The following is a 144179-nucleotide window of genomic DNA, read 5'->3' as shown; positions in this document are numbered from 1 at the left end:
TTTCAGTTAGAAATTTCAGTCTAAGACCCGTTTGCCATTATACTAATTTCAGTACTGATTTCAGTACTACAAATATTGGTTAGTTGCGCGAGTCGATTTAGTATGAAAAAGTCAGTTTGTGCCAAGTTTGTGTTTGCAACTATCCGAATTGTAATCAGCATATAGGCATGCGCTCTACCTACTAAATTTACATGAGCTTTACTCAAGGCTCCTAGATAGGAGCTTTACTAATTGAGATTGCAAGTTGCAAGCCATTAACTTATTAACAATAAAAGATGGGAAGAAGTATTTTTGCAAAACTGGCAAACTTGGCTTTTATTTCTGCTATTAGAGATATATCCACATCTAGTTTGGCTAATTCTGCCTTTATTTCTTCCAAAACTTTAATTCGTGCGTTCCTATTCTATAGAGAGGGTGCTTTGGCACATACAAACATTGATCATTGATTCGATTTGTAAAACTCTATTAATGTTTCAATCTGCCTTTTTCTCCACATGTTGAAAGTTGAAATCACTATTATTATTATGTACCTATAAAAAAAACAAAAGTACCTAATATACAATACAACCTCACTTTTTAATATTGTGTCAATTTCAGTACAAGAAATTAGAACATGTTTTAATTTTTAGTACTAAATCGGCGCGCGCATCTAATTTGTAGATACAATATTTTTAGTACTAATTTCAGTACTAAATTTAGCATAGTGGCAAGCGGACCTAACATTAAATATACTGCGAGTGACGCTCAAAATATAGTGAGCCCCTTTTTTGATAAAGAATTTCTCCCTCTGTTTCACACCTTAAATAAAATTAATCGTTACCGCTTTACCATGTTACTTACTTATACAGTGCGGTGGAATAAGTGTGTTGCCCCCCTGTTAACTTGATTATTTTAAGAATATAAGCAAAACGCTCGGATAGGTCGATTTTTAAACTAACCATAGTATATTATAGCATCAACGTTTCGAACTTTACGCGATCCCTCTTCAGGTGACAGCCATAACTTTCATTTTTTTAAATGGGAAAGTACATCATGTGACACCTCATTTAAAAGCTCTTAAAATACTGAGTTCAAAAATGTATAAACCTGTTTGAGAGCGTAGGCGAAAAATTTCGGTCGAATTCTTTCTAAATGCAATCATTTTTTTCGAATCCTGAAAAAAACAATAAATATTTTTGAAAAATTTAAACGCAGAATGAAATATTACAGTATTCTCGATGGTCCAAAGTCCCTGAGAACTCCTATAATGTTTATTTTAATAAGTCACAGTGGTGGAAAAAAGAGAAAATTTAGTGTGATTTTTAATTTCAAATATATCATTCAAAAGAAACTTTTTGTTTATTCTAAGGGACTGTCAGCCCTCGGTAATAATCTAATCTTTCATTCTGCGTTTAAATTTTTCAAAAATACTTATTAGTTTTCTCAGAATTCGAAAAAAATAAACGCGTCTAAAAAGAGTTCGACCGAAATTTTGGGCCTGCGATCTCAAAAAGAATTAAAGTATTTTACATTTTTGAAATCAGTATTTTAAAAGCTGTTAAATGAGGTGTCACATGCTGTACTTTACCATTTAAAAAAATCAATAATAATAATAAAGGTTAAACACTTTAAAAAAGTTTTAATGGGCTTTTCCCAAAAAGTGCTTAATTTTTTGTTTATTTCACGTTGAAATATTCGATTTGGAAGTTGACGAATAAGAACGTATTTTTCATGAGCTACAACTTTGCTTTTGCTGAGTATATAGACTTCACGAGTACAATTTTTTTTCATTTTTTTATATGCTACATTTTTGCTAAGAATATATTTTTTAATAAAATATTTTTGATATTTGCGAAAAACCGCCTGAAAACGTGTTTTTTTTTGTCGAAAAATAAACATTTTCAATCGCAAATAACTCAAAAAGTATTGATTTCTTCATCACCCCCGAGAGGCGAGAAGGGGTGACTGTCACCCCCCAAGTAAAATCAACCACCGGCACAAGTTCTACTTTGAAGTGGAGGGTACGTGGAATCTAAATCCAAATTTTCATGCACTTCGGAGTTGACCCTGAATATTACACAGTATCGTCGTATTTCCTGTTTCATTTACTTGGGACACATTTACAAAATTCGGGCATTAGGATGTCGTTGTTCGGGATAGCGTTCAACATAAAGTCTAATGGCCCTATTATTGTCACCGTGAGATTCACCGTACGTAATTATAACATATCGTAATATTCGCGAATCGAAAACATGACAATACGATGTATTCTCGGGTTACAGGTATTTACGACGGTTTACAAATGTGCGTTCTCTATGTCAAAATAAATGAAAGTGCCGGGCTGCCAAATGTAAGTTTAACTAAACTATATTGTTACGTTTGAGCCCGTGATACAAATAACTATTGTACTTTGATTACTTTATTATGAAATATCTAATACAGAGATGAGAATAGAGCTTACTTCCATTTTCTGGTTACCTGTCATCTGTCGCCGTTGACAGCCCAACGCAACGTTGCCAAGCAACTCAGAAACTTACAATTAAATACACATCATTTCCCTCCTTACCTATAATTAAAAGTTTATAAGTCCAACCTCTGTGGTTGATGACGTACACGATTACTACGTCTCAATTCAATACATGTTGGATTAATAGTTTCTAAAGGTATTGAATGATCTGTTGTTTTAACAGGACTTCCAAACTGTAGACCCCCTTCTGAATCAGCACTAGTTTCCTTAATTTTGACAGAAGTCATTTTGTGACTGTCGACACTTTCGGAATTACAATTTTCCTGAACTACTGCAGGTCTTAACCCATGGTTTGTAGTCAGTGAAGTATTTGGTTGTTCTATGTTTGTAGTAGTTGAAAATTTCCTAATACTGTTTACATGTTTGTACAAAACTCTATCATTTACTTGAACCAAATATGTCACTGGACTTACACGTTTTATTATACTACCCTCCTGCCACTTATTTGTTATATAAGGACCTAGTCTTCCTACTAATACTTTCTCCCCTACTAAAAAGCATTCAATTTGTTTGAAATCTGATGCTTTATTGTAACTGCAATAATTACCCTTTTTAGGTTTGATCAAATCAATGACTGCTTTTGGTTTAACTTTAAAAATATACTCATTAGGACTCACACCTGTACTTGCACAGGGAGTATTTCTATAGGTAAAAAGAAAGTTGACTAACCTTTGTTCTACTGTTAATGTTGACTTTTCTAAAAGAAATTTCTTGAAAGCAACCTTTACTGTTTGTACGTGTCTCTCAGCAGTACCATTGGACTGGGGGGTGATATGGAGGAGACTTTACTACCTTGATACCATTTATTTCACAAAATTTCAAAAAACAGTTAGAATTAAATGGTGGGCCATTGTCACTAACAATGATGTCTGGTAGGCCCATTATAGAAAATGTTAGTTTCAATTTTTCTACCATGACATGTACCTCTAACCATGACCAGGGCCGGATTTACCGACTTGAACCATCTGATCTAATTTTCTTTCAACTAATGGCTTAATAGCATATGGCATTGAGTATGCCTTTTTAAAAATAGGAATCACATTATCTTTTACGTTAAATTTTACTTCAAAATGTTTGATTGGACTACACATATTGCCATCAAATAATAATTTATATTTATTTTTAATAGACTCGATTAAGTCATATCGTTCATTTATATGACCTATTTGCCCATCCATACAAAATATAGCTTTCCAGTCAGGAAACAAGATATTGAGCCAATTCCTCCCAAGTAGTGGCGTTAACTCCTTACCTGACTCTATAACTGCCAATGGCAACTCACATGTTTTACTCCCATAATGTACATTCACTGTACATTCACCTACAGCTTTAATAGGTTGACCTGAAACAGCAGTAAGTTTGTAATTTACAGGTGCTAAAGCTAGATTTAGTACATCTTTAAATTTGGATACAGACATTACTGTTCTACATGCACCAGTATCTACCTCAAAGGTTACATTTTTATTGTTTATCTTTATGGTTACATGATATGCAGAATTTGACACATCACTCACTGTATGAAGATTAAATATGTCATTATTTACCTCGTCACTATCAATGTTATATTCTTCCTCTTGTACTACATTCACAGGTTGTGGTCGAATATCTGGACAGAAATTCTTGACATGACCAAACTTTGCACAAAAAAAACATCTCCATTTTTCAGCTGGGCATTTACCTCTATGATGACTTCTGCCACAATTTTTACAACCTTGATCTGCACTGAGAGTTGATCTAAACTTTGGATTTCTATGCTTGCCTCTGTTTAATACATTTATATTACCTCCCTCAGATAATAACTTAACTTGTTTCTGTGCTACTTCTGAGGCCAAAGCTAACTGACAAGCACTCTGAAATTTTAAATCTACCTCACCCAACAACTTCTTTTGTATTCCTTCCTCTCTAATCCCACAAACAAACCTATCCCTTAGAGCCTCTTCTAGAAACTGTCTAAAATTACACGAATTTGCCAACTTCCTTAGCTCTACACTGTAATCAGAGATAGATTGCTCAGCTTTTTGTTCACACCGATTGAAAACAAAACGTTCGTAGATTTCGGACACAGGTGGAGAAAAATGTTTAATCAATTTCCCTTTCACTTCTTAGAACGTAAAGTCCTTTGGTTTCTTCGGGGCCACTAAAGTTTTTCAACACCTGAAAAAGACTCGTACCTCCCAGTGTGATTAACATTGAAACCTTCATATTTTCTTCAACCTTATTAACAGTAAACAAATGTTCTAATCTTTCTATGTAGGATTCAAATTCTTCTGAAACACCGGTAAAAGCTTCAATATTACCTATCAACGCCATGCTGCTGGCTACAATAACTAAAACCACCTCTCTGTATAAACCCTATCGTAAATAGGAACTTCACTTTATTATTATTTTTTTTATCTCGTCGCCAAAATGTTACGTTTGAGCCCGTGATACAAATAACTATTGTAAAGTATTTCTCATGATCATCTTTCAGTGCGTCACAGTTTTCGATTTCTTTCTAACGCATTAAATTGTATGTGACAGAAAAAAAGGCACGTCGGTGATTACATTTCGTCGGTGACATTTTTATAACGTTTATTCTAGTTATTCTAGTTGTCGATAGATGGCGCCATAATAAAAAAATAATTTTTTTAAATTAGATAATAATATTACAAATATAATCTGTATAATTTATAAGACTATACAAATCAAAGAAAAAACCATTTTATAAATGCAAGAAACACATTTGATTGGTTTTTATTCCAAATTGAAAATAAAATGTGACAACTGTCAGATTTAACTAAAATGTCATGTTAGAATAAATGTCATAAATGTGTATTATCACGGACTTACCCTTTTTCCTATCATTTGATACGCACTGAAAAATGATCATGAAAAGGACTTTACTTACTTTATTATGAAATATCTAATACAGAGATGAGAAAAGAGCTTACTTCCATTTTCTGGTTACCTGTCATCTGTCGCCGTTGACAGCCCAACGCAACGTTGCCAAGCAACTCAGAAACTTACAATTAAATACACATCATATATTAAGGCCGTTCCTCGCGATTCTGGGCATAGCTAAATTCCAATGTAAAAGTTTAAACAAAATGACGCAAATCTATGACAGATATTGAGATAATTCTTTTTTATGTAAAAAGTCCTAAAAAATTCTAGTGCACTATTCACTTATAAATTATAAAATTGTTTTTCTGCAAACGTGTTAAAAATGCAACTTTTAACACCCCATAGGAGCGTTAAAAATGTTACTTATAAGAGTAGATGTATATTGTATCTCCAAAATGTGTAAAAATTGTGGAATATTAATTAGGTGAACATCCGCTGGCTAGGGTGAATATTAATTAGGTAACGCCAACACTATTGGATTGGAATATTAATTAGGTCAACATCCGTTGTATAGGGTGAATATTAATTAGTTTAATTAACGCCAGTTGAGTGGAAAAAAGGGGAACATATGATATTGTACTAGCAAAATGAGCAGGTCATCGACCTGGCGCATCTGGTGTGTCTAGACAACATCGAGAAGTAGAGGTAGTGGAAAGAGTAGGGGGAGGGTTATTGTGTATAAGAACCCGAGACGTGCAGACATGGATCATAATTCCAAAATGAGTGCTACATATCGAAACGTAGTCCTGGGTGAACGCCGGTTTTACCTGAACCCATCGAACTCAAAATTTGTTTCTGTTTGCCTAGCACATGAATTAAATTTTGAACCGGTAGTTGTTATCAGTGGTAACAAACAAGATCGCGTTTTGTTTAGTGAACCCGAGTGGTTAAACTTTTTATCACATAAAAGTGTAATTGACAGTTTTATGGCAGGGAATCCACAACAATCGATTAATGATGGTAAAGTACAACTAGAGTTCATGCATCTGCCCCACATGTCAGTTGTGAAAGTTACCAATGGTGAGTCACAGATAATTTTGGGTGCCAATTCCATTGTATCGCTGTGGACAACACTTCCAATAGTTAACTACCTTTTGGAAACTTTGAAAAAGGAAAACTTTATCAGCTCGTTAAAAATACTAAAGACGGGAGTTGATTCAAATAATCCTATTGAATCTGGGATGCAAATAATGGAACCAATAAAGAATATAAATAAAACAACTTATGGTATGGCGCTAGAGTTAATTCATAAATACCCAGAGCTACTCTATGATCAAATTTAATGAAAATGTTCGTATTCACTACATTGAATCAACTTGTTCCTGCAGAACAAGGTACTGGGAGTTTGTGGCTGCTGACAGAGTAAGATTTCAAAGTAGAATAAAAGAACTTGCTAAAATTATTAATCCTGTATTAGATGTAAGCCATAGAAATAAATATTTATATAAAAATTGAATATATTAATTTACCACACCCCTTCCACTACAGAAATAAATTATTTTATATGTAGGAGCACATCTTTTAAAAACTAATAGTCACCATGTGTCTAGAAGACGAGTCAGACAAACTGAATAGTTTTTATGGAAGGTTATCCACATTTAAAAACTGGAGGGGGTTGGTTCCTTCGATTGAGTTAGCAGCATATGGATTTTACTATCTACAAAAAGAAGATATTGTAAGGTGCTTTTGGTGTCATGTAGAAATTTATCATTGGTTGTCTACTGATGATGTGTATAAAGAACACATCAAATTTAGTCCAAACTGTAGTTTCGCACAAATAATTAACTCCAAATTTCCGAAATACCAGATCACTAAAGAAATCCAAACCGAAAACAATCAACCAAATGGAAAAATTAATTTATATGTAAATGTGCTTCTTAGTGTGGTACATTTTGTGTTTTTGCTATTAAGTATCTACGTAAGTAGAAAAATATGATCCAATATGTAGATATAAACAAAAACTGTGTGCATGTTGAATTATTTACGCAAGTGAAATAAAAATAATTTTTTGTAAAAAGTTTTTTATTTTAATATTATAATACATTATTTTTATTAATCCATAAATTATGAGTAGAATCCATCCCTAACCATTTCACAAACACCTTGTTTCCCTTTCTTTTCAATACCTTCTCGACTAAGTAGACATCAGGGTGCTGGGTTTTCATTAATTCTTCGCTGTAAAATGCCCCTTGAATTTCTTCTTTGCGTGAATCTTCTAGTAAGTAAGTCACTGGATTTGTCTGCTTGACTTTTCTTATTTTAAAAATCTCATTTGTCCAGTTAGGTAAATAACCCTTAGTAAACAAATTTCTATATCTCGAAATTCGGACATAATCACCAACTTTGTATTTATTTTTTCGAGGGTCAATGATTTTAAGGTAATTATATGCTGTTATATTCCTGGCATTCTTTTCATTAACTTTGCTAGGAATGGCACCTGTGGTTGAATGTTTAGTATTATTGTACTTTTTAACTATATCAGGAAGATTATTCACCCATTTGTAAGTACCTTGCAAGCTGAACTGCCTCCACAACATTGATTTTATTGTTCTGATGAAGGCCGCGTCTCACCATCAAATAATTTGATCAAACTGGTTTGAGCAAACTGAAAGTGACAGTTAGTGACGTCACATCCTGAGTGTTCATTGTGGATAATAATGAAAAATTTTAATTTTAAATAAAGTACAAACAAGTTAGACAACTCAATACAAAAAATTTGATCAAACTAGACTGATAGTGCGAGAGCACAGATTTTTAGAATTTCAAAAAAACTGCAATTGTGACGTCACTTTGACGTACTTCCGGAGTTTGCTCAAACTGTTTGATCAAATTATTTGATGGTGAGACGCGGCCTTAACTCTCTCAGCAATAGAGGCTTTTAAATTCGAGAATGTACTGTAGTGGTTAATACCATGTGTCTTCATGAGCTCATGAAACTGAGAATTGTAAAACTCTTTACCCAAATCTGTTTGAAGGTTTTTTGGTGTCTTCTTCATTTGATTTAAAATTTTTTCCATGGCTTTAGTAATTTCAGCCCCTGTTTTTCTTTTAACCGGTTCCGCCCACACAAATTTACTAAACGCATTAATAACCCTAACAACACACAACATTCCAGGAATGTACTACCAAAGTTCTATCAATATTTGAATGTCCTGGACATTTAGGGAACATTCGGTGAACATCTGATTAAATTATTCCTGGAATGTTACCATAAGACATTCTGTGAACATACTACCAATGTTCCTATATTTTAAGTTGCGAAATAATACATACGTGTAAGAGATACAACATTACTTATAACATACCAGACAAACTAAGTGACATTTTAGGCCTACAGTGCAATAATATGTCAAATTTAAAGAGTTTCCCAAGTTCAATGAATACAATATTATAAACATACAAATGTAATAAAAATTATTGTTCGCGAATATTCAATTTGGAATGCGATTTTGTTAATAAAAAAAATACTTATAACTTATGCAAAACCCAAGCGAGGCATTTATATTTATTTCTTTTGCGTTCATTTTCAAATTCGCCGTGCATATATTTTTGTGCATGGCGCTTGAGAGGGCATCACGTGACTAAAAACGACCAACCAACGACCTCGCTTCGGCCATCTTGGCATCTTCACCTTGGCGACCTTGCCGTTGCCCGGCCTTGCATTGCTGTGGATTGTTGTTTGTATTTTGTATTATTTGTGCTTTTTAAGAATATTTTTTTAATTCGGATACTTTTATAATAGCTTTAATAGTATTATTAACATAGTGCATAAAATGGTGTCCTGTTTTTAACGCAGTTGGAGTAGCAGAAACAAATGTAGATAAAAAAATCTGCAGGAATAACGTTTCAATTATGACAGAAGCTCAAAACAAATGACTGTGAATGAAAAGCCCTATTAAAAGGTTAGTATTCTCCTTTTCATGAACATTTTTCAGTGCATCACAAATTATAGAAAAAAAGGTAAGTCCGTGATAATACACATTTATGACATTTATTCTAACGTGACATTTTAGTTAAATCTGACAGTTGTCAAATTTTATTTTCAATTTGGAATAAAACCAAATCAATTGTGTCTATTGCATTTATAAAATGGTATTTTCTTTCATTTGTATAGTCTTATAAATTGTACAGATTATATTGATAATATTATTATTTTATTTAATAAATAATTCTTTTTTGATTATGGCGCCATCTATCGACAACTAGAATAATCACCGAACTAGAATAATTACCGAAGTATTCCCAGACGTGCCTTTTTTTCTGTCACATACAATTTAATGCGTTAGAGAGAAATCGAAAAACTGTGACGCACTGAAAGATGATCATGAGAAAAAGAATATGCAAATATGTAAACGAAAGCATGCCCTGTATTTCAGAAAATAAATTAATACTATTAATACCCTAATAATACTATTCATAAAAAATCTTTTAAGTAACGTAGATATAACAAAGTGAATAAAAGGCATAAATCAGAAGAATTATTATTTTATTTTATAAGTTAATAATTGGTCATATCCATTTATTATTTTAATAATAATTGTGAATAAGCCACAAACTTCGCTTATTCCTAACTAAAATAGTAAATAGAGATAGGTAATAAAAGGATTTGTAAAACTAAAATAATTCTTTTTGCGTTTTTGCTAGTGTATGCGTTTATAAATAGGATGGTAGACCACACACTATAATATGCAGTACCAACTAATGAATACACAGAATATTATAGTCGATTTGCTAAACTCAGTCTCAGTACTAATTACTGTAATTTTGGCAAAATTGGCCAAAAACAAAAAAAATTACCTACTAAAATCACTAGCCAGTTGTGTCTGAGTTTGGGGAACCGACTATACTAATAAACAATTTCTAAGCTGTTTTATAATAATTTTGTGAGTTCATTAATCATATTTTTTATTTAAAACTAAAATTTGTTAATAATGCTTAGTAATGCATATATTTTGTATTTTTAGCTTTCCAGAAGATCCTGCGAAGAAGACAAGAAAGTATAGATTAGATTTGTTAATAGAGGAGTATGTTCAAAACACTTTTTAGAAAAAGATATTGACAGAACTTCACTTTCATCTGTTCGTTTGAGAGACTGTGCTGTTCCAATAGCTTATGTCACACAGGTATATGCATAACCTAATTAATAATACAGTCCGTACAATATAGATACTGTTGTAATTCATTATCTACATCGGAGATCTAAGTTGACATTGTTGCCCAACTACAAAAAATTTTTGAATTCATTTTAAGTCAAATATATCACATAATTATTGCGAAGTAGATTATACAACAAAACAGATTAATATTCAATGTAAATAAATAAAAACATCAGAAATCGAAAACAAGAATTAAGGTATAATCTTATGTTACAGTTATTAAGGTACCAAGGGTATTATAGGGATATACGTTGACCGAAAGCGTTATTATTATAATACCTGTGGTGCCTTCAACGTTTAATGTCCGACTAAATTATTCTTTATATGCGAAAAATTTGAATGAATTTTGAATTGATTAGTTTTTAAATAAGTACATTTACCAGTAACAGTAGTAACGTAATTGTGGTAACCATAGTTTTAGTTAGGTTGATATTTGTCAACTTGACAGTATCTAAGTCGTTATTTAAATTTAATGCCCAAGGGCGTTATATCGTACTTAACAGACTTCGAAATGTCATTATTTGTCAAATAATGTACCAGTAGGACATTAAAATAAATAATAAAAACAATAAATATAATGAATACTAAATACTTATTTGTTTGTGAAAAATCTATTTCTTTGTGGCTTTTTTGTAATTAATTATTCTAATGGGGAAATAAGCCACAATTTACTTGAAAAAATAATTTTATTAAAGTTTCTACTTCCACATCGGATGTCGTTGTCAAAATACAAAATGTTCATTATTATTATTTTATTTATTAAATATTATTTATTTAAATATTATTTAGTATTTATTTTTTTATTATTATTATTTATGCATATTATTACCTGTAAATAATATTTCTTCTGATTGTTAATTGTAAAGGATAGAAAAATTACCTTTTATTGTATTTTCTTTTAGAATCAGCTGAGAGAAGTGGTCTACAAAAAACCAGAAAGGAAACGGAATATGTGGCTACGAAAAGCAAAAGAAAGGTTTACAAAGCAAATGTGACACATTTTTTTATAATATTTAGGAATGTCAGCAAATTACATTAAAAAATGTATGTAAAGATTTTTTGCAATAAAAATGTTTATATTTATCAAGGATGTATTATTTGGTATGGCCATATATCGTCAGTGATGTGACAGTACCTCCTATCTGTTTTTTTCAAGAGATTTGTAAGATAGACTAAAAACTTGTTTCGGCCACCTCCTGTTTTCATATATTTTTTGACTTGTTTTGCAGTAAATTCAACTATCTATTTACTACAAAAAAAGTCAGAATACGTACGAAACCAGAAAGTGACCTTAAAAAATGTTTTTCGTCTCCTGCAAACCTCATGAAAAAACATATAGGAGGTATTGTCACATTACTGACGATATATTTCAGTGAATGTCTAAAAAATATACTGTGAATGTTCAAAGAACGTTCGTAGACATTCATGGAATGTTCTAACAAGACATTCAGTCTAAAAATATACTGTGAATGTCCAAAGAACATTCATGGAATGTTCCAACAAGACATTCAGTTTAAAAAATAGACTGTGAATGTCCAAAGAACATTCGTAGACATTCATGGAATGTTCCAACAGAACATTCTAAGAATATTTAAAATGCTGACACAGCACTTTCCTGGTACTTTCCAGGGACATTCGTGTGCATTTGGGGACATTCCAGGAATGTTTTCAATGTCCTGTGTGTACATTCTAGGAACATTCATGGAATGTTTTGTGTTATTAGGGAACAACGAGAATATATTGGTATCCACTATTTACTTTTACATAAGGAATCATTATAGCTAAATCTGCTTGAATCAGATCGTTTAATCCTTTGATGATTACATGTCTCCGTCTAAATTTTTTTTTTGCCGGTTTATGCAGTTCGTGTAAGACTTGTGATTTAATGTTTGACATCTTTTTCTAAAGGACAACGAAGAGTAATATAAACTACAAAAGTAGAATCTTTATCTAGTTTAAAAGAAATTGTATCACCTTTAAAAATCTTTACTCCTGGTAATTGCTCATATTTATACTCTGTATTAACTGATTTAGAGGTTATCATTACATTTCCACTTGAAACATTAATTTGCACTTGATCAACAATACCACTTAGTGTAAATTGGTATGAAAATAAACCACTTTCTAACATATAATATTGTTTGTTCAATTTTGTTTCTTTCGTTCCTTTGAAAGTTAACACACATTTACTATAGAAAGAAGAAGGATCACACACAAAATATAATGGTGATGGAGATAAATCAGGAGTTTGACAACTTTTTAAAAAATGACTTCCAAATCTATTCATAGGCATTACTGTATTATACCACCTTCTCGAAGTTCCTCAATTATAGATATAATTTCATTTACCACTCCGTCGTTTCCTGCAGCCAGTGATGCTAGGAGCAGTTGTAATCTTTCTATTAGTTCATTAAAATCATCAAAGTATTTATACTCTAATTGTTTGCCACTATATTTTTTGTAAAGTGCACCGCCTTTTTTATTCAATAATTCTTTAGCTAGGTTTCGTGTTATTATTCCTGATATATTTCCAGGAAGCGAATTTAAACGAGTTCTAGGTGGTTGAGGTCTAGTCTCCAAAGCTGGTTTAATAATAAAATTATATTTATCCTTTATTTTTGATGGAATACTTTTTGTAGGTAATGCAGGATTATTGTTTCTATGTATTATCGTAAAATCGAGTATTTTCATCCCAGCAACGCGCCAACCACGCTTCACTTTTGTCTAGGCCACGCCCAGACCGAAGCGCACACAGAATGATTGGCTCGTTGCAAAAGCGACGCTACCGTCGAAAGGGGATAAAAACGATGCGAAATCTTGCTTCGTCAGCAGATTTTCACCGACGATCGAGAGACCTAGAGACCTTCTGGTATCTTTACCAATAGAAATCTTTGTTTTCTTGTCATCCTGACTCTGCTTATTCTCTTTCAGATTAGATATACTCTAGTAGTATACATTTCGAATGTAAGAAGTCACCAAGCTTTTATTAAAGCTAATATAAGTTGCTGTTGGTATTTGCCAACAATTTATGAATGTTTATTTGTGCTCTGTTTTATTTTTACAGGATTGTTATAACCATAACTGTACTAATATTTATTCCTTAGGAATTAACCTTTGTTTATACATTTATTATCCATTTATGTTTCTTGTTTTGCTTGCATTATTAACTCTGCATCTTTTTTGCCTTTCAGGATTAATAATTAACATTGTTTGTTTATTTAATCTAGGTATTTAATAATTAACATTGTTTGGTTTAATCTATATATGCATTCTTGCCTGCTTGTTATGTACATATGTGTATGAATACTAACCTGTCGTTATAAATAACTAATATTATTTAACATTGCATTTTTCCACAGGACTTAACCATTCACTAACAATTTTACTTTCAGGCATATCTATATATATATATTAATTTTTCCTTATTTTCCATATGCCATTGCGCGTGTTGAGGTTGGTATCCATATTATATGTATGTTGACATCCGACACACTCAATCACCGCCTATGCTAATGCATATGTATATTATGCCCTTTATGAATCTATATATATACATACATGTTTTTAACTCTTGTCGTTCCACTGATTGAACGTTACCTTGTCTGTGTTAATATAACAAGTTAATCGTGGTGCGATTTTATGTGTATGCCCAAATCTATATATATCTAAAACTTTGATAGTGAATTTTATGCATATATGAACTTTACACGAATCTATATATATACTGTCTTGTCTTTGATACTTACAATCAGATATTTATATACTTCTTTTCTCGACTTAGAGAAGTTCGTACACTATCTTGTCATTTTATAGTTGCAAGATAGTACATTTATATTTTCTTGTTTCTCTTCCTACTTAGTACTCGAACACCGTAGGTTCTCCTATACAAGGGGATATAGGTCTGGAAGCCGCTTTTTGCATTCATAAAGCTACGTGAATAGCCTATTAGTCTTTCCTTCCTGTGAGACTCTACACACACGATGTCCGAAGAAAAGAAGGGCTACGACACCCGTTCCAAAACGGGACAAGAGAAGCAGCTCTCTGCCATCCTGGAAGACCCCCAGGAGGGCTTAGAGCGACATGGCGCCCAACTTACGGGGACTGAGAACCCTGAATCGTCAACGAAGTTGACCATCAACGACCCTGGACAGTCAGCGAGGCTGACTGCCAAACTCAACAGCCTGGAGGACAAATTGGCAGATATGATGGATGCTATCAAGACATTAGCTATCCACCAAGCCACGAAAGTCAGCGAACCAGCTGTACCACCACCACAACAACCCAGATGGAGGCCAGCATTAACACGATTCGCGGGTAGCGAATACGAAAGCCCCGAAGAGTTCCACTGCACGGCCATAGAATACCTAATGGGTTTAGGTATCGAAGAGAGGTACTGGACGGCCTACATGATAGAGAATGGGCTTTCTGGAGAGGCGGCCGATTGGGCCGAACACCACACTACAGCCAAACTGGACCACCAGACGTTCTTTACGAGGCTGGTGGACCACTTCAGCCATCCGTCAAAGATAACAAAACTCCTATCCAAGTTGTACGGACGCCACCAAGGATACAACGAGTCAGCGAGCGAATTGATATCCGACAAAATGGCTCTGTTTAACAGAGTCGCTCCCGAGACCAGCAAAATTCAGTCGTCAAGCAAACGCCAAGAACAGTCTTCTTCAAGCCAACGGAGACAGCGAGATAATCGTAGTCAACCGCAACAGAGCGAGGGAAACAGTGCTCCCCAGGCACCTGTGAAGACCGAGACGCTAGACGACTGGCGTAAACGTGGCAATGGTCACGCTAACAGATCGGCCTCACGCCAGAGGGGCAACAACCAAACTCCAACCCAGAACCAGGGAAACGCCGAAGGGGGCGACCACTAAGGACCCCAGTGGAGCCCCAACTCAACCCTATGGTGACGAAACACGTTAAGCATCAACTTCCGATGATTTCAGCCGAAATCAACTCAGTTAGAATCAAGGCCTTGGTAGATACTGGCGCTTCCAGCAACTTCATCAGTAGAGGCCTGATTGAGACGAAGAAGATGCAGAACAAGCCCACCATAGTCCGGTTAGCGTGCGATGGCCGCACGTCGAAGAGTTTGGGAACTGCCGAGGTCCAGGTCCGCTTCGCGGACGACTTTACAAGCATACTTCGATGTCAGGTGATGGAACATCTCAACTATGATATGGTACTAGGTATGCCGTGGCTGAAATCCGAAGAGGTCCTAGTAGACATCCCCAGGAGATGTCTACACGCAGGGACCAAAAGCCGCAGTACCATATTTTGGGAAGCTCCACCGAGAATGCCAACATCAGACGAAGTCCAGCTAAAGACAGACCAGGCCCCAGACTTTGCTTACGATGTGATTAAGCACACAGTCGAAGAATACAGAGACGTCTTCGACGACAAAGTCCGTCAACCGACTACTAGAGCCACATCAATGCACATAGAGTTGACCGATGACCGGCCTATAAATGTGAGGCCCTTCAAATATCCCCCAGAGAAGAAACGTATCATGTTCCAAGAGGTCCAGGACATGCTCTCTGCCGGGGTTATACGACCCTCAAAGAGCCCATACAACAGCCCAGTGGTGATAGTCACCAAGAAGGATGGCACCCCCAGGTTTTGCGTGGATTACCGCAAAATAAATGGCATCACCGTAGATGAAGTCTCGAACCTACCGCCGATCCACGACAGCATCAAGGAGCTTGGCACATCTAAGATCTTCTCCATCCTTGATCTTAAGAGTGGATTCTGGCAGATACCGTTGGACGAAGAATCCAAACCAAAAACTGCCTTTAGTCTGCCAGATGGTTCACAGTACGAGTTCACGGTGATGCCCTTTGGGTTGAAAAATGGTCCTGCCGCCTTCCAGAAGCTAGTTACCACCGTCTTCGCTGGTTACGTAGACGAATTCGTGAAGGTGTACATGGACGATATAATCATCTATTCCAACAGTTGGGAAGACCATCAGAGACACCTTCACCTTGTTCTGGAGAGGCTGAGGACACACGGCCTATGGGTGTCCCTTAAGAAGTGCCGTTTCGCCGCTGGAGAGCTGGAGTATCTGGGCCATAAGATTACTTCCGTCAACACCCAACCAATGGACCGACATCGAGAAAAAATCCAAGGTTTCTCGACCCCGAGAACTCTGAAGCAGCTGAGAGGGTTCATAGGAACCGCAAACTGGCTCCGCGACTTCATTCCGAACTTCGCTGAGATGATCACGCCACTGACTGACCTGACAGCGGGAAAGAGGAGGTTCAAATGGAATGAAGAAGCCGAGACAGCGTTCAACTCAGTTAAGAACGCCATCTCAGGAAGATTAGAGCTGAAACGACCAGACGCCAGCCTACCCTTCAAGCTTCAGACGGATGCGTCGGACATTGGTATGGGTGCTGTCCTATTCCATGGGGAGACCGACAGCAGGCGAATAGTGGCCTACATCTCGACCAAACTGAAGTCAGCAGAGAAGAAGTACCACATCAACGAGAAGGAGTGTCTTGCAGTTATCTGGGCCCTTAAGAAGTTCAAACATTATCTGCAAGACCAGAAATTCACACTCTACACGGACAGCCGAGCCCTGTTATGGTTAGACAGATACAAGTCTGACAAAGCCAAGCTGTCCAGATGGGCTCTCCTTCTACAAGAATTCAACTTCGATGTGGTACACATCCCTGGCCGAGAGAACGAGCTGCCTGACCACTTGTCTCGTAACCCTAAGACGGAAGAAGTCGAAGAAGTCCACGACGCCGATGCAGAAGTCGAACGACTTGCATGGCCACAGCTACCATCCGAAGAGGATGACAACTTCCCCTTACTGTGTCTGCTGGACGACGACGAACCTGGTGCAGATCACCCAATATTGGACGATTTGAACGACATGCCTCTGCAAACGAGGATAAGAAGAAGTCACCAGACCCACGTCGGCATGCAGAGATTCATCGAGCTGCTGGGAAGAATCACAGAACGAGAACCACAGAACGACATCGAGAGAGGCCTAATAGAAGAATTCAGAGTGGAAGACAACGCCACCTACTACGTCAGCAACGGTAGCCATCGTCTCTACGTCCCTGGTTGCTTCCGCGCAGAGGTTCTGCAAGAATACCATAACAGTGCGGAAGCTAACCATCCGGGACAAGAAGAAACCGCTAGAGCTATAAGAGACCTCTACTACTGGCCAACTCTCACAAAAGATGTCGTCAAATATGTGAAGTCCTGTCTGACCTGTGCCAAGACAAAATCTGCACGACAACAGCCAGCAGCTCCAATAGTATCAAGACCGCCGACGAACCCATGGGAACGAGTGTCGTTCGACATCCTAGGTCCATATCCACTAGCCAGAGGCACGAAAAATAGATATATACTATTAGCAACAGAGTGCCTCAGTGGATGGGTGGAATATAGATGCACCACAGCAGCCAAGAGTCGAGACTGCATCGACTTCCTGAGGGACGAAATATGTAACCGATGGGGCCATCCAAATACGATAATCACCGACAACGCCATCCAATTCCGAGCCGATATGTGGGAGAGATTTCTTCATAAACACAACATCGAGCACGAAAAGAGCCCCATCCATCACCAGAGGGCAAACCCTGTCGAGCGAAGAGTTCAAGAACTCAAAAAGGGACTCAGAGCCAGAGTGACGTCGCCAGAGGATCCACGATGGGATACCTACGTCGGAGACATCATATTCACGCTGAGAACCAGAGCAAACAACTCGACAGGGCAGACACCTGCAGAACTTCTCCTGAGCTACAAACCACGGCGGTCCGAAGAATCTGGGTTCGAAATTAGGCAAAGAGAGGCGAGAGAACAGAGGGTCCAACGAGCAGTCCAAAGGAAGACTGTCTACGCGAGAAATCTCTTTCCTGACAACCCGGAGGCACGGCATCCCCCAGCATTCGTTCCAGGCCAACAAGTACTCGTCAGAAACCACATCAGAGGGAACTTCGGCGAGACCTGGACCGGACCGCATTCGATCATCAGAGCCGCAGGAGAACACACTTACGAAATCCAAAGAGGCGAACGCTTCGACCCATTAGTCCATGTGGACGACATTCGCCCAGCACCACCCCCGAGAGACGAAGAACCAGACCAGCCAGCAGCCAACAACGAAGACGGCTCAGCAGAATAGTACATATATGGGTCTGGGAACTTAAGCTTTCAGTGGAGATGACCCAACTATCGAAAAACGATGTAAAACTTACAAGTTTCCTTGCTGTATACCCGTCTTGACCGGCCAATAAAGGTTCTTAGCTCCCAACATGCGGTCAAGACGAGGTACTACACTTATTATTTCTCTTTTTTGCTGTTATATTAAACAGAAATAATTTCTTTTTTCTATTACAATTTTGTAAACTTATGTTTTTTTAAATAAATAAATCACCAGAAGGTCTCCAAAGCGGGGGGGATATCGTAAAATCGAGTATTTTCATCCCAGCAACGCGCCAACCACGCTTCACTTTTGTCTAGGCCACGCCCAGACCGAAGCGCACACAGAATGATTGGCTCGTTGCAAAAGCGACGCTACCGTCGAAAGGGGATAAAAACGATGCGAAATCTTGCTTCGTCAGCAGATTTTCACCGACGATCGAGAGACCTAGAGACCTTCTGGTATCTTTACCAATAGAAATCTTTGTTTTCTTGTCATCCTGACTCTGCTTATTCTCTTTCAGATTAGATATACTCTAGTAGTATACATTTCGAATGTAAGAAGTCACCAAGCTTTTATTAAAGCTAATATAAGTTGCTGTTGGTATTTGCCAACAATTTATGAATGTTTATTTGTGCTCTGTTTTATTTTTACAGGATTGTTATAACCATAACTGTACTAATATTTATTCCTTAGGAATTAACCTTTGTTTATACATTTATTATCCATTTATGTTTCTTGTTTTGCTTGCATTATTAACTCTGCATCTTTTTTGCCTTTCAGGATTAATAATTAACATTGTTTGTTTATTTAATCTAGGTATTTAATAATTAACATTGTTTGGTTTAATCTATATATGCATTCTTGCCTGCTTGTTATGTACATATGTGTATGAATACTAACCTGTCGTTATAAATAACTAATATTATTTAACATTGCATTTTTCCACAGGACTTAACCATTCACTAACAATTTTACTTTCAGGCATATCTATATATATATATTAATTTTTCCTTATTTTCCATATGCCATTGCGCGTGTTGAGGTTGGTATCCATATTATATGTATGTTGACATCCGACACACTCAATCACCGCCTATGCTAATGCATATGTATATTATGCCCTTTATGAATCTATATATATACATACATGTTTTTAACTCTTGTCGTTCCACTGATTGAACGTTACCTTGTCTGTGTTAATATAACAAGTTAATCGTGGTGCGATTTTATGTGTATGCCCAAATCTATATATATCTAAAACTTTGATAGTGAATTTTATGCATATATGAACTTTACACGAATCTATATATATACTGTCTTGTCTTTGATACTTACAATCAGATATTTATATACTTCTTTTCTCGACTTAGAGAAGTTCGTACACTATCTTGTCATTTTATAGTTGCAAGATAGTACATTTATATTTTCTTGTTTCTCTTCCTACTTAGTACTCGAACACCGTAGGTTCTCCTATACAAGGGGATATAGGTCTGGAAGCCGCTTTTTGCATTCATAAAGCTACGTGAATAGCCTATTAGTCTTTCCTTCCTGTGAGACTCTACACACACGATGTCCGAAGAAAAGAAGGGCTACGACACCCGTTCCAAAACGGGACAAGAGAAGCAGCTCTCTGCCATCCTGGAAGACCCCCAGGAGGGCTTAGAGCGACAGTATCGCATTTGTTCTACGTAATATATCAATATACTCATTAACATCTTCTTTTTTAAACGATACGGGATTAGCTTTAAATAAAAGCTCGTATAAACCAGGTGTTCCGCGATATGTAACGTCGTTGATAGTTAAGTCAGGTCCTTCAAAAGTAATTTGAGAATCTCCAATAGAAAATTTTTCAGTTTCAAGGTCGTGGTAAATTCCCAGGTCGTGGTCGAAATTACCTTCAGTGTCTTCAATGTTAGCTTTAATATAATTCTTTGGCAAGGGTGAAGTATAATTATCATAAAATTTTTTCATTACAGCTGGATTATTGATCATCTCATTAAATTCTCTAAGGGCCGGTTGTTCGAACGCTAATCAACAATGATCACTATCAAATATTTAATTACTTTCACCAAAACTGTCAATGTCAACTTTTATTGGGTTGCTGAAAACATAATTGATTAAAATTATGAGATTAGTTAATCAATTAACATAACAATTATTAACATGATTGATTAAGTAATTTCATATTATGTTTTCAGCAACCCAAACAAAGTTGACATTGACAGTTGGTGACAGTAATTAAATATTTGATAATGATCATTGTTGATTAGCTTTCGAACAACCGGCCCTTAGTGTATCCTCAAAATACCGATTAATATCCTCATCCGTGGTATTTGCTTGTCCTTCCGACACAAAAGTTTCTTCTGTTTGTATTGTTACTTCCCTCGGAATAATAGATTCATTTCCAAAATTAGTAGGTGTTTTCGATTGTACATAAGTTACACTCTTATTTGGAGATGAATTTTCAAAAAATACACTCTTATTTGGAGATGAAAATGCTAAACGATAATTAGATTTTCGTATTTTATAGTCCTTTGGTGTGAGTGGTTCGTATTTAATATTTGGTTCTTGTTTAATAGATGGAACAGTATCGAGTTTGTGTAAAAGTTCATTAAGTGGTTGAGTAATTGGCTTATAGTTTTTTTCTAATGTAGACTGAGTTTGAGCTATATCCCTTTTTAAACTGCGATACTTTTTCTTTAATGCTTGTCGCGATAACAGCAGTTTTCGTGCAACTTTGGGATCCATTATGTATTCTAAACCACTTCTTTACAGCCTTATATACTTATCGAACCCACACCGATATCGCCCATTAGATTTGGGGGAGTCTTTATCAATGACAAGAAATCCATGTTTATCTTTCCAGCAGAATGAGCACAAATCCTTAAATTGTTGAAAAGTCATATCAATATTTACATGATCATCAAAGATATGTTTTAAATTCGTAAAGTCTTGGTGAAAAACTACAAGTAAATTAGAATTATCTCTAATTAATTGTTTTGGAATTGCACTGTAAGTTTGACACAGATAAAAACAATCCAAGTGTTTATGTCTTCCGTAACAATAATAATTTTGTATAATTTTTTGATCACATGACGGAATATCGTCAAAAATAACTACTGAATTTTCTTTAATATCATCAGGAGGTGGTACATTAATGGAATCATTATATTCTTCATACCCAATTTCGTTTATAGGCTCAATCAAGTTTCGCAAGTATATATACTTTGGCTGGTACAAAGATTTGGAATATAAATAAATATTTTCAAATCTAAGACCATTTGGATGTTCAATTAAAGACAATAATACGTTAGTCTTGCCACACCCACTTGGTCCAACAATTAGAACCCTTTTGAGCCCATTGAAAAGATAACTATGTTCTACCTGAAGCTCTTTGGTAATATCATCGTGGTTTGTAATGGGAAGAGAGAGTTGTTGTGGTTCAATCTTCATTGTGAAAATGAGTTTAAAACTTTGGGTATATATAGCCCAACACCTATATATATATAAGAGGCAGACCATGAAAAAAAAGTTTCAACGAACTACTAAAAGAAAAGGACGTGGGTTATTAAACTCACTCATTAACAAGCTCCCTCTAGAACTACATCTTCCCGGATATTCATATTGTGGGCCAGGAACTCGTTTACAACAGAGATTAGAGCGAGGGGATAAGGGAATCAATAAACTAGACGAGGCTTGTAAACAACACGATATTGAATACTCTAAACATAGTGATTTATCAACCAGACACGAAGCGGATAAGATCTTAGAAAACAAAGCGTGGCATATTGTGAAATCAAAAGACACCCCGTTTGGACAAAAAGCAGCCGCCTGGTTTATAACAACAGCTATGAAAGGAAAACGTAAGTTGGGAATGGGTCTTAAACGCAAAAAAGGCGGTTCTCTTCGGAAAAGGATAAATAAAAAAAAACGAATAATTAAAACACCTAAAAAGGGAGGATTTCTACCATTACTTTTACCTTTATTAAGCGCACTCGGAGCCGTCGGAGGAATGGGTGCAGGAATTTACAAGGCCATCGGTGATGCGAAAGCTAATCGAATGAATCTTGAAGAACAAAAACGCCATAATTTAGCCATGGAACAAAAAGGCAAATGATTGTATTTAAGACCGTATGAAGGGTATGGATTATACTTAAAACCGTATTCAAAAAACTAAACCTTCCTCATCACGCTTTAACAAATACAGATATAATGAAGTATGGTAAAACATTGCCATATTTTAGAGGTGTATTTATGAGAGACATGCTACCTAAAAATATTCATAAAAACGAGTGTGGTGTTATAAATTTAGATTCAAAACGTGGTGAGGGTACACACTGGGTAGCCTATGCAAAATCTAAATCCCATATAATTTACTTTGATTCGTATGGGGATTTGCCTCCACCACAAAATGTAATCAAATATTTTTTAAGTAATGGTGATGTACAAATATATTACAACTATGATAAAATCCAAAACGATTCATACAAGTGCGGTCATTACTCATTAGATTTTCTATTCAACTACTATAAATAGCAAATAATGTTAATTGCCTGCGTAAAATGTCTTTAAACTTTACGCTTACTGGAAGCTCTTCAAATCTGAGCTATAATTTTAATCCTCCAATTTACCTCGACGATGAATTTGATTATGAAATTGGTCTAACCAGTTTCTATAGTTTTAATACTATTCCAAATGTTGATGAAAGCAATAACCTTTTTCTCTGGCATTTTAAAAATTTTACCCATAGCTACAAGTTACCTGAGGGGGCCTATGAGTTGGATGATATTACGAAGCTTATTCAAGAAAACATGAAAAAGATTGATAATGATGCGACTTTAGAAATTACTCCACAATTATCAACTTCAAAAGTTGTTATTAAGAGTAACCGAGAAATTTCTTTTCACCCCGTAAATTCCATTGGACTATTATTTGGTTTTAAATCACGACAACTAGCTCCAAACCAAACACATGTTTCAGATAAACCCGTGGAAATATGGGGGGCAAACACCCTGTGTGTTGATTGTAACATTGCTTCGGGATGCTATTTAAATGGGAATCCAGTTCATATCATCCATCAGTTCTTTCCGACAGTACCGATTGGGTATAAAATAGTGGATGCTCCTCAAAATATTTTGTATTATCCAGTTGGTATCAAGACAATCACCAACCTTACAGTAAAGATTATTAACCAAGCAGGTAAACTTATTAACTTTGGGGGAGAAGAAGTAACAGTAAATTTACATCTTAGAAAACGTATATAAATAATGGTTTTAGTTTTTTCCCACATACCAAAAACATATATAAAGAAATCACCTTCTAAAATAGTAACACCATCTATAAAAAAAAAACATATAAACGGAGATCACCTTCTAAAAAACCATCTATACCAAAAACATATAAAAGGAGATTAACTTCCAAAACAATAACATCATCAAATCGCCACTTTCTGCAATCGTTGGGACTTAAAGTCTTAATATAATGGAAATTCTACATGTTACTGGTCAACCTTTCAATGACAACACTATTGAAGAGTATCAATTTCACACATATCAACCATACATCCCTGGAAAGTTAGGTTATAATGATGAAATACGTATTCCAATTCAAGATTTAGATGCATACACATATCCGGCAAATAGTTATCTCTATATCGAAGGTCAACTTCTTACCCACGATAATAAAGTCCCAACAAAACTAAAATTTATTAATAATGCTATAGCTTACTTGTTTCGTGAAATACGTTTTGAATTAAATGGGGTAGTAATTGATTCAGTACGTGATGTAGGCTTAGTATCAAGTATTAAAAACTACCTTAGTCTTAACGAAAACCAAAGCCTGCAATTGGAAAACTCGGGATGGTTTCCAAAAAGAGGTAGACTGGAAACTAATAATGAAGTCCCCAAAGACAGTGTGTTGGTGGATTCAAATGGAAACTTTAACGTATGTATACCTCTACGACTGCTATCAGGTTTCTTCGAAGATTTTACGAGAATCATAATGAATTTAAAAATGGAATTAATACTTATTAGATCAAATGATGATATTGATGCTGTAGTAAGCGAAGATGAAAGCGAACGACCGAAGATTGATATTAATAAATTATATTGGGAGGTTCCACATGTAACACCAAGTATACAAGAACAGTTACGGCTTAATAAGATTTCACATACAAATCAAGAACTTCCTATTAAATTTCGCTCATGGCAAATGATTGAATATCCTGCTCTAAACAACTCTACCCGCCATACATGGTCTGTGCGCACTAGTACGAAAATAGAAACACCTCGTCACATCATTGTTGCTTTCCAAAATAACAGAAAATCGAAATTAACAAAAGATATGAGTAAATTTGATCATTGCAATTTAAAAAATATTAAAGTGTTTTTAAATTCTGAAAGATATCCTTATAATGACCTACAAATAGATTTTAAAACAAATAGATTTGCGAAACTTTATGAAATGTTTGCTAATTTTCAAGAAAGTTATTATCACATGGTGCTGAATCAACCTATATTTAATCCACATGACTTTAAAATGATTGCCCCGCTTATACATATTGACTGCTCTCGTCAAAAAGAAATCATTCAATCGGGGTCTGTTGTGTTACGTATAGAATTTGAGACAGATGACCCAACAACCTCTGATATCTCTGCTTATTGTCTGATATTACACGAAAAAGAATTTACGTATAATCCCTTAACTAAAATAGTAAAACAATTATAAAACTAAATATTTATATTATGCTGGACAAGTTAAGGTATATGTACATAATGAAGTCATGAGGCTATGACATTATATGGGGAACCCTCTCATGCGCATGAGTCAAATTAGGTTTATAAATATAGGTTAGACACCACCATACAAAGACAGACTTTAACATGCATCTAATAATAGATGTACAAGGTTTTAATACCAAGAAAAATAAATTTATCGCAAAAGAGTTGGCCACTTATGATGGTCAAAAAATTAGTCATCATTTCTTCAAACCACCATATCCAATGAGGTTACTGAATCCAGAGTTTCATAAACAAGCTGTATGGTTAATGAATAATTATCATGGTCTTAACTGGGATCATGGATTTACCCCGGTACATCAAGTTCATAATATTATCCAATGCTTGACAAGTAATGTCGATATCGTCTATGTTAAAGGAAGAGAAAAGTCTCAGTATATAAAAAAGTATAGTTTAGCTCCAGTTGTGGAATTTGATGAACAACCAGGTTTGGAAAAAATGGAGTCTAAATGTCCTTACCATTTAAATAATAATAGTGTATGTGCGTTATCTAACGTATTTTATTTGTATGATACTTTTATGATGCAATAAAGATTTTTTTTTACATTTTTGTTTTATTAATAAAAAACCTTAATAAAAAATAGTACTTTATTTAACCGATATAATTGTTATATAAATTTTCCAGTGCAAATCTGCATAAACGACAACTGGATTGAGCAGGAGCAGTACCTTCCTCTGTTCTCCATTCGGGACGATTGAAATGAACAAAACACGGAAGTCGAGTTCGAATTTCAAAATCTTGCACAAATTTCTGGGGTAGGAGATGCCAAGACTGAAGTAGTTCATATGGATCTACAGATTTTCTAATGTATGGTATGGTAAAGTTTTGTAGTTCTGCTTCTGTAAACAGGTATAAAGGTTTTTGCGGGTGTTGATTCATCACAATTCTTTTCTGGCAACATTCCATTATTGTTAAAACGATTAATGTTTTTAAACACCAAATCTATCCACTTTTGCTCCTCGATTGCAGAAACAAAAAATAGTCTATTTTCTTCTTCAGGAGGATAAACTCTTCCACTACGCAAACGCATCACTTATACTAAGTCGTGAAAAGTTTTTAAACATATATTCCTTATCTTTATATTTTCTTATTAACTGGTTAATACTCTTCTCTAACTGTTTAATATTTCTTGTTTTTTCATAAACTAAAATATCACGTTTTATTCTGTTAATACCTTTACTAAATTGTTCAACACGTTCACGAAGCCTTCTTGAGCACATACTGTTTACATTATCGATGTTTCTGTACTCTTATATCCTCCCTTCTCTCATTGACACCAGTTGCAAATGTGTGGGTCACTATCCCCCCACTCCTAGATTTTACCAGACACGCGAGACGTGATCAGCTTGCGTGACTCATTCCCTTTGAAACTTGTTAAGCTACATCATAAACCAGATCGTTGTAAGCCACGTGAAACCACGCGTTGTGTTCAAATATGTCACACAAATATGCGGATAATTTTGACGATCTATTTAACTATAGTGGTGACGAGTGGGAAACGAGACCCCCCTTTTATTGTGTACGACAAAAGCTTTGTCTTATTTGTCGTAAAATGTGTGGAACTAAACTTATTCCAAGAAGCTTAATATTTAAAGGGTGGAAATTGGTGTTTGAATTTTGTGTATTTTGTAATGAGACTAGACCTATGGGGTTATCTCATCGAAACGTAGGTTATCGTGATGGGTTAATGGAATCTCCACCATATACATGTGACTCCCCACGCCCAAAGTTAGATTTACTATAAATAGATGCTAAAATCTTGGTAGAGATTATTAAGATGGTATCATTAGACTTTATTGTTTTACAAGCAATTCTGCGAAATCTGCTTTTAATTCAGCAACCCATCAATGTTAGAGAAGTTTTTGTGTGCTTTGACAGTAATGGTACTCTAAATGAAACATGGCCTGAGACATGGTCAAGAATGAAATCATATCCGGGAAACAATTTTTTACCAACTTTACAAGCTGAAATACCATTAAATAGCACTAAATATAAATTGCGTTTTAGACATATGAGTGGTAGAAGCAGTGACTCCAAATGGCTAGAACTTTATAATGAAAGACCTAAAAAGGATACAGTCATATCTCCAATATTTTATTATATAGCTTTATGTTCGACTTTTTCAATAATTATGGTATTAATAGAATTGTGTAAGGTTTTAAATAAAAAAATATGTTGATATACATGTGTTTTATTAATACATAAAAATATACAATTTACAAATTTTACAAGTATGAATCATATTGAAAAGAATAGACTTGAAACAATTCTTCAAGAGGAATCTTTTCTAAATCTACCAATTCCGGGGTGTGTAGCAGCTCATTCCCAAACCTAATCAGATCATCTATAGTACCATTATGTGGGCTAATTAAAAAATGTCCCCACGCAAGAGTTTTTACGTCACCGTTTATTACACAGCGTTTGTCATCCTTAGAAGATAATGCCACTTTATTCCTAAGTTCAGTATATATGGTATGTAAATTAGACACAAATACATACATTTTTCTTAAAATTACACCACCTTTTTTCACTAATAGTACATAATCACTCTTTTGCAACTGTGTTTTGGTTACGTGTTTTGAAATTCCTTTTGCTTTTTTTATTATTGTATTTGATTCTATGCAATAAGCTTTAGCACCTGTACCATTGAAACATTTAATGGGTACAGATGCAAATTCATCTTTCATTTTTCCTAGTATTGATGGTGTTTTCGGTATCCTGTGAATATTATCAGTTGGATAGTTGGAGGTGTCGAAATGTTCTAAATTTCTCTTCATATCCTCATAGAAATTGGGGGTAAATATCTCCATAATCAGGGAGTCTGTGTCTGTGTATAACAAGTTTGCGGCTTCACCATATTTCTTTTTGATATGTCCATAATAAAAATCATATATCACTGTTTTTGATAAATCTAAAATTGTGAAACCAACATAGAGAGGCTTGTCATAAACTATTTTGGTTTTACCCAAATGGATTGCCGCCAAATTCTCATTAAACACTGAACAAGACTTGAATTCTGGTTTAGAGATAAGTGCCCTGGCTCCAAACGAATTTGTTTTTGTTTCCCAGCGGGTGCACAGGCGGATATCTCTTCTTTTTTCAACGTTCTCTAGGGTTTTACCGAATATCGCATTAACCAGAAGCTTAAAAAGATCCCGTTCAAACTCGTTTTTGGCCTTGTTTCTGAGTGATGCGTTTAGGTCAATATATTTTTTTAACCATGGTGATTGCGAAAACTCTAGTATACGATGAATCCTTTTTAGTACCAGACCATACCTAAGACACTGCTTAAGATTGCGATAATGGATAATGTATTTAGTTTTATTGTTGAAATTTGGAATAAGTTTAGGATATTTGCTTCCTGGAGGTACCATGCTCTCGGGGCAGAATGGCAAATCATTATGTAAAGAATGTAAATGAGCTGGATATTCCAAATCCACTTCCAACACATACCCTTTATCCGCATCATCCTCCACCGAAAAACAGTTGAAATTTTCAACATCGGTTACCCATTTAAAATTTCCATATGGAAGATATTGACACATGGCTGCACCATATAAATTTGTGGCATCTAGATACATTATGTAAGACTCGGGTTGTTGTGGATCATAGTTGGGTACATATTGATTATTTGCCACGGCTTCTCGTTTGCTACATTGTGCCACACCTCCTCTTACTCCTTTCTTTAAAAAGTGTACCATGTCCACATTTGTAAGAAGCTCCAGTTCAATTTCGGTGTATCTTAACATAGCATCCCAACTTAATGCAGGAGCAGTTATGTAGTGACAAGGATCCAAATTGTATTCTTTGTGACATATTTTTCTAAAATTTTCAAACACATCAGCCAATAATAAGACATCTGATACTAAGTACACCATAGCATAGTCACTCATAGATTTACAATCAAATGTGTTCCATACATCAATTGCTCTTGCATAATCTTCATCAGAAATGTGTTTATTAGTTAGATTATTGTAGAAATTTTCTTTAGGTGGTAGTGTTTTTTCTTTAAGTCTATCAAATCCATCCATATATGAATAAGGAAACACACCCTTACGCCTCACAAGTTCAAAGTGTTTAGTATTTGGAAAATACTTTCTAATTTCTGTACACTGCTCCGAATTTAAGGTTGTGCTCAGAATATCCAAAGATTTTGCCAAAAATCTGTATGAATCAACAAATTTCAGAGTTATGTATTTATCTAGACCATTTTTCGACTTTTCTACTAGAATTCTTTTAGAAATTGCGATATATTTTTCTTTCGTCTGTGCAATTACTGAAACTTTTTCACCAGTTGTTGAAAGCTCTTTAATAAAAAGATGACAATCATAATTACTCATGTTGTGAAAGAACACGGATATTGTATTTGAGAGTTTGTTATTTATATTACAGGAGTTATGGCTTGGTCCAAGATATAATGAATTGAGATGGTGATGATCTTTCACCTTACGATTGAAAGGATTAAATGGCTTTCCACACAAGTAACACTCGGTAGCATTCTCATGTTTTTCAATTTCTTCTTTTGTTAACGGTGTCATTGGTTTAATATATTTAAGTGATTGTTATATAGTTCATGCACTAAATCATCCAATTTCTGTATAAACACTTTGGGAGCATCCTGTCCTTCATATTTTATTAGTTTAGAAAGTGAATCATCATAGTTGCATTTAAGGTAAAATGCAAACGAATATGCTTGGTGTTCAGCAGTTTTAACGGAATATGAATTTCCATTGAAAGGTTCAACATGGTCTATTGGTTTTAGCAGACTTTCAAAATCAGCATAGATCACAAATGGCACAGGTAACATTTTTTGGATATTTATAAATTTGAGTATATTTTCTGGCACCATTTCACCAAACTTATTAATTTTAGGTTTCGTTGTGGGAAGTTCTGTGTAAATATGAGAACAGTCGTTATTTTGGTGATTATCGAGCTTTTCTTCGCAAACAAAGAATTGTAGACATCCATCACATAAGTATTCTTTGCGACAATTTTTTGTTTTTTGACTTTTTACAAGTCTCGACATGTCTAGAATCAGACAATAATGACTTTGTTTATCATTTGTTATAAGCAAAAGGTTCACGTGAGTGGCATGGCGATTACTTGTAAAATGCAATGGTCCAACTATTTCATATTGCCTTTTATTATTTACGAAATTGGATTCCAGCCCATAAACATTTACTGAAATATTATTGAGGTTCTCAAACTTTTTAATGTCTTTTAGTTTCATCGGAAAGTCAATTCCTTCAAAATTCAACAAAGTATCATATGGTGGATATGATTCTGGTTTGGTTGGGTTGCCACTAGCAGGAAAAATAGCTGCAATAATACTCCATGCAAAACACTTATTATCTTTGTTTTCGATATTTAAAATAGCGTGTTTTCGTACTATAGGTATTGGGAGACGAATATATGTTGATGCGGAAATACTACTATATTTGTTTATGTTAACATCTAAAAACATTATTTCCTGCAATACCCAATTTGAATCTTTCTCTTGAAATTCTGATGCTTGCGTCATCAGTTCTTCCTTAAAATCATCAAATACTTCATCCAGTTCAGTGCTGATAGTTATAATTTTATTACATGTGTTCATGGACTTGATATCTGATAGGTTAGTGTCAGGTTTTAGATAAATACCAAATATTTCAAAATTTACCTTTATGCTATTGTGTTGATGTAAATATTCACTCAAAATGTTCAAAACTTTGGGTTTAACATCGTTTAAAAATCCATGATAATCCAGTTTTTTATCACTACTAAAACGATAAGATGCGATTCTGTTTTTAAACGCGTGTGACAATTTCGAAACAGTTCCATCAATCACTTCCACTCCAAGTGGTCTTAATCTTTTTTTGGGAATATAATAATCCCCATTCTTATCACTATCCACATTTCCGTATTTGCATGTTTTTAGATGTCGCGATAGGCTATCCGAGCGCGAATACGATTTGTTGCACCTGCTGCACGAATTCATGATTCGTGATAAACTACCGGGGGGAGCTCCACTAATTTGCCTTAAATAGGATGTTACAAGACCACTGGCCTCACACCATGTTATTTTTAGAGCCCCCTCCTCTTCATTATTAGACCGGATATTCTCCAGACAAACCGGATGCCCTGCTTGTTGATGCTTGAACTCCGGACGCCCTGCTTGTTGATGCTTGAACTATTTTTAGATGTGAAAAGCAGATGGTTATAACCCACTCCACTGATACATGCCAGACCCTCTCTATCCCTTCTACTTGAAAATACTATGCCAGACCCCCTCTATCTCTACTACTTGATAAATATAAATTAATTTTTGATTGCATTTATTTAGTTATAATTTTTGTAGTAACAGCAAAAAACCTTGAAATTCCAATGGACGACGCGTTAGTAAATCCGTTAGATATTATACCACCGAATAACGATGAAAACCTCGAAATTCCCATGGATGAAGCAGTTCCATATCAAGCTGAAGAAAGTGATAGTGACACTAACGAAAGTTTTGTTTTTTCGCTATCTACCGAAACTGTATCAGACCTCGAAGACTGTGAAATCCTAGATATGGATTCTCAAGAAGTCGATACCAAAATATCACAAGTGAATGATGTAAACAACATGCGATTTTTGTCTTACGAATGCAGACAGACAGTATGTATGACACAATATTATTATGCTGTAGACAATCACACTTTGTGCCCATCGTGTTTTTTTGAGACTCTTCGTGGAATACCACCATACGTTCCTTCTGTCCATATTACTGAACATTCAACTGGGAATTTGAGTGACATTAGTGCACATATTTGTGCGTGTTGTAATAATAATTTGTTCATTTATTGTTTAACTACATATTGTATTGTTTGCAATAATAAATAGGTTTTTATTTTACCCCCTTTTAAATATATGTAGCATATATTTTTTAATGATCAATTTAGAAATAATTTTTATAATAAACCAAGATTTTAAGAAATCTTTTCATGAATGATATGGAAAATTAATTTTATTCATGTGTTAGTAAAAAAAACTACCCTTTGTATTGAATTAAAAATGAGCTACATATATTTTTGAATTGTTCATTTTTTTCCCTTTTCATTGATATACAACAATATTATATTGTTTTATGATAAAATTCACTGTAAGGGTGAACTACCCTGTTTCCAATAGTCAAATAATAAAAATAATATTAGTTTTAGAAAGATATTTCTTTTTAAAACATTAATTCAAAAAATCTTTTCTTAATTTTCATAAATGACTTGAAAAATTAATTTTATTCATGTGTTAGTAAAAAAAACTACCCCTTTGTATTGAATTTAAAAATAAGCTATATATATTTTTGAATTGTTCATTTTTTTCCCTTTTCATTGATATACAACAATATTATATTGTTTTATGATAAAATTCACTGTAAGGGTGAACTACCATGTTTCCAATAGTCAAATAATAAAAATAATATTAGTTTTAGAAAGATATTTCTTTTTAAAACATTAATTCAAAAAATCTTTTCTTAATTTTCATAAATGACTTGGAAAATTAATTTTATTCATGTGTTAGTAAAAAAACTACCCCTTTGTATTGAATTTAAAAAATGAGCTATATATATTTTTGAATTGTTCATCTTTTTCCCTTTTCATTGATATACAACAATATTATATTGTTTTATGATAAAATTCACTGTAAGGGTGAACTACCCTGTTTCCAATAGTCAAATAATAAAAATAATATTAGTTTTAGAAAGATATTTCTTTTTAAAACATTAATTCAAAAAATCTTTTCTTAATTTTCATAAATGACTTGGAAAATTAATTTTATTTATGTGTTAGTAAAAAAACTACCCCTTTGTATTGAATTTAAAAATGAGCTATATATATTTTTGAATTGTTCATTTTTTCCCTTTTCATTGATATATAACAATATTTTATTGTTTTATGATAAAATTCCCTGTAAGGGTGACCTACCCTGTTTCCAATAGTCAAATAATAAAAATAATATTAGTTTTAGAAAGATATTTCTTTTTAAAACATTAATTCAAAAAATCTTTTCTTAATTTTCATAAATGACTTGGAAAATTAATATTAAAATCAATAAATACTTTAGCTAAAAATTTTATTAAGTACGCTCATGGCATTTATATTTCATTCACTATCGAGAATCGGTTTTCGCTCAACTATGCTGGGTTTTTACGTTAGCGGGGCGAATGTATCTTCTCCGCATAATGCAAAAATTTACAGCTGTGGTGAGTAAAAGCCGATCGGTATATGGTAGCTACACTTTTACGTTTCATAAAATTCGTGGTCATGAATATTTATTCAGAGGTATATGATTATTATTTTATAAAGAGGTTATTATTTTGCAAAAAGTCACTCTTTGCTTTAAAGAAATTTTTGGTCTACTCATTTTTGGGTTAAAAAATACCTGACAAACTAATTATTTCCTTTCGGGAAATTTTTTTTTTGAAAGTCAGGTGTGAGTTAATTTTTCCGAAATGTAAGTAAAATTTATATTTTAGAATATATGTTTGTTTAAATATTTAAATTAATAATAAAATTTTATTATTTCAAATAGTTAAAAAACAACAAAGAAAGCTCGCCCAAGTAGCAATTTTTCGACGCATTGGTTGTCAGTACAAACAAATGCACTGTATATAACGTTGCCACAGTGGACTTTCAGTTGTTTCGACCAACGACCCCTAACCCGACTGACATTACGATGTTACAACGTTAAGTAATATCTTTAGTTATATGGGCAACTAAGTTATTACTATTGTGACAACTACATATCACAGTTAAGTTTTTTCAACAATCGCAACTACTTAAAAACGTTGTAATGCTAAACTAATTTACGCCCATGGGTTTTCTGGCCGACTAGGTAGTTGTCTCTCACGACCCCAGGGCCTTTACGTATAGTTCTATAGATGTGTGACACGTTTACGGCAACTTCAGGAGCAAAAAAGAATTTACTTTATAACCGTACTTTTTTCTTATTATTTTATATTTTATTTTGCTGGAAATTTTCGATTTATTTAACAACCTGTTTATTTGTTTTTTATTAGCTGGTTTCTCCATTGTCCATTGTTGTATCAGTAGATTTGATAAGCTTAAATCTTTGCATCAGCTTTTCTAGACAGGGTTGCCAGGCCAGTTCTTACTCTTTCAGTACTATATCCGTTGCAAGATAATTTGGCTGAAACTCCGACAAAATATGTACTTTTTGTACATATTTTGTCTGAATTCCATCCGAATTATCTTGCAGCGGATAATAGTAGTTTTGCTTTCAAAAAATCAATAGAAATCAGTAGATTCTTTTTAGGCCCTGTAAATACAGTAAAATCTGTGTTAACGGTTACCTGTCAAAATCGCCCGGTTTCATAATCAACTTAAAGTAAACATTAAGTAAAGTTCACTTTAAAGTTGACATTTACCCATATATCAATTGTGATAAAGGTAGGTACCAACTTACTTAAAATTTAAAATCCTTAACTGATTATGAAACCGAGCGTTACAATCATTTTGAAAATTCTCCAAACCAATTATATGAAGATTTCCTTATTTAGATCTGGTATTTACCAGTTTCATTTCTCTGTCCATCTATTATCATCATCTACGTCCTGAATCTTATTTTCGGTAATGACATTGGGAAATTGTAACAAAATGTCTGAAAATTAATTTAGAAATGAGGTGAATACTATTAAAAAGCAAATTTTATTTTAGTGATAACAAAATATGGAAATATACCAAACATCTAAAAAAAACATTGCCTACTAGAATTTTTTAAATAATATCAAAAATATACCAAAACAGTAGATATCTACTAAATGTGGCAACGCTGTTAAGGAGAATGATGCACTTCATTGCACTGGTCACATGACCTCTGTCACCCAATAAGAGGGTGCGTTCTAAAGTGGTTGGGATAGTCGGTCCAGGCCGTGTTTGGTCGGCGATTGGACTTCTCGGTTGTCTCATCCGTCTATGGTTGGTAATAAGGTATATTTTAAGTAATATTGGTAATGTTGTTTAATGCACCATTTTGGTTTTTTTGGGATGTAAAGAAAATAAAAACACAAAATATAAAAAATGCAGGCATTTTCGAATACCTTTAAAAGCACCATCAATACATTAAATTTATACAAAACATCTTTAACATAAATTCTGGCTTTTATATTAAAATTAGATTTTTTAAATATACATTTTTTTTGTTAAAAAGGTGATAAAAAATGAGCGCGTGTGTTTTTTAAAGGTGGAATATCCATATTTGACGGTAATCTGAGATGCGTTTATAAATTTCACATCAGGTAATTTTGTTTAAGTCCTTATTTATGTATTTATATAAATTTAAATACCTGATATGCTGTCAAAATAGTTTACTTTTTACATAGGTAAAAAAACATAACCAGCCCGACTCTTTGAGCAACCATTGCACGCAGTTACTTTTTGTAGTCGCTTCAGTTGTCTTATGCAACGCTTAAGGTTGCCTAGGCAACGTCAAGACAACTCAAAAATCGTCCACCAAATTAGTGCAGAATTGGGTCGTCTTCTAGGCAATAACAACGTTGTAACAAAACGTTGCCATGCGGTAGACAACGTTGTCGCGTCGACAAATTGCTACTTGGGCGGGTGTGGGTTAAGAAAATAACTGAAATATTATCTACACTTTTTATTTTATTAAGATTACCATATAGTTTTCGGACATATATCCCGAAGGAAAAATTTTCATTTTAGAATAATATGTGTGTTTACCTATTTAAACCAATAACACAATGTTATTAATTTAGATAGTTAAAAAACAACAAAGAAAAGTCAGGTGTGGGTTAAGAAAAGAACTGAAATATTATTTAAACTTTTTATTTTATTAAGATTACCTTGTTGTTTTTACATATCCCAAAATGAAAGTTAGACAATACAATACAAACAATACAAATGCTTTTTAAACACTCCCGTACTAGTTTTGTTCACTATGGCCATTTTAAAACACGATGTTTTTTTATCACTTTTCGTAATCCAAGCCGACGGCGCATTTTGTTCTCGCGTCTGATTTTTAAAACCGACTTTTTAAGCAGCCCGTACTATTTTTTGTTCACTTGTCATGTTTTAAGAGTTTTTTTCATTTTCGTAATCCAAGCCGACGGCGCATTTTGTTGCGAATGTTTTATACACTCCCGTACTAGTTTTGTTCACTTGTTATGTTTTAAGAGTTTTTTTCATTTTCATAATCCAAGCCGACGGCGAATTTTGTTCTCGCGTCTGATTTTTAAAACCGACTTTTTAAGCAGCCCGTACTATTTTTTGTTCACTTGTCATGTTTTAAGAGTTTTTTTCATTTTCGTAATCCAAGCCGACGGCGCATTTTGTTGTGAATGTTTTATACACTCCCGTACTATTTTTTGTTCACTTGTTATGTTTTAAGAGTTTTTTTCATTTTCGTAATCCAAGCCGACGGCGCATTTTGTTGCGAATGTTTTATACACTCCCGTACTATTTTTTGTTCACTTGTTACGTTTTAAGAGTTTTTTTCATTTTCGTAATCCAAGCCGACGGCGAATTTTGTTCTCGCGTCTGATTTTTAAAACCGACTTTTTAAGCAGCCCGTACTATTTTTTGTTCACTTGTCATGTTTTAAGAGTTTTTTTCATTTTCGTAATCCAAGCCGACGGCGCATTTTGTTGCGAATGTTTTATACACTCCCGTACTATTTTTTGTTCACTTGTTATGTTTTAAGAGTTTTTTTCATTTTCGTAATCCAAGCCGACGGCGAATTTTGTTCTCGCGTCTGATTTTTAAAACCGACTTTTTAAGCAGCCCGTACTATTTTTTGTTCACTTGTCATGTTTTAAGAGTTTTTTTCATTTTCGTAATCCAAGCCGACGGCGCATTTTGTTGCGAATGTTTTATACACTCCCGTACTATTTTTTGTTCACTTGTTATGTTTTAAGAGTTTTTTTCATTTTCGTAATCCAAGCCGACGGCGAATTTTGTTCTCGCGTCTGATTTTTAAAACCGACTTTTTAAGCAGCCCCGTACTATTTTTTGTTTACTTGTCATGTTTTAAGAGTTTTAGAGTTTTATTCCGGTGCGCACTAAAATCACTTCATAACTACGGTTTAAGCTGTTTTCTATGTTTTTAACTCCACTAGGAGTCATCAGGTGACATTTTTAAATGATTTATAATTTTACGACTTGACTTCGTACATACCGGTACAGCAAGTTTTTCTTTCATTTAGGGTATGAACAAGGTGATATTAGTAAAACTACTTTCGTGGGGGGTAGTACCTACGGTTTTATAGCTTAATGGAATGGGTATGGAATTTTAAAATCCCTGCTTTGATCATGAGCAGGTGACCAGCCAATGAAATGTATGCCGCACCCCACCTAGTGTGTTTTAAAGTACCAATCTTTACAAATGAATGTGATATCCAACTAAATCTTAGTTCATGGATGACTGCATGATATAAAGTCGCTGGTTTTAATTTATGCAATTATAAAATACAATGTAGTGAAACACGTGTATTTTTTAATTATTAGTATTCGCATGCATGAGGTTTTATTTTATTCCCCTTTGTCTTCGATTCTCACTATATGTCTGCATGTGTAACTACGTCGATTAAGAGGGAAATATTTCTTAATTTATTCACCCTCTTCCATCGTTTCGTTCACAAGTAACAATTATAACATTCCGCTGCTTTTTGCATTTTACAAAAATCATGGTTAATAAAGAAGAGGTGCGCATTCGCCTGTTACTTCAGATCTTGAGATATGTACACAGTCAAGAATATAAGACACACATTACTTTGCGTACAGGAGAAGATGAATTTTAATTGGTTATGGTCACTGATTTTTGTTAATGTGAATTCCTTTGCTAATCATATATATATATATATATATATATATATATTGTTGGCGTTACCTAATTAGTATTCACCCTAGACAACTAATGTTCACCTAATTAATATTCACCCTAGCCAACGGATGTTCACCTAATTAATATTCCACAATTTTTACACATTTTGGAGATACAATATACATCTACTTATAAGTAGACTCAGGGCCGTCTTAACCCGGGGGTGCAAGGGGTGCGAGAAACCCGGGCGCCAAGTCCAAGGGGCGCAAGCCGAACACTTGCTAGACTCAAATTTGCGCATTTTGTACATAAAAAAACTACATAATAATATAACAAAAGCATACAAGTGCACTTTCGGTATTTTTTACAAGCGCTATTAAGGCCATGGGTTCATAATTCGCAAATATTTTATGGCTATCCCTACTTTTTGTGTCTTTACACGGCAAATTACGTGTAGTAAAATTCACACTGGTATGGATATGTAAACATTACTAGAATGTCATTCTACTTGAAAATGTCATCATTAACTTAAAGAGATGGCTTTTGAATTGTCTTGGATAACTGTTATTTATATAATTGCAAATTATTAATTCAGTTAATAAATGTGATTACATATTTCATTCATAGGAGATTCTGACCAATAGAAAGCTACAGAAATCTGAATTAAATCGATAATTTTTGATAATTGCCCGTCGTTAAGTATATTACGTCAGATGCCCTTCGTTGTTACGAAAAAATACATTCAGTGACATTAATGACAATTAATGTTTTAAAAATTATAAAAGTGATGACTTTCAATCGTCAAATATTTATAAAAACTTTGTGTTTAATTGTACTAATTTGTACTTACATAAATAAATTACAATAAAATTTTGGTTTTGAACAGATTTATTCATGAAATAATCGCAACAAATTGCACTCGAACTCTAAAATTAATATAGAATTTTTGCCCTCGTGACACTTTGACATAATTAAAAAATAAATTAAAACTGTCAAAGTGTCACTCGGGAAAAATTCAATAATTTTAGAGCTCTTGTGCAATTACTACTGATAATCTTTTCACTAACTATGTATTCAGTGATTGTAATAATTTATATGTACAACAAAAACTAATACTCAATGGAGATAAGGGGAAAAGTGTTAAAGTGATTTTTTAATAATATATTGTTACTATGGAACGCTTACAATTTTGAACATCTTTAACAACAAAATACTTGGATCACAGAATATACATTATCCTGATGTATTCTCTGCTTGGATCTTCCACAAATAATACACAATAAATAACTTTTTATTAAGTTCACGTCTTAAATCAATTATTTATCAAATACACTATATATCAATATTATTTAATCAACAACTCAAAATATTCCCGATGCCATGTCAAATATTTAAAATTGTCACTGATTGTCAATGTCTGACTGGCAATATGCTGACAATATTCTATTCGACTGAGTGCGTTGTAAGACAAAGATAGATTTGGAAAATATTACCACGGACATGGTGTCCATTTTTTTCGAATCCTGAAAAAACTAATATATACTTTTAAAAAATTTAAACGCAGAATGAAAGACTAAATTATTACCGAGGGCCGAACGTTATTCAGTATTATTTTCTGCCATCCATTGTTGAAATTCAGCGTATTCCTTGTCTTACGTTTCTTTGTATCTTTTCGGTAACAGATTTTCAGTCGCTTTTTTGGCTTTTTTTACTATTTCTTCAGAAATATCGAATTTCTCTTGCATTCTGACTTTTTTTTTGGACAATGAGTCTATTGAATAAAAAGAAGTATTTACTTTTACTTACTCGTATTTAAGTATTTACTTAATAGTAATTGAATAAAGGATTAAAGTTAATGGATTAAATTGAATAAAGGATGAATTAATTACTATTAAGTAAATACTTAAACACGTTGTTCTGAAGCTATTTCCTTGTGGCATTTTTATGATTAATTATTTATATGGGAAATAAGCCACAATTAAAATGAAAAAAATAATTTTATTAACGTTTCGACGCCCAAATCGGGTGCCGTTGTCAAAATACAAAATATTACTAAATAAACAAAAATGTTGTTGCTAAGCAAAAAAATTCTTCTAATAATTTATTTAATCTGACTCATTTATATTGGCAATTTAGACATATATTATACATTTTAAAGTAGAAGACTTTAAAATGATATTGCCAATATTTATGAGTTGCGTTCCTGGGACGACTTACTGAAAGATAGTTCATTCGATTACATGAAATCAACCCCAACTCAAGAATATCCGTCACAAAAAAATTATAGCATGTGATCTGTCTTTAAAAAGACAACCAAATGCAACGACAGTAAAATTCTCGCGTTAGAGACTTCATAGTAAATCACAAGGGAAAACCAGGAAAAAACTTTGTGATACTATCCCGACATCGTAAGTATTTGGTCTTACATTTAATTTACTCTCAAAAAATAATACCAAATTCTGACTTGTAACATGTTTAAAATATAAATAATATTAATAATACTAGATATATAAGTAATACTAAAATATAAAATATGTACCAGCTCGATGTTATTGTCTTACTAATCTTGGTATTTTCTTTCTGTTGACTTCCTCTTTCAGTATGGGCAACCACATCCTACTGCATTCTACCGAGGAATTTGCGACACAATTGGTTTCATTTAGCAGAATTAGAGCCGCTTCTTTGATTTTTCTCTTTTTACTATCTGATTCTTTCAGGACTATACTTGAATCTCTCCACTGAACTCTATGTTCATTATCCCATGCGTGTTGACATATTTGAGATCTATCAAATTCTCTATTTTTAATATAAGATTGATGTTCACTTATTCTAACGTCTAATGGTCTTGATGTCTCACTTAAATAAAATTGTTCGCATTCACAAGGTATTTTATAAATGCAATTCTTTGTTCTTTCTTGATCATTGTTAGGTTTAGTTTTAGATAGAATAGATCTCAATGTGTTTGTTGTTTTTAATGTTGTTGAAATATTTTTAAAATATTATAAAAAAAATGTTTCTTTTTAAAGACAGATCACATGCTATAATTTTTTTGTGACGGATATTCTTGAGTTGGGGTTGATTTCATGTAATCGAATGAACTATCTTTCAGTAAGTCGTCCCAGGAACGCAACTCATAAATATTGGCAATATCATTTTAAAGTCTTCTACTTTAAAATGTATAATATATGTCTAAATTGCCAATATAAATGAGTCAGATTAAATAAATTATTAGAAGAATTTTTTTGCTTAGCAACAACATTTTTGTTTATTTAGTAATATTTTGTATTTTGACAACGGCACCCGATTTGGGCGTCGAAACGTTAATAAAATTATTTTTTTCATTTTAATTGTGGCTTATTTCCCATATAAATAATTAATCACTTAAATACGTGTAAGTAAAAGCAAATACTTCTTTTTATTCAATAGACCCATTGTCACAGAAAATCTTTGTTTACGTTAATAACAAATTGCTAACCAACATCACTTTGCTAGCAACGGTACTAACTACCTGCTGCGATACAATATTGCTTCTAATTAATATAAAATAAAATTAAAACTTTAATTGATGCTTCAACCGGTATGACATAAAGTTTTGTATAAGCTTGTCGCCCTTAGGGTATAAACATCTATTTAATGTCCTTGATACATAAATAACTATTTTAGCATGACAAAATTTACCAGTGAGAGGAACCAGTCAAAGGTTGTATAAATGCCTCTGCCGTGACATGGTACAATATTTAGCAAATTTTAATATTATCAGCAGAACTGTGCAAACGAGCGATATTATTATTTCGGAAGCTGTTAAGATGCTTGATCAAGTTAGTAAAGCTTTAATCAACAAGCGCACTGGCACTGCGTTTGAGCAGATATCAATTGACTCGGTATCAATTCCTAAAGAACTAGATTGCAAAGCTAAATTTTCTAAAACTGTTCGTCCATGTCCTCGAAAAAGTCATTTCAATTAAAAGGCTGCAGACGAGCCTCTTTTTAGACCCAAAACAAAATTTTAGAGTTAACTTCTATTATTACTTATTGGACATTGCCATTGCAAAATTAAGTGAAAGATTTGAAATGTTGAGGGAACATAATTATAATTTTTCTTTCTTGGAAAGTATATTGAGTTTGAGAAACTCAGAAGAAAACTTTAAAAAACCAATGTTTACATTTACAAAAAAGAACTAGCGTATGGAAATAGATCTGATATAGATGGTGAATATCTATTCATGAGTTAGAATTGTCATACCAATATTTTTTATAAATATAGACACAACTCCACTCGATATTTTAAGTTATGTAGGGATTCCTTTAAAGACAATCGTAATAAAAGTCCGTTTGATGTTTAACAGTTTTAATAAATAAAATAGATGACTAAAAATTATTGATACTATTAAATTGACGAAATGTAAAAGTGTTGTGTAATTGCGACTAAAATCTTACGTGTTCTTATTCTTACAAAAAAGAAATGTATTTATAGATAATTTGCGTCTAATCAATATAATACCCGTCTTAATTCGTCTTTTTACGTCTTATTAACCCTAAGAGCACGTCTGTCGTCGCTGTGATGTTATAATCGACTGCCTGTATTCGTTCTAGTTCCCTACGCTAAAACCAACCCTCTTAGACTAATCTCCTTTTTCCTGTAAAACAACTCAATTAAAATTGGTTCAAAGCATATACCCACATCTTCCAACAACCCAAAACTACAAAAATTAGTCAAGCTAGCTACTTCGCTACTTGTTGATCTTTAACGATCGAAAATAAACACAACGATTAGATACGCCCACACAGCTGCCCTAGCGGCCGTTCGTTTCGTATTTCTACAAATAATCAAGGAAAAATGATATACAGGGAAATTTAAAATATAAGGTAAACTATTTACAATCCTACATTCGGCCATCCTGTTCGAATTCGACCCGAATTCCGTTTAGTTACCTATCCGCGACTTCATGTACTCTGCACACGTTGAAGTGCTTTGAAGTCCACCATGGTATCCAGATTTCTTTACCTCGTAACTATCATTTGGATTCACTTGTACTACCACGTACGGTCCTAAATATTTCTTCTGCAGTTTGAGTCCTCCACCAAACTGTGTTCTCTTGATTGCCACTAAGTTCTCCTTTTTGTACATTCTCGGCCTTTTTCTTCGTAGATCATATCTGCGTCTATTTTCCTCTTGAATTTTGACTAACTGACGTCGACTCTCGCTTCTCAGTATCTCTCTATCTTCATCAAATTGTTTAATTATCTCCTGTTCTATGATCTCCTTCATCCTTAGATCTTCTTTGTTCTTCATCTTCGTTCCGAACAGTATTTCGAACGGCGTCGACTTTATGCTTCTTTGTTCGCAATAGTCTTCGAATTCCTTCGCCATAAATGCGGTACCTCTGTCAGATATTATACGGAGCGGATTTCCGAAATCCTTTTGATGTCTCTTCACGCATTATATAACTTCTTTTTTGCTTCCAAGTATACATTTAACGCAATTCCCTATGCAGTGCTCGATTTTTTCTGTAAGATTTGGAATGTAACATTCTCTTCGAATCAAATCTTGTGTTTTTGTTACAGCAAAATGTCCTACCTCGTGTAAGCTTCTAATTACTTCTGTTTGCATTCTTTTCGGAATGACTAACACTTCCTTGCCGTCTTCGTATTTAAACAAAATATTGTTTTTTATAAAGAAGTCCTCGTACAGTTTAATCTTCTCTTTAAAGTCATTGAAATTTTTGGCACCGTAAAGTATTACTTTATTAGCCGGGTCTTCCATAATTCCCTCAATTATATATTGCATTATGACTTCATTTTCGATGTTTCCTCCGCTACCGATTTCTTTTAGACATCGTTTAGCAAAAATTAGCATTTGCAAATCATTCCATCCCATCAGATTGGAAATTTCTTCAAAATCAGCGATCTTGCTTATACTGTCCTCTACGTCTCTAAAAGTTAAGGCAAATGAATCATTCAGTCTGCCTGTCGTTATTTTGTTTGATTTGGATCTATTCCTCGTAAATAAATCCGTCGTTCTTTTATCTTCCCTATTGTCATCATGATTACTATCGTCGTCGGTAACGTCTTTACCTTCTGCTTCGTCTTCGTGATAAGCGTCTTTATCACTATTAACGTCGTTATCCTCATTATCGCCATCGTCGTCGGTAACGTCTTTACCTTCTTCTTCGTCTTCGTGATGAGCGTCTTTATCACTATTAACGTCGTTATCCTCATTATTGCCGTCGTCTTCGGTAACGTCTTTACCTTCTTCTTCGTCTTCGTGATAAGCGTCTTTATCACTATTAACGTCGTTATCCTCATTATTGCCATCGTCTTCGGTAACGTCTTTACCATTTTCCTTGTGATAAACGTCTTTATCATCGTCATCGTCGCTAGCGTCTTCGTCTTCATCGTCAGTCTCGTCTTCAAGATTGAAGTCGTTCAAAAATGAACAAATACGTTCAATCACATCGTCCTCTGAACCAGTGTAGTTCAGAACCAAAACATGGCAAACTCCTACTAAGTCCGGCATACTTAGTTTATTTTTCACGTCTTCTATTTTTGTGGAATATTCTTCGGATTCTTTATCCCACGAAAATTTTGTGAAATTCCGCAAGTTCTTCCTTGTTTGTCGCGGCAACCCTTTATCACCGTATGCAACAACATGCAAGGCCTTAACAGAACTTAATGCCGAAGTTCTAAGGTTTAAACTAATTTTTGGAAAATCGTTAAGAGTTTGTTTAGACTGCATTTTAAAAAAGTATATAAAAAAAATAAAAATAAAAAGATAGATTATCTTTTAAGTAAAAATTTAGATTATTTTTTCCCGTGTGCAAATTGTATTATTGTGAACTGTAGAATTGTAGTCGCTTTTACTCCAAAATTATCAATATTTACTACAAATACTAACAAAGTTATGATTTATTAAAAGAAATAAACAAACAAAAACAATGAAAAAACAAAAAAACTTAATCTTTAACTAATTTATGATAGTTATTTCTCAACATTCACTGTTTATCGTCAAAGTTCCAGTTCACAGCTCCTCGAAAAAAATAATCTTTGGTCAGATTTCTAATTTCCAGACACAAGACCAAAGTGTCTTGACTACTTTTAAAATATTGGAACAAACACACCTGATTTCTCCTTGGTAATACTGCTTGCTATGATTGCGTCTCGTCGTCGTCGTCGTCACTGCCCAAACAGCCGTCGTATTTGCCTAACAGCGTCGTCTATACTGTACTAGCCTGCTACTCCACCAACACAAACATTCACCAACAGTTCACAAAGTCCGGAAGTCACCAATAGTTTAAAAAAGTCCGAAAATCACCAACAGTTTCCACGTTTCCCGAACAGTCATAAACAGTTACCAAAAATTACGTCACGTCACTTGAGCCAATTTTTTAATTACACGTCATTTTACTGTATTTCGCGAACTTTACGATGAAATTGTCTTTCTTAGATCCGCGATTGAGCCCCCAAATGTAGGGATTCCTTTAAAGACAATCGTAATAAAAGTCCGTTTGATGTTTAACAGTTTTAATTAATAAAATAGATGACTAAATTATTGATACTATTAAATTGACGAAATATAAAAGTGTTGTGTAATTGCGACTAAAATCTTACGTGTTCTTATTCTTACAAAAAAGAAATGTATTTATAGATAATTTGCGTCTAATCAATATAATACCCGTCTTAATTCGTCTTTTTACGTCTTATTAACCCTAAGAGCACGTCTGTCGTCGCTGTGATGTTATAACCGACTGCCTGTATTCGTTCTAGTTCCCTACGCTAAAACCAACCCTCTTAGGCTAATCTCCTTTTTCCTGTGAAACAACCCAATTAAAATTGGTTCAAAGCATATACCGACATCTTCCAATAACCCAAAACTACAAAAATTAGTCAAGCTAGCTACTTCGCTACTTGTTGATTTTTAACGATCAAAAATAAACACAACGATTAGATACGCCCACACAGCTGCCCTAAGGGACGGCCGTTCGTTTCGTATTTCTACTAATAATCAAGGAAAAATGATATACAGGGAAATTTAAAATATAAGGTAAACTATTTACAATCCTACAGTTATATATTCTAATAATTTAGTCTCTGTTTTCCCAAATCTTTCTACATGTCTAAACATATATTTAACACTTCCAGTAACAATAGCTGAAGGAGAAATGTCTTTTTCTAAACATACACTGATCAAAAATTATCTGCGCTCAACAATGGACCAAAACAGATTAACAAACTATCTATCTATTTACGGGTATAATTGTACAATAATTATTCAATTGTTAACAGCCATGGGCGCCCATACCCATGAGCAGGGGGGCCGTGGCCCCCACTAGCTTTTCGGGTGCTTTAAACTATATATGGTTATCCAAAGTATACAAAATATAATGTGCAACATTTTCACGTCTGGCCCCCGCCCTGAAATTTTTTGCCCCCCAAACCTCTCTGTTCAAGGCATCGTCTTCTTATAAATTGCGGTCATACATTGATCTCCTGATGCTCTCATTCCATGACTTTCGCGGTCTACCCCGCTTTCTTCTTCGTGGTGTCACGCTTTCTTCCAACAGATTAACAAACATGGCTTTAATAAGTATAGAAAAGCAAGTAAAAATAGATATCACCGAAGCAATAAAAACTTTTGCCAACTTAAAAGCTAGAAAAGTTGACTTTGATATACATACTTTAAAAAGTATGGTATAGTGTTATAAGGTTGATCTATTTTGAATACTGAAACCATGTTTTTTAATACAAAATAAAAAAGCAAACATACCTAATTAGTTTTAATTTTAGCGTACCTGTATAATCTTATGACAAAAGGGGGCGCAAGATGAGTCTTGCACCCCGGCGCCGTATATGGTTAAGACGGCCCTGAGTAGACTTAGGCCAATATGCAAATTGTATATTTTGCATATTATGCATAAAAAATGTAAAATTTTGCATATATTTATAAAAATGTGCATAAAGTGCATATTTACAACTTGAGATTGTAGTTGTAACTGTAGATATTCATGAAATAAATCAACAAATAGCTTTAAAATCTCAATACTTAATTTTGTTTCACTATCACTAGATATTAGAGATTTTTCCATGAATAAAAGGTTACAAAATCTGCCAGTTTATACCTCTGGGTAAAAATTTTTATTGGGTTGGTCAATTTAAGAAATCACTTTTGTTGGAAAATTGATACGAGTAACAAGTGTCTTTGTATGTGAATTTTGATTTGAAACTGTCAAAAATAAACAGTGCTTCAACTTGGATAAAGTTTACTGCTCAATTTGTGGTAAAACCGGAAGTACTACTTATTATGTGTTATTTTATTTTATATGGGAACATTTTTAATACGTGCCGACACAAGGTTAGTTCGCAATAAACCCATGTATTTATTCTTTTATCAGGCATATTTTAAATTTCTTGCAATGAAAAAATAAGATCTCAAAAATTCAAATCATTCAATAGTGTGATGAAAGGTGGCTAAAAATTGTTTTCTCACAATAGTATCATTTTGCGTTTATTTGGCTAAAAATAAAATCACATATATTGGACTAAATTAAGTGCTTTTAATTTATGCTCATAGTATTTTTTCTTCGATAAATAGAAAACACCAAGTGTCATTCTTTCGCAGTTATATCTTGATATTTTCAAGATTCCTACATCGATTTCTATTGATATGTTAAATTTAAATATTTTGAATTAAATTTGAAAAAATCCTCAGTTATATCAGTTGATATAAAAAGAAGTTTTTCCATTTACAAATATATGCACTCAGAAGCCATAAGTGTTTGTTAAAAAATTTTGAAAAACATATTTGTTTAAATATTTTTTTATTATTACATGCATATTTTCGAGATAAACATGCATATTGTAACAAAATAATTATTGACCTACCCTCGTATACCAGCTCCCGTCTCCGCACAGACAGAACACTATCGATGTTTCGAGATACGCCGATGCAGCGCCGATGACGTGCAAGCGGTCACATGGACATAGCTGGAGATATATAGATATTTCTGGAATATCTGTATCGCATATATAAATAGGACATATTTGTAAATAGAGTTAGTCTTAAGCTAAAGTTTGTAAAGTAAACTTGTATAAAGAAAAAAATAAAGTCGTATATAAATTACGAACCGCTAGTTTTATTGTAATTAGAAGTAATTACAGTAAATAACCGCTACAGTGGTGTTAACGGTGTGGAGTGTAAATAAATGAAAAGTGAAAAAAAGACTTTTGAACTTTATTCGTCGGGAATAATCGGAGTGCGTTAATTGTTCGGTATTCGGAAAGACTTTTGAACTTTATTCGTCGGGAATAATTGAAGTGCGTTGATTGTTCGGTATTCGGAAAGACTTAGACATTTTGAAAAGTACGTGTGTGCCGACCAAAGATGTTGCTACAAGAACTGACCATAAAACAGCTCCGTGAACAATTAGAAGAGTACGAATTAGACAGCAGTGGGTGCAAGATAGTCCTACAAGCACGACTCAAGGATGTCCTCACGAAGAACGGAGATGACCCAGAGACGTTCCACTTCCAGTCAGCAGAACAAGTAATCTTATCGAAATTAAAAACTGTTTCTGAAACGATCAATGAAACTTCTAGAAAAAGCGACGATAAATTCGAAAATGTTGCTAAAAGATTCGACGAGACTTCTCAAAAGATTGATGAAACTTGTAGAAAAAGCGACGATAAATTCGAAAATGTTGCTAAAAGATTCGACGAGACTTCTCAAAAGATTGACGAAACTTTTAAAGAGGTCTGTAGACAAAACAACGAAAAACTTGAAGAAGTTTGTAGACAGAACAACGAGAAATTTGAAGAAGTTTCTAGAACATTCGATAAGATGCAGAAAAGTGTAGAGACCGTAGAAGAAAAGATCAAACAACTAGAGAGCATGATAACCGATACAAAAGTACAACCATCAGTTAATGCAGCAGCGTTAGATCCTGTGGTGAAAGATGAACTACCGAGAGACGAAACGTCGCATAATATGAGATTCAAATTACCACCATTTGATGGAAAGTCCTCTTGGTCCATATACCTTAAACAATTTGAAGCTATTGCGACCGCCAATCATTGGACCGAACAAGAAAAGGCTGTTTCCTTGACTGCTGCTTTACGAGGTGATGCTGCAGATATATTAAGGTCAATTCCCAAGGGTCAAGAAAATTGTTACCAGACCTTGTTCACTCGTCTAGAAAAACGCTATGGAGATGCCCATCTACAACAAGTATACAAAGCACAACTGCGAAGTAGAAGTCAACGAGCAAGTGAGAATCTGCAAGAATTTGAAGCAGATGTGGCTCGTGTGGTGCGGTTGGCTTATCCAGAGGTGCCAGACAGCGTTTTAGAAGAAATTGCAGTAGATACCTTCGTCAATGGGCTGAAAGATAATGAACTACAGAAAGCTTTACGACTAGCAAGACCGAAAGTTTTAGATGAAGCACTTGCTATTGCATTGGAACACGAAACGGCTAGTCAAACTTCACGAGGCCATAGAGTAAGAACCATTGAAGAAAGTGACGAACACAACGATGAACGTCTGGAGGAAATTATACGGAGAGTATTAAGTAATCAGATGCCAAAGAGACGCGAGCCTAGATGTTGGAATTGTGGAGACGTAGGCCACATTCGTCGTAATTGTAAGAAGATCGTACAGCCGTCGGAAAACTAGAGCGGGTCGACACCAAGGGGCAACTGCCGACCTCGAGAACTAGAGCCCCCATAGTAACTGTCAACCTTACGTCCTCCGGTGGAATCCACAACTTATACATCGAAGGTCGTATCAGTAATAGATGTAGATCATTTTTGGTGGATACAGGTGCAACGAGAACTATCGCACGTCCAGATGTAGTACGAGACCATAATAAATTATCACCTGCAACAGTAAAGCTTAGAACAGCGACTGGTGAGCTAATTAATACATATGGCGAGGCTAATATGTCAGTATCCATTGGCCAGACCACAGTTGAACATCAAGTATTAATTGCCGAGATCTCCGACGAATTCATATTGGGGATGGACGTACTAAGGAAAGTGGGGGCAATATTGGATGTTCAAAATGGAGTTCTCAAGATCAATGGTGAAGAGTTGCCCTTTCACGACGACAAAGAAGATGTCATCCGCTTGCTTACTACATGCGACGTAACCATACCCGGTAATAGTGAGAAAATTCTGATGACCATGCTTGATGGACACTGCCGAGAGGGAAGTTTAAGGATGGTCGAAGATGTGGATAATGTCGAGTTCCTAACGGCGAAAACTTTGGTAAAAGTTCGAGATGCGATCCCTGTAAGAGTTATGAATTTAAGGGAAACTGCTATCAAGTTAAGTAGAGGAGCTTTGATCGGGCAGTGTGTTCCCGTGGCTTCAATTTGCTCTGTTAATACCAATGAGAAATCATCGAAGGCGAAGTATCCAAAGGAGCTTGTTGAGATGATCATTGAAAGATGCCAAGATCTTGATCATGAACGAACGGAAAAAGTGACATCTATGCTGATAGAGTATCAAGATGTTTTTGCTATTGACACGAAGGATAAGGGAAAAACAAGCATAGTAACGCATAAAATAAATACCGGAGACGCTCAGCCAATCAGACAACGGCCTAGACGACTTCCATTTGCGAAAAGAGATGAAGCCGAAGAGATTATCGAGGATATGGACAAACAAGGGGTAATTGAACCATCGAACAGTCCATGGACATCACCAGTAGTTCTGGTAAAGAAGAAAGATGGTTCAACGCGTTTTTGTATCGACTACCGCCAGCTCAATGCGGTAACAAAAAAAGATAGTTATCCTTTGCCCAGAATAGACGATACATTGGATACTCTCTCCGGTTCTCGTTGGTTTTCCACACTCGATTTAAAAAGTGGATATTGGCAAGTAGACATGGAGCCAGCCGATCGGGAGAAAACCGCATTTTCGATAGGATCAGGGCTTTGGCAGTTTACGGCTATGCCGTTTGGTTTATGTAATGCCCCTGCCACATTTGAAAGATTAATGGAGGCAGTTTTAAGAGGTCTAACATGGAAAACATGCCTGGTTTACTTGGATGATGTAATTGTGGTTGGAAGGTCCTTTGATGAACATGCCAAGAATCTAATAGACGTCTTTCAACGATTGAGGGCAGCGAACTTGAAGTTAAGTCCGAAGAAATGTCACATGTTTCGACGAGAAGTTAAGTACTTAGGACATATTGTATCGAGTAATGGTGTAACAGCTGATCCTGAAAAGATTGATGCAATTAAAGATTGGCCAGTACCAAAAGATAAACATGAAATTAGAAGTTTCCTTGGCCTATGTACATATTACCGACGATTTGTCAAAGGATTTGCCAATATCTCCAAGCCCCTAACAAAGTTGACGGAGGAGGGCAAAGAATATACATGTAGTGAGGAGTGTCAAAAAGCTTTCGAACAACTACAAAGGGCTCTGATCAGTGCACCGATATTAAGCTACCCGGGACAGGCAGGAAAATTTGTTTTGGATACCGATGCTAGCAACAGTGCCATAGGAGCTGTTCTCTCACAAATCCAGGATGGACAGGAAAAAGTCATCGCTTATTTCAGCAAAGTCCTGTCGAAACCAGAAAGAAACTATTGCGTTACCAGAAGAGAACTGCTGGGTGTAGTGAAGGCTTGCGAACATTTCCATAAATACTTGTACGGCAGAAAGTTCCTTCTTCGAACAGATCACGCTGCTCTAAAATGGCTCATACAATTCCGTAATCCAGAGGGCCAGATGGCAAGATGGTTAGAACGACTTCAAGAATATGATTATGAGATAGAACACAGGGCCGGAAGAGTTCATTCAAATGCTGATGCCCTTTCGAGACGACCATGCAGTGCAAATTGTAATCACTGTGCCAAATTAGAGGAACGATTTTGCCCCGTGAGACGAACCACCGTCGTTAATGAGCAATGGCAGCCACAACAGTTACAAGAAGCCCAAGAAGACGATCCATGTATAAAAAGAGTATTGGATTGGATGCGTCGAGGTGAGAGACCTAGTTGGCAAAACATTAGTGCATGTAGTCCGGAAGTCAAGGCCTACTGGAGCCAATGGAATTGCCTGATACTAAAAGATGATCTTCTGTACAGAACCTTTGAGAACGATGATGGTACAGAATCTAAGCTTCAGTTGATTGTACCTAAAAGTAAAGTGTCAGAAGTATTGCGTCAGTTGCATGACGGTACATCAGGTGGACACTTTGGTATTACGAAGACTCTGCAAAAGGTTCGAGAACGGTTCTATTGGGTGAACTGTAAAGATGATGTAAGAAGATGGTGCCGGAAATGTGAACTGTGTGCATCCGGTAATGGTCCAGTTGGTAAAAAGAGAGCACCCATGAGACAGTACAATGTTGGAAGTCCTATGGAAAGAGTAGCAATCGACATTGCAGGTCCATTTCCAGAAACCGATGCTGGAAATAAATACATTCTGGTAGCCATGGACTATTTTACGAAATGGACCGAGGCCTATGCATTACCGAATCAAGAAGCTGCTACCGTTGCAGAGGTACTTGTTAAAGAATTCTTCAGCCGATTTGGTGTTCCCTTGGAGATCCACTCCGACCAAGGGCGAAACTTTGAGTCAGCTCTTTTCCAAAACGTTTGTAAATTGATTGGTGCCAATAAGACCAGAACAACACCCCTGCATCCTCAATCAGATGGAATGGTCGAGAGGATGAACCGAACGATGGGTAAACACTTGTCCAAAGTTGTATCTGAACATCAGCGAGATTGGGACCAACACATTCATTTATTCCTGATGGCCTACCGCTCGGCCGTGAATGAAACTACAGGTCAAACACCAACCTGCCTGATGTTGGGTCGTGAAGTTCGTTTGCCCTGCGACCTAGAGTTTGGCTGCAGACCTTCCGAGGAATATGTTGCAGGCGAAGAATACGTAGACCGCCTGAAGTTACGAATGAACAACATTCATGAACTTGCCCGACAACACATCCAGATAGCCAGTGACAGAATGAAAGATCAATATGATTCTCGCTGCAAGAATGAAAGCTTCGAAGTAGGTGATCTTGTCTGGCTTTATAATCCACAACGTCGTCGAGGCCTGTGTCCTAAACTGCAAAGACAATGGGAAGGTCCGTATGAAGTTAAGAAGAAAATAAATGACGTAATATACAGAATTAAGAAGTTACCAAACGGTAAACCAAAAGTTATTCACATAAATCGTCTTGCACCATATGCTGGCTCAAATGAAACAGAGGAAGCCCGAGTCCTCCAACAGGAGATGAAAGATGCACCACAGCCAAGTTTTAAGGAATTTATGTCAAATTACGCAGAAAGAAAGAGTGCTAGATTCGGCGTGACCACAGAAGTTCAGCAAGATCTGTTTGGTGTTCCAGAAAACGTCTCTCTAGCCCACTGTGTTGCACAAGACCTCGAGATGACTAAAGGAATCTCGTCCGTATTCAATAGAAAGTTCGGCCGCCTGGACGAGTTAAGGAATCAACAACCTAAAATTGGAAGAGTATTGCGATTGGAAGATGGTCCTCGATCTTTGCTGTATATAGTGACCAGGAAGTCTTATACGGACACGCCAAGCTACGAGAACATATGGCGTGCTCTAACTAATTTGAAGAAAATGGTCTGTAATTATGACATCAAAGATTTGGCTTTACCAAAAATTGGCCATGCAGTAGAAAATCTGGATTGGAAGATTGTGAGAAGCATGCTGGAAGTGATCTTCAGAGAAACTGGCGTACGGATTACTGTGTGTTGCATGAACCCGAAGATGTCATACCCTTCAAAGACAGTAGACTGTTACTTCTTTTCTAGGGGTGTATGCAGAGCTGGAGAATCCTGTAGATTCCGCCATCCTGGGCCATCTAGAGTTGCTGATCGGGACGCTCAGATCTTAAGAGGGGAGCAGTGTAACAAAATAATTATTGACCTACCCTCGTATACCAGCTCCCGTCTCCGCACAGACAGAACACTATCGATGTTTCGAGATACGCCGATGCAGCGCCGATGACGTGCAAGCGGTCACATGGACATAGCTGGAGATATATAGATATTTCTGGAATATCTGTATCGCATATATAAATAGGACATATTTGTAAATAGAGTTAGTCTTAAGCTAAAGTTTGTAAAGTAAACTTGTATAAAGAAAAAAATAAAGTCGTATATAAATTACGAACCGCTAGTTTTATTGTAATTAGAAGTAATTACAGTAAATAACCGCTACAATATTTTTGTGCAAAATACTGCATATTTATGTGCATATTTCACAGGTTCTTATTTGCATGTTTGTCTAAGTCTACTTATAAGCGGCGTCCTCATTGAGTTGACATTGTCGATCGACTCTGTCTATCGACACTGTCGACCGACAAATCGAAAAAGCTTCGATGTCCACACCAGGTAGGCAGAATATTTGTCGACAGTCGAAACTAAAATGCGTGACGAAGATGACGCCATTACTGTTTGTACCGAATTTGTTATTATCACAACTAAAAAACGTAAATCATCGCGTAAAAGAAGATTTTGGGTTCGACCAAGTCTTCAAACTAGAAATCGCTATAGCGGTAGTAATCTGATGGAAGATTTGAAAAAGGATGATATCGATATATTGAACCTTGAATTCAGATGTAACGGAGGTTTCAGAAATTTTTTTCGAAATGTCGGAATGTGAATTTGAATATTTGTTGCAAAAAATCGGGCCAAAAATTTGTAAGCAAGACACCAATTGTAGACCTGGTCTTATTTTTGTCACCTAAAAATCTTAAACTTTCATAAGCAAACCATTTACTTTTGTACACATCCTCCGTGCCACTGTCAGATTTATTGCCATCCTTTGTTTTTTTTTTATTTCTCTTGCTAACTGGTTTTGAAGATTTTTTATTTTTTGTTCTACCACCTGCTTTTCTATATTAAATTCACTGGCAATTTCCATCAAAGCATCGTGTCTCATGTTTCGGTCTTTATAATATTTGCTTCTAGTGTTCCATAGATTTGTTTTTAATTTGTAAGCTTCCATAAATGCAATCACTTTTTCTTTTTCCCACTCCATTTTGCCGACAAGTACAAAACACGAGACTTTAGATGAGGAGACTACGCCGCACGCTGAATTATTTTTACTGTATTTTTAAATGTCGAAGGTCGAATGCACGTCCACACTTCGGATTCGACTCGACTACCCTTTGATTTTACCGACAGAGCATGGAAAACCAGTCGACACATCGATCGACAAAGTCGATTGCCGCGTACACACTCAGTCGAGAGTGTCGATAAACACAGTCGATCGACAACGTCGACTCAATGAGGACGCCGCTTAAAGCACTATTGTTTGTTTTTTAACCAAGAGGAGCGATTCAAATTTACCGCGTGGTAATACTTGTTTTTAATTGGTCCAACCGCAGGCAAGTTTACTCCACTGTTATTAATTTTTGACACTATAACGACATTTATGAAATTTTGTCACTTGTCATTTTATAGGTTAATTAAGTATATCGGCGATTTTTTGTGTCTTCTGCATTATTCCTTTAATTTTTAGATTTTTAGTCTACTTTTATATAAAAACAGTTGTTTTTAAAACTCTTTAGCGATATGTTAGTATAATATAACATGTATGGATTATCATCGAAAGCTGATATGATCAACGAAAAAAGAAGATGGATTTGGTGACTTTTCTAGTAACTTTCTTGGGTGTGAATCTGTCTTTTTAGTTTACTCCTCTTGGATCGCTCCGAGCGTTAACAAAGTGTCAAAGCAAAATCGACCGACCTGCTCATGGTGGCGGTTTTTTGAAATTTTATAAGGACGCTTTGTGTATGTTTAAATGAGACATTTAAAAAAATGTCGTGTCACGCTAGTGATATTATGTATTAATATAAACAGAAAATAAAAACGCACTATAAATTCTTCACTTTCCAATATTGATTATCAGTTTGATTTTGTATGCATAACCTCACTATCGCAGTTTATGTCAATAAATATTTATTAACGAAAAAGAAAATATTTTGTTGCACTATAAATTACAGTATAAATTAATAACTAATGAATTCTAACAATTGTATTCGGTTATTATCACTACAAAATAAAATATTCAAGTTTAACAAAATAATCCCATAAGACTCAATGTTAAAACGTCCTTACAAAATCTGACAGCGTATCACGTGACTACGTAGAGGGGAGATGCACGGAGCCAATAGTGCTTTAAAATTTTTAAGGCATTGCAGTTAAAATTGAAATGTCAAAATTTGAAAACAAACGTCAAAATATTTTTTATATTTCATTTATTAACATTAATATTAACAGTACAACTTGCGCAATTTGAACAAGGTTTTTTAAAATTGAATTTAAACTGTATTATTGCATTTTTAACACGTTCGTAGAAAAAAAATTATTATTAACATTTGTTAGAACATACAACAATAAAAGTAGATGTTATTCTATAGTTGTTTGATTTACGTATTGACAGTATAGACAGTTTTCATGTAATGTCAAGAAAAATATAAAAAATAAAAATGGAATGTCAGTCAAGTTCAAGTAAAAGTTTTTGTAGGTATTGTCCTGTAATTGAGAATGAATAAATTATAATTATTGTTGATTTATAAGACGTTTGTAGAAAAAATATCTTATGATATACGTGTTAAAATTACATTTTTAAGGCACTCATGTGAATTGCAGAATTCGCTTCGCTCATTCTGCAAACCTTCACATGTGTGCCTTAAAATTGTATTTTTAACACTTATATCATAAATAACAAACTATTAAACAATATTTTTTTTTGTTTAAAATTAACGTAAAAAAATAGTAAAATAAATACGGCGCTACAGAATTCTTCCCACTTTCCGAATCTGTTTTTATTTTTAAGATTAAGTGACTCACAAAACAGCTATTTTGTTTAAATTATTTAAAATATCTCAAATTTCTGGTAAAATTTATCTCTGTCGATCCGGCACAAGTTGTACTTGTCGATATCTAGCCGACAGGTAGATATCGACAACGACATACACCCTCTCGTTTCGGGGTAGAGTCTTAAATATTTTGAAAAGGCTTATTCAGACTTTTGACAAACCAGTCTGTTCATAGTTTTTACAATGGGAAGTACCTATTATTTAATTAAATTGTTTGTTTGAATAGAAATATTTTCTGTTGATTTTTGGCATTTTCCCTCTAAATTTTTATACTGTTTTTATAACAATACTATGGTTCAGTTTTACTTATTTAATAATAATTGTAGATAGTAGCCAGTACATTTTTTATGCAGAACATGCATGTTTCGACTATAATTTACATTTATGAAAGTCCGTTATTCTAAGTAACCATAATCCCATCGAACAGAAGAATGACAACAAGTTTATCGTTATACTGTCACTCCACGGGGTATCCCGCTTCATTAATCGCCTCCAGTAGCATTTTTGACCTGAGGTTTCAACAGATTTGGTTTACGTGCAAAAAGAAATTTTTGAAATAGGGATAACCAACTCAGATTTACAGTTACGATTATAAAGGCTGGGCCTTAATTTTTATTTTTTGAGGAAACATATGACTTTAAAAAAAATTAAAATAAAGTTTTTTTTAATGGTGCATACTACCCATACCTTTAAGGAACGCAATATTTTCCGGGACACCAGTATAAAACTGATAACTGCGGCGTTCTTAAACAAGCATTTAAACAGCACTACATAGAACATTCACAATGTTCAATAAAAAACAATTTTATTAATAAATATTTTATTAAATGCATATAAAATAATAACAATTATCAATAAAAAATCTTAACATCGTTCCTGATTTATCTGATCAGCCTTCAACAAGGCAGAATTTCCTAAAAATACGAAATCTATTCTTGAATTCTAGCTAATACAGCGGCTCTCCTATCTGTATTCTGAAACAGAGCTCTTATGAGTGTCTTTAGCTCCAGCGGCTTAAACTGCAGCGCCAATGGACCTTTACCGTCCGCCCAACGGTCACTGATGTCCATTAAACTTGCTCCCAAAACAAAATTGAGCTCATTGAGTTTATACCACGAGGATACATATATACTTATTTCTTTGCTGTCGGTGAATAACTTTGGACCTCTACTGAGTATGATTTTTATGAGTTCCACCAACTGCTCTCCTAAATTAGTCGATATGTCTTCAAAGCTGACTATAGGTGTGATAATATTCGTACAAAGAGAGTTAAGTACAATACCTAAAGTTTCATTATATATCTGGTACGATAGAACTTTGTGCCACACAGTTTTCAACAGTTCTTGTTGTCTAATGCACTGCCTGACACATTTTTCTGTAACTGGCTGTAATTCTCCGGCTAAAGCAACTTCTTCTAGTCCACTATCTTTCATTATTTCGTTTATTTGTTTCATCTGTCCTTTAACGTAATTATTAAATATTTCAGAGCCCACTTGTCTCAACTGGCACACCTCTAGCTCGAAACCCGTACTGGAAATGTTAAGAGTAGAAGGGAGCCTGAATAAGTATGTCCCGTTCCATTCTATCAGCTTGTGAGCTATGTAAAAGCAATTATTGTGGAATAGTGCCACTTGTTGAGGTATAGTCTTCAACAACTTATTGTGGTATTCGGGCACCAATTTTGTGTAGTTCCTAAAAATATTCTGTATCGTTACCAAAATCCTGCCTGCATTCACATCACTGCCTTTAATAGATTGTTGCAAGATTTTTTCACAAAAATTCAGCAATTCTATCACATTTTTTGATATGCAACATTGCAAAAATTGTCCAACTCCACAATCCAATGGATTATCTGGATCGTAAGGCTCTCCAACTTCTATCATATCATGCAAATCTTTTTTCATAATTTGCTCTGACTGCACACAATACTCACTACATTTCTTGTTAATGAACAGTATATCAATGTTATTTGCATATTCTATTAAAGGAGTAGCATCTTCGGAAAATAGTTTAGAGTGTTTCAAGGCTTTTTCCAATTTTTCAGTCTCCTCAATTACTACTTTGTAGTTTTTTAAGCCTTCAACTGTAGAAGGTATAGTATCCTGTAGACAATGCTTTATTAGTAGCTCTGATAAATTATCTCGGATATCCAGACCAATATATTTCAATGTAGTTAGTTCATTATCTGGAGTTGTTAATGGAAAACTAAAATGCTGCTCTAGAAAACTCAAAAGAGTCTTTATATTGGAAAAAACTACACCATACTCTGATTTCTTGTCAGCTTCTTTAATAACTAATTCTACTAATGAATACTTTTCATTTTGGTCTATTTTAATATCTACAATGTTATCAACTATAGGAACAAAAAAGTTGTTCCACAAAAACCTATTGAACTCACTCAATTTGGAATTGTATTTAAGGGTATCAGTCTCATTATAAAACATAGCCAGTAAAGCTTGTTCTAAAGTACTAATATTTGATGAAATTTTAATACTAGCTGTACTGTCTTTACGTTGTGTGATTACATTTTCTTTAAATATGTTTTCAACTTCATGAGCTAGCCCTATTGATTTTTCCTTGACATAGAATTTTAATTCATCAATAACTTCCACTAGTTCATCTTCAGGTATGTCTGCCAGGGTTTTTTCTAAACCAGTAATGATTTGCTTGCATCTTAGGTACTCTTTGCAGTCTAGTTGAGTGGTAAACTCAACTATTTTCTCATTGACCTGGGACATTCTCAACAGTACCTGCAAAGTAAAAGCATACAGTTATTAAAGCAATAAAGCAGTTCTTATGGTATTCTCCAACTAAGAAGAACCAGTGTATCCAAAATGTCGCCAATCAACAACTTCACTGCAATATTATAAAATACTGATACACTGGGCTAATTAGCTGAATACAAAGAAAAGTTATTTACCAGCAAATTTATTGCTGGAATCGATTCTTATGATTCTATATATTAATAATATAGGTATGCAAAGTCCGCAGATAATGTGCTACTTTTTTTTATAAACAAAATGGCGCCCCAAAATCGTGTTTTTTCAATTATTGCTCTATAACTCCAAAGATTTTAACTTTACACCAAAAACACTCAAATAAAAATTCACCGTAATTAAATTCTGCTTAGAGACATGTTTTCCCGATTTACTTCGACGAAAATTTTCTTCGGAAAATGCGGGTTTTTCCAACAAAATCTTTAATTTTTAACTAAAATTTTAGGTAATTATCTATCAATAATTAAATAACTTGGTGACATGAAAGCCCTTTTAGTATAGATCATATTTCCAGAAGTCGATGAAAATTTAAGGAACAATTTAGCAACAATTAAATTGTTAATTAAAATTTACGGTCGCTATAATAACCATAATAATTCCCATACATAAGAATAACTATGATTTTTGTATAAAAAGACACTATACCTATCTAATGTACCGCGTGTCCCAATAAGAATGACTCTCGGCCATATCTCAGGAACCGTTTATAGTACAGCTTCGAGAAAAAAATTATAAGAAAAGATGCGTCGGGAAAAGCCTGGAAATTATTTTCATAATTGTAGGTCCACCGCTAGAGGGCTTAATTAAATATCAAAAATTTAAAAATCAAAATTTTACAAAATTCGACTAATAAAAGGGCACTGGAAATCCGATCATCGTATTCTTCATAAAATTCTGCGCGTATTTAATTTCACGAGTTTACATCTACCTTGGCAAGTAAGAGGTGGGGGTGAGTGGGAGCCTTGTTATGAAAAAAAAATGGCTGTAAGTCAGGTTCTGTTAAATCGAATTTTGCAAACTTAGTCTTGTTGAAAACAGCGCTTTCTCGTCAATGTAAGAGTTATAATCTCGAAACAGCCTATTAAGTAATATGCCAGCTAGGAGGCGTTATTTAATTTTTTTCAGAAATCTAGTTTTCTTTGGAAAATACTAAATACAAGTATGCAATTTTAATCCTGTAGCTATTACAAAATTGGACCAAATTAGCAACAGTCAGGTTCTGCTAAATCGAATTTTGCAAACTTAGTCTTGTTGAAAACAGCGCTTTCTCATCAATGTAAGAGTTATAATCTCGAAACAGCCTATTAAGTAATATGCCAGCTAGGAGGCGTTATTTATTTTTTTTTTCAGAAATTAGTTTTCTTTGGAAAATATTAAATACAAGTATGCATTTTTAATCCTGTAGGTATTACAAAATTGGACCAAATTAGCAACAGAATAGCGACAACAGCATGTCTATACCTTTTTTCGATCTCGAGATATCTTAAGAAACGTGAAACCTGGAAAAAAATATGTAGTTTTATTTTCTTATAAACAAATTAATTTATTCTCACACAACAAAAGCAACTTTGACATTTAAAAATACGTTAGTTAGCTGGCCCAACTCGAGTTATTAGGGAATAAAAAAAATGAAGAAAATTGCTCCATGAAAAGCCGAGAAAATGGATTTTCTTGACGTATACCGATTTTGAACTTTAAAATTCCATTTTCTCCAACCTAATTTTTGATTGGAATTTTGGTATTTTTGACATTTTTCACTCGTAATACCGATAGTTTATATTATTATAATATATGTTCTGAGTCTTTTAAATACATGAAAATTTGTGTGAATAAAGAGGACCGAAATAAAAAGGTGATGGTTCAAAAATTACCATCCTATTCTTTATATCTTCGCCGTATATGCCGGTCAACTTTGACCGGTTGTATCTGAGGAACCACTCATCGGAATTGAACGTTTTTTTTTTATAAGAAGCTTTCTGCCGCGTTCTTTCCAATATCGTTTTCATAATTTAATTTAATATAATAGTTGCCGAGATATTCTATTTGTTTATAAGCCAAAAAATTGTTTATAATTTTAAAATATTCCGGAGGACGCTTAAATAGTCCAATTTCAATTCTGTAAAGTACATTAGATAGGTATAGTGCCTTTTTATACAAAAATCATAGTTATTCTTATGTATCATAATTATTATGGTTATTATATTGACCGTAAATTAAGCAACAATTTAATTGTTGCTCAATTGTTCCTTTAATTTTCATCGGCTTCTGGAAATATGATCTATACTAAAAGGGCTTTTATGTTGTAACGGTGCGAAAATCACTAATGTTTTCGAATCCCTAATATTATCGCTTCACCCTGTATACTCAGTCCGTTAAAATCATGTTTGTGTTTCAGTGTATTACGTAATTCGTTTCTCACAATATTAGATTGATCTTGAGTTCTCATGGATATTCATATCTCTTTTATCTGAGGGACCTCGATATGTTTTGTACCGCAAAAAGAATCGGACTCGTAAATCTTTCACTAATGTGTTTTTGACGACTGTGAAACTGGGAAATGTTTATCTTATAGAGATAAAGTGGTTCAGAGTTTTATCAACAAGTCCAAGTGTCTTTTTTCCTGAGTCAGCTGTTACGATGGGAAAAAGGTTGTATGAACTATTAAAATCCGTTTTGTTTATTCTCTTGTTGATTGGTCATTACATTTCCTATTGGTCAAGATTTTGATTGAGTAAGTGTCTTAAGTCTATGGTTGGTTGTTGAGGATTATTGATGGAAGATCAAATGATTTTGGAAGGGGCGTTTGGTTTCTGAAAGATTGAGTTTGGGAGATCGAAAAAGTCAGTCAAGTTAGAGCCGTTAAGAAGTCAAGTTTTTGAAGTTGAAGAGTCAAGTTGGAGCTTTAAGGAGTTCAAGTTGAGTTAGCCTCGGCGGTAGCCGCCAAAGGCGGTTACCGAAGAAATTTAAGTAGTGAAGTTCTTGTTCAGTCTTAGTTAAATTTGATTGTTTTGTGTTATAGTGTTCCATTATGGTCTAAGCAAGTCATAGCGTAGACCACCGTGTTTTCGCTGGTTTTAGGCGAACGCGACTTCTTATACCAACGCCGGTATATAATCTTTTCGGATGCAGGCAGAAGTTAGAAGTTTTTTTTGTGTTAGTAGTTTCTATCATGATAGTTAAAGTTTAATATACTAAGTTTTTTTTTAATATTTTGTTCGAGCAGTGCCGATTTGTTTTAACAAATAAATGCTGAATTTTTCAATAAACTATGGAAATAACCACTGATGTACTGTTCATGTATCTATTCCTTTGTAAAGTGACATTTAGTGAAGTGTAACTGTGCCTTGGACTTTTGAAAACCAACCAGGAGAAGATACAGGACTAGTACAAAGTATTATTTTTTTTTGTAAACTTTTAATTCTTTTTGGTAAACATGATCTGTTACTTTTGTAATACCGCAAGAGATCGCAGTTCCTTTTAATTTCATTTTATTTAGTTTCAATAAATATTGTTTGATTCATTGCAAAATACAATTTTATTATTGTCTTTTCCCTTTCTCTTGTTTCGTAAGTACAACAAAGAATTATCTGAGTAGAGACATAGATAAGGTAAGTCACGCCATATTTGCTTTCATTTAAAAAGTATTTTATATATTTTGTATTGACTATGATTTTGTTAATTTTTTGTTTGAGCTATCTTTTCTTTGATGTTTCTATTTTAGTATATGTTTGGTTCCCATAAGAAACCAATGGCGCCCAATATTTTATTTCCCCTTATTTGATTCCTATTTGATTTTTCTATTTTTTTTATTTCTAAGCTAATAAGAGGATATATTAATAACACCACGTTAAGAACCACCCCCATATATCTTCCGTACTGAGCAACCGAGGACATGTTCTTCAAATTGTGTAACACGTTAACACCCCCTTACATGACATATCGACATCTTGTCAAATTATATTTTCCATTATTCCTACAGGGTGAATTTCGTCGTTACAATGTCACCAAGTTATTTAATTATTGATAAATAATTACTTACCTAAAATTTTAGTTGAAAATTAAATTTTTTTTTTGGAAAACCCCGCATTTTCCGAAGAAAATTTTCGTCGAAGTAAATTAGGAAACACATGTCTCTAAGCAGAATTTAATTACGGTAAATTTTTATTTGAGTGTTTTTGGTGTAAAGTTAAAATCTTTGGAGTTATAGAGCAATAATTGAAAAAAAAACACGATTTTTGGGCGCCATGTTGTTTATAAAAAAAGTAGCACACTCTCTGCGGACTTTGCATACCTATATTATTAATATATAGAATCATAAGATTTGATTCCAGCAATAAAATTGCTGGTAAATAACTTTTCTCAAAAATGGCCTATTCTCCGATAATCTGCCCAGACTATGAAGTTAAACAGAACTAAATCTTTTGTTAAATACTAAAGTGATATTTATTAAACAGCAATAACTTTGACAGTTTATTAAATGAAGAATTATACAGAACACCAGTTGAGCTAATAGATACAATTAGCTTAACTAGTAAAAGCACCTCAAATAGTAAAAAGAGGTAAACCAGTTGGACCAAACGATATTCCTGGGCAGGCCCAGGCCCGGCCCTAGGGATTTTGCCGCTCTGGGTAGCCGCCTGGTTCGCCTACCCTTGGTGCCGGCCCTGTTCCTCGGGAAGTGTAAACCGTCTTTAGAAGAGACAGGAACAAGTTGCTAACAGATTTATGTAATAGAATTATGGAAGTGGGAGACATGCCTGACAATGGGAGCAGTATATTAGTACCTATTTATAAAAACAAGGAGATATAAAGAAGGCACAAACAATATTCGCGGTGTGCAAGTACTTGGAAGAGAATTGAGAAACGATCGTGCGCGAATAGCGGAGAAATATTGCAACTATCTTAAATAATTCATATTGTCAATTGAAGTTGTCAAATTGACGTACATTTCATATTCATATCTACTGTCATTGAAGAAGAAAAATTATATGTTGCTCCACAATATTGATATGATATGCAATTATTATATAAAGGTAAATTTAATTAATTGTATTTTGCTTGCAGTACTGCATTCTAATAACTAATTTTATTTACTACATACAATTGTTTAAGTTTTAATAACATAACCTGAATCTTATGTTTTCTTCTTATTATTTTTTTGGACTATGGCCTTGGCAATTATCCAGTAACCAGGACTAATATAATTGGCCAATATAATTAAAAGTGCGAATAAAGTTGCAGAGCGTAGAAATAGGTGTCGCTTTGCCGAACTTGCACAGTCCCAATAGCAAGCACAATCAATATAGTATATTGTACAGGGCAATACAACTACTTAGTCACACCATGAAAATATGGGAGAAAGTAATTGATAAACAGATATAATATATCATATTATATATCATATTATGAAGAAACTGAAATGTCTGATAATTAGGTTGGTTTTATTCAAGCCAGATCAACAACAGATGCAGTTTTCATTATAAGGCAGCTGATAGATCTGATAAAATTCCTGGAGACAAAGACTGTGAGAGACAAATGTGATAGAGAATGATAAATTTCATGTGAAAGTAAGATTGATTGCATCAGAGCTCAGTGCTTAATAGTTTTTATTTATTCCCATTAGTGTTGGATCAGATAAAAGGAAAACTACTGGGTAACATTCTCTGGGACTGAATATATGCTGATGATGATGTAGTGTAGTAGTAAGTACTGAAAGGGATTTAGCAGGGTCGGGCTGTTTTAAAACAAGCTTTTTAAACAACGTTTTAAAACATGTTTAAAAACACTGGAAAAAAAAGTTGTGTTTTAAAACACTGTTTTAAAACATAGTTTTTTTTTCGTTATTGTTTATTTAAACAACATTGTTATAAGACATTTATGTTTGCTAATTTGCAAGATTGCAAATATAGATTATAGAGTAAGTAGGTGCAATAACAATATTAATGCGAAGTAAAAAGTAAAACTGAAAAAAAGTAACTGATTAAACTTTATTTGTATTCAGGTAGCAAGCATACTAGTACTGGTAGACAGTGCTGTAGTAACATTAACTAAACGAATACTCCTAATAAAGTTGAAAGAAAAAGAAAATTAAGAAATTAAGTAAATAATTATTGAATTACAACAGCATCTATTACACAGTCCTACTATTAGCTTCCTCTGGCTCCTCAAAATCAACATTCGTTAAAGTTAAAACACATTTTTCATGATGCTTTTTCATTCTTGCAACTAATATGGACAATTGCTTCTTGCATTTTTTACACTTAGCTTTAGACAGTGTCTTTTTACTGTCTCTCCCATCCTCAAAATTGATATTCACTTTAATCAAATTTAAATTTATAAAAAAATTGGATCTCTCCGCCTTCCTTGACTTGAAATATTTATAAACTTAATATAATTTACACTGTATACACTGCATACAATGTAAATGACTAAATATACCAATATGAAATTATATTATAATAAAGCAGAACTTAAAGATTCCGATCTATCCTGAAAAACTGAATAGCGAATGTGATTTATGGGCTATTCCACGAATATACGCCTGTCTTGGATTATTGCGACAACGAATATTTTAGTGTGCAACATAAGAAGTGCGAAAATAAATGGCTATAATATAATTGTTCCAATAAACAACAATGTATTTTGCAATTTACTTTCGTTCTTCATAATTTGCACAGTAAAATATGCGTTGTCGCGATAATCCAAGACAGGCGTATGTTCGTGGAATAGGATATACATAATATCACGTGGTATAAGGAAACGAAACAGTTAAACACTCGTTGCATGTGCGCGCAGGTCGCGTCTTCGCAGGAATCCCATAGGCTTGCCAGTTGAATTTTATGGGAATCCCCGTTAGAAATCCAGTGAAGTACATAATTATTTTAAAACGTTTTTTTTTTTGTTTTAAAACAGTGTTTTTTTTTGTTTTAAAACAGTGGTTTTTTAGATGAAAAAAAAACTGTTTTAAAACAAAAAACATTGTTTTTAAACAAAAAAAAAACATGTTTTTTGTTTTTTTTAAACCAATTTTTGTCCAACCCTGATTTAGAAAAAAAAAATCGGGAACAGTGGAGATAAGCTCTTGAGGAAAAAGGTTAAAACTTGTTGGTCAAAAACGGAACAGAATGACACAAATAAAATGATAATTTTGCAAAAACAATCAAAAAAATAAAAGGAATGGACATTTATCTGAGAGAAAAGGTTCAGAAGTCATCGCTAAATGATAATAAGCTAAACATAGACAATAAAATATATACTGTAGAAAGCTTAGGATGTCAGGATGTCAGAGAAAACAGACACAAAGCGAAACTGTGAATACTAAAACACCTCAAGGAAGCCCTAGAGGAAGAACCTACTGCAAGATCACCAGGAGGGGATGAAAATAAATCATAAAACATGGATATAATAACCAAGGCAACAAAAAATACTGGTGCAAAAGCAAAAAACTGATATTATATGTAAAAGTGGAACATAGAAAAAAACTACTTGTATTACTAAAACAATCCGGCAAACGAATATGGAAACTTATCCACTAAGAACAACCAGGGCTACAGTTAGTTTCCATTACCCAATCCACCGTACTAACTATGGTCTTAACAACTTCCTCACTGGAACTGCCGGACTAGCAAATCAGCAACTTAACATTGACCTTTTTCAAACTTATAGCAAGTTCCTGAGTCAGGTTTTAGTAAACATTAACTAAAACTTATTGTGCTGTAAAAATAATACTAATAATAATAAACTCAAAAGTGACTTGTCTGCTTATGTCCGCCGAGCACACTATAACGGCCGGTTTCACAAAGTAAAGTTAACTTGTGGTTAAGAGATAACCTCAAAATTACCCCAAAATATGCGTTTCAGTTTCATAATTGTTACCCTTCTGGGTATACCCATAAGGGTAACCCACTCCAACCTCTGGTTAAAAATTCTCTAAGTTAATCATACTTCGCCGTTGACCTCTAGTTATCTCTTAACCACAAGTTAACTTTACTTTGTGAAACCGGCCGTAATTAATATCCTTAGGTATGATTATTTGTGTAATTTGTATTGGTAACATATTTATATTGATAATTTGTATTTTTTGTTCTATTTATTGTATGTAATTTATATTTTAATCTATTATTTTTTTTCTGTAAATGGTTATAACCGTATATAAATAAAATAAAATACCTCCTATCTGTATTTTCAGAAACTTTACAAGAGACACAAACGAAGATTTCAACCAAAATAAACAAGTGATGCTGCACGTGTATGCTTGTCGGTAACAGAATGCAAGATAGGAGGTATTTCTTTCATTTGATAGGAGGTATTGTCACATCACCTACGATTTGTTTTTACAATTGGCGGTAAATTTAAATATATACTTAAATTAAAATAGGAGGTATTTACATTAAGTAGATCTAGAAATTAGCTATCCGTTGGCATAAAAATGTCATATTTCATAAAATTGGTAGATAGGAGGTACTTGCAGTAAACAGTCGATATGTTAATTCATAAATTGTAATAATTATTAAGCGTGTGATACACACGCGAGTAAGTACGCGAGCTTATGGCTCAACGAACTATTTCGCGCGTGTATCACAGCAAGTACGCGTACTTTAAGCCCGCCGTCGATCCAACAAGTTTGAAACCTTACTCGTAACCCGTACGTGTATCACTGCCACGAGCCGCGATCCTCAAGCCATCATGTTATTGCGTTTAAAGTTACACTTATATTTTCACTAATTAAGCAAATTGCCTAGAAATAATTCAATCGTTTATTGTTGAAAGGAGACAAGTTACATTTTATAAGTTTTGAGAAAACCGTAAAACACTATTTTAAGCTTTTTTGATTATTTGTTTTTGAGTAAACCTAATTATTTATAGGCTGTTTTATCCTCCTAATGAAAATATTACCCTCTTAACTATGATATTTTGTTTTTTACCCACACTTTTCGATTTCGCCTTTTTTTATTAAGTAGTATTAAAAATATATAATACGATAGGATACGATACAAAATATATCTATAATACGATAAAATTCCTAAATAGCACAAAGCATCTTCTCTCGACGACATCGCAATGAGTTATGAGTAAGTCTGCCGTGTATCACCGACGGCGAGCCGAGTAAGTCCGCGATCTTTAAACCCGCGTACTTAAAGTTTGCGTGTGTATCACACGATTTAAGGTCTAAATTTTGATATTATTTTGAATTCTTGCAGTTTTCGCATCTTCAACAGGATTCTCTTCTAATCTCTTCAAAAGCTTACAATCTTAATGAGTGGTATATATTTTTGGTCTTCCAGAACCTTGCTTTCTTTCGAGATTTTCTTGTCCTCTCTATCTTTTATTAATATTAAAAACTGTTGTTCTGCTTACGTTAAAATGGTTCTTTACGGCAGACAGTGACCAACATTTGGTGACCATCATTTTGGTGACCATCATTTCGTTACAATTCTTGCTTTTAGTTCTTTGCTAGCATGTGAAGCCATTTTCTGAGGTTGAACAGAATAAGTTATCTGACAAATTTTAAGATTTGGCAGTGACAGTATGTAAATAATAAGTATTTATCCTTCAAAATACACTGCTCAATTTTCTACAAAATACGCTTTAAGAGTCGTATCAGTTTTTTTATGAAACATATGTATATATTGCATTAAAACCAAAAATATCGATAATTTTTGACATATCGGGTTTTGCCTTAGTACCGCAGATTTATAATACTTTATGTTAACCTTGAACTATCAGTAGTCTTGTATACAACTCACTCCACCCAGTGACGTGATAATATGTCATATAACCTTGCTGATATAAAAGGAAGTCATACAAGGTTCGGCACACTTAATAATAGACTTAATAACAGGGACTTCAGTTATGGTAGGGGAGCCCAAGCGGGGATTTTTGCAGTTACTCGAGCGCGTCAGATTATCATATGGGGAGGAACGTGGTACCCTGCAGATGTACCTCTGCCATATATTGGCTCTTAACACAGGGGAGTTCGTTTAGGGGGGCCCGAAAAATAAAATATATCCTTAAAAATACTCGAAATTGTCAGATTAAGATAAGGTAAGTTAAGTACATGCAAAACAGTGTATATTTAAAAAATCTGACGATTTGAGCGGGGCGTAAGGGAATTGGTGAGTCACAAAGTTTCACAAGAAAAAGGCGAATATTTCGCGAAATGAAAGTCAGATCGAAAAACTAAAAACTACACGTTCAATATTTTTCAAAAATCTATCGATAGATACCAAACACGACCCCTCGCAGAGAGGGGTGGGGGGTAAATTTTAAATACAAATCCCGCGATATTTAGTAAAATAAACATCAGATCGAAAAACTGCAAAATACACTTATTTAATATTTTTGAAAAATATATCGAATGGTACCAAACGCGACCCCACACGGAGGTGGGGTGGGGGTTACTTTAAAATCTTAAATGGGAGCCCCATTTTTTATTGCAGATTTGAATTCTCTGCATAAAAATAAGCCACTTTTATTCGAAACATTTTTTCGAATTATGGATAGATGGCGCTATATTCGGAAAAAAACGATTAATGGAAATGAAAAATTAAATTAAAAAATGGCAAGCGCCCGCTAAAATGGAAAATTTTAAGTTTTTTTTGGTTTTAGGACCTAATAATCACAACCCAATAGGTCCCCAAAGCGCTCGAGTGACTGCACATTTAGCATACTTTGCTCCCCTACCATTACAGGACATCCCATGAGGGTATCAAGTAATTTGCGGTACATCATCAATTAAGTACTAATTCCAACATAATTGTAATTGTAAATAGTTCATCACCAATACAGATGTAATAATAGAGTGTATGTGTATCCTGACACTCCATACCAGCTAATACAAAGACAGAATGTCTACCCCCAGTTGACCCAGTTCCATCATAGATGGATATCAAGTTAAAATAAAATAAGAAGTTAGCACAAACATAATTTTGCAATAGAAACAGGAGTGCAACAAGGCAGATTTCCTGTTAATTACACTATTCAACAGTATCACAGCAGTAGAAGGAACAGTCAAGGGCAGCAGAATTAAAGGAAGTATAGACCACATCGTAACATGAGGCAAGGGAAAGATTAAAGAAGTTGTAACAATCCTGGCAAATGAAGCATAGAAAATAGGTCTAAAAATTAATGAAGAAAAAACAAAGTAGAAGAGAAGATAGCAAAACGAGAGAAATCAAGATGAAAACTACATTTTTCAAAGAAATTTGCCTCACAGAGAAGGTTGAAAAAAATTAAGGATGTTTAAAAGGAAAATCCTCAGAAGATTTATGGGCCGATAATAATGAAAAACTGAGAAATGAGAAGAAGAGTGAACCATGAAATAAGAACCACAGTGAAGAGGGTAGATATAGTTAATAAATTTCCGCTATAACTCCATCTTTACCAGGGGCTTGTAATTTTTCATTTCCTTTACGGCCGTTTTCACCTATGTTTTGCTTATCTCTGGTTGAAGTTTTGAGTTTACATTTTTTACTTTTGTTTCTAATTTTTTTGTTATTTCGTCAGTTGGTGATTCTCTTGTTGGCATATAGTTCTCCGTAAAATAATTCGATTACATCAAGAATTTCTTCTCTGTCGTTCGTTTCTATTATTGTCTTACTTTTGATTTTGTTTACTTCTGCCCTCCCCTCCCTAGTTACTCCAGGCTGTGGGTGAAAAATAGGTCGATTTCAGGATATAATTCAGGAATTATTAAAACCTGTCAGGTGTTGTAAAGGACGATGCCAGGAATCACTTCTACTAAAATGTGACCAAAAATATTGTGAGCTTTTTTTATTATTGCGATTTTCATTTGTTAAATTTGCGATTTTTAAAGATTTTTAATTTTGCAGCTTAGGATATTGATTCTAGAGAAAAACTTTTTAATAGGAAGTTGTAGTAAATTAAAAAACCTACAATTTGGGCTATGGTAAGTTTAATTTCGTTTATTGGTTATTGCAAAAGAGCCTACGAAAGGTCCAAAATGGCCGTTTTTTACAATTGCGTTATTTATGGTACAAATAATTTTTTTTTTATTTTTTAAAGCTTTAGAATGAAGACCTTTCAATTCCAAACATAAAAAAAATTGTAACGCCGGATTAACGAATTTGTTGCTTAGATATTATAAATTGTTTATCCCAAGAGGTCAAATGTCGAAGGCTATAACTTTTTGAAAAAAAAATCGTACAGATTTGGTGAAACATCCAATCTCCTTCTAAAGAGTTAGATTTTCATATTCTGATGTAAATGAATGTGTAAAACATTTTTAAACCTCTAATTTTTGGGTTTGAAAATAAGGGGGCAAATTTCATTATAAACATTTAGACCTGAAGCGGCCCTGTACATCCTATGAGTTTTTAACTTACAGATTATTGTTGCTGAAGACAAAACGAAGATTTATAAAAAAATAAAAAATTTCTACGACCAACTGAAGCCGAGCTAAATGTTGGGTTTGAAAATAAGGGGGCAAATTTCGTTATAAACATTTAGAGCTGAAGCGGCCCTGTACATCCTATGAGTTTCTAACTTGCAGATTATTGTTGCTGAAGACGAAACGAAGATTTATTATAAAAAAAATTTACAACCAACTGAAGCCGAGATAATTGTTTCTTTTTTTTTAAATCGTAGTGCCTTTATTTATAACAATTAAGAAATTATTTTACAGTCATTGACTAAAGAAAGACTTAAATTATTTAAAATAAAAATTATTATAAAATATAGTTACATTTAATTATTAAAAATTATTTTTAAAATCGGTGCTTTTGCGAGCGGCCGAATTTTGCAAATCGCCCGACTCACTTCAAATCCGCGCGCTTGGAAATTTTTTACGTAACTTGTGTTAAATTTTGACCGAAAACAATTTAATAATATTACCATTATAATATACAGTCTATTTACCACTGTATTTGTTTTTCTTGATAAACTTTTATATGTGAAATCTCATTTCTGAAGAAATAATATTACAAAAATGATACATATATAAGTTATAGAGTAGGAACAGTCTCCACTTACCTCGACACCGTAAGGTACAAGAGGACGGCTTAAGTAAGTAAGTAAGTAAGAGTAGGAACAGCAGTGTATGCACAAGGTTAGAGGACGTTGCGGCCAGGAAGCATATACTGTTTCAGCAATTTCAGCATTATTGTATTTCATAATTTGTTATCATGTTAGTTGTAATTGTTTCATTTTTAATTCAGTTTAGAATCTGTTCTCCGACATTAAAGACGTATTTTGTAGATTATTTGTAATAAATTTTTTTTAAAAATCTATACACGGAGTGTTCGAAGTTAATTGGCGCAGTCAGTAGGATTGATTTAACGGGTTTAACGGATATAAATCCCGGTTCGTGTTAACGATTTACTAATCAATCGAACAAATAATAACCGGCACCGCGAGTATAGACTCTTAGTTGGGTGAATTGAGTAGCCTGATCTGAAGAATAGTGACGGAAAAGTTCAAGTGAATATTGAAGTTCCTGTGAAGGTCCTGTTCCTGCCGTTTCATCGTGGACTCGAGCATAGATGGGCTGGAAGCTATTCTTACTGTAAGTACCTTTATTTATGTCGTATAGAAACAAATTTTGATTAATTCAGATAGTTCTGATTCAGATTCTGACTCAAACAATACTAATTTATCATTTAAAAATCAAGAAAATACTTCTAATCTTTTTCCAAAAATTACTTTATCAAAACCCAAATTAACTATGGCTTTACCGGCTGTACCTCAACTCAAAAAAGAATATCTGGAAATGATCCCAGATTTTCATGGAGATGTCGCATTACTTCCTCGCTTCATAGAGATTTGCGAAAAACTAGTCACTAAATTTTATAATGTAGCCGATCCAACCGATTTTCAGAATGAATATCTGACTTCTAGCATTTTAGCAAAAATTAAAGGCGAAGCCGCCATAAATATTTCATCATGTAGTATAAAAACTTGGGAAAATTTAAAAGATGCTCTATTAAACACTTATGCAGATAAAAGAGACGTTTATACACTTAGTATAGAAATTACACACCTTAAACAAGGCAATGAATCGCCTTTCGAATTTTTTAAAAAAATACAGCATCTCTTAAATCTACAAATATCTTTGTTGCAAACTCGTTCTAACCGTAACGAACAAGAGATACTTGGTAGCTATTTTAGAAATCTGGCTTTAAGAGTATTATTACGGGGTCTGAAAGAACCCTTAGGAACTTTTATGCGTACTAAAAACCCTAATGATATGAACACAGCTTTAAATGTTCTCACAAATGATTTCCAAATCTATATGGGACAAAATAATTCTCCCAAAAATCAAAACCCCTCATCATCAAATAATTTTTCAAATAAAAACAAATCAAACTCATCTAATTATGTTCCACCAAATAATTTCAACTTCCAAAATAATAATTACCAAAGGAATAATAATTATTCTCAATTCCCAAAAACTCAGTATCAAAACACACAAACCCGAAATTTTAATAATAATCAAAATCAACCTAACACTAGCAGAACTAGTAACGTTTTTGGACCTAATCAAAACCAAAATCTTCCAAACCCAACTCCGATGACTATTTCTACAAATAATACCTTCAGACCGAACCAAAATTATTAAAATCGATACAAATCTCGTAGTCAAAATCAAAATTATTTTGCTAGGCAACCACAAAATATAATTCAAGAAGAATTACATAATATTGACGAAATAAATAATTCCGAAGATAAAAATGTATACCAAGAAGATAATGATCATTTTTTAGAGGAAATTGCCTCGGACCAAGTAGAATAGAATTATTAAATTTAACCAATAAAGAAAGTGAACTACCGTATATAATTTTTCCTGAAAATAATCTGAAAGTTTTAATTGATACCGGTAGTTACTAAGTCTTTTGTTGTTCCAAATGTAGCAGAAAATTATTTTAAAAATGCCATTTTTCGGAAACCTTTTCAAGTTTCAACCGCTTTAGGCAGGAGCCAACAAAATTTTTGTACTGTGATTCCTACTTCTAAAATATTCCAAACCAAAAATCCTATGAAATTAAATTATTGCATATTTAAATTTCATGACTACTTTGATTGTTTATTAGGATTAGACAATCTTAAGAAACTTAATGCTAAAATAGATTTAATAAATAATGTTCTAATAACAAAAAATAGTAAAATAAATATTCTTTATCATAATATTAACGAGGACAGCATGAATTGTATAGTAGTGCCTCCTCGTACGGAACAAATAATTTCCGTAGGCATAAAAAATGTCAATAATGGCGATGTAATAATCCCGTATACCAAAATTGGGAACGTAGAAACCCCACAATGTTTAACAAAAGTTAAAAATAATAAAGCCATTTGCAGTATTTTGAACTCTTCTGAGAATGCATGTAAAGTTACTTTCACTTCACCCATCGAAGCTGAAAGCTTCTCAGAAAACTATTATAGCACAGCTTACCCTAATCTAAATAATATATACGCAGAAAAATTTAAATTCGATATTTCCAAAGTTCGCACTGAACACATGAATATCGAAGAACGGGAAGCTATATTAAAACTTATCAAAGAATTTTCAGATATATTTCATGTAACTGGCAACATGCTTTCTTTTACTAGTAAAGTAAAACATAATATTAAAACAGTTAACGATATACCTATTTATTCGAAGTCCTATAGATATCCTGAAATCTATAAAAAAGAGGTACAAAACCAGATTCAAAGTATGCTGGATCAAAATATTATTCGTCATTCTGACTCAGCGTGGTCGAGCCCGATCTGGGTCGTTCCCAAAAAATTGGACAATTCCCAAGTACCTAAATATAGAATCGTAGTTGACTACCGAAAATTAAACGAAATCACTTTAGGAGATCGATATCCCCTACCTAATATTTCCGATTTACTTGACAAACTAGGTCGTTGTCAGTATTTCACAACTTTAGATCTTGCTTCGGGATTTCATCAAATAGAAATGGCCGAAGAAGATATACCCAAAACTGCGTTCAATACAGAAAACGGTCACTACGAATTCCTCAGAATGCCCTTTGGATTGCGTAACGCACCGGCGACTTTCCAAAGAGTTATGGACAATATACTTCGAGGAATACAAAATGAAAAGTGTCTTGTGTACCTGGACGACATTATAGTGTTTAGTACCAGTCTCCAAGAACACCTTACAAATTTAAAAGAAGTTTTTAAGAGATTAAGAGAGTCAAATTTTAAAATTCAAATTGATAAATCAGAATTTTTAAGAAAAGAGGTTGCTTATCTGGGACATATCGTTACACCAGATGGCGTAAAACCCAATCCAGACAAAATTAAAGCTATCGTAAACTTTCCTATTCCAAAAAATACCAAACAACTAAAAGGTTTCTTAGGATTATTGGGATATTATAGAAAATTTATAAAAGATTTCTCAAAATTAACTAAACCTTTAACTTCTCGTGTCAAAAAAGATGCAATTATAAACGTAAACGATTCAGATTATTCCCAGTGTTTTGAAATGTGTAAAAATCTTCTTGTTAATGATCCAATACTACAGTACCCTGATTTTTCTAAACCCTTCTACTTAACCACAGATGCAAGCAACTTTGCACTAGGGGCTGTATTGAGCCAAGGAAAAATCGGATCTGATTTACCTATAGCGTATGCTAGTCGAACTTTAAATAAAAGCGAAACTAACTACTCAACAATTGAGAAGGAACTACTTGCGATTGTTTGGGCAGTGAAATATTTCCGCCCTTATCTTTTTGGTCGTAAGTTTACAATTGTAACTGACCACAAGCCATTACAATGGCTATTTTCTTTAAAGGACCCTAACTCAAAGTTAGTTAGATGGCGCCTCAAATTGGAAGAATATGACTACAATGTCGTATACAAAAAAGGTGCGTTAAACACTAATAGTGATTTTCTATCCAGAATAGAATTAAATGTAAATGAGACAAATGAAACAGAACCAAATACCGAAGAAGAAATGGATTATATAATGCATTTTGACGAAGAACTACTTAATACCCCAAATAATGACGTAGAAAACGAATCACTTATAGTTGAATGCGAAGAAGCAGATGACCCAGATGACGAAGGTAACACAATACACACCAGTCAAGAAAATCCAATTATCGGCATTCCTATCGCAGAATGTGCCGTAAATGTAGGGAAAAATCAAATAATCATTTCTGAAGTAAACTTCGAACCAGCAATACCCAATATTATCATATTATTTAATAATAAGCGAAGAATTCTGGTACAATTTTCGAAAAACAATTTCGAAAAGGATGTCATAAAATTCGTCAAAGATTACACTGTCCCAAAATTAAAATATCATTTATATTTTGAGGACCCCATATACGAAAAATTTAGCGTAGTCGCCCAAAAATTCTTTAAAAATTCCCAAATACCCTTCATTAACTGTACAAAGAAACTTATTGACATTCCTCTCAATGAAATAAAAGAATTAATCCAAAACTATCACGAAGGAAAACAAAACCATAGAGGATTAGATGAGACCGAGTCGCGCATAAAAAATATATATTACTGGCCCAATCAAAGAGCTTCGATTCAAACTTACATAAACGAGTGCGAAATTTGTCAATTAACTAAATACGATAGAAACCCAATCAAACCATTTTTCAATATTACCCCCACAGCAATCAAACCCTTCCAAATATTACATCTCGATACGATCACACTAGAAAACACTAAATTTCTAACCGTAATCGATTCATTTTCCAAATATGCCCAACTCTACAAATTAAAATCCGCCCAAGGAATAGAAGTTGTAAACGCCCTAATAAAGTACTTCTCTCATCATAATACACCCGAACAAATAATTTCGGATAATGGTACCGAACTTAAAAATTGAATACAATGGAATTGCCGAAAGATTCCATAGTACAATTATCGAACATATTAGATTATTTAATAACCGCGACGATTTTAAAAACGAACCAATAGAACAAAAAGTCAATTATGCCCTATTGGCTTATAATAGTAGTATACACTCAGCGACTAAATTTAAACCTTATGAAATAATAAATGGACATTTAGAGAATACTTCTACTTTCGACTTAGATCTGGAAAAACAACTTAATAATAATTACATAATCAACCATAAAGAAAAAATGAAGTTACTGTATTCAGAAATAAATAAAAATTTACAAGCAAATAAAGAAAAATTAATTGGAAAAGCAAATTTAAATCGTGAAGAAGTACCTGAAATAATTCCTTCCAAAATATTTGTGCGCAACAAACAAATTAAAGGAAAAACGAAAAACAAATATCAAAAGGAGGAAATAAAAAGCACTAATCGCGGAAAAAAGACAGCCAAAATCGTTACTCGACACAAAAATACAACTGAAGATATACACTTATCTAATATTAAACGACCTAAACAAAAACCTTATAATTTTATTACAGGTGCATCGCAGTCGGGCATGCAGCCATCAACATAAAGGATATTAGCAACAATATGGGCATTCTACCCATTAACCTAGGACCTGCCAAATTACAAAAAGCAAGTCATACTTTTATCCACTTTTATGATCTTATTCCATTATTAAACGAATACAAAAATCTAAATATTCAGTACGACCATCTCAAAACTAATATTTCAAATGATACTTTCTTTAGGTCAGAAACTGAAAATTTTATTAATTTAATTCAGTATGTTAAGAATAGTATAGATGATAAGTTAGATAATTTTAATATTCATTCTACTAGTATAAGGAAAAGAAGACGGTTAATAAATGGTCTTGGATCAATAGTTAAAACCATTACTGGTAACTTAGATTCAGATGACGGAGAAAGGATAAATCTAATGTTGGAACATTTAAAGAAAAACCAAATTAATTTACAAAATCAACTTCAAATGCAATACTCTGTAAGCCACGAAATTATTAAAAATTTTAATCAGACTGTAGTCGACATTCAAAATAACGAACTAAATCTTAAGTCTAAAATACTAGAAATCAAAGATATCATTAACTTTCAAGGGAATCTTGAAAATGTTGTCTATTTGAAAGATTTGTTTAATGAAATGCTAATTATCTTTAATTCAATACTTAATGTTTTAGAAAATATCGAAAACTCCCTCACATTCTGTAAGCTCAAAACCTTACACCCAAGCATCATAAAATCCCGAGACTTATTATCAGAAATAAGAAAAATCTCTTCCCATTACCAATCTCAACTTCCGTTTGAAGTTAATTATTAAAACATATTAAATTTTGAATCTTTATTAGAAGTTAACTGTAAAATAGACAAAAATAAAATAACCTATTTTCTTTCTATACCCATTGATTTCGAATTAGAATTTGAACTCTTTTATTTATTACCTATTCCCACAGAGCATGAATCAGAATTCTCAACAATAATACCAAACACAAAATTTTTGCTGAAATCCAAAAATATAATAAAACCTCTCAACGACATATGTACTAAAGGTAAAATATTCCAATGCCCTCGTCACCTTCAAAACAATAATAAATTTAAATGTGAAGAACAAATAATAACCAATGGAAATTCCTCTGAATGCCAATATATCCGAGTCGAAATTTCAAAAAATCATATTGAAATCATCCCAGAAGTAAATCAATTTTTACCTATATTTCCTTCACCAGAAAAATTAACTATAAATTGTCCGCAAGGAACAGAGATTAAAACGTTAACCGGAATATATCTTATAGAAAATTCTAATTGCAAAATAATATTTAGAAACCAAGAATTGGTCTTTTTAGAAAAAACTTATGGACAACCACTGATAATAAACCAACCAAAATTTCGATTTAATCCCATCAAAATTTTACCAATGAAAATTGACCTGAAGTCACTAGAACTTAAGGAAATTCATACCAATGTACCATTTCCTATCATAACGGAAACTCCACAATTCCACACTCCAAGCGTATGGACTATTCTATTGTATATTTGTATTATCGTATCTTTATTTTATTTTATTTACAAACGAAAACAACAAAGAAAAACAAAGTCAACATTGGTACAAGGAGAAAATAAAACTCAGCTACCTGACGCAGCTTCACTCTAACGGGGGAGGAGTTATAGAGTAGGAACAGCAGTGTATGCACAAGGTTAGAGGACGTTGGCCAGGAAGCATATACTGTTTCAGCAATTTCAGCATTATTGTATTTCATAATTTGTTATCATGTTAGTTGTAATTGTTTCATTTTTATTAATTCAGTTTAGAATCTGTTCTCCGACATTAAAGACGTATTTTGTAGATTATTTGTAATAAATCTTTTTTAAAAACCTATACACGGAGTGTTCGAAGTTAATTTATATGACATAAATAACTATATTTTTAATTTTTTCATTGGTATATAAATATAATAATCATAATGTTACTTCTTATTATACAATATAAAACTTTTTCTTCTTGTAGTGACTATCCGTTTTGGATGTTGGCGACCATCATGGCAATCTGTACATGCACACTAAATCGGTACTGCTGCTCTAAAAATTTGTAGTTGTTGTGTTGAACGACGTACGTAAATTTTCTAGCAAGGTAATCCTTCGCCTTCCTGGTTCTGTTTCCAAATGGGGTTTGCCAAATTGCCATGATGGTCGCCAACATCCAAAACGGATAGTCACTACAAGAAGAAAAACTTTTATATTGTATAATAAGAAGTAACATTATTATATTTATATAACAATGAAAAAATTAAAAATATAGTTATATATTTCATATATATGTATCATTTTTGTAATATTATTTCTTCAGAAATGAGATTTCACATATAAAAGTTTATCAAGAAAAACAAATACAGTGGTAAATAGACTGTATATTATAATGGTAATATTATTAAATTGTTTTCGGTCAAAATTTAATACAAGTTACGTAAAAATTTTCCGAGCGCGCGGATTTGAAGCAAGCCGGGCGATTTGCAAAATTCGGCCGCTCGCAAAAGCACCGATTTTAAAAATAATTTTTAATAATTAAATGTAACTATATTTTATAATAATTTTTATTTTAATATAATATAAGTCTTTCTTTAGTCAATGACTGTAAAATAATTTCTTAATTGTTATAAATAAAGGCACTACGATTTAAGAAAAAAGAAACAATTATCTCGGCTTCAGTTGGTTGTAGAAAATTTTTATTTTTGAAGATATTCTTCTTTAGCGGCGAATCGATTGAGGGTAAAATTGTACATTTACCGCGCGCCTGCGCACACTGACAGTATGTAGTTCTGACAGTATGTAGTTCATTGCTAATCTTTCAAGATAGGTATGTATGTATCTGTAACCGTGCAAATAAGTCATTAAAAGAATATATTAGTGGTTTTAGGAAATGTATTATTTATTATAATTCTTGTGTTTTTGGATTAATAAAATATTATGTAAGCATAACCTTTTTACACTATATGTCGCCGTGTTGTGTAATTATATCCAAAACTTACATATTTATTTCTAGTGCCTCGATGGAGTAGTTAGAAATGCGTTAGCACTGAGATTGGAAGCTTTCGGGTTCAATTCCCGGGCGATGCATATTTTTTTTTATTTTTGGTTGTTTTAATAAAAATTTTTTGAAAGTGGTAGATAAGAAAGTTAGTTTGATTTTTAAATAAAATACAAATAACCGTTTAAGTATATTTACTTCGTTTAAATTACCTATTATATAATAGAAGAATATCTTCTTACGTGCGTACATAGTACACACACATTCTTTTTTATAAATCTTCGTTTCGTCTTCAGCAACTATAATCTGTAAGTTAGAAACTCATAGGATGTACAGGGCCGCTTCAGCTCTAAATGTTTATAACGAAAGGTGCCCCCTTATTTTCAAACCCAACATTTAGCTCGGCTTCAGTTGGTCGTAGAAATTTTTAATTTTTTTATAAATCTTCGTTTCGTCTTCAGCAACAATAATCTGTAAGTTAAAAACTCATAGGATGTACAGGGCCGCTTCAGCTCTAAATGTTTATAACGAAAATTGACCCCTTATTTTCAAACCCAAAAATTAGAGGTTTAAAAATGTTTTACGCATTTATTTACATCAGAATATGAAAATATAACTCTTTAGAAGGAGATTGGATGTTTCACCAACTCTCTACGATTTTTCTTCAAAAAGTTATAGCCTTCGACATTTGACCTCTTGGGATAAACAATTTATAATATCTAAGCAACAAATTCGTTAATCCGGCCTTACAATTTTTTTTTATGTTTGGAATTGAAAGATCTTCATTTTAAAGATTTAAAAAATAAAAAAAAATTATTTGTACAATAAATACCGCAATTGTAAAAAACGGCCATTTTGGACCTTTCGCAGGCTGTTTTGCAATAGCCAATAAACGAAATTAAACTTACCATAGCTCAAATTGTAGGTTTTTTAACTTACTACAACTTTCTATTAAAAAGCTTTTCTCTAAAATCAACATCCTAAGCTGCAAAATTAAAAATTTTTAAAAATTGCAAATTTAACAAATGAAAATCGCAATAAAAAAAAAGCTCACAATATTTTTGGTTACATTTTAGTATAAGTTATTCCTGGCATCGTCCTTCACAACACCTGATACGTTTCAAAAATTCCTGAATTATATCACGTTTTTTCACCCACAGCCTGGGGTAAGTGTGGATAGTAAGCACTTCAGATTTTTGTGGTTTTGAATAATAAGACATATGTGTACCAAATATCAAAAAAATATACAGGGTGGTTCTAAAGTTATGGCTTAGGAAAGAAATGGGCAAAATCGATAAAACACCCTGTAACTCGGTTATAAAAGTCGGCAGGGCAAAAAATGTAGTATATCTAGAACCGGCTCGGTGACCTCTATTCACTGTTAAAGTATTTCCGTTTCCCAATTAAACACCCTGTGTAATAATGTGTGTTAAACTTCAATAAGTCATTTTTAGGGAGAATTGACTTACACTGTTTGACTTCTGAGGCATCCATATGTTGAAATTTAGTACAGTCGAACCTGCTTATTGGAATAGCCTTCGTGCCAAGCAAAAGTATTCCTATAACCGGGATATTCTAACAACTGATCATTGGAGGCTAGTAAAAACATTTCGGGTCCTCAAACTTCTATTCCTTAAACCGGGATATTCCTATAACAGGTATTCTAATAAGCGGGTTCGACTGTATTAATAAGTTTGTTCACATTGTATTAAATTATTAGGCAATCCAAACCACGTGACCTCTGGTTGGCACACAAACTAACAAAGAGGTTATGTTTGTATCTATTTTTCAATGATTTTTCATTGTTTATCGTCGTATTTTGTCTATTTGGGATTCATTTGGATTTCGTTTCCTGTTTTTGTGAACTTTATAAACTTTACCACAATGCAAACTGATTATTTAAGGAAATTATTATTGGAAACTCCAGATGTTTCGAGAAAGGTAGGCGAAACAATTTTTATTTACTGTTCATTTTGCCCCGATATTAATCAATAATGATGAATTTTGCAAGGAATAACATTATTTCTTTTATTGTTTTAGATATTTATTGAAGCTGAAAATAATTGGGGATTTAGATCCATACGCAATTCAGTCAGAATTGGATTTTACAGTAAAGTGCAGTCCATCAAGTTACTATTATAGATATTTATACATATCTGGTGGAGTCTCACAGTTGCTACTCTAAGCAGCAGATGAAAGCATACAAAAGCCTTCAGGCACATAAATATTTTACAGCTGGATTTGTTTTGAATGGAGTAAAAATTGTTAATGATTTCCTGATTTCCATATTATTGTAGGAAAGGTATGCCTTTATTTTATTTATTCACCATTAAGAAATATATGGATAACAGTATTAGTGTCTTTTGGATAAATTGGTTCTAAATATTAGATTTATTTACGTTTATATATCTGTATGAAACCAGACATATCGTCGTCCTAATCTGTAAACTGCCAACTCCATAATTTTCTGAAAATGATTTATTACTGCCATCTATTTGAATTACTGTCATGATTGTTCTAAAATTATATTATATGAATGTCCGATTTTAAATAAAATATTCTCAATCATTGTAAAGAACGCAAATACTCTAATAAAAATAAATTTTTGTAGTTGAAGAATTTCCAAAAAAATAAAATATTTTTTTTTAGGTGAAGCATTTCCAAAAATCTAATGCTAAACGACTAAATGCTTGGATGGGGTGATAGCCAGTTCTGATGACATAGCAAATGCACATTGTATGCGTATGGCCGGTAATAGTGAAGTCTGCAGCCATATTGCAGCAATCCTATTTTTAGCTGAGAACCCAATGCATGTAGGTACATATGTTACAGCTACATGGTTTGGAGATAGCAACATATGCATTCTCTGATGAAAAACTAATGAGTTTTGAAACTGTTCGGTCAGAGTGCTTGTTGCGCTCACTAAACGAACTGAAATATAAGATGGCTTTGGCATTGTGTTGCAGCGATATGAAAATGGTTATTCATTTTTAATTATAATGTACTTCTTCATCATGAGTAATTATGTATTGGTCTTTTAAATGTGTATTTATTTTTGTAATTAGTATCAACTTGTAATGATAATATACATTTATCGTTTAAGGTATGACTATGTTTTGACTCTAAAATAAATGTTTTAAAAATCGAATCCTGCCTCTTTCTGTTAGTAACTACCCATGGATATCACAAATTGTGCTTACTGATAGGTTTGTTCATAGAACGATCAGCAACTTTTGCCAACCATCAGACACATGCGCATTCGTAGTCTATGAATGCTAACTATTAACTGCACAACGCTAACTGTTAACTACTCATGCATCTGATGGTTGGCAGCAGTTGCTAATCGTTTGTGTCGTACTATGAACAAACCTATTAGGTCTGGATCCCGTGTACCAAAAAAATTGATTAATAGCAAGCTGAAAATTTGTTAATAGCTTAACGGTGTCCAGTTGGACAAACTTTGATGTATTGTGACACTGGAACAGGGGTAGTTTTAATTGTGAAACAGTTTGGAAACTCAGATTTGGAACATCAGATTACAAAAACATCCCATATATTTTGTCGGACAGAACATCCAATTGATTTGTTATCCTTTCATTAAATTCTCATGCAAAAATCAGACTGCTATTACTAACCAACATGATTCCTGTAGTTTGACATGGTCTTCGTGTTCTACTCATTAAAATGCCCAGTTGGTGATTTTTTCACCAGTCTGGTTTTTGCATGAGAGTTTAATGAATTGGTAGCAAATCAATTGGAAGTTTTATCTGACAAATTACATAAACATTTTCGTAGTTTGACGTTCCAAATTTTTAACCTGTTCCACAGTTAAAACTTCCAGTGTTATTCCCGTACATCAAAGTTTGTCGGACTAGACACCGTTAAGCTATTAATAAATTTTCAACTTGCTATTAATCAACTTTTTTTTGGTACGCGGGGTCCAGGTCTATATGGAATAAATAAATGACAAAACAAATTCCCTGTCAAAACTGCATTTATTTTGAATAGAATGAAAAACAAAATATTGTTTTAACAAAATAGGGGATAAATGTTAAAATTTAGTATTAATAAAGTTTGTCACATTGACCTAAAAATTAATGTCACTAGTTACGTTAGTGTCACATAAAAATAATTGTAATAATATTAATAAAAACCATAATTCCTAGCATGAGTGCGTCCTGTTTTTTGATAATTTAGTTAGGCGAGGAAACATAAATGAGTTTCTAATAGGGCTTTTCATCGATTGTCATTTGTTTCGAGCTTCTGTTAGATGTTGTATAATCCGTGTATAATATTACTATACACGGATTATACGACATATGACAGAAGCTCAAAACAAATGACTGTGAATGAAAAGCCCTATAGAGGGAATACGAAAAAATTAACATTATCCGATCAGCTCGACTTCCACAGTTCACTACTATACAAGTTACAGGCATGTTTTCAGCACTTAAAATCACCAAAAACGAAAAGTTTATAAAATAATCAATCTAATGAATGTCTTTAAATATTATATTAAGCTCAAAATCACGACAAAAAAACAAATTAAAATTAACATTATTCTGATCAGTTGGACTTCCACAGTTCACTACTATACAAGTCATAGGTATGTTGTCAGAACTCAAAATCACCAAAAACGTAAAGTTTATAAAATAATTAATCTAATGAATGTCTTTAAATACTATATTAAGCTCAAAATCACGACAAAAAACAAATTAAAATTAACATTATTCTGATCAGTTGGACTTGCACAGTTCACTATTATACAAGTGACAGGCATGTTGTCAGCACTAAAAATCACCAAAAACGTAAAGTTTATAACATAATTAATCTAATGAATGTCTTTAAATACTATATTAGCTCAAAATCAGGACAAAAAACAAATTAAAATTAACATTATCCCGATCAGTTGGACTTCCACAGTTCACTACTATACAAGTCACAGGCATGTTGTCAGCACTCAAAATCACCAAAAACGTAAAGTTTATAAAATAATTAATCTAATGAATGTCTTTAAATACTATATTAGCTCAAAATCACGACAAAAAACAAATAAGAAAAATCAATAATTACACTGACTTTAGGTTAAGAACAGTTTTGTGTGCCAACCAAAGATCACGTGGTTTATCTTTGACAGGTCGATGGATTGCCTAATAGAGTGCGTTCGCGGATACCCTGGACAACTCGTAGCCGACAACTCCTTACCTCACATAATATAAATAATACCGTTAATAGATAAATATACAAGGTATATGTATTTACTTTTAATTAATAATAACTAATTATTAAATTATACTAAGTAAATATATCTTGTATATTTATCTATCAACAATATTATTTATATTATTTTAAAGTGCGCATGCGATTTTCTGACAATTTAAGTATCCGCGAACGCAACTAATGTTGACGATGTCAACTTTATGTCACATAGCTCTGTGACCAAAGCACTTAGAGACCTAATTTTTTGAAGTTATACTACTTTAGGCGCGATTTCATTAAAGGTGAAATTTTATTAATCTGCGCGCATGCGCACACAGGCAGTATGGAGTTCGTTACTAAATGTTTTAATTTATGTATTTATCAGTCCAGAAAAGGTGTGGAAAGAATATATTAGTGTTTTTAAATATATTTTTCTACAAACGTGTTAAAAATGCAATTTATAGCACTCCATAGGAGCGTTAAAAATGCTACTTTAAAGCACCAGTACTTTAAAAATTTTAAGGCACTGCAGTTAAAAGTGAATTGTCAAATTGTGAAACGTCAAAATATTTATATTTCATTTATTAACATTAATAGATATTAATAATACAACTTGCGCAATTTGAAAAAGGTGGTTTAAAAGGTTTTTTTAAAATTTAATTTAAACTGTACATATTGCATTTTTAACACGTTTGTAGAAAAAAAAAACTATTAAAATTTGTTAGTACAAAAATAAAAGTAGATGTTATTCTGATTTACGTATTGACAGTATAGGCAGTTTTGATGTAATGTCAAGAAAAATATAAAAATGGAATGTCAGTCAAGTTCAAGTAAAAGTTTTTGTAGGTATTGTCCTGTAATTGAGAATGAATAAATTATAACTGTTGATATATAAGACGTTTGTAGAAAAAATATTGTATGATATAGGTACGTGTTAAAAAGTACATTTTTAAGGCACTCATGTGAATTGCAGAATGAGCGAAGCGAATCTTTCACACGAAACTTTCACATATGTGCCTTAAAATTGTACTTTTAACATTTATATCATAAATAACTATTATTATAATTTTTGTCTATAAGGACTTGTCTACCTTGGGAATAAGATAATAAGTAATATTTAAAGTATTTTATAATTCACTTCGTCTGTTTGTCACTATGTCTGAGAAATCTTGTAGCCCGGATAATCAAAAGGGTATAGCTCAGTGGTAGAGCGTTGGACTGGAGATCAAGAGGACCCCGGTTCGAATCCTGTTGTTTTCTAATCTTTTTTTAATTTTTGGTATTGTTTTAATAAAAATGTTTGGAAAGTAGTAAGTAAAAATTAATTTAATCTTTAAATAAAATGCAAATAAACTGTCCGAAAGTATATTTATTTCATTGAAATCATATTTAGAAGTATAACTTCTTACGTGCGTACAAAGTACACACACATTTTTTTTTTATTTTGAAACTAGATGAATTTTTTAGTCCCGCATAGATTTTTGTAAAGTTAAAGTAAGAGAAACATTTATTTTAAAATTTTTTAAAATACTCTTACAAAAAAACCCAAAAAAGTTTAGATTTTATTTATTTTACTTGTTTTTGTACATTTTTCAATAAAGCTTTACGCAGGACTTGATATTATCTATTTACAACTACTGTAAACATTTGGACCTTCTATCGTCTAAGGAACCGGAGATATTTGACATCAAAAGTTAAAAAACCTAGTATTCGGGAAATCGCAAAAACATAAAACACTCTAATAGGCTATAAAGAAAGCTACCAGTACCAGTGGCATAACCAGGGCCCTTATTCTTGAATTTCAGGAAATATTAAGAGAAAGTGACGTAAAAGTAGGTGTGGCTCCCTAAAACCGAAAATGCTGTATTCTTGAAAAAAATTCTCTTATTCTTTGAGAGAAATGTCACTCCCCAAGGGAGTAATAATTTCTACTGGTAGTATGTAAGAGAAATTGAAAATGGGAGTGAAAATAACAATGCATAACCTTAACAAAGAGGAGAGAAGTCTCAAAACCGTTTATTTTATTTCTAACTGCTTTCTTCAATATCCATGTTTCGGATGCATAATATTATGTGGCTATGGGAAAAATTAGAGCTCTTACCAGCTTTAACTTTGTTTGCATAGATATCGTTAAATTTTTGCAAATTGTTACCACTTTCACCATATTCATAGCTGTTTTTGTGATAGTAAGTCTTCTATGCATCTCTCTGTCACATATAATCTTTTTCTGTTTGAAATATTTTAGCTGATCCAATTGTATCGAACTCTGGTTTTTAATTAAAATTTGAGAGAGGTTTTTTTATTGAGAGGGTTCCCAATGTCAGATTTTGTTGTTTTACACTGAAAGTTATCATTCAATCCACATGTAGATGTTATAATGTAACTTCTATATGCAGATTTATGGATAAGTTTCTATCTATCTCCATATGTACAATAAATATATTATACACGGCTCACTAAAATAATTAGTTACGCCCCTGTACTACTGATTACTTAAAATTCAAGTAGTATTTATGTAACCTTTCTGGAAACTCCAGGTTATTGTTGAGACTCGCATTTGAACCCCTCGCCGGGGCAGATCGTCAAAAGCTTCCTAACGAGAATCATCTCTAATCTATCGACGCTCCCGCTATTCGTAAAAAGGCCGCATTTTACCGGCTTTTTTTGCTATCGTTTTATACCGCTCAAATAATTCAATCTGCTCAGTATTATCGACGATGATTTATTTAGCGTATTAGTGAGTGCCTTACAAATGAACCAAATGGATTATGGAATTCAATCAGAGCTCTGATGTGACACGTCATCAAGGAATAAAACTGTAAGTACTCTACATGTATGTGAACATAACTTATTAGTCGTGATACTGTATGCATTTTGAACCATATACCTCTCGTAGCAAATATTCTTTGTGCCATTTATGCAGATAATACTTTAAATTACATATGAAAAATCGTTATCTACTCTTAACCAGCTTACCTATGGGAATATACTCTATAACCGTACAATAAGTATAGGTTACTATTGTTAAGGATACTTTACGTATTGCCTAAACATTTCTGTTCCATCGAGCCGTATCATATTAATTATTTATTAATTAAATCCTCAAGGTCCTTCGTATTTGCATATTTTGATAATCTCTATTCTGAGAATAACGGTTTTTCATTTATAGTGTCTTTCTGTTGCATTTGGAAATTTCCAAGCCACGCCGCCCCGGCACAAAAATAAAATATTCCTCTCTTTCTGCACTCAAATTCTCAGTATTTAACCCAGCACGTCTCTACAATAGCTGGTAGGTTGTTAAGCCCGGTCTACACGTGCAATTTCAGAAACTACTTGCTTTGTTCAAATAAAGGAGTCGTTTTGTTTGTATGAAAAAATATTTGCATATATTACATTATTTTATTTTCGTAAATATATTTTTCTGTTTATAGTATACAAAAAGTGTACTCATTTCTTGGCTGATAGTACGGGTGTTATAATTTTAACATTGTTTGTTCAACCTTTTGATTTAAATTAAATTTATAATTTTGAATCCGATTAAGCCTGGTTCACAGGTTACAAAAATTATTAAAAATAATTTTGTTTTCTTGCATAAATTGTAAGTTTTTGCTACATTTAGCTTCGCTTAAGCTCATTTTACACTTCTAGAAAACTATAGAAAATAAATAATTGTTTTTTCCTTCAATTTAATTAATTTAAATACTTGTTAAGGGTGTCTCACACTTGCTGAAAAATACCCATTTTGGAAAATTGCATATATTTTGAAATTTTATAGTTTTGCATTTCATATACTAATCTGCGCTCATACAGGGTGATACTATTAAGCCAATCTCACACTATTAAACGTGTAGTATATAATATATTGTACATATTCTCTCATTTTCGCATCGATTTATAGGTTTAGACATTTGCAAATAATCTATCTAATCTCACATTCTCGCAACATGGCTGACCGATCAAAATATAACCGACAGAGGCTCACCGCAAAACTTGATATAACCAAGTTGGCTGATTCGGTTCCCACAACTCTTAATTCTCTAAACAAATATAAAATTCGTGAAATAATTTCACAACTCAAACATTCTTACGGACTTTTCCGCGATGCTCAAAATGTGCTGGAGACGATCCCCGAGGAACCTACCCCCTCTACTGATTCCTCTGTGGTTTTTGATAAATATTTGGATACAATTTCTCTATTGGAAGAAAGGTTAGAGGTCATTGAAAGTTCTAATGTGACTGCTACCCCCTCCCTCCAATTTGACCCTAATTCTTCTCTAACCTCACAGTCTATGGCTAGGCAACGAACAGTAAACCTCCCTCGTATTCAGTTAAAACCATTTAGTGGCTTAGTTACTGAATACAATTCATTCATTGAGACCTTTGATACAATAATAGGATCTGATACTACATTAAGTGATCTGGAAAAACTCATTTACCTCAAAAGTTTTCTAACTTCCGAGCCTTTGACGCTTCTCGAGCATATCCCACTCACAGGTGACAATTACAAAATAGCCCGGGATAACCTGACACAAAGGTACGCCAACTCTAAATCGCTTATCAAAACTCTCATCTCTCAAATTCTTGATGCGCCTCCTATTTCTGGAAACGCAAATCACTCACAATTAAGAAATTTTCATACGGTCATGTCAAATAATTTCAAGGCCCTATTGAACTTGAATAGGCCCCCTTCAGATCTCTTGCATTTACTTCTCATACATATCGCTACTCAGAAACTCGACGCACCTACCATTAGGGCTCTTGAGTTCCAATCCGGTGGTAGCCAAGCTACCCCTGATTTTGTCCATTTTCTAGGGGAAATCGAGACACGCGTTGTTCATCTTGAGAATATTCAATCTCAATCAAAACCAAAATCGACTACTACTTCCAGACACTCTTTACACCTAGCCTCAGACACTTCTACCAGTAACCTTTCGCCTCGCTTAGGTCCTAAGAAATGTTCCTATTGCAACGACTCTCACTCGATCTACTCTTGTCCTCAGTTCAAGCAGTTGAATTCTAAAGAACGTTTTAGTTTTGTCAAACAAAATAAATTTTGTATTAATTGTCTTGGGTCTCACATGCTCGATCAGTGTAAATCCAAATTCTCTTGCATAGTTTGTAAATTTCGTCATCACACGTTGCTCCATTTCGACAAAACGGGTCATAGTAACCCTTCCGCGGCTGTTGGCCAACACAACTCAAATAATCATAATAAAACCGCTATCTCAAATAACTCCCATATACAGGGTAATTCACAACAGGGGCCCTCACATGTTAGAGCTCCTGAAACGGAAGTTAATCTTCAAAATTCGACTCCACATTCAATGGCTCTATCTGCAGCCTCGCTTGATAATCATTTGGTGTTACTAAGCACACTCCAGGTCTATCTTGTCGCTCCTAGCGGCAAGAGGGTCTTCGCAAAGGCACTTTTAGACTCGGCCTCACAGGTTTCATTTATTAGTGCTGACCTCGTAAAGGAACTGTCACTCACCACTAGAGATGGAAAATTACGGGTCAACGGAATTAACTCCACCTCATCCTCGTCTCAATCTATTGTAGATACAACAATTTTCGCTGTCGCTAACGACGTTCCTTTTGACATCTCGTGCTCTGTACTCCCAAAGATAACAAATCCGCTTCCTCAAATTTCTATTTTAGCGAGCAAACTAAACATACCCTCAGAGATACCATTAGGTGATCCGATGTTCCATGTAACATCCCCAATTGGTATCCTGCTCGGTGCAGACCTGTATAACGATATCATTCAACCTGAAATAATTCGTTTGGGAAAAGGTCTTCCCGTTCTTCAACGCACTCTACTCGGGTACACGATATCAGGGTCAGTTCCAGACTTTGCTCTTAAGTCGAAAAATACTAAAAAGGCTTTGGAATTTTATTCAAACTCTCTCGTTACTTGTTGTTCTCATAACACTCCTTCCGCCGTAAATGAGCCGGTAGTGTCCAACGAGGAACTATTCGATCATTTACAAAAATTCTGGGAGCTGGAAGAAGCCGCTCCTCAGAACACCGATCTCGTTAATGATCACCCCGCTGAAATTAATTTTGTAAAACATGTTAATGTTCTCCCCAATGGACGATATGAGTCCACACTCAATCTCAAACTCCCTATCGAAGATATAGACATGGGAAATTCGTTTCTCTCGGCAAAAAGACGTTTTCTAAGTCTCGAGAAACGTTTTCAACTCAACCCTGATTTATTGGAAAAGTATCAGGACATTATATCGGAATATCTCAATAACGGACAAATAATTCAAGTGCCGTTAAAAATGCTAAATGACTCAGGTAAACCTAATTACTTTCTCCCTCACTTTCCCGTTTTCAAATCCAACTCTACTACTTCCACTCGTATAGTTTTCGATCCAAACAATAAATCGTCTACGGGAATCTCCCTCAGTGACGTCATAGACAAAGGTTATGTCGTCCAACATGAACTTTTTGACATTCTCGCTAAGTTTCGTCAGTTTAAATTCGCACTAGTAGGCGACATCAAGGCTATGTTCCTACAAATCGCCATTTGTCCCACTGAAACATTTCTGTTAAATTTTCTCTTTAGGGACAATGTTCAGCAGCCTTTACGGTGCTATCAATTTCAAAGATTACCCTTCGGGCTCCCAAGTAGCCCATTTATCGCTCAAAGAGTTATCAAGCACATCGCTGACAACAACAAACATACCCACGAACTTGCTACTAGTGTTCTGCAAGAATCTATCTATATGGATGACCTGATCAGCGGTGCTGACAGTCTTCATGAATTAAATTGTCTTTTCGAACAATTAACTTCTTTGCTAGAAACCCATGGTTTCCTCCTCCACAAGTGGAACTGCAGTTCTTCAGAATTTCTGTCTCAACACAATTTAAATCCCGTCTCTGAAGTCAGTCTTAACTTCACGGGATCTGATAAAGTCTTAGGCATATTCTGGGATTCAGAACACGACCACTTTTCGTTTAAAACTCCTATCTTCAAATTGGCTAATGTTGTTACTAAACGTACTATTCTCTCCTACATTGCTACTTTGTATGACCCGCTAGGATGGTTATCCCCTGTCCTTGTGAACGCTAAGCTCTTGATACAGGAAATATGGTCCCAGAAATTGGACTGGGATCAACCCATTGACTCACCCATCATTATGAAAAATTGGCAAAACCTCTTATCGACATTCAAAACTATAGAAGAGGTCAAGGTACCTCGATGCTTACTTTTACAAAAGAAAGTTGTTGATGTTCAATTAATTATTTTCACCGACGCATCGGAAAAAATATACAGCACTTGTGTGTATCTCAAAGCGACATACTCAGACTTTTCTGTATCGTCGCGGCTTATCGCTTCTAAAAACAAAATTTCTCCGCTAAAAAATAAACTCACCATCCCCAAATTGGAACTTTGTGGAATAGTGTTGGGAGTCACTCTGGCTCATAGACTTTTTCACATCTTCAAGAAAAATTTGAGTATATCTTCATCTCATCTCTTTGCTGACTCTACAATTGCCTTGTCTTGGATACTTTCTAAAAAACACATTTGGAACATTTTTGTACAAAACAGAATTCAAAAGGTCAATTCCTTGTTGGAAACTTTTCCTTGTGATTTCCATTTCGTCAGAAGTCACGAAAACATCGCTGACCCCGCTTCCAGAGGGATAAATGTCTTTGATAATCCCCAGACCACCGAAGACTGGTTATGCGGACCTAGCTTTATTAGAGACAATCCCATCGATTTTTCTCTTCATCAAATTCCTCATTTTCAGGATGATCTTCCTGAATTAAGGAAGTTAGTTGTCTCAAACATAGCAACAAATCACGAACTCAACGACACCTTTGAAAATCTATTCGCTAAATCTTCTTCTTTTCGTAAAATTCAAAGAATTGTCGCTTATCTTTTTAGATTCATCAGTAATATTAAAAAGAAAATAAATAACTCTCCACGAGATACGGATATATTGACGCCACCCGAAATGGAGATCGCTGATCACGCGATCATCAGGTATATCCAAAGTATCTACTTTAAAAAAGAGATTCTTGAATTGAAAAATGCTAAACTCGTGACCAATAAAGCCATTCGTAAACTCAACCCCTTCCTACAACATAATGATGGGCTGATTCGTGTGGGAGGACGTCTCCGACACGCCCCCATATCGTATAATCAAAAACACCCCATTCTACTTCCTTCTAAATGTCGAGTTGTAGAACTAATCTTGACTCAAGCTCATCATAAGTTATTACATTCAGGCGCGCAAACAGTACTTTCGTATGTCAAAATGAAGTACTGGCCAATTGACGGATTAAGACAGATTAAACGCTTAATTCGTAAGTGTGTAAACTGTTTCCGATTCATGACACCCAATTCTGTTCAACAGATGGCAGATATGCATCCCGATCGTGTACTCCCCACTAGACCCTTCCAAGTCGTCTCAGTGGACTATGGGGGGTTCTTCTTAATTAAGTCCTCACATTTGAGGAAGGCACCGCTTTACAAAGCATACGTAGCCTATTTCATTTGCATGAGCACTAAATGTGTTCATATCGAACTCGTCACAGGATTAAGCGCAGAAGCCTATATTCTTACTCTGAAAAGGTTTATTGCCAGAAGATCCACGCCCAGTATTATTTGGAGCGACAATGCCACAAATTTCCATGGGGCAAAAAATGAAATGCGCGAATTCTATGATTTTTTCTTAAATCAAAATAATTCGGAACAGATTAAGGAATTCTGTACTCAAAACTCCATAACTTTCAAGATGGGTGTTCCCCGCAACCCCCATCAATTCGGCCTCCATGAGGTAGGAATAAAGAGTGTGAAGTATCACCTCTATCGAATTATAGGAAATTCCCACTTCACCTTTGAAGTGTTTAACACAGTATTATGCCAAATCGAGGCTATTCTAAATTCGAGACCCATCACTAGGATGTCGTCTGACGCCAATGACTTCGCTTTCCTATCTCCAGCTCACTTCTTAGTTCAAAGAAGTTTAACCGCGCCCCCTGAACCAAGTGTTTCAGAGATACCTGAAAATAGGTTGAATCTTTTTCAGCGTATTAGTAAAATTCAACAGCAATTTTGGAAATTGTGGAAAAAAGACTATCTTTGCCTCCTGCAGCAAAGAAATAAATGGACCGACCCTACTGACCCTGTCAAGATCGGGGATTTGGTTCTGTTGAAGGAGGATGGTACTCCTCCACTCTTATGGCCAACTGCCAGGGTAATAGATGTATTGCCTGGTAAGGATGGTCTAGTTCGTACTGTCAAGATTCACACTACTCACGGTGATTTTCTTCGTGGTATTACGAAAATCGCTGTGATTCCCCTGGAAGATTAAAATCTATCCCTAGGGGGAAAACTTATCGTTTTCCTCCATTTTATCGTTGTTACCCCTTGTGTATATAAACTCTAATTTCTTCAAACATTTCTTATCGTTGTGCACATCTTTGCCAATCCCCTCTCTTCGAGGTGATATAGGCCATCTCTCTCGCCTGTCGCCCCCGGCAATATGTACAATAAATATATTATACACGGCTCACTAAAATAATTAGTTACGCCCCTGTACTACTGATTACTTAAAATTCAAGTAGTATTTATGTAACCTTTCTGGAAACTCCAGGTTATTGTTGAGACTCGCATTTGAACCCCTCGCCGGGGCAGATCGTCAAAAGCTTCCTAACGAGAATCATCTCTAATCTATCGACGCTCCCGCTATTCGTAAAAAGGCCGCATTTTACCGGCTTTTTTTGCTATCGTTTTATACCGCTCAAATAATTCAATCTGCTCAGTATTATCGACGATGATTTATTTAGCGTATTAGTGAGTGCCTTACAAATGAACCAAATGGATTATGGAATTCAATCAGAGCTCTGATGTGACACGTCATCAAGGAATAAAACTGTAAGTACTCTACATGTATGTGAACATAACTTATTAGTCGTGATACTGTATGCATTTTGAACCATATACCTCTCGTAGCAAATATTCTTTGTGCCATTTATGCAGATAATACTTTAAATTACATATGAAAAATCGTTATCTACTCTTAACCAGCTTACCTATGGGAATATACTCTATAACCGTACAATAAGTATAGGTTACTATTGTTAAGGATACTTTACGTATTGCCTAAACACCATATATATACAATAATGTGTATTAGATATTCGTTACAAAGATATTCCAACAAGTCTGAATTATAGTGGCTTCGAAGTAAATGTTGGGAAGTGTTTCAATAACCAATATATATTTACGAATTACAACTGGTAACAACTCTATAACGTTCAGTGAAGATGTCACACATATAGTTTGTCATAAAGTGGTAATTGTCTTAGTTCCATTAATGTAACAATTCGAATTGTTTCATTTTGTAACTGATTTTTTTCCTAAGCGTTTTATTTTCTCAGTTGCAAACAGTTAGATTTCTAAATTTTACTCTTCAGAGTTGGCTTTGAATGTTAAAAAAATTCAAAGACTGAATCTCCAAGGACAGATGATGAAAGAAATATTTTCGCAAGAAGACAAATGCCCGATTTCACCAACGATACCTAAATATTTAAGAATTACCTAAGTGGATTTAGGTACTTCCTAACTCTAAAACGGATTTCACCATACCATAAGAATTGCCTAAACCACTTAAGCATTACCTTACGTTAGGATACGGTTTTCGATCTCCCTAAACTTTAGGAATTACTTATCGTTGACAGTCAGGTTATATTTTTACAATTTTGACTAACGTACTTGTGACGTTTGTCAATAATTTGTTTCTTACCTTAATTTTTCTGTTATTCTGTAATATTAGGTATATTAGTTGTAATTTTGTGTAATCTTTTATATTAATTATACAAATTGTCCAGAAACTCTACCGACAAACGAAGACAGGAGATTCCTCAGATAATTTTAAGATAATTTAACCCAATTCACTTAGTCCGAAAATGCTTCCTAAGGGAGCTAGAGCTCTTTGAAGATGGCGTCTTGTAATTAGTTTTTCTTAAATACCTCCAGAACGCTTCTATTTACAAAAACAAAAATTGGTACACGTATTTATCTTCAAGATATAAATCTAATCCATCCATTGCAAATTTCTAGTACCGATCATAGGCGTCCGTTTTGGGTAGGGAAACGGTTATTTTATCGCATAACTTTTTTATCTTTAACTTTTATGCATTTCTAATACTGGATTATTAAATTGTGAAGTATTCTAGTACTAAAAGGTACTCTTGTTTTAAATCGGTAGGATACACCGTTTTCTAGAAAAATCGATTTGAAAATTTTTCGCTTTTTGAATTAAAAAAAAATTTCAAAGAAAAAACTGTTTAGAAAGACGAAAACTGGTACATTTATTTATATTCCAGAGATAAATCGATTTCATTAATTGCGAATTTCTCGCTTGCGAATAAATCGATTTCATTAATTGCGAATTTCTAGTACTGGTCATAGGCGTCCGTTTTGGGTAGGTTAAGAGTTATTTTATAGCATAACTTTTTGTCTTGAATTTTTGAGCATTTTTGACACTAGATTATTAAATTATGAGGTATTCGAGTACTAAAAGTTACTCTTACTTTATGTTGGTAAAATACTTCGTTTTTTGTTGAAAAGTTCTTTCAATTTTTTTTCAAATTCCAAAAACGAAAAATTTTCAAATCGATTTTTCTAGAAAACGGTATGTCCTACCGACTTAAAGCAAGAGTACCTTTTAGTACTAGAATACCTCACAATTTAATAATCCGGTGTCAAAAATGCATAAAAGTTAAGGACAAAAAGTTATGCGATAAAATACCCGTTGCTCTACCCAAAACGGACGCCTATGACCGGTTCTAGAAATTTGCAATGGATGGAATCCATTCATCTCTGAAAAGTAAATATGCATACTAATTTTCGTTTTTCTCTAAATAGAAGCGTTCTGGAGGTATTTAAGAAAAACTAATTTCATGACGCCATCTTCAAAGAGCTCTAGCTCCCTTAAGAAGCATTTTCGGACTAGGTGAATTGGGTTAAATTGTCTTAAAATTATCTGAAGAATCTCCTGTCTTCGTTTGTCGGTAGAGTTTTTGGACACCCTGTATAATATGTGTTGGAAAATATAGAAAATCGTTTGGAGTTTTTTACAGGTCTATTGTCAAAATTATGTAGTCTACCTACTACCTAACAAACTAGTGTTGTTTCAAAAACCCATTCATGATATCACTAAAAGTCTATCATTAAAAATTAATAATCAAAGAAGCAATTTTTAACATGGTACTGGTATTTATTTTAAAATTATTTCATTAATGACAATTCATCTAACTTTAATTTTTCGTCATATATGTGAAATTTACAACTCTTTTCTTTTCCTCCATTTCACTGTACATATACAAATAACATACAAATCTTAACAAACTGAATTCACAAATAACTATAACTACTAAATAAAATAACTATAACAGTAGGTACAAAACTGAATAAAACCAACTTAGCAAACAAACAATTTTGACAAATAATAAAAAAGTAAGGTAATGTCATCTTATTCTTCTTTTTATTTATCAAAAATAGTTCAAACGTACCCGAATTAATACCTAGAAAAGAATTTCCTAGATAAACAGTTCTTTTAGTTGTGAAACGCTATTGTTCTTAAGTACTGACTTGGAAGTTCCTATCGATAAGAATTACTTAATAAGGCAACTGTTTAGGTATCGTTGGTGAAATCGGGCAATATATTTATATTCTTTTCCTGTAATGGAATCTACTGCTGAGCTTGCACACAGAGAGTATAGGTATTTACAGGGGGCTTGAACTTATCTGAAATGTATCGGTTGTATCTAAAGCAGTGCACAGAAAATAATTGTCAGTCTATTAAAGAGCATTTATATGGAAATATTTTCAATACTGAATACAATATTAAAAATTTTTTCAACAAAAAAATGCATGTTTTTTCTGTGAATATTTTAAAGATCTATCCAATAAAGAGAAACTGAAAAAACAGGAAAGCTTTAATCCTCACATTAATGGACAGAACCTAAGTTAATTAGAAAAATAAAACGATTTAAAGCTGTCTTCTTCCTCAAAACTGTAGTATGTTGTTTTGACTTGCTAGCAGTTCAAGTTGTTCCAAACGGAGACAGAAGTGACTTTTTTATAAAAGAGAGCTTGCCCTGTTACAATTACACAACTTACGATATACATAATAAACAAGGATATTGTTTTTTTTTTATCACTTAGCTTCCATTCGTCGTGGTAGTCAGACGTGCGTAGGAAAGAAGCTTGTTTTTTAAAACCGGTGTCTATAAATTAGATATTTAAATAAATATTTTGTGAACTTTAAAAGTAAATTAATTACACCAAATAAAAAAGCGAAATCGGAATAAAAACATTAAAAAGTTATGAGTGCAGTTAGCGGGGGCGACGCCCCCGATAAAAATGTTTTAGAAACCCAAATGGATACAGAACATGCAACATCTTCAAAGGAGGAGCTATAGGATTCCAAAATCTTGTTCCAGTTACACAGATAAGTACCACAAAACTTGTTAATAATAAACCCATTATCGATAATGACTTTGCTAATGTACACACTTCAATAACAAATAACATTAACAAAGAAGTAGGAACAAAAAGGGAGGAATTTCTTTACCGACAAAACGACCTAGGACCTTTTTACGCGTATTTAGAAAATAATTCACCCGATTTTAAAGGCAGATTAAACGCGTTGAGGATAGGTGACATTATTATCACAAATTTTAAAGAAATTGATGAAAAAATTGTAAGCATTGACGCAGTAGGAAGAAATAAAATACGTATAAAATTTAAAGATTATAAATCGGCTAACTATATCATATCTAAAAAAAATGAAGCAATATTTATAAAAAATAATCTAGACATATACATTCCTAAGTTTCTTTTAGTTAGACAGGGCGTAATAAAAGATATTTCCACAGAATTTTCAGTAGAGTATGTTAAAAACAGAATAAAAATGTACGATTTACAATGTAAATTTGAAGTCCTTCAAGTCACAAGATTAAATCGAAGACAAGTAGATGAAAACGGTACTCAATACATTCCAACAAAAACATGCGTAGTTAGTTTTAAGTCACAAGTGCTACCAAAATATATAACAATCAACAAGGTACTAAAGGAAGTCGAACCATACAAACAAAAGGTGCTATTATGCTTTAATTGTCTTCGATTTGGACATACAGGTGGGCAGTGTAAGAGCAAGGCTAGGTGCGATAAATGTCAAGAATCTCACAACTCAAAAGATTGTAAAAAGACCGATCTCACTCCAAAATGTTTTAACTGTTCGGGGGATCATTTTACTACAAATTTAAGCGCGTGTCAAGAATTTCAGCGTCAAAAACTTATTAAAGACGCTATGTCTTCCAATAATATTAGTTATCAAGACGCAAACAAACAGTTCCCCAGAAACTCCTATGCAAAAGTAACATCCATAAATACGGAACAAACTACAAACCTCTCCTGCCTCAAAACTTTCCCTCCATTAAATCCCAATAATTATACACCCACCCAATTCCCATCAAATCCAATTAACAAAATGTCAACTAATAATATATTCTACAATAATAATTCAAATAGTACAAATTCTCGAACATTCAAAAGACAGAGACCAAATAGTCCAGATCCAACATTAATTTTGCATAATGAAATTATATCTTCCCCTAGATCTCAATTACCTACGGGAGGAATATTAGACAGCATTAACTATAAGGGAAATATTAATAATAATCCAGTTGCATCTCCTTCAGACTTGAGCATGACAAATTCAATATTAGAATTAGTTATAGAAATTGTCACAAAAGTTTTAGTAACAAAAAGTATAAACATAAATAAGGAAGAACTCGAAAACTTAGTCAGATTAACTATAAATGGAAACACGTCATCACATTCTCAGACCTCAACCATGCAATAAATATCCTTCAATGGAACTGCCGTTCGGCAGTTTCTAATAAAAATAACTTAGAATATCTACTAGATAGGGGCAACTACTCCGTTGCACTTCTATCGGAAACATGGTTTAAAGCAGAAAATTACTATAATTTTAAAGGCTTCAACAATATTCGCTGTGACCGGGACGACGGGTACGGCGGCTCTGCCATTTTATTAAAATCAGACTTAATATACCAAGAAGTCTCAATTCCAACTACAATCAACTTTGAGCATACTTGTATCTCGGTAAATTTTCCATATATACATAAAAAAATTTACTTTGTTTCAGTATACCTTAAACCGAGAACTAGAATATCATTACAACAGTGGATTAACTTTTTGGAACAAATTCCAAAACCATTCATAATTGGGGGCGACTTTAACGCACATAGTTTGGCATGGAACGATGGATATGACGATATCTATGGCAAGATTCTTTTGGAAGCTATCGAACAATGCAACCTAGTAATTATAAACGACGGATCACCTACATTAGCAAACAATAAGAAGTCAGCTGTAGACTTGACCCTCTGTACACAGGATCTGACACAACTAATTACGTGGTGTACTTTAGAAGAACCTTATGGCTCTAATCACTTACCAATACACATACAATTTGGAAGGAATATCCCACCTGCGCAAATTAAACAGACAAAACATAATATATGGAGACTCAAGGCTGCTAATTGGGATGTATACACCGCTACCCTTGAAGCAACAGAACCAAAATCATCACTAATGGGCATTATCGACAATATTAACAAAGCTGCCGACAAAGCAATTCCGTTACGAAAATCAAACGCACAAAATAGAAATCATTGCTCAAAGGACTGGTGGAACGAAACCTGTAACATAGCTGCTAAAGCAAGAAAACAAGCTTTCTTAACCTACACACAGGCTCCAAATCTTAATAATCTAACAGAATATAAAAGACTTGATGCAGTAGCTAAAAAAACTTTTAAAGAAACTAAGAAAAAAAGTTGGATAAATTACTGCCAAAATCTAAATCAAAATACACCAATTAAAGAAGTGTGGAACAAAGTAAACCGATATAAAAACCGAAAACAAGCGAATAAACCCCTAATGGACCCCAAAGAAGACTGGATAAGCGAATTCCACACAAAAATCTCACCTCCATGGGTCGAAAACAACATTACTCAACAAATAGCTACTGTAAATAGGAACACTTCTTTCCTACAATCGTTATTTCAATTATGGGAACTCGATCATTGCATTAAATCAACAAATAATAAATCTCCCGGGGCGGATAACATTTCATATAATATGTTGCATAAAATGCCCTTAGACCATAAGAAAGCCCTGTTGGAATTGTTCAATTCGATTTGGATAAATAGGATTCCTTTTCCACCGATGTGGAAAGAATACATCATAGTACCTATCAAAAAACCTGGAAAACAGAATGGAAATGCAGATTCATATAGACCCATAGCTTTATCATCGTGTATATTTAAAACCATGGAAAGAATGATAAAGAACAGGCTTGAATATTGGCTAGAAAATGAAAAAATATTACCTGACTCACAATATGCTTTTAGAAAGGGAAGATCTTCCTTGGAACCCCTAACGATACTAGTAAATGACATCTATCTAGGATTCACACACAAATACAGCACTTTGGCCACATTTTTGGATATAACTTCAGCATATGATAATGTTCAAATAAATATACTAGAAGAGAAGCTCATCAATATTGGTCTACCAACCTCCTTTGCCAACTTCATAAAATCAGCTTACTCTAATCGATCAGTTTCCTTAAAGATAAATCAAGAAATTTCGGAATCAAGAATATGTAGATCTGGATTGCCACAAGGTAGTATCCTGAGCCCAATCCTCTACAGCCTGTACACAATGGATATAGAAAATGTTATATCACAAAAGTCTAAAATCATTCAATACGCTGATGATGTTGTTATTTACACCAGTAGCAAATCAGAGGACAAATGTATAGAAAATATCAACACTGAATTTATAAAAATCCAAAAATACCTAGACAACATGGGACTTTCCATATCCGAGTCCAAAACCAATATATGTATTTTCTCTAGAAACAGAAACAACTATCAAAGACAATTAACAATAGGAAAATATAAACTCTGTATTAGTAACTCTGTAAAATATCTTGGTCTGCATCTAGATAGAAAACTATTATGGAAGGACTGTATCCACCAAATTATCAAAAAAACAAGTAATTCTATAAATATCCTAAGAGCGTTTTGTAGAGCAAAGTGGGGAGCAGACCCAAATACGGCTTTACTATTCTACAAAACAATGGTACGATCAATAATGGATTATGGAAGTCAACTCTATGGAACAGCAGCAGATACACATCTAAATAAAATCGAGATACAACAAAATAAATGCTTAAGAGTTTGCCTGGGATATCTTAAGTCAACGCCCATAAACATTATACAAGCTGAAGCTGTGGAACCTCCTCTTAAACTAAGAAGACAACTATTGAGCAGAAAATTCATGATAAAAACCATTTCAAAAAAAACTTCTTACCTTAATAGTGTACAGTCACTAACAGTTCAAGTTTTGACCCATAGATACTGGCACTTCAAGAAAACCCCCCTCATAGTAGAATCTTTCTCAGAAATAGCTGACATTACAGATATACTCTATTCCAACCAACTCCCTCCAGTTTTAATTTACTCACCTGAACAAATTTTTTCACGTGAAATTAGAACCTACTATTTTGAAAGTGAAGAAGTAGCAAGTATCAATCAAACAAAGTTCAACGAAACAAAAAACAAATACTGGCCAAACTATGATTCTATATTCACTGATGGATCAAAGTCAAAAGAATATACCAGTTGTGCCTTTTACCATTTTGAGGAAAATACTGACAAAAAATTTATTTTACCAAAGGAAGCTTCCATATACACTGCAGAACTAACAGCAATAGTGCAAGCTATGAAATACGTACTCGGCTCTAACCACGACAAATTTATAATATGTACGGACAGCAAAAGTGCAGTAGATAAACTTAAAAATGTTAAAATAAATAGATCAGTTAATCATATTGAAGCAAAAATCCTGTATTTACATAATGAGATACACATCAAGAATAAAGTCGTCATATATCTATGGGTAAAGGGACACGCAGGCATAACAGGTAATGAAATGGTGGATGCCTTAGCAAAAACAGCTCCAACATCAGGAGAAGAACTAAATCTTAAACTACCCCCGTCCGATTTATTCTTAAATCAAAGAAACAAAATAAATGAGATGTGGCAAAACCTATACAGTGCATCAACAACTGGAACAAACTTTTGTAAACACCAGCCAAGGATCCCCAGAAAACCATGGTTTCACAAAATACCAAACAGAAACTTTGTCGCCACAATAAATCGAATACGTGCAAACCATGCACTAACACCTTATTATAAGCACAAAATAAAAATTACAGACGATCCACTGTGTAGTTGTGGTAAAATGGGTACATTGGTACATGTTTTACTTGAATGTTCAATAAATATTGTAAACATTAATAATCTATATAAAAACTTAATTCACTACAAGATAAACCTTCCAATAGACCTAAATTGTATTATTTTTTCAGGAAATAATAATATACTTTATGTACTTCATCAACACATCATAAACTGTAAACTAAAATTGTAAAATTACTAACCAATTTTGTAAGCAATTCTGCAAAACAAACTAAATGTAAAGCATTAAAGGAAAAAAAAAGGTGAATACAAAAAAAAAATAAAAAAAATAATAAAAAAAATAAACCAAGTAAAAAAAATGAACCAATTAAAAAAAACCAAAAAAAACAAAAAAAAAACAAAAAAAAACAAAAAAAAACAAAAAAAAAAGAAAACAAAAAAAAAGAAAACAAAAAAAAATAAAAACATGCACACCAAGAGGGCTAAAACCTCCGCGGCGTTGAACCGGGTTGATGCTCTAGCGCGGAAGGAAAAAAAACACCTTACACTTTACTAATGCTACATATTACTAACAAAACAAATGAATACATCATGCTCAAGTTTGATACTATGAAACAATTTACACAAACTATTTATACAATCTAACATAGTCTGGCTAATTGGTCCTCACCAAAGCCATAAATTCCACGAAAAAAAAAAAAAAATTGTTTTTTATTGTTGTTCTGAAGCTATTTTCTTGTGGCATTTTTATAATCAAGTATATTCAAATGGGAAATAAGCCACAATTTTACCTAAAAATGATTTTATTAACGTTTCGACGCCCAAGTCGGGTGTCGTTGTCAAAATACAAAATAATACTAAATAAACAAAAATGGTGTTGCTTAGTAAAAAATTCTTCTAATAATTTATTTAATCTGACTGATTTATATCGGCAATTCAGACACGTATTATACATTTTAAAGTAGACGACTTTAAAATGATATTGCCAATATTGATGAGTTGCGTTCCTGGGACGACTTTACTAAAAGATAGTTCATTCGATTACATGAAATCAATCCCAACTCAAGAATATCCGCCATAAAAAATCATAGCATGTGATCTGTTTTTAAAAAGACAACCAACTGCAACGGTGGCACTGAAATTCTCGCGTTAGAGATTCCATAGTAAATCACGAGGGAAAACCAGGAAAAACCTCGTGATACTACCCTGACATCGTAAGTATTTGGGTTTACATTTAGTTTATTCTCAAAAATAATACCAAATTCTGACTTGATATTTTAAATTTTAAATAATACTAAAATACTAAATATGTACTAATCGATATGTTACTGATTTACTAATTGTGGTATTTTCTTTCTATTGACTTCCTCCTTTAATATGGGTAACCATTTTTGTTTATTTAGTATTATTTTGTATTTTGACAACGACACCCGACTTGGGCGTCGAAACGTTAATAAAATCATTTTTAGGTAAAATTGTGGCTTATTTCCCATTTGAATATACTTGATTGTTTTTTATGGCACGACGGGTAGTTTGTAGAAAGGTTAACAAAATAGGTGGTTGTTTGCTAAGATATTTGAGAGATCATGTTACAGTAAAATGTCATATTTTATTTTATTTAATCAGTAAAGCTCATTTGTACCATTTGGTGTTGGGCTCAAAAACGTCATATTTTACTTAGATAATAATTGCACTGGGAAAAATAAAAATAAATTTATATGGGCTCTTTAACCCGCCAGTGGTCGCTATATGAGATTTTCTCTCACGGTTTCAGAAAATTGCTCACAACTTTTTTTCTGGGAAGTTATACGCGCTGTAGTTCCTTCTAGTCTCCTAACTATCCTCCCTCGACAATCTAATAGACTCGTCCGCTCACATAGTGACTCAGTCGACTTAGTATCACCATATTGTTGAGTCAGTGCGCTTCATGTGAGAGATTCTCTCATCAAGCGACCACCGGCGTCACCAACTGTGTACAAAAATTAATTTTATTTTTCCCATTAAAACCTAAAATAATTTCCTTTTATGATGTAATAAAAGGCGCCGTGGATGTGGTCGATGATATGAAAATCCTATATTATGTTTCACGGGTTAGTTGTAGATGGTCACATACCATATATTTTTCAATGTTAAATATTGGCGGCATCCATAGTCACATTTTATATAAAGATAATAATAATAAAACAAAAAAACGTCGTGCCTTTTTAAAGCAAATGGCTTTATCGTTGATGAAACCTCATCTTTTTTGTAAAATTTTGTAAAGAAAGGCAAAAGTTGGATATGTGAGAGAAAATCTCACGCGCGACCACTCGCGTAACAACCTGCCTAGCGACCAATGCCGGGTTAATCATACATTGTCTTAAATACGCATATTGAGAGCATTACTCGTAAGTTCTTTGTGGTAGGACACATCCAAAACTAGGGCCCCCTACACAATTTTATACAAAAAATCATTTTTTGAGAAGCAATTCCAAAGTATAAATGTTGACCGGAGAACAAGAGGACAACGAGCAAATATTGATATTATCAGACTTCTCATACATGCTAATCAGTTATAATCAATGTATAATTTTATTATCCATAAATAATGGGTGTACAGATATTCCTGTCCTCACATTATTCTTTTTTATACATACAAAAGTGTATGATCTCTCATTCTTTTGTTTAAACATATATAATAGTGCATTGTATTCTATGTGGCCAAGTTATAATCATATTTTTGTGCTACTAAAATCATCTTTTGTATTATTGTATCCTGCTGTATAACAAAATGATTTTAAATAAAATAGATTAAAAAAATATGAATTTAATTTGTTGGTTACTTATTTATTCTACAAAATTAGGTAGGTATAGTTTTTGTATATATTAAAAAACAATAGAGACACTGAATAACAAACAAAACATGTAACGTTCGTGAGAACACGAGAAATTTTTGTCAACGTTGTGTGCATACAAAAAGAGAAAATAAAGGCTGGCTACAATAAAAGCACAGTAATGTTGAGAGTTTAAGAAACCCCAACAAAAAAATAAAATAAAGCTGCAAAGCTAGTAAACAATACTACTATCACTCATCACAGCATGTATATGCAAAGAAATTGAAAGCCACAATCAAAACAACTAGCCGAGAGATCTATTTATATTTAGGACTAGGAATATATATACTCTACAGAGAAACTAAAAACTGTTTCTTTTTTGTTTGTCGAAGTCGAAAAATCATGTAAACAAAAACAAATGACAAATGATCAGATCAGGTTGACAGTGACAGTTGATGGTATCATGTCATTTGCCAATATTTAATTTTTGTGATTGATGCAAATTTTCAACAACAATCCGGCAACACTGTTCCCAGTTTCTCTCCTCCCTTTCGACTCCCTCGATTCAAGAATACAGCTTTTTAAAATCGAGAGAAATTATGAAGGAGTAGATAAGTGAGTTAGCGTAGTGGGGAGTAAAATTTTCTCTCGATTCAAGAATAAGCGCACAGGAAGGGTTTTGGGGGTAATAACCCCCATTGGGATGTACTTTGAGTTTAATCCATACCCCCAGAGACCCTCCAGTAGTTGTAACCCCTTCACCCCTTAGGATCATCCTGGTTATGCCGTTGATCAGTACACGCTAAGTTGAGAACAGATGTTAAAAAAGCAAATAATTTAGTATTTCCTATGAGAAATAAGCCACAATTTTACTAAAAAATGAATTTATTGACGTTTCGAAACCCAAATCAGGTTTCGTTGTCAAAATACAAGATACTATTAAAATAAACAAAATGTTGTTGCTAAGTAAAAAAAAATTCTTCTAATAATTTATTTAATCTGACTCATTTATATTGGCAATTCAGACGTATATTATACATTTTAAAGTGGAAGACTTTAAAATGATATCGCCAATATTTATGAGTTGCGTTCCTGGGACGACTTTACTAAAAGATAGTTCATTCGATTACATGAAATCAATCCCAACTCAAGAATATCCGTCGCAAAAAAATCATAGCATGTGATCCGTCTTTAAAAAGATAACCAAATGTAACGATGACAGTAAAATTCTTGCGTTAGAGATTCAATAGTAAATCACGAGGGAAAAACCTTGTGATACTATCGTATATATCACTTTTTCCCTCGTGATTTACTATGGAATCTCTAACGCGAGAATTTTACTGTCATCATTGCATTTGGTTGTCTTTTTAAAGACAGATCACATGCTATGATTTTTTTGCGACGGATATTCTTGAGTTGGGATTGATTTCATGTAATCGAATGAACTATCTTTTAGCAAAGTCGTCCCAGGAACGCAACTCATAAATATTGGCGATATCATTTTAAAGTCTTCTACTTTAAAATGTATAATATACGTCTGAATTGCCAATATAAATGAGTCAGATTAAATAAATTATTAGAAGAATTTTTTTTTACTTAGCAACAACATTTTTGTTTATTTTAATAATATTTTGTATTTTGACAACGAAACCCGATTTGGGTTTCGAAACGTTAATAAATTCATTTTTTAGTAAAATTGTGGCTTATTTCCCATAGAAAACACTTAATTATAAAAATGCCACAAGGAAATAGCTTCAGAACAACAGCAAATAATTTTGTAACCATGGATATTTTCTACTATAATCTGTTATATATCGTTGGAAAGAGAAGATTTCAGAGAATAATTTTCAATCATAACCCAAAAAAAAAAATTAAAATTCAATTTTCGGACTTTGGCTGCCCTTAATGTCAATAATTGTAAGTTGAATAATTTTAATAAAAATGTCACTATTTAAAGTTTCGGCTTTGCTCATTTTATCTTCAATAAATCCATAATTCACAAAAAAACATTTGCCTCAAACCAAGAAACAATGGTAAGTTTCTACAGTGCCGGCAAAAAAATCTTTACATTGTCAAATAAATCACCAAATTTGAAGACAATTTGCATGCGTTCTGTCTGCGCTTGGGGGGAGGATAGGGGAGGGGGGATAGCGTACCTGGGACTGCAATTATCTGTAGTTTACAGACCGCTTGGCTTATTTAGGGTATTTTGCGTGTTTGCACTGTAAACAGTTTGATTTGTGCGCATAGTCAGTGTTAAACTTCGTCTCATTTACCGCGTAAAGTTTGAGTTCGTCAAATTCTAAATTTAACGGACAAATATGGGTCGAAAAAAACTCACAAAAGAGGAGAAGGTTCATACTTTACCATTACTGGAAAAAGGAGACTCTGTAATTACTGTAGCACGTGATATTGGTGCTTCAAGAGAGGCTATTCATCAACTGAAACGTTGCAGCCGAACGTTTCAGTTGATAAATAGCCCCTCTTGATGTAGCAATATCACGTGCTATGGTAATTACAGACAATGTAAAGATTTTTTTTGCCGGCACTGTACATATTGTGAAATAATTGAGGGAAGAATGGGCTTAAGATTGAGCTCTAGTAGTAGATAAAAAACAGATATGGAGAAATGCACATTTAAGTAAGAATTAAATGTCAATAGCAGGGATATAATTCTTAGTACAAACTAATAAATGTAAGGAGGCAAGGATGGACAACTACATTTGGGAAATATTTAAGGAAACAGTCATTTATAATGCTAAAGGCCATTGTTAATAATCTAATAAACACAAAAGTACTACCTGTAAGGAAAAATCAATGGTATGTAAAGTCTCCACATGCTCTGTAAGCTCCTTATTGGCTTTCAGCAGTTGCTTCTTAACGGCATTCTCTGCATGCTTCTGCAACGTATTTATCTCATTTTCCAGATTTTGAGCCGTTGTCAACATTTTTTTATTCTCTTTGGGCCTACCACTGTACTTGATATATACATTCTCTGTGTATTGCACTAATTCACCCTTAAGTTTATCTATAGACAATTTTAAATCGGGAACCTTCTTATTAATATCGTCCACTTCGATTTCTTCGGCTGAAGATATAACTTCTGCCAGATAACTCATTGTTATGTTTTTTATAACAATTCTAAACAATTTTATTATTATTTTATATCAATAAACAAATCTGAATCAAAACGTGTCAAAAACTGTCAAAATTCAAAACCAACCAACGACTGAACTACTAGTAGGGCATTTCAAGACTTTGACGTTTATGTCACCGCTTATTTAAATTTAAAATCTATTTTGAAAATTTTATTTCGTAAAAAAAGGCAAAGTTGGATATATTGTGAGACAAAATCTCATGCGCGACCACTTACCAGTCAATCTAGCGATCAATGCCGGAGAATAAAAACGCTGTGTCTAGATACACGCTAACGTGTACGCAAATAAAAAAGTTAAGTTGGATTTAAGGGCTATTTATAAACTCGACGTTGACGTTAACGTTGCCGTTCGACGGTGACCTTGACGTTCGACGTTCGGGGGTTCATTTATAAACTTTTCGTTGACGGTGCCCAAGGTCCCTATACCATAGGTTGTATGGTAACTTTGACATTGACAAATGAAATATTGTCATCGTGACGTCACCCAGACGATCAATTTTACGAATTGTTTGTAAACATAATAGGATACGTGGTCTGGAGGCTATATTTTGTTATTAAATATCGTTAGTGTTTTAATTTGTGTTTATATCTTAAGATATAATGTATCTATAGATATCATTAAGGTGATACAGTGGCGATCAACAGGTAGCCAAAACGCGTTCCAAGATTGCGGCTGTAATTTTGAATATTTTTTCGAGATATTTGGCACACGTATTTGTAATATAATAAAGAATGGCGGTACAGAGCCCAATTTGAAAAATATATTAATATGTGGAAATTACTCTCTAATTAAATACAATATTAAAAAAACGAGCCTGTACCGCCATTAAGAAGAACAAAAAAATACACTTTCTTCAAATAAACTTTTTTATCAGATGCCTAGATTTTGTGTCATTTTGGAACTACTAATGAAATAAAACATTTTAGTAGTTCCAAAATGACACAAAATCTAGGCATTGGATAAAAAAGTTTATTTGAAAAAAGTGTATTTTTTGTTCTTCTTAATGGCGGTACAGGCTCGTTTTTTTAATATTGTATGTATTTAATTACAGAGTAATTTCCACATATGAACATATTTTTCAAATTGGGCTCTGTACCGCCATTCTTTATTATATTACGAATACGTGTGCCAAATATCTCGAAAAAATATTCAAAATACAGCCGCAATCTTGGAACGCGTTTTCGCTACCTGTTGATCGCTACTGTTTCCTCTTAAGTGTTTTTAGTATAATAACTTAAACCCAAAACTCTTTTACAAGTGTTAAGATACATTTTAATGTGGTTGTATTAAGTACCTACTTACTTACTGGATTTTCTTTCTGCTGTATTGTATAGTAAAGGACATTCTTGTATAGAGACATTACAGTTCTGTAATGTCTCTTGCGGTTCTTCACATCAAGTTTACATCATCTGTGTAGGTTACAATCTGCTTAGACTTATTGAACAATATATCTAATTAAGTCTATAGATAATAGGTCTATTATATGTAATTGTTTCATATAAAATTATAACCAATATTGCAGCCATCTGAAGATAGTTTGAATAAACAATTATAAACTAAATGAATATATAAAATGGGGAAAATTCCCTTTATTGCACTGAAATTGTATTTTTTTTATAATTTACTGTTAATGTAAAACTTTACAGGTACCTATTGAATGGAATCATTGAATGTTTTAATAGTTTTAGATATTATAATCCAGTACCTAACGTAATCAGATGCTCTTATGTTAAACTTAAGGGAAAAACTACTAATTTTGATACATAAATCTTTAGTTGAATCTCTTTTTTACCATGGTTTACATGTTAGGAGGAATTTATAATAATATACTACATGCATTATCCCCAATTCAAAATTATTATATACCTACTCAAAATCATTTAAAAAAGTAAATTGTATTCAACCCATTATTAATATACCTAGGATATTTGAAAGATTTAGTCCCATATATACACAAGAAAGAATCTCCTTCTGCTTTAATTAAGTAGTAATATTTTTATACTACTGCATACATCTATATCTAATACTGCATATATTTCTACTATATCTACTGCATATATTTAATTGCAATTATATTCTATGATTTTTGTAACTCTACAGGTATCTACCACATTTTTTAAAGAATATATGAAATAAATAGTCATTAAAAATCCAAACGTATTTTTTTTAAATATACACTTCATTGTATGAGTGAGTTCATTTCAATGAGTGAAGTGAATGAATTTGAATGCAGCATTCTGGGTGACGTCACTCCCGCCATTAGATTCTCGGCGCTGATTGGTGGAAAGTTACCATGCAACCTGTCTATTTATGAACCTTGGACGGTGCCGTAGTAGTTAGGCGTAATGTATGGGCGTAATGTCATGTCACTTTCTTATTTCTCTCTAACCTTACAATTTACAATTTTTATTTTTTGGAATTTGAAATGGTTTTAGAAACTTGGAAGTGTTAAATGTAGAATGTTGATAACTAATAACTGCAAATGATTATGAAAACATGTACTGTTCCTGTTAAGCTTAACCAAATGGAGAAAAAACAAGGCTTAATTAGAAATAGTTGGAAGATTGTTGCAAAAAGGGTCTTATATTCTGTTAGAGATAGTTTATGTGAATATTTTTTATCTGACAAGAATCATATACCTACAGAGAATATTTTTAAAATAAATATCAACAATATTGTGATGAAACTAGTAGTGTACATAATTTTTGTATGCATGAAATTGAAAATATGTATGGTGTGTACTGTTCAGATCAACCAAATGGATTTATGGAGAATTAATAGACCATGGATCAACAGAATCATTTGGAAGAATGTTGCAAAAAGGTCCTATATTCTGTGTCTGAGATACATTATATATTTTTCTTCTTCTGGCAATGCTGTACACAGATTATTTTAAAAATAAATATATCAAATAAATTTTTGGTAGTTTCTTATTGCTACTTTCAATATTAATAATATAATGTATATGCCTTTTGTTACGTCTAGCAAATCAAAATACTGAGAGGCTTAATTTTAGTTCCACACACAACCAATTTATACGCAACTTGCAACAAATTAATATTGCCTCTTAATTGTTTTGTTATGTCCACCTTTACCAGTCTGTTTCTATTCGTTCTGTATGTAATTTCTTTCTTTTAACTATTATATTTTGTGTTATATATGACATATTTAGTATACTAAATTGTTCCAAAATTTGTAAAAAATTGTAACTGTATTGGGCTTGTCCTGTGGAAATAAAAAAAAAACAAAAAATTGTGATAACATGTGAGTTCCTTTATTTCATAACGTTTTGGCTTTCTGTTCCTCAGGTAGGACTGGGTTAGTAGTCACTCTGAGAAGCAGGGTCTTCCGACATTGTTATCACAAATGGTAACATTGCTCCAGTAGTGATCCTTTCTCGAGTTAAATTGCTCTTTTGGTAATTTGCTACATTAGTAAGGTTACCTGGATTGCTCTGAAATTTGCACAGTATATTTTTGGCTACTTTTTATTTACTTTACATAATTTTCCTTTTCTATATTAAATTTATAGTTATACTCGATAGTAACAAAGAGTTTCTCTTATCCTGCCCCTTAAATGACTGTACTCAATAAAAAACTAGAGTCTATTATATCGACGGTTAAATACTGAAACCTCAAAATCTACAACTTTTCAGGATAGTGAAATAACTTCGTTGCTTAGTACATGTTTTTATCTCTTTTGCTAAAAAGTATGTTTTGGTATTTTTTTTTCAAAGTATTAAATAATAAATACTGAGAAAGAAAAAGCCTTTACTAAGCAGAGAAGTTTTTCACTCTACTGAAAAGTTGTAGATTGTAACTTATGAGGTTTCAGTATTTAAGTGTGGATATATACCTATATGAATGGTACAGAAGAATGGCAATAGTGCATTTGAATTTATTTGGAGAAAATTTAAAAACTTATTATAAAGTCAAATTTAAAAAATAATAATAATTACTTTGACTTTATAAGTTAAATCTTAATTTTCAATTTGTTCGAAACTAATCCAAATGGACTATTGCCATTTTTCGTCTATACCCTTCATATATTATTTATGAATATAAAAAAAATTATTGGTTAAAATATTATTTTCAATCATTTTGTAAACTTTCCTGTTGTGATCTTTTATTATTACATAAGTAAAGAAATAAAAAGACAGCAGTACAACTAATTGTTTTATTTATTATCAATAAACAAACTAAGTAATCTATAAAACATTAAAACAATAAAGTAAATTAATAACAATGTAAAAAAAAACTATAAACATATCTGCTTCCTTGGCCTCAGGTGCCGTTTAAGTATTACGTATCAAGTATTACGCGGGGTCGGGGGAGGGGGGGTCAAAAATCTTCAAAAATTGTGTTACGTAATAGTTAAACACCCATTACAGTGCGTTACATAGGGGGGGGTCTAAAATCGCGTTATGTAATACTTGAACGCTCCCTCAGCAGCACCTTCAGGATTCAATGCCTCCAAGCATGCACGAACATATTGAGAAAATGTATTATTTAAGATAGTTTTTTCTGCTTGAGAAACAAGACTATAGTATTTTTACTACAAAAACGTTATTACGTAGGTCAAAATTTTTGACGTAAGAGAACTGTCAAAACATTAGAATGTTACTTTTCATTATTGCCGTGTTTATAATAAACATAGCAATAATGAAAAGTCACATTCTAATGTTTTGACAGTTCTCTTACGTCAAAAATTTTGACCTACGTAATAACGTTTTTGTAGTAAAAATACTATACCTACCATTTTTTATGAAGCAGTGATTAAATTTGAGTGTAATACCCTAATTGATACTGTAAGAAATGAAAACTCACTTTTAAGTACTGAACATAAAAGAAAATGACTAACAGACTAGGTTTTTCTGGAGTTAAATGTGTGCACATCTTGTGATGTGTCTGATATAGGTTCGTCCTCAAATATAATTTCAATAGGTGCATAAGAGACAGTGGAAGATGTTCTGCTGCCTTCTTCAATTTTTAAATTTCCTTTGTAGCCTTAAATGTCCCTTATAAAACAATTATAAGAATTAATAAACCACAAATATATAGACTGACACTATAAACTTGGAAGAATGTTGTAAAAAGGTCCTTATATCTGTTTAAACTACTTTATTTAATGGGTTATAAGTCAAACAATCATAGTATTGAGTACTTATATATTTTTATAAAACTTACTAAACATCTTACATACAATAAATCATACAAGTGACAACCATGTTGACTGGCTTGAAGTTAGCCATGTCATGTCTAGCACGCAGCCCCTTGCTACGCTGTTACACAGCTATATATATTAAACACCTTCCCCCTAAGATCGATATCTATAAGGGGTCTTTATATTACGACCAACTCTCGTCTTATAACTGTTAGAAGTCTCAATATTTGGGTTGACTTTATGACTCAATGTAGGTACTGATTTTACATTTGGGCTTGGGCAACTAATGGTTTTATTAACACTATCATTTACGTTAATGTGAGTGGTATCTTTATGAACACTTTGTGACTGAATATCAGGGTACAACTCGGGTTCTAAAATGAGTTCTTTTTCAAGTGTTGTGGTGTATGAATGTTTCATTTGGTGTGAATTCCGTCTAATAATTTTATTTTTATCTTCTTTTTTCACCCAATATGATCTAGGTTCATTGGCCTTTTCTAACACAATTGCTTTACGCCAATAATTATCTTTTGAACTTCTTATTACTACCCTATCTCCCTTTCTAAACTCTACTGGTTTTCTTCGTGCTGTCTTATCATAACGTACTTGTAATTTCTCTTTTTCTTTGCATAAATTCTTATATACTTGTTTCTGGATTGTAGGTTCTAATTTATTAGCTGTAGTTGGTAATTGTCCTCTCAGGATCCTGCTCTGTAAAATTTGAGCTGGAGATGCATCAAGATTTATTATGCAGGTATTATTATATTCCATCACCAAATCTCTAAAATCAACATTTTCCTCATTACTCTTTCTTAAAATTTGTTTGCTTATATTGACTGCTTTTTCTGCAAGTCCATTACTCTGGTGGTAATGTGGAGTGCATGTCATAATTGTAATGTCTTTTTCTCTATAATAATTTTTACATTTTACCGAAGTAAATGGTAGATTATCTGCAATTAAAATTTCTGGATATCCAAATCTACTAAAAGTATCTTGAAATGAGTTGATTACTGAACTGGAGGTTTTATCTTTTAATATTGAAATGTCCAACCAATGCGAAAAATAGTCTACAATTACTAAATATGCTTTTGAACCATACTCTAAAATGTCTGTACCAACTTTATTGAATCTTAGTCTGGGAATGTCATGAGGCATCATTGGTTCTTTAAAATTATTTGGTCTGTATTTCTCACATATCCTGCATTTTTTTATATAGTTTGTCACATCATCATTAAGTCCTGGCCAATAATATATACTCCTGGCTTTGTTTATAGTTTTACTGACTCCTATATGGCCTTTGTGAAGCAATTTTATCATGTCAAGCCTAAGTTTTTTCGGAATAATTATTTTGTCATCAATAAATGCGATGCCAGCTTCAAAATACAGTGAATCTCTTATACCATAGTACTTTTTACACACTTGAGGAACATTTTTTTCTTTTGGCCACCCATTATAATAAAAATCAAAAATTACTGCTAATGCCTCATCCTGGCTAGTAGCTAGTCTTAACTCAGATTGCTTTTCCTGGCTCATAGGTAAATGTTTACTCACTGAGTGGACCATTTCAAACATTTCTGGGTCATGTGTCTCTATATTTAAACTGGACCTAGATAGCATATCAGCAAAATGTATGTCTTTCCCAGGAACAAAATATACATTTAATCTGTACTTGAGAAGTTTAAGCCTTAAACGTTGGAGTCTAACTGATCCAATTTTGGAAATTGGCTTCTTCATAATGGAGATTATAGGTTTGTGATCTGATTGAACGTCAACATCAAAATTATAAATAAAATTGTGAAATTTTTGAGTAGCATAATAAATTGCCAATAGTTCCTTCTCAGTCTGACTATAATTTATTTCACTATCATTCATATTTCGTGATGCACAAGCTACTAATTTTAAAATAGAATCATATTTCTGGAACATACAAACACCTAAACCATTTTTAGATGCATCACATTGTAAAATAATTTTTTGATTAGGATCATAAGGAACTAACGCTGGTGATTTACAAATTATGTTCTTTAAATTATCAAAACATTTTTGATGTGACGGGAGCCACACCCATTCTACATTATTTTTAAGTAATTGACAAAGAGGTTGAATATGTTCAGCCATGTTCGGAATGTACCGTCTAACGTAATTAAATGCGCCCAAAATTCTTTGTAATTCTACTTTACTATTTGGTTTTTCAAGTTTACAAAGTGATTCCACTCTGTCAGGATCTATTTGCATCCCTTTATGTGAAAAAACTTGACCCATAAATCTGACCTCTTCTTGACAATATTGAAATTTGTCCCCATTAAACTTTGCTCCTACTTCTTTAGCCCTTTCTAACACTTTTTTAACAGTTGTATCATGTTCTTCTTTTGTTGTTCCCATAACAATCATATCATCATGACAAATCAATAAATTCTCTATACCTTTAAATTTATCTTCTACTACTTCTTGAAACAGATCTTGGGAATTTGATAATCCATATGGCAATACTTTATATCTGAAAATTCCATAAGAAGTTGCAAAACAGCATTTCCATGATGATGTCTCGTCAAGTTCTAAATGATGATACCCTTCAGAGAGATCAAATACAGAAAATATCTTTTTACCTATCATTTGTGCACAAACATCTTCCAATTTATGTACTACTCTTGGTTTGCGGACTATTTGTTTGTTTAGATCTAATGGGTCTAAGCATAAACGTAACTTACCATTTTGCTTTTCCACAATAACAATGCGGTTTATGCTTGCCCTGGGGTCAATTTCGTTAACTTTGACAATTGCCCCTCTTTTTGTCAACCTATCTAATTCATTTTTTAAATTATCTCTAATTGCGACAGGTACATTTACAGGTGGGTAACTTACTGGCTCAAAATTGTCTACTGTAGTGATCCTATGTTTACCACAAAATTTACCATGACCTCTAAAAACTTCAGGGTTAAGGTTTATAAATTTATCCCTTTCTGCTAATTCTAAAGTACCACAACTCTCAATATTGTTGATTCGTTTAACTAACCCCAAATCAATACATAATTTACCACTTAAAAGAACTCGAGTTGCCCCATTAATAATTGTAAAATCCTCGTAAACATACTTATTTTTATGTTTACAAAATAAATTTACGACACCCATTGTTTTAGCCTGAGTACCCTCAAACCCTTTCAGTACATAATGATTATCCCTAATTTTAAATTGTTTATCAATTTTCTTAAAAATTTTTAATGGAATTATACTTACATCTGCACCTGTGTCAAGTTTTACTTTAATTCTCTTGTTTTCAATTTCTATAATTTCATCCCAAATATTTTGACTACTTACATTTTGGTATACTTTATTGACATTTCCTACAAAACTATCAGCTGATCCATCACTGCTATCTTCATCTATGACATCAATATTCTTCACTCTACACGACTTTGCAAAATGGTTTAAAAGCCCACATTTCTTACATTTCTTTCCATACGCTGGACATTCTCTGGCCCCATGAGTTGATTGACATCTTTTACACTTGAATTTTTCATTGGTATTCGCTTTACTTCTAGAGTTATTATAATTTCTATGGCCCTGGTACCTATCTTTACGAACTTCTCCTATGTCTACATCTTTTCTTTCGGTATGAAATTTCAAATTTTGGTTCTTACTTTGTTCACTAGTTCTACAAAATTCGATGGCTTTTTGTAGGGTAAGTTTGTCCACTCTCAATAGAGCTTCTCTAGTAACTGGATCTCTGATGCCCATTAATATTTTGTCTCTCAGAGCTTTATCTTCGGCTGTTTGTTCTGGATCAATTTCATTATAATTACATGTTCGAATCAAATGTCTACAACTAGTAAGAAACTGCTCAAACGACTCTCCTTCTTTCTGGACCCTCATGATAAAATTGTATCTTTCAAATGATTCATTCATCCTTGGATTAACATACTTATCGATTAGTGATATCATCAAGTCATACTTGTTATTTTCGGCTTCTGGGATCTCGAATGTGGACATAATTTTGGCAGACTCAGCCCCAATTATATTTCTTAAAATTGACATTTTCATTTTATCTGCTGACTGGTCTTGTCCCGTTGCTAGTAAATAATCTTCGAAACTAGTCTTCCAGAACTTCCATTCGCTTGCAGCATTTTGATCCTGCAGGTCAAAATCTGGTGGTAATTTTACATTTATTCCCATCACTGCCATTGTAGGTTATGTATGGTACCTCGTGTACAAGTTGCTATAAATTTAGCTTTTCGACTGTAAACTGTAACCCAACTAGCTGTTTGACTGCGCCATGTTTAAACTACTTTATTTAATGGGTTATAAGTCAAACAATCATAGTATTGAGTACTTATATATTTTTATAAAACTTACTAAACATCTTACATACAATAAATCATACAAGTGACAACCATGTTGACTGGCTTGAAGTTAGCCATGTCATGTCTAGCACGCAGCCCCTTGCTACGCTGTTACACAGCTATATATATTAAACAATATCCAGGGTGCTCAGTAAAAAAGTGTCTGTTGATTGCAGGAAGGTAAGTTACTTTCTGATGCCTCAATTCTAGCATGAAACTTATTTTTTCCTTTTCTAAAACGATCAGGATCACATCCACTAAAATCAATGAAAAAATTTAAATTTTACCAAAACGTTTTTTGTATTCTTACTACCACTAACTGTTTCTTTTGGTAATTTCATCTCATGGTGCATCTTTGTTTCCTTGCGTTTTTGTAATCTTTATGGACTTTATGCTATAGACTATATAGACTATAAAGGAACTCGCAATTTTGCATAAGCTCTATGCCCTAATGTTTTCAATAGATATCTCTATATTCGCTGAAATAATAGAAATTAATAAAATATAGGACAAATCTTTTTTAAATTATTTCTTACCATTACCATAAATATAATTGACTGTACTCCAATACCATATTAAATATTAGAGGTATTTTAAAACTTGAGAATGTTTTCTGTATTTACAAACAACAAATAATTATTTAGTTTGTTTTGACAAACTTTGTCAGTTTGTAAGGCGGCTGCACAATTGCCCGGGAACGGGAACGAGAACGGAAACGGGAACGGGAAAAAAGTTAACCTCTATGTAAATTAATGTTGTAGATGCACAATAACCGAGAACGAGAAGCTGTCCGGTAACGGGAACGGGAAAGTTGACCATGTTTTAACTTAATTCTCGTTCCCGTTGTATTCCAGAACCAATCAGAAGGCAGTATTAAAAATACTGTCAAATGCCCAATAAAAATTTGTTATTATAAGTATGTGTTTTAGTGACAATTTTTATACATTTTGCATTAAAATAAATGACGAACGATTGATTTCTTTATTGGAAAAATGTCCTCATCCGTATGATTGATGTAGATCATAGTACGTACTTATATAGTAATTAGATACAATAATAATATAAATATTTGAATGATATGCTTTTTATCTTTATGCTGACAAACCTTTGCGATTGCACACATATTGTGTAAATTAGTTCCAAGATTATAAAAAACGAAAATATTATAAAAGCTCGTCATCAAATAAATCCATATTTTTAGAGTTAACAGACATGTTCTTTTAATAAAATTAGAAAAAGATCGTTCCACAAAATTTATTTTGAGAAGAAAAATAATTAATAGCACAAGTGACAGTGACACAAAACAGCTGTTTACCATTTAATTGTGAATCTGCTGATGCTTTCAGTTTCCGTTCTCGTTCCCGTTTCCGTTCTCGTTCCCGTTCCCGGTCAATTGTGCAGCCGCCTTTATTGGTTGCGTTCATCAAACAGAGAGCTTGGAATCGGATTGCAATCGGATTGGAAGCTCTTTTACTAGTGAACGGTGCGCTGAATTAATCGGATTGGAAGCGCTCGCCATTTTATTCAGCCTTAAATTTGTTATTGTGCTGTGATAGCTGAATCCCGCCAACTTTAAAATTAAGTTCAAAGTAAAATGGATAATTTAATTAAAATTGAATATAAATACAATAATTATTGTATGTAATTTATTGTAAATATTTGTAGTTCTTATTTTAGTATTATTAATATGTATCCTATATATAGTTATTATCTAAATTAAGTTAGAAATATTTGTGTTTTTTATTTATATAGTTACTAGAAATATTAACACAATATCTGTATAGTAGGTACCTACCTCATTTATTTTCCAACAATCCAGTTTTTGATTGATTCACAAATCTTATAAAAATTGGTATTGATTGCATACCAACTATTTGTAATTAATATTTACCTACAATAAAATTAAATTTAATATAGGTAGGTAGGTACCTATACAATAATACTCCATATTAGTTATTTTCAATAATATTTCCAATTTTTTATTCTTCTTCACCCACCGTTATGTTATTAATTTCTTTATTTAGCATACCTACTCAATATTGCATTTATCTAGAACATTATTGCCTTCTATATTATAAAATTGTGTAAAACACAATGTTCGTTAATCGAATATTTTCTGTATCCAATTTTAATCCTCTAAATTTGCATTTTATTAGTTCAAACCTTTCTACAGCTGACCGAATCTTTAATTTATTATCAAAATTTTCTTGTTCTTGTAGTAAACGTTTATTATTCTGGTAAGATTTCATTAAGTTAAGTATCTAGATATGCCGAATTTTGAATGAGATTTATATTCGCTGGTAAAATGGAATCTGCTCGAGTTAAATAGTTAATAGGCCTGGATCCTGCATACCAAAAGAAAGTTTATTAATAGCAAGCTGAAAATTTGTTATTAGCTTAACGGTGTCTAGTCGGACAAACTTTGATGTTTTAATTTAAAACAAACACTGGAACGGGAAGTTTTAATTGTTGAACAGGTTACAGGTTTCGAACGTCAGACTACAAAAACGTCTCATGTGTTGTGTCGGACAGAACTTCCAATTGATTTGCTACTCTTTCATTAGCATGCAAAATTAGACTGCTATTTATCACCAATATAATTCCTATCCTCTGACATGTTCTACGTGTCGGAATTATTAAAATGCCCAACATAGAGAGAGACATACTTTATTGATACAATGTACCAAAAGGCCATCGACCAAAGTCTTTCAGCCAACTGCCCAACATATTTTTCGGACAAAAATTTTTTCATATATTATAATATACAAAGTTTGCTATTGAATAAACTTAAAAACAACCTGCTAGTTTTCAAAATCATAAACTTGTCAGGATGGCACGTTCCACAATTAAGGCTTCCCCTGTTCCAGTGTTTCTATACATCAAAGTGTGTCCAACTAGACACCGTTAAGCTATTAACAAATTTGAGCTTGCTATTAATCAACTTTTTTTTGGTATGCGGGATCCAGGCCTAGGTACGAAATTTTTAAAAGGATACGTTTTAAAAAAAAATTAATTATACAGTTTAAACAGCTTTTTCAAAACTATTTACAATCATATTATTTGTTGTCATTTCATGGAATTAGGCATAATCCAAATTTAATATAAGTACCTACTATGAAAAAAGAACTAGAGGGAGATATAATCTATTTTTTAATATGATTCTTTGATCACAACCAACTAACTCTTGAGATAAACTGGGAATGCAGTAGACATCCCTTTATGATGCTCATACAGAAGCACATTTCCAAGCAATCTTACATTACAAAGTTGTTGCTGGCATCCTATAAAGGGAAAAAATAATTATTTTGCATGGTTACGTTATCTTGAAGCTGTATTCGATAAAAAATTCTGAAACGAGAAAGCTCACTTTAATACTTATCCGGGCAAGACATTTTACTTCCATATAAAAGACATGGCATTTCGGGCCTATTGAGCCCCACTTGCCCGGATAAGGGTTAAAACAGTAAAAGAAAACGCAGCAGCATAAGGTACTGTTGGTTGGGAGCACTCTGAAGACACCATGTGTTCGTTGTTCTCTGATAATACCATCAATACAGATAGAATTATTTCTACGAGTATGGCTATGTCAAACGAAATAAGGATTGAGAGACCTTTTAGATGCTCTCAGTGAAACAAATGCAATTTTAGAGCCACAACCAAATACTAGGAACGCTAAGGAAGAAATTCCTCTTATTAAAAAAAGAATGGAGGGACAATTCTTGTTAACAAATTCTGCTTAACACTGGAGGAGGAAGATATATGAAAGGTTGTGTTACAATACATTTAGTTTTTATCTAAGCATGAAAATAAATATTATGACCACATTTGTACTACATTTATTTTCAAACAAACCAGTTTTTTATTGATTCACAAAAAAATTTTATTGATTACGATTTACAATTAACCCATTCGCAGATACGACTAATATGCATGTACTTACAAAGGGAAATTACTGTCTGCATATGAAGATGTGTCCACAAATGTGTTAATACAATATTTACAATAAAATTATATTATAGAATATTTACAATAAAATTAAACTCAATATACACATTGATATTCAAGATTAGTTATTTCCAATTTTTTGTAATTCTATATTATTTGGGTGAAAATCTTATGTCCAGAGCTCTTTGGCAAACCAAACGTATCCCCAGCAACAAATTCTCTGGTTTACTTAGCATCCACATCATAAACATTAATTTTTTCCAATAGAATTATTCTGTTTTCAAATTGGTGGATATGACCAATACAATTAAGGCCCGATTGTACATTGGCGGCTTAAGCTATGGCTTAGTTGAACCGGGTTCAATTTTGAGCGTCGGTTTAACTTCATTCGGGTTGTTCAATGCCGAGTTCAGTTAAGCCGAGGTTCATACAAATTTTGGTAAGGTTGGCAACGTAAGGCATGCGTATTCAAAGCAATTCCCGTCAATTCTCGACATAAATTTTCCCGCCATTTATGTATTATTATTTGGTTTTTGTCAATATAATTCTTTTATTACTGTTATTAGTTTAATCGGTATTTTCTATCGTTTAGTTTATCAGTTTAATCAATTTCCTACGTTAAATTTGTGAACAGACCATTTGAATAGGTATTATAAGTATTAGGATATTGCAATGTGTTTATTTTCTTTTTGTAAAAAACTGTTTTTATATAAGTGTTTTTTTCTACACTGGACGCAAAAAAGCCTTCCAATTTCACTTCTCAAAAAGAAATATTGGTATCTTTGGCCAAATAATAAAGCAGAATTGTACAAAATAGAATGAAACAAATAACCCCCAAAATTTTAAAGAAGTTTATCAAAGCCATTGATTGTAGCAGATAGTAAGAAATTTTTATAAATATCTAATAGTTGTTGTATGTATTAGTTTAAATTTCTAAATTAACAAAGTATTCATGCATAAGATTTTCAACCTCCTCCTACGTTTGACAAATTGTACTTCTCATGATTCTCTAGACTATAGACAGTTAGATTTACTACATTTTTGGCTAATGTTATTGCTACTTCTTCTTCTTTATGTAGTATAAGCAAAGGGTTATTAAAAAGCATTGCAATATTGTGTATCATTGATGTTCCAATTACAATTGAATGGGCCTTCCGAATAAAAGTGCCATGTGATTCGTTTTTAAGAAATCGAACAAAAACTGTTAAAATTATAATAATGGTAAATTTATACATTTTAAGGATTAGTAATTAATTACTTCAGCTTAGTACCATCTGTTTAATTTCAGTACTTAAATTACATCTCAACTGAACTAACTTTTCTTCGTCATTGATATTTTATGGACTTTACAGTCTTTAAATGTACCTATATTCTTCTTAATATATTCGTCATGCTTTGACTGGCTGATTGACATATAGTCCATGCCATTAAAAAAGGATTAGTAATACAGTACAGTTATTTACAAACTGTATTAATAACTAACCTTTAAATGTGTAAATTTACCAATATTCCAATTTTAACAGTTTTTGTTCGATTTCTTAAAAACGAATCACATGGCACTTAACAATTGTTATTCGGTAGACCCATTCAACTGTGTCTATGCATTCTGCATTCTCATTGTGCCTCATTAAATAAAATTTCAGCTTGTGATGAAGGATTGCGTAAGGGTGTTATCAGGTTTTCTTGACTCCGTAACCACTATCACCAAAGAAGATACTAATTCAATCTTCACATTCTCTTCTCATAAATATTTAACTGTTTACAGCTATGATTTCAAATTCACTCAAAAATGTTAATATTTGCCTTATTCTAGGGAAGTAGGTAGGTAATTTAAATAATTTTAGAAGGTAAATTAGTTTGTAATTATTATTAAATAAAGTGATAATATGTACCTACATAAGCATGGTACAAATATAATTAATTTAAGATTTATTAATAAATTATGTACATCTAATTTAATAAATTAACAAAATCGTTTTCTACATTTGCTTCAAAATCATTCACAAGTTGCAAAAAGGAGCCTGTTGCTTAAAACCAGTGATATGGGCCCACTTCACTGCACAAAACCTTAATTTAAGGCAATAAAAACCATGTTCTTAGAAGATACAGCTTGGTTCTTGAAATGTCAATAACAAATTTGCCACTTGTTTTCGTTCTCGTTCTTACCTATCTGTTCGATTTTTTATTCTATGAGCAATATTAGTTTCATACAAATAGTGAACAGTGAACAGATATCCAAAATCTTTGCAACAATGCATTATCCTTCCATTTTCAAAATGATTTTCTCTAGACCTACACTGTTTCTGTGTTCTCCTTCCTTCTAGAATATTTACCATTTCCAGAAAATCTTCATTATTAGTTAAATTTTCAATGAGGTTCATTTTTAAGGTGTAAATATTATGATTTCCGTTGACAATGACAAAAATGTGAGGTTAAAAATGCTTGAACCAGCGTTAAACCGCCGAACATCGACCGCTCAGCTGAACCCGGGCTTAAACCGAGCTCAAGCTTAAACTTTGTATGTACAACGCACTTCTTGCCCTGAACTCGGTAATGGCGCTGAGCCGGAGTTGAACCTCGATTGTACAACCGGGCCTAAATAGTTCCTGGAAATATAACAATATAATGGTGGTGGACGATTAAACTGCCACACGAATCTGGGACATTTTTGTGAAAAATATGCAAATATACATTATTCTAAGCCATTAACAAAAAAATTTTTGCGGAATATCCATTAGTTTAAATAAAAAACAACTTTGAAAATTGAATTTTTTACACTTTTTAGTCCGCCATATTGAGAACTTCGGGCGGCGTTGCCAAATCTATAAAAATGTTTAGCATCTCAAGCATCGAATATAATAATTATACGCATATAAAGGTACATTTTATGCGGAAGAAAGTTTAATACACTTCAAAATACTGTTTTAGATGTCAGTTATTATATTACACTAAAGGAGGAAGACCTAACCCTTCGGTCCAAACCTAACTTGCGGGTATTAGAGTGAGAGAACCGCAAGAGGTATTTGACCGCTGCGCGCAATCACAACCCACCCACATTAGTGGGTGTATTGCTCCTATACGGAGCAATAATAGCAATACACGGAGGCGCCCTACGGGCGTCGGTAGTTCATTTCACGGTCTGGGAACCTAACATAACCAAACCTAACCAAATATTCCCATCAATATTCGAAACTTGGTTAAAGCTACGACAAAAATTGGCAACCTCGCACATTTCATTATATGTCAAGTGTCGATTGTTGTTGCAACAAAAACATCAAAACACAAGATGCAAATTTTTTTATTTCCTTAAATTTTTCAATTTTTAAGTAAAATGTCGTATTATAATAAAGAATATGAAACATTTCGACCTAAAATAAAATAAATAAAAGGTTAGTAGTAACTACATAATTCTATTATATAAAATATGTCTTAAATTAGTGACAGCTTAATCATCCAGAAAGGTGTAAAAATTTCAATTTTCAAAGTCGTTTTTTATTTAAACTAATGGATATTCCGCAAAAATTTTTTTTGTTACTGGATTAGAATAATGTATATTTGCATATTTTTCACAAAAATGTTCCGGATTCATGTGGCAGTTTAATAGTCCAGCACCATAGCCACCTTTACTTTACAAGCCATGAAGTTGAAACTTGGCAACATCTAAGCGTAGACCGGTTAATTCTGACAGTTCTCATTTATTTTTAAATGTTTTTAAATAATATTCACTGTATTTACAGAAAAACTCAAACATTTTACAATATTTCGTGCTCCAAATTATAAAGACTATTAAAAGGTATGTATTAAGATGATTTTAGTTCAATATAATATATTTTTATATACTATATTTTATAGTATAATATATTTTTATATAAACTTACGTGCATATAGAAATGCGTCCACTTAAAATTTTTGTCATTTTTGATGTCTTATACTTACTAAACCTGTTGGCCGATTCAAGTGATTTTTTTAATATGCCTGATTCTTTAACAATACGCTGTAATAATATTGTTGCTAAGCAGTTAATTCTAAACCCCAACACTTCACATCAAACCATGTGAGAAATTGTTGTTATAGTTATTTCTAGCGATATTTGTATATAATTTAAAATAAGATATTATTTACTTAAAGTAAAGTATTTTACACATATTCTTGTTATTGGTTTTTTTTTTGTATAATAATAATAATATATTAAAACCCAACTATAGACTCTGGTTTTCTTAATAACATTCTGTTTTTTTTATTATTTCGTTTATGTTGGATAATAAAAAAAGTTAGCTACTTTAACAACTAGATTTTTGTTCTTTATCAATTCAGGGTGTTTCTAAATAAGTGCGAAAAACTTTAAAGGGAAAGGAACAAAATGCAAAATTTTGACGCCTGTCAAAATTTTCAGTGTATTTTAAATGCAATCATTTTTTTCGAATTCTGAGAAAACTAATAAGTATTTTTGAAAAATTTAAACGCTGAATGAAAGATTACTTTATTACCGAGGGCCGAAGGTCCCTTAGAATGAATGAAAAGTTGTTTTTGAATGACATATTTGATACTAAAAATGACACTAAATTTTCTTAATTTTTCGCCCCTGTAAATTATTAAAATAAACATAGAAGTTTTCAGGGACTTTAGGCCCTCGGTCCTAACATAATCTTTCATTCTGCGTTTAAATTTTTGAAAAATACTCATTAGTTTTCTTAGGATTCGAAAAAAATTAATCCCATGTATATTCTTGTTATTGGTTTTTTTTTGTATAATAAACGTTACTTACAAGGAAGTACTTTTAATTTTATTTTGTACAAACTTCTAATTAATAATATTTTCTTGTTCGACTCAAAAAATACTATAAATTTTACCAGAATTTCTACTTTAAAATTGTGTTTTCAAAAGCGGTAGTCCGAAAGTCGGACTACGCACGTCATCAATTGCGATGTTGCCTTTTTCTCTTCATGGCTTGTTAAGTAAAGGTGGCTATGCCAGCACCCAAAAGTTCTTCAAGAATATTATCCATTTTAGTTTAGACAGTTTCAGTTTTATTTAAAAACAAAACTGTCTAGGTTATAAATTATATAAACAAAGAATAAAAAAAAACATAAACAAATGGAACACAGAACACTCTCAATCGAATGTCAAACGTCAGTCGTTCACTAGTAAAAAAACTGTCAGCGTTTCAGCGCAAATTAATCGGATTGCACTCGGATTATTCTGGTGAACGCGACCATTTTTTATGCTGCTACGCTCAGCTACGCTACAGCTTATTGTTCATGTCCTGTGATCGTGCCGTTGACGGCCAAAAAAGATGAATCTTCCCACCGTCAACGTCAACGGTGAACGAAGTTTATAAATGGAAGCGTGAGTTTCCCCTTAGAGCATGGAAAATTTTTTCTCTCTCTGGAGAACTATCACGCCATCTCTTTTTCGAACGGAAGTGAAGCCGTATTTTAATACGGTTGGTTCTCATTGATGTTTGATACCACTAGATTTATTAGTGATTTTTGTGCGATTTCTGAGTGAAAACTAGCAATTTTTTTAACTCTTTAAAATGGTGATGTGTTCGGCTTACGGTTGTAAAAGCGACAGCAACAGGAAATAAGTGCGAATTACATTTTACAGGTAAATAAATATTTCTGTTATGTGTGCGTAGATGAAAATTCAATAAATACTCCTATATTCTTAGATATTGCCTCTTAAATGGTTAATAATTTGAAAATTAACACTTCAATGTACCTTATTACATAATTGAAATTACATCGTTAAGTTATAAAATGAGAAAAATTTACATGTAAAATTAAAAGTAACATAACAAATCAGCATTTTACCAGTGGTGTAGGTACGAAACGGTACGAAATAAATGAAATTATAAAATATATTGTGGCAACTTCGAAAATGGAATTAATAGCGTATATTGTTATTACATATTATTGACTTTTTTTGTTGTTAAACATTTTATTGCTTGATGTTACTTTGTTTATATGTAAAAAAATTATTTAAGAGCACAGGCGCAAATATTTTACGGCTATCTCTACTTTTTCTTTTTTTACACGGCAAATTATATGTAGTAAAGTTTTCACTGGTATGGATACGTACATTTTACTACAAAAGCGATATTACGTAGGTCAAAATTTTTGACGTAAGAGAACTGTCAAAACATGAGAATGTGACTTTTCATTATTGCCATGTTTATTATAAACATGCCATGGCAATAATGAAAAGTCACATTCTAATGTTTTGACAGTTCTCTTACGTCAAAAATTTTGACCTACGTAATATCGCTTTTGTAGTAAAAATACTATAAACATTACTTGACAATGACATTGTCACCATTAACTTGAGATGACTTTTGAATGTTTGGATAACTGTTACTTGTATCATCGCTTAAATTATTAATTCAATTAATTAATATGATAATTTTTCACTAACTATGTATTCAGTGATTATAATAATTTATATACTATGCCATAAAAGATAATACTTAATCGAGAAAAGAGGAAAAGTGATTTTTTTAATAATATATTGTTACTATGGAACGCTTAGATAAATTTTGAATATCTTTAACAACAAAATGCTTATATCACAATATATATCCTGGTGTAGTCTCTGCTTGGGATCTTCCATAAATAATAAACAATAAATAAATTTTTTATTAATTTCACGTCTTAAGGCCGCGTCCCACCATCAAATAATTTGATCAAACTGGTTTGAGCAAACTGAAAGTGACAGTTAGTGACGTCACATCCTGAGTGTTCATTGTGGATAATAATGAAAAATTTTAATTTTAAATAAAGTACAAACAAGTTAGACAACTCAATACAAAAAATTTGATCAAACTAGACTGATAGTGAGAGCACAGATTTTTAGAATTTCAAAAAAACTGCAATTGTGACGTCACTTTGACGTACTTCCTCAAGTACGTCAAGTTTGCTCAAACTGTTTGATCAAATTATTTGATGGTGAGACGCGGCCTTTAAATTCTTTAGCCAATACACTATCAATATTATTTAATAAACAACTCAAGATAACGAGCGATACACAATTATTGGATCAAAGCTAGCCGTGCAAAAAATTACGTATGTCTTGCTTTAATCTGAATTTTTATCAATTAATTTTGATTAACGTTATAAAACATAAAAAATCAGTCAAAGCTTTTAACACAATACTTTAATCTAAAATAAAAAGAATTAACACAATTATAAGTAACAATAATAAATAAAATCAAACAGGATGCTGTATATGTCCACCACCAACATCTCTACATAACCTACCTTTTCTTGTTAAGTTGACGTGCACTGCAAAGTTGACGTAAACTGGAAAGTAGTATATCTGAATTAAGAACAGACATGCACTGTATATCTATCTCTGTCGTTGAGAGCCACCTATGGTGACAATAATTTTGGATCAAACGTTATTATTATTCCTAAAGCCGTGCCAAATATCTAAAATTGCCGCTGTCTTGTCAGCACATTCTGTTCGACTGAGTGCGTTGTACGACAAAGATAGCGAATATTCAATTTGGAAAATATTGCCACTGACATGGTGTTCATTTTTTTCCAATAGGGCTTTTCATAGATTGTCATTTGTTTCGAGCTGCTGTCATGTGTCACATAATATTAATATATCTACGTCATACGTCTTTGGTTTGTATTATTGTTATATACCAATAAAGTATGTCGTAGATATATTAATATTATGTAACACACGACAGAAGCTCGAAACAAATGACTGTGAATGAAAAGCCCTATAGGGCTTTTCATCGATTGGCATTTGTTTTGAGCTTCTGTCATGTGTCACATAATATTAATATATCTACGTCATACGTCTCTAGTTTGTATCATTGTTATATACCAATAACGTATGACGTAAATATATTAATATTATGTGACACATGACAGAAGCTCGAAACAAATGACTGTGAATGAAAAGCCCTATACTGAAAAAAGTAATACTTTTGAAAAATTTAAACGGAGAATGAAAGACTAAATTATTACCGAGGGCTAAAAGTCCCTCAGAATAAATAAAAAGTTTCTTTTGAATGAGATCTTTGAAAATAAAAATCACACTAAATTGTCTCTTAGTTTTTCACCCCTGTAACTTTTTTCTCAGAATTCGAAAAAATAAATCCTATTTAAATATAGGATTGGAGCCGAAATTTTGCGACCTATGTGAAATAAAGATATCTATCATAAATCAATAATTCAAAAAGTTTGCTTTCGTCACATCCCCTAATTCCTAATCCTGTTTTATTTTGAGTGGGTATAAAAGTTCAACATACTAAAATACTGTTATTTGTTTCAATCTTTCTATGTAAGCCATGCATAATATTGTGTAATTAATAAAAATAGAAAATTGAACTAAACCTACGAGCAATATTATTTAATTATGTAGTTTTATATAGTTTCTTGTGGCCTACGCGATACGCCACTGGCACTCGTGTTTGGTTCTAACTTGGTTTTGGATTCAGTTTCGTTCTCGTTGCGGTCACTCCAGGGAGAGAGTAAAAAATTTTCCATACTCTAAGAGTTTCCCATAAGGATAAGACCATCTTTTGACGTTAACGGTGCTGTTGCCGTTCGACGTTGGCGTTGAGTTTATAAATAGCCCTTTATAGTTTGAAGTAGCGTAGACGTAGACGCAACGGAGACGCACTGGAAAAGATCAACACCGAATTTTGTGTACTCGTGTTTATAAATTAACGCAAGCGCCTGACGGAACGTAAGAGAAACGTAACGGAACGGAAGAGATGACCAACTTTCATCTTTTACAGTGCGTTTCTTGCGTCTGGCCAATCATAGGCAGAATTTTGTTCTGTCACTCAAAGTGAACCCGCCTGTAATATAGTTAGGACAACCTATATAAATTAAGTTGTAAATATCTTTATTAAAATATAATGTAGTGTATTAGCCAGGCCCGAAGACCTGAATAATTACGTGAGGTTTACATATTATGTCGTGTATAAAAAGGCCTGAAATGGCCCGAAGACTCTTGACCGTGAATAATTACGTGAGGTTTACATATTATGTCGTGTATAAAAATGCAGCGTAGGTAAATTCAAGGGTTGTTATAATTAGGTACTTGATATGTACAAATGTGTGGTATAGGTAATGATTTGTATTTGTAAACAATTATGGTTGAATGACCGTTTACACGATGTAAATATAAAGTTATCCAAACAATAGAGTTTTAATTAATTGGGACCAAAAAGACATTAACATCACACTATTTATGACATGGCGCTCCTGTAAATTAATTGGGAGAATCTTCTGACAATGGGCGACAAAAATTGGAAACACCGACGCCGGAAAATGGACCAGACCAGCACCCAGGAACCGAACCCAGTGAACAAAGACACAAGTGTTAAAATGTAAGTAAGAAATTTAGTCTATCCTTATTGAAAATGCTTCCTTCGTTTTTTATATACATATTATTATTGAACATTGAATATTTATATTTGCTGATTTTTGAATAATTTATGAAGTATCGATTTTTTTTTAAGAATATCTATGAATTTTGAAACATGAAGTGATTTTTGAATTGAATATTTTTTGAGTGATAAATGATATTTTTTTTAAATAATGATTAGTGATGACATACGACAAACATTGCTATAAGTAAGAGATATATTTTTAACGAACCGACCTGATGCGTCGAGACAAAGAATTTGGAGAAGAACTATATAGATAAGAAGAAGAACTAACAATATTATAAGCTAAATATTATGAGGCAACTAGAGACAATAAGAAACCCACTGCTCTTGTCAAATTAGGAAGGTACTAAGTGATTTATAGAAGCTTGAACGCTTATTAGAGACCCACTCTGTGTTTTGAAGGGTACCTATTTTATTTATGATTATTCGTGAATAAACAACGGCCTCAAAGCAAGGGATTGAGGTTGTAATATTTTTAGAAGAATTTGAACCGCATAAAATACCTATTTCGTGTTTTGAGTTAACTGTACCACCTCAATGGTGCGTACAGATCAGGGCGAAAATTCGGGTTAATATTGGCGGAGAACTAAGACATCCGAGTGAAACCTCTTTTATTAAGGTAAAACGAAGGTATCGGAGCTAGTATATGAAGTGGTGATTATGATGTTATATGAAATGATATATGAGATAAATGATATATGATTGTTATATGAAATATGTATATGAAGATGAATTATGTACACTGTAGAAGTGTTATTATGTGGAGAAAAATGAAGAATTATATGAGTTGTAGTACCAGACAAGAAGAAGAAGAGGAAAATATGTGGGAAAAATGAAAGAAGAAACATAAAATTTGTTAGAAATGTCAAAATAAACAAGCAGAATTAAGAATAATATCAAATAAGTAGCTAATCATTGAATTATGTCTAAGAATTAAAGTTGTAAATTTTTTTTCTCTAAAGTAACGTAAATTATAAATAACTTATTTTTAAATGTAGATAATGAACTCAGGTTAAATTTTCGCGGCAAATGGAAGTGTTTGAATTAAGGACAGACAATATCTTACAATAGTGTTAGTAGATAGTAAGCAAAGGGACACAAAAAGTGAAGTTCTTAGAGAAATTAAATCTTTATTATAGGTACAAGAGAGTTATTAGAAGTTTTTTAGAGACATTACATTTTTATTATAGGTAACATTATTTTAAAGTTAGTAAGGAGTATATAAATAAATCAAAAGAAGACTGAAATATGAATTATTAATAAAGTAAAGGTTACATTTTCATTAACTGATTCGAGTAATATTAGCTTAGCTTAGGACTTTTAGTTAGATACGTGATTTTTATAATTAATCAGGTAGATTAGAGTATTCCCCTGCTTATATGAGATGCTTATAGGCACTAAAAGACTATGTTAAAAATTCGGATAGGTTTAGTCACTGTTTTTATGTGGACACTGGTTTTTGTGAATGGAGAAAAGCCAAAAAGGCAAGACGGAACAGAAAGTGAATTAGTGATAATAATAAACAATTTTTTAGTATTAGGAAAAACCGGTTTAGAATAGGAAAAAGAATATACATGTTTAGGGTATTAGGATAGTTAGGAAATTTAATTTGTGGAAAATAGTATTAGGTAACCATAAACATTTTGTAAAAGGGAAAGAGGAATATATCTCATTTTAAAACAGGGAGATGTAATATAGTTAGGACAACCTATATAAATTAAGTTGTAAATATCTTTATCAAAATATAATGTAGTGTATTAGCCAGGCCCGAAGACAATGACTCTTGACCGTGAATTAATACGTGAGGTTTACATATTATGTCGTGTATAAAAATTCAGCGTAGGTAAATTCAAGGGTTGTTATAATTAGGTACTTGATATGTACAAATGTGTGGTATAGGTAATGATTTGTATTTGTAAACAATTATGGTTGAATCACCGTTTATACGATGTAAATATAAAGTTATCCAAACAATAGAGTTTTAATTAATTAGGACCAAAAAGACATTAACATCACACTATTTATGACACGCCCCCTCATCCCTTTTGTAAGAAATTGTTGGTCAACCTATTCGAATTTTGTTAATTATTTGTTAAGTACAATGGATGTTAAGTTATTAATTTAATAAAAATATATCATAGTGTAGTTTCAAGATTTCAGATAAATGTAAGTTGTTTATTAGCCTGTTAATTCGGGGGTATAAATATTAGTATAAATAAATAAACACAAAGTTTGTTTACGGTTCGTATAATTTATAGGCTATGTTGTTGAATTAAGTCATTGTTTCTACTCATGCGCCAAAATTCCGCTACGTCGAATTAGGCATTCCAAATCACGTGATATAATATGGCTGCTGGATGGCGAAACTGTCATCCATAGGCGTATCGAATGTTTAAACCACTTCATATTTAATTTGCTATCACAATTTCACAAATTTCGCTACACAATTAACAAAAAAACAAAACCAAACAGGATATTCTTTACAAATTTGTCAATATTCAATGTAAACATTACATACGCCATGACCACCCCCCTTAACTGTGTCTATGGCCATGTCAGTTTAGCCATCCACCGACCACCACTGACAGTTCATTGGAATCCCTAATTATAAATTGACATTTTATTTTCTTACGTCTCCAGTCCGTTTCTTACGTCTCCGTTGCGTCTACGTCTACGTTAAGTTGGATTTATAGTTTGACGTAGCGTAGACGTAGACGTAAGAAACGGACTGGAGACGGAAGAAAATATTATGTCAATTTATAGATCGACGTAGCGGAATTTTTGCGCATGAGTAGAAAGAGTAAACAATGACTTAATTTAAATTCAACAACATAGCCTATAAATTATACGAACAGTAAACAAACTTTGTGTTTATTTATTTATACTTAAGGCTGTATGACACTATGCATTTTCTTGTATCATTTCTAATATCGTTTCTGATATCGTTTCTTGTATACAATTTCTTGTATTCTTTTTCTCATGATCATCTTTCAGTGCGTCACAGTTTTTCGATTTCTCTCTAACGCATTAAATTGTACGTGACAGAAAAAAAGGCACGTCTTTGAATACTTTGGTAATTATTCTAGTTCGGTGATTATTCTAGTTGTCGATAGATGGCGCCATAATCAAAAAAGAATTATTTATTAAATAAAATAATAATATTATCAATATAATCTGTACAATTTATAAGACTATACAAATGAAAGAAAATACCATTTTATAAATGCAATAGAGACAATTGATTTGGTTTTATTCCAAATTGAAAATAAAATTTGACAACTGTCAGATTTAACAAAATTGTCACGTTAGAATAAATGTCATAAATGTGTATTATCACGGACTTACCTTTTTTTCTATAATTTGTGACGCACTGAAAAATGTTCATGAAAAGGAGAATATCATTTCTTGTACGTACATTTGTGCCCTGTATGACACTATGCAAGTTCTTGTATCAAAAATTGTATGAAATTCGGCACGTGATTGGTCGAAATTTTGTTTGTAACCCTGTGTCACGTTATGGTAGTACTGAGTACTGCATCTACAGACACAGCTGATTTTAAATATTTTATAAAATTTATAAACTTTTATATAATTAACATTTTAATGTTAACCAGAATTTTACGTTGACTGAGGTTGATTATTTGTGTTTTTATTTTGTTTTGATATTTGTGCTAAAATATTTGCATTAGAATTATCTTCAGTTTGATCCAAATTAGGAACTATTGTATTTTCGTCTATTAAAAAATTATGCACCATGAAACCTAAATTTATAGTTTGAACTTTACTAGGAGCTAAATATATGGTTATTAGTAGAACAGTACTCCATACCAAACGGTATATTAAGTATCAATAAAAGATTTATAAATAATACCTACAAAAACACAAATAAATTCATCAATACATTATCCCATTTTCATTTCAGCCGCCATTATGAGTAAGTAATTTTGACATTTTAGATGTTTTACCAGCAGGTTTTACGTTTTTGCTCTTTGCGCAGAAATTGGCGCAGTTCTTGTACAATAATCTGTGCCTGACACAAATTCTTGTATCGTTTCTGATATCGTTTCTTGTATCTGTGTATGACACTATGCATTTTTTTGACATATCAGAAACGATATTAGAAATGATACAAGAAAATGTATAGTGTCATACAGCCTTTATACTATTATTTATTATAATATTTATCTGTTTTGTGTGTTACATGGATTAGGAAATAAACGAAAGTATGCTCTTTGGTGCCGCATGCCGTGGGATTTCCAACTATTTTGTTTCATTTCCTGGTCTTTAAATATTTATTGGATTTAGCTATCGTATAATATGTGTGGATAACCACGAATTAGGCTAATAAACAACTCATATTTATCTGAAATATTGAAATGACTCTATGATATATTTTTATTTAGGTGGTATGACACAATGTTAAAATTTATATAGTTTTTAGGTACAGTTACCGTCACTATTTCAAAACCAATCTTCAACTTAGGGGTATGTACGTGAACTGTAGACTTTCTATTTTAATAGTATCTAGTTAAAATTTCCAAAGAAAGCAGTATATTTTTTATAACTGTACTTAAAGGAGTCCATGTCATAACTTACTTAGTAACTTGCTATAAAAATTCGTTTTGCATAATAATTTTTGAACTTGGGTGGAAAATAACTACCAGAAACGATTAACTATGCAAAAAGCTTTATTTTAAACAAAATTTCATTGTCCATACTGCCATAATTTTTAAATTAACTGTACCTAAAAGTAAAAATTTTAGTTAAAAGCTGCAATCTGGGGATTTTGTTGAAATTACAGCAATAAGTTGGCATTTTTCTAGTGATAAATTAGTTCCGCTGTCACTTAATAGATGAGAAGATGAGTTCACGTGTCATTTAGTAGATGGCAGCAGTGATGTATTAAATGGAGACAGATGCGCGTTTGCCGGATTTTAAGAAAATCTACAAACAATTGAAAACGAGTTTTGTAACCACGGAAATACGATGAATCACGCGGTTTTGTTTAGAAAAGTGGCCCCACCCCCTCCCAGTACGCATTTTGGACCTTGTTTGACTTTCACTTTCAATCATGATTATATAACGTCACAGTGTCTTAACAATACAAATATACATTTTTTATGCTTGAAACCGTGACGTTATACGAATGGTTGAAAGTTAAACGAGGTTCAAAATGACTCAAAGTGTTTACTGGGGGATTATACTAGTTTTGACATAATACATAAATAACATCAGTAAGCTCTAGTATGTTATGTGGGGCGGATCTAAAAACAATTTCAGTTTTATTCACTTGCAAATTTAATTTCTGGCAAATTTAATTTTTATAGGGCCGAAAATAATGCATTGTTCGGATACAATTAGCGTCTCTTTGTAAAGACGATGACGTCGACATTTTTACACACATTACACATGCCAATGGCCATTAGTATTTGTTGAGGCATTATCCTAATAAAAAAATTGTAGACAAAACAATATTGTATAATCATTGATTAATTTATGTCAAATATTTCCGTAAGTGAAAAAAAATATTGAAATTTACTGGAGTAATAATTAGATAAACCGATATGCAGACGATACAGTTGTGGTTGCTAGCAGTATCGACAGGCCTGTCATACCCGGGTACCTACAAAGAGCGAGTGAAAAAAGAGATTTTAACCATCAACATAAATAAAACAAAAATGGACACTGGTGAGCAAAACTCAAAAACCTGCCAGACAATTGAAAATAAAAAACCAATTCAACACGTAGAAGTATATGTATACCTTGGAACAGTCGTCAACTAGAAATGGGATCAAACAACCGAAATACGATGTAGAATTGAAAAGGCCAGAGCTACATTTAACATGAGAAATATATTCAATCATTGCGACATATCTGTCCCACTAAAAATACGGCTGCTAAAATGCTATGTATTTCCAGTCTTGTTGTATGGAGCAGAGACCTGGACAATAACGGAAACATTATCGAAAAGGCTAGAGGTATTCGAAATGTGGGTGTACCGACTTATCCTCAAAATGTCCTGGACGACTCACATTACCAACGTAGAGGTATTGCGCTGAGGAGAAAACAAAAATGAGAAATCTGTTTCACAATAGAAACGGAAACCTGAATACCTCGATCATATTATGAGACATGATAAATATCGTATACTGCCACTGACAATACAGAGTAAAATAGAGAGCAAACGTGGACCCAGAAGAAGAAGACACTCATGACTTCAAAACTTACGACAATGGTTTGGACTAACGTGCCAATGTCCGCAACGGACGAGGCACATGAAGAAGAAGAAGAAGAATTTAAAATGAGATATTCTTCTCACGGTGCTTATTCGTTCCGAATGTTGGCGATCAGCATGGCTATCCTAACTTTGCATGTTGCTATTCGGAATAGTCTGTTTGTCGATGTAGGTATTGAACCAGTTTCTCAGATATATTCTTCTTCTCCCTGGTCCTCTCTTCCCAATACCTTGCCCTGAAGAATGAGTAGCGGCAATCTCTATTCATTCCTCATAACATGGCCAAGATATTCTACTTTGCGCTCTTTGATAATAATGTGTGTTAATAATCTCGCATTCCTTGCCCATTCTACGTAAGACCTCAACATTAGTCACACGACCCATCCACGAAATTCTTAAAATGCGACTGTATATACCACATCTTGAATGCCTTGAGTTTTCTTAAAGAAGTTTCGGAAAGAGTCCAGGCTTCTACTCAGTATAATAATCTAGAAAATACATAGGATCTGATAATAGAAATTTTGTTAACAAGTGGTAAATGTGACTTCTGAAACGAGACTTCATCATTATGAACGCTGATCTCGCTTTTCCTATGCGTTGTTTTATTTCACTAGAGTGGTCTCATTGACTGTTTATGTAGGTACCAAGGTATGTGTAGCTGTCCACTCTGTCAATTGGTTGTTGGTTAACCAAAAGCCGTGTATGTAATATATTTCGCTCTTAATGACTACGATTACTTTCTTTTTTTTTTCGTATTGAAATTCCATGTTCACTACTTATGTCTTATATGCGCGACATTATTCTTTGCAAATCATCTAGGCTATCTGCAAAAACTACTGCGTCGTCGGCATATCTAATGTTGTTTAGATCTATCATCTAATCCAGTTTCCTCCAAGATAATTTATGAGTATGTGCAGCTTATCATGTTGTACTCTATCAAATGCCTTTTTGTAGTCGATAAAACAAATATATAGCACTTAGACAGTCAATAGAGCCTCTCGGGTGCCTAAGGGCAAGGCATTGCGGAATCAAATCTTTGTCCGTGATACTTGTTCTTCGCATTTTTTATATAGGTATTCTGCAGTATATTACTTTTAAAAATGTTTTAAGTAAGTGGTTCATTAGGCTAATTATTATTCTGCCTCGCATGTTGAAATGAGAAATGAAATGAAAATGTGAAATTTTCCGAGGAAAAAACTTTCCCTGTTGAAAAAACATTCAATATGAAAAAAGTTATTGTAGTGAGTCTGTTTTTCAATTGACTTACGTATTTTACATTTATTAAAAATACTAATTTTATACTCGATCTTCATTCTTAGAATTAGCATAATTCTTTTTTGGTCATTTAGATAGGCACTTACTTGTATTTCAAATAATTGCAAATTTCTTTAGTTTGAAATAAATCCTTTTGAGCAGGTAAAGAATTACGAATTGCCGTATAATACAATATTAAATAATAAACTATATCCAAATGAATGAACGTTTAGTATCTATTAATGAGAATTTACCCTAGGCAGGTAAAGAAAGGATTAACAACTGTCGTCTGTAAATGCAAAGTACGATTAAGATCGAGATGTGCCGAGCCTAAGTTGCAATACATGGCATCAATGCGGTGTCGTTCAGAGAACTAAATTTAATAATAAAATATATCTACGTGATGCCATCTATTCAAAGAACTGTTAAACGTTAGTTTAAAAATTGGCCACCTATTTTGACCATAGCGTACTAATACCCCCTTAACATCCATTGTATTAACAAATAATTAACAAAATTCGAATATGTTGACAATCAACTTTTTACACAACGCAAGGGATGAGGGGCGGGGCGGGTCCACTTTGAGTGACTGAACAAAATTCTGTCTTATGATTGGCCAGACGGAAGAAACGCACTGTAAAAGATGAAAGTTGGTCATCTCTTCCGTTACGTTACGTTTCTCTTACGTTCCGTCAGGCGCTTGCATTCATTTATAAACACGAGTACACAAAATTCGGTGTTGATCTTTTCCAGTGCGTCTCCGTTGCGTCTACGTCTACTCTACGTCAAACTATAAATCCAACTTTACATCAAACTATAAATCCAACTTTAGGTACACGCCACGCGAATTAAACTTCATCAAGCCAGTGACGTCATTATTTGGCGTGCACAGTGACTGTATATTTTGGTACACGCTATTTTGATATGTTTAGTGTTTGTTTGATAGAAAAATATTTGTTATTAAGGGAAGGGAAGCACAACTATTCATATGTTTCAGACTTAATTGTAATAAACCAATGCATATTTATATTATAAAAGTATATATTCAGGTTAGCAAAATAAATAACGTATTTAGTTGACATGACATGTACAAAATATAAAAATAATTTTTATACGTATTAATAAGTTAATTATTATAATCAACTACATATTATAAATGGAAAGTAAGCCACAATTTAACTAAAAAATTATTTGATTAACGTTTCGACGTCCAAATTGGATGTCGGTGTCAAAATACAACAATTATTCAGATTGAATAAATTATTACAAGACATTTTTTACTAAGCAACAACACTTTGGTTTAATTTAATAGTTATTAATAGTAATTAATATTTATTATATTAATTTAGTAGTCTCTTATCTTTTTCATACTGTTTTAAAATGTTGTTAAACTCATTAAAAGAACTACCTAAATACTTTGTCCACTCTCCATAATTAATTTAAAAATAAACACTAAACAAATAAAAAATAAATCTCTTTACTAACCAATATTAAAGTGTAAACATAACGCGATTGAACAAATTCTAAACACTCTGATAATCGCGGTATATACTTACCAACTTACCACAGCATACACGCGGCTCAAGTTAGCGTGTATGTAAAACACCAGTAAAGGCCGCGTCCCACCATCAAACAATTTGATCAAACTTGACAGTTAGTGACACAAAGTGACAGTTAGTGACGTCACATCCTGAGTGTTCATTGTGGATAATAATGAAAAATTTTAATTTTAAATAAAGTACAAACAAGTTAGACAACACAATACAAAAAATTTGATCAAACTAGACTGATAGTGAGAGCACAGATTTGTAGAATTTCAAAAAAACTGCAATTGTGACGTCACTTTGACGTACTTCCGGAGTTTGCTCAAACTGTTTGATCAAATTATTTGATGGTGAGACGCGGCCTTAACAGTACACGCTAAATAGTTGACGTCACTGACTTGATGACATTTCCCGTGTACCTAACTTTTTTATTTGCGTACACGTTAGCGTGTACCTAGACACAGCTGAATAAAAATACATTTTATGTGTGCCTCCCCGCTGTCAGAATGATTTAAAATTGACAGCATGTTAGAATGGCCTATTCGCCATAGTGTCAGTGGTCAGTGTCAACCAGTAACCAGTAACTATGGAGACCTGTAAGAAGGAGTGGAAACGCAATGCATCATTTGTGGGCTAACTTTTCAACCTCTAATTCAACTTTCAGCAATCGCCGCTAGAGGCGCAAGTGTTCGAATAGGTGCTACAAATACATTAGCTCTTATGGACTTATTTATTATTTAACTCATTTTATTATTGTTTTTAGAGTAATTAGACATTAATTTATTGGTGGATTGTAGCTGAATATGTTTTATGCCAAAAATATATTATTTTAACCTTATAACATATCGACGTGTGCTAAAAAGTGTATTCTTTTTATACCATTGTAGATGGAGATGTGACATCAAATTTAAATTTGTCATTACTTTAATATGTAGGACAGCGGACAGCTTATTTTGAAGCTGAAATATTTTGTCACATTATCTAACTGCCACATTTATATACCAATGGTATTTCAACTGCAAATTAATTTGTTAATATCTTTGTAACTGATATCAAAAAGTTTGTTAGTTGAAAAAATTGAACTTAACTGTACGTAATTGTTTTTAAAAAGTTTAAAAAGTTATTTAAATAATTTGAAGTTTATTGATCAATTTTTTTTAAATTATTCTTTTTATCAAAATTTAAAATGCTTTTTCTTTTGAACACTTCATTTATCTATATTGTGAAAGCTTACCTATCAGATGTTTAAATTTAGTTAATAAAAATATATGTAAATTAACTACAGACGACAGTCTGACTTTTATAAAATTAATGTTAATTTTTGTGAAATATTTTGTCTCAAAAAATGCATTGTTTCGACAGAAAAACTTTCAAGAACCTCCTACTATATCACTATAATTTTCAGGTTAAAATAAAAACCAATAATAGGTAATACACAAATTTTATTTACACCG

The 144179-nt window shown here is 33.1% G+C and overlaps 2 protein-coding genes and 2 long non-coding RNA genes across 5 annotated transcripts; 2 read left to right on the top strand and 2 right to left on the bottom strand.

Annotated features, from left to right (window-relative positions):
- Positions 1–9043: 9043 nt before the first annotated feature.
- On the top strand, positions 9044–11628 carry LOC126886941 (uncharacterized). The gene is made up of 3 exons (XR_007698838.1): positions 9044–9291; positions 10354–10512; positions 11448–11628. It is a non-coding gene; the product is annotated as an uncharacterized LOC126886941 (long non-coding RNA).
- Positions 11629–27735: 16107 nt separating this feature from the next.
- LOC126886211 (uncharacterized) lies at positions 27736–30048 on the bottom strand. Its single transcript, XM_050653074.1, has one exon. It carries the CDS (start codon positions 30046–30048, stop codon positions 27736–27738), a length of 2313 nt encoding a protein of 770 aa, XP_050509031.1.
- A 27952-nt stretch (positions 30049–58000) lies between these two features.
- Positions 58001–111160, bottom strand: LOC126886939 (centromere/kinetochore protein zw10 homolog). 2 transcript variants are annotated; one of them, XM_050654100.1, is made up of 2 exons: positions 111048–111160; positions 58001–59947 (listed from the first exon to the last, which is right to left on the bottom strand). In XM_050654100.1, exon 2 carries the CDS (start codon positions 59933–59935, stop codon positions 58127–58129), a length of 1809 nt encoding a protein of 602 aa, XP_050510057.1. In that variant the 5' UTR covers positions 59936–59947; positions 111048–111160; the 3' UTR covers positions 58001–58126. The 2 variants fall into 2 exon arrangements, with proteins under 2 accessions (XP_050510057.1, XP_050510056.1); XM_050654099.1 differs by lacking the exon at positions 111048–111160 and adding an exon at positions 110476–110999.
- Positions 111161–124589: 13429 nt separating this feature from the next.
- On the top strand, positions 124590–126253 carry LOC126886938 (uncharacterized). The gene is made up of 2 exons (XR_007698837.1): positions 124590–124924; positions 125921–126253. It is a non-coding gene; the product is annotated as an uncharacterized LOC126886938 (long non-coding RNA).
- Positions 126254–144179: the final 17926 nt, after the last annotated feature.

This window comes from Diabrotica virgifera, chromosome 6 (assembly GCF_917563875.1).
Source record: "Diabrotica virgifera virgifera chromosome 6, PGI_DIABVI_V3a".
Taxonomy (NCBI): domain Eukaryota; kingdom Metazoa; phylum Arthropoda; class Insecta; order Coleoptera; family Chrysomelidae; genus Diabrotica; species Diabrotica virgifera.
Note: the sequence above shows the minus strand (reverse complement) of the source record. Positions and strands in the feature narration are given on the sequence as shown.

Coding starts and splice junctions, on each gene's coding strand:
- LOC126886211 (XM_050653074.1), bottom strand. CDS start 30,048: ATGACACCGTTAACAAAAGAAGAAATTGAAAAACATGAGAATGCTACC.
- LOC126886939 (XM_050654099.1), bottom strand. CDS start 110,793: ATGAGTTATCTGGCAGAAGTTATATCTTCAGCCGAAGAAATCGAAGTG. Junction 59,948..110,475: donor CCATTGATTTTTCCTTACAG/GTAGTACTTTTG, acceptor TTTACTTTGCAG/GTACTGTTGAGAATGTCCCA.